We start from the raw sequence: 122500 nt of genomic DNA, 5'->3' as shown, positions 1-122500 counted from the left end.
TTAAAAATAAACGAGCAAATGATATAGTGTGAATAAGAAGCCAGAGAATAAATGAATAAGCAAGTGATTTAATAAATGATTGAATAAGTAAACGAAATGAGCTGAATGGGGCAAAGTAAAATAGCTCATTTCGTTTACTATATATATATATATATATATATATACAGTCGAACCCGCTTAATGGAATAGCCATTTTACCACGAAAAAATATTCTAATAAGCGGGATATTCTTTTAACCGATATTCTAATAAGCGGGCTCGACTGTATATATATATATATATATATATATATATATATATATATATATATATATATATATATATATATATATATATATATATATATATATATATATATATATATATATATATATATATATATATATATATATATATTCTGGTTATTCAGAATTATAAAACTTTTTTCTTCTGCAATTTTGAATAACCAGAAAGTTCTGGATTTCATAAACAGTTGGTAAATACCATATTCATAGTATTAATACTCTTGACTTTGAAAATCTTTTCACTAACATTCCTCACAAACTCATAATCGATGTTTCAAATAGAATTTTCGACAGATATGAAAACACATCAATTTAGAAAAACACTCTTGGATTAACCTTGTTAAATTTTGTATTTTTGAGAATTATTTATACAATGGTTCCAATTTCTACAGACAGATCAATGGAATACCGATGGGCACATCTTTCTCTAGTGCATTTTCAAACCTATTTTTGCATTTTTATAAATCTATTTTTTGAATAAACAACAGCATAGAAGCATTTAGATATATTGATGATATTATTATCTTTAATAACAATGATTTTCACAATTTACATAAAGAAATTTACCCAAATGAACTACTGCTGAAACAAACAAATAAGGATGAGTCAGTTAATTTCCTTGATCTCAATATTCAACTGAATAATAAAATTCCCAGTATAGCTTTGTATGATAAACGTCAGGATTTTGATTTTAAAGTGTATTCTTTAATTCATTTTCACAGTTGTGTCAGTAGAAAACTGTTCAAAAATATAATCATTTCACAAATTATTTGATATAAAGAAGTATGCAATAATAAAACAAATCTGAAAACAGCGATTCGAATTTTAACTGCAACTCTAACTGAAAACCAATATCCGGAGCATCTTACGAAACATTTCATTTGCAAGCTTGTGGAAGATTAGCGGTAGTCAATCTTCAGTTCCTTGAATTTTCTGTTCCTTGAATTTGATTGTTTTACGTTCTTTCTTTTGATTTTGAGTTCAGGTATGAATTTTGTTTCTCTTGTAGTTTAAATATTGTTCTATTTTCTTTATATAAAACTTGTATTTTTCGTTTGTAAAAGGTTCAATGTTCTTATTTCTTGTCATGCTGATATTCTGGACTTTCAGTACTCCTATGGCTAGTTTTGTGGGGATGTCGGGGAATATTGCTGCTTTTTTAGGCAATTTCGCCAGCTGCACTCACGAAACATCTCATGGTCTTTCCCAGGGAGTACCCCCTGATGAGACCCCCCCCCACATATATATATATATATATATATATATATATATATATATATATATATATATATATATATATATATATATATATATATATATATATATATATATATAATGTGTGTGTGTGTGTGTGTGTGTGTCTGTGTGTGGTTGTGTCCGTATGTTCCCTATACAAATCCACAGTTTACGTCGGATCTCCCCCAAATTTGGCAGGGAGGTACTTGAGCACCCGAGAAGGAACGCAGGAGTTTTTTCAAACGCCAAAAAAGAGTACCGAACCATTCGAATTTTAATGTTACAGCCCGAAAATGGCATTAAATGGCTCTTTCTACCCGAAATAATTATCCGATTTCTTTGATTCATTTCCCATTCGAAAGCCCGCGAAAAACACCTGTAGAGTTTCTTCATTTCCTTAAATTAAAAAAAAAGAAAAAGAAAACGTTGTAAATCACTGGGAAAAAATTAAAAAGCACTGCTAAGCCTAATGGAACAGAAATTTTAAATCGGAAAATTATCGTTTGCGCGATGTCATTTTCACTTAGCGTGGAAAAAGTTTCAGAAGGTTGCCACTTTTTTTTCTTGACTGCGACGAAATAAAATTTTGTTTTGGTTTTGAGGTAAATTTTCGTTGAACATGCGTCACTTGACATAACTTTTATTTTCGAGGTAGATCGTGCGAAGCCGGGCGATGCAGCTAGTACTTAAAAAAAATAAGCTTAATATGAAATAAATTAATACTGAACCAAATATTAGTAGGTCTCAACTAGTAGTTAAAATGTTAATAACATGAACACTATCGTTTTGTAATAACAATAATAATTTTTGTTTTATAACAAAATATTACTTTATGAGAGTTAGTTTTTGAAAATTGCTTGTACTAACATATGCTTTGATCTTCAGAGATATTTTTTTCCTGAATAGAATAGTCTGCATGTGTTACTACCAGTGACGCCCCGACGGAGGTCACTGTGACCTCCAAAGAAATTTCCATGTTCGGAAAAATGTTTTTAAAGATTCGAAAAGATTATCATCATTCGGCAGAATTTGGAGTTTTATTAGGCAAAATCCTCATTCAGCGAAATTTGGAGTTTCATTTGGCAAAATTTGGAGTTACAATCGGCAAAATTATGATCATTTGGCAAAACTTGGAGTTCCATTCCGCAAATTTAAACTTTCCCCGCCGTCCCAAAATTTAAAATCGGGTTGCCCCTGGTTACTATATAGACAAAATATTACCAGATAAGTTCCTAAGCGTTTTACTACGCTATTACTGGAGGCGGCTGTTGGATTGAATAAATAGTCAAATATATTACTAAATAAACTTATTTACTTTGTAGGTTGAACTGGTTCTGTTCGTGGAAAGGGTTAGAACAGAGGGGGTGAAATTTTGAGAATGAACATGAAAGGAAATGTTCAGTGTGTTCTCAAATATAGGAAAATAGCTCTAATTCAGTCAGAATAAACAGGGAACGCCTGTAGGACGTGACATGCATCAGGTTTTGTCACGCACAGGGACTAATGCTTAACAGGTGGACAACGCCTTAGCGACGGTTCACATCTTAAGCGAGAAAAATCCGATATCTGGTTTTTCAAGGGTTGTTATTTAGCAGTGAATTTATTCAGCTCTCGCACAGATTTTTCTCTAATTACGGGCGTAACCGAGCAGCTACTAACTATTTTCCCAAACGTAAAATTAAGTATTTTTACAACACTACTTCACAAAAGTGGGAAGAGAATTAAAAGGAAAAAAATCATAGTTACGGAAAAGTCAACTTAAAATCATGAAACAGAAGAAAAATCTTTTTTCCGTATTAAAAACAATTCTTAAAGAAACAATAATTGAGGCTGTAAGAAGCAAAGGGGTGGAAATGCCAAAATTTTAAAATTTGGAGTTAATCACTACAAATGGTAGGAGAACCTTTCCTCTTCTTCAAGAGAAGAGATGGTACTATAGCTTCATCACGGCGGATGACCATGAAGCAAAAGCGTCATTTGTATCATTCGTAATTAGGTTGTTTGCAGGGTGCCCATCCCCTGAGAGCAAGGGCGCACCGCCCTAACTACCACAGGCCCCCAAAAAAGGGAAAAATAGCCCTCAAAGCACCCCCCTAAAGTTTTCAAAATGGCCTAGTCTGCGCCATGACCCCCCCCCCCCCTAGGTTAGCACTCCTGTTTGTTATTACTTTGTAATAGATAGGATCAACCAAGAACACGCTTCTTACTATTGTCCGTTTTTCAGCAGTTGAGACTTGGTCACGCCCCCAACACGTGGTATCGGAAGATTCTATATGCGTCTTTTGGGGATGAGGCTTCAGATTCAGACCAACACTGAGAAAGGTTGCCAGTTGGCCATCGTTATAGCGCTGGAAGAAGACGAGTGTTGTATAATTTTTTGAGAAATCACCTCCCACCTTCTCTCTCGAAAAAAAGGTGTGCTACAAAGACAATTGTTCGACTTAAGAGAATTTTAAGATGTGCGGTGTATTTCTATACGTTTCGGGTTAAATTATCATTGAGTTTGCAAAGGAAACCCTAAACTTTCTGTTTTTCACAATAACTAAACATTTTCTGCAAACACGGTGAACAGTTACAGGTGAAATTGGAACGAAAATGTTTCATTCTGTTATGCTGAAACTTTCACAGAACTCAAACGTGGGTTTTTCATGCATTTTCTAATTATAAATCTCTAATCGCATTTTGTTAACTTTGCTGGTCAACCTTTTCTCACCTTATTTCCGATCCAATTTTCTTCTTTAAAGCGTTTTTTTTTAAGTATGACACAGTAGTATGGGATAAATGAACTACTTTGCAATATTTCAAACTGTTCTACTTCGAATATAATGAAGAATTAATACATCTTCGAATTGCGTTTGTTGTTACTTTGCGAATTCGAGCCATTTTGAAAATAGTACGTAGAATTTGTGAAGTAAACAAGCAAAAATTTGTACCAAACGATTTTTTAACTATCACTGCATTGAAAAAATAATAAAAAAAAGAAAACGACAGACGACAACTTTAATTTCGAATTTTTCTGAAAATATTTCTCTGTTACCTCATTTTTGACCCATTTCAGACAGTCAATATTTTGTAAAAAATGTTGGGTTGATGTAATCATGTAAAGACAGTATGAAAAAGTACTGAACTACTATTTCAATTTCTAGGCACTTCATTTTTAACCACACATTTAAAGCGTACGAACAATTTTGGAAGCCACAGTAGGTAAGTTGCACTGTGTGTGACACATTTCAATACTTTAGTACTATTCTTTTTTTTCACTATGGCTTTTATTCCTCAGAAATGAAAAAAGGAACAAAAGAATATTTGAATAAGTGCCTGAAACAACGTTTTATGTTACTGTTTTGACCTGTTTATTTTTGTAAATACAAAAAAATATATATGCTTTTTTTTTTTTTAAAGTTTTTTCGATTACTCTAACAAGTAATTCAGTTCTTTCAGTACTTTTACGGAACAGCGTTACGTGTGGGGATCATAAAATAGGCAAAAGTTTGTTGCCCGTATTCTAATACAGCTCCGAACAAGGACAGATACAAGGGAAAAGCGATGGGGGCGATCACCCCTTCCTTGAGTCGAGATGCAGAACTCTTCCACGGCATATTTTTGATGCTGAAGTTGAAAATTGTTTTAGCCCATCTTCAATAGTTTTACGAAGCTCTTGCTGTCTGGAAAATGAAATTGTTGCTCATATCTTAACACTTAAGTGATTAGGAATCCGAACTTTATATAGGAAGTATTTCAAAGTTCCAAAAACTCAATTTAGACGATTTTAGTGATATTAAATAGAGTTATAATGTTCAAGGGCTCTTCTCAGGAAAGTTTCGAAAATTGTCCCCCCCCCCTAAAAAGAGAAACTATTATTAGACACCTTTGATGGCTTTAAGGTAAGGGATGGGGTTTGGTACACTGCTCCGCAATTTTATAGAAAAGGAAGACCCCCCTCCCCTTCCCAAAATAAATGAAATGAGACGATCTTTCATGGTGTTTGGAAGGGGGGGGGGGCGGATGTTTTTGAATTTATAAAAGGGTAAAGGTGTGAAGCCAATCGCCCCCTTCTTGAATAGTCTCTAGATCCGTCCTTGACTCTGAATGTAAAAGGCGTAATTTTTAGCAAGAAACGTTGCTATAGTCAACCTATTCAGTTGTTCAACATATCGCACACTGCCCCCCCCCCGCACCATTTAGGTGAGCTAACTTTGCAATTTTTGTGTCGAGAAAGAGCATTAAATTTAGATTTTAAATCAATAGCCGGTACGGTTTTCCCAAATTTTGAATTGTGTCACTTTCCTTGCCGGGGTGCAATATGATTCTTTGTTAAAAACATACATGATGATAAAAACATTGTGACTAGCGCTATCCAGGGGGGAGGGGGGGAGTCGGTCTTTTCTCTTAAAACAATTGTTAGTGCGATTTTGGTGACTTAGAGCAAACCTAAGGATGGATCCGTTCGCAAATGATGTCACGCTTGAAAGGGGTAGGGAGGGAAGGTTTGAGGTTCATGAACATCTGACAGTTAGTCTCAAGGGGGGAGGAGGGGATTACAAGAAATGTGACTTCACACATTTTGGTTCAAATAAAAGCGTTCGTTATAGCAATATGATCATCGAACATTGCGTGAGATTTGACGAGGGGAGAGGGTAAGGTGAAGTGTAACATCCTTTATGGACAACCCTTGTGGAGGTGAAGCTACTGTGTACTGAAGTGTTATAACTAACTTCGTTTCTGCCCCCCCCCCCCAGAAACGAAGTTCGTTACCCCCCCCCCCCCCGCGCACTGGCAAATACTCGCCCTGGGGGTAGTCGTCATCTCTTAAGACGGCCTTACCGATGAATCTATAATTTTAAAACAGTATTCCAACCAAAGACACATTTTATACAGCACCGAAAATTATTACATACGTATTTCTAAACATTAACATTCATGCAATACATAGAGAAATAATCTTGATTTTAATAGGCAATTGCATTAATATATTTCAGGTTGATTTTTTATTGTTTTCTCATTTACTTTTATTTCTCACTTGTAAATCTCTTCTTGAACAATTGATCAGTCCACGTCAGTGGTTCAATTAGGTTTTTTTTTTTTTTGGGGGGGGGGGGGCAACTTTTATTCGAATAATGTTTTTAGCATTTTTTAAAAAATAACTGCTACTGTAGATCTACTGACTGTATATCCACTATATGATCTGAAATTTTGTACAATCCATACAGATGCATCAAAGACCCAGCCGCTAAGAGCTGCTGAGTCACCTCCCCCCCCCTCCTCGTCAAGAAAAGAGGGAGGGAGATAGAGAGAGATACTAAAAGTCTTCAAAAAGAACGCAACCCTTAAGCATTTCAATGACACAGTCTGTGTGGCAATGAAATTTTCCGCCCCCCCCCTCCCTTTTTTTCATCAGCGCACTTGCAATTTCGAATATAGGACGTTAGTGTTTAAAAGGATATCGTTCAAAATTCAGAAAGCCTATCCTTATAGAAATAATAGAAATATTTCATTCGGAAAACAAAATACCTTACTTTTTTTTGTAAATACAATATTTATAGTTTTGAAATTTTCAGTTTAAAAGGTAAAGATTCCCCGTAGACGACAATTACGCGAAGCTAGACACGAAAGGAAAGAACAGAAAGACATTTTCGCAAATTTAAATGCCCGCCAAATTTAGGGTTGTCTCAATGGCACTCTCGAAAAATTACACAGGAATTCAACTTGAAAAACGCTAATTAAAGAATGAATAATACAACATCATGAATACTGTATGTTGTACATCAAAAAAATATATTCAATATCTAAACAGCCTTTTTTTTTGGAATTCGGCTACTTTTCCATTTTTAGCTTTTTCTGCTGCTAATGATTCTTCTGTGTGGGGGGGGGGGGCTTTAATAGTTCATCATTTTAGGCTTTTGAAAAATTATTTTAAAAAACATTAATTGATGACAAAGTAACCTTTTTCAAAAAACTTTTCATAGAACGACCATTTTAGCAACTTTCTTTAATACTTAAAACCTCATACGTATATGTTAAATTTAAATCAACATTTTGCTGAGTATGCTCTTTTAGGAAATCAATGTGACAGTTTTGTGACAGGGGGAAGGGAGGGGATAACAAGAAGTGTGACATCACGCGTTGTTTATAACAATATGCTCATTTTGAACAGCGTTACATGTAACAAGGAGGAGGGGGGGGGAATTTGTTCAAAAGTTTGCATAATACTTTATAGACAGCCCCTTAATTCAATTTATGTTACAGTTTCAGAGTTCCTGAAAGCTTATTAACAGATAACCCAAGGAGTTCAAAAAATATGTAGTTCAAGGTATTTTGCCCTTTTTAAGCATAAACAAACAAGCACAGAGCATTTGGCAAAAACACGTTGTGTATCCACTGCTCAAAATTAATCTTTCGCAAGCCCAGAAATTATGAATACCGTTAACTTAACCACAATGTGTGCATAAATATCATAAAACTTAAAGACAACAGTGAAAAAAAAACCATATATATTTGTTTTAATTTACGCACAGAAACAGCTTGTTTGAATAACATTGCAGGGGCGTAGTTGGGGGGAAATGTTTGAGTATCGAACCCACGACCTCCGGCGTTCAAATCTAATCTTCTATCTCAGAACTACGGAAGCCCATCAAGGAATGTTTTTTGATCAAAATAACACATGCTAGCGTATGAAACAATTTAATCGTAACGGAAAATATAAGATTAGTTCAGTTAAAAGCCTGTTTCAATAAACTTGTTTACATATTAACTGAATATCAACACCAAGTTACGTTGCTTCTGATAGCAACAAGTATATTTGCAGAAAATTTTGACATATGTATATTGTCAGCTTGGAAAATCCATTTCGAATAAATGCGTGTACAAAGTTGAAAAAATAAAGAAATAAAAAGTTGCAAGTTAACCGTTTCAAATATTAAAGCAGTATACTGAAATTACAAATTACAGACAAAGATATCAGAAAGGAAACTGACAATTGTTTGTGTAATGGAGGAAAACTTAAGTAATCTTAACTGCATAAAATGTAAATTTGTTTATCTGAGAAAAGTACTTAACTCCGAACTTTAAAATTTATTCCATGAGGCGCCCAGCTTTTTTCTTCACATGCAGGTTGTTCGGAAGCGGAAATCGCTGACTCACTTTCATTCAGCAGACACTTATATTATATATATATTTTTTAATTTCCTCTACATTCCGGTACGTGGAAAGGATGAGATAAATCCAACAGTATTGTATTCAAAAATGTGCAGCCGAAGTTACATATTTCCTATTTCATCTATTTCAACCAGAGCATGAAGCACTATTGTTTAACTGGTAGACTGCACTGCTTTCAAAGTTTCGCGCCAAGTTCATAGATCGACGACTGGTGGCGTAATGAAGCGGGGGGGAGGGGAGTTGTCTGGCCTGTTATCACGTGGGGTCTCGAACTAAGTCGGATCTTGTTCTTCAAGGTCTGGCTTTTAATTTCCAGGACTGACGTAACTGTAGGTGAGCGAAAAGCCGTAAGAGGGCGCTAATGATTGCATGTTGAAGAGCGTTTTCTTGCGTATGTGCAATGCAATCGGCGTCATTCTAAAGTAAGTGGTTCTCCTGGAAAAGCGCATTAAAACGTAGCTCTCAAATTACTGTCGTCGAACTGAAAATGCAGCAAAGAATTAACATTAAATTTTGCTTCAAACTAGGCAAGACAGCTGCAGAAACATACGAAATTATGTTACAAGTTCACTTGAACTTTTGAATGGTTTAAACACTTTTAGGACGGGGGTAAAAGCGTCGGTGATGATCCACACACAGGTCGGCTGCAGTCCGTACGCACACTGGAAGCAATTGAAAAAGTTCGCATTATGGTGGACAACAGGAATTGAAGAGCTACGTTTTAATGCGCCTTTCCACGAGAACCACTTACTTCAGCTTGGCGGCCGATTGCACTGCGCATGAGCAAGAAAACAGTCTTCAATATGCAATCTAGCACCATCTTCCGGCTTTTCGTTCTCTTACAGTTACGTCAATCCTGGAAATTAATAGCAGGACCTTGTAATAGCTACACATCTCAAAATTAAAAAAAACGTAATGTGTTTTTAAATTTAAAATCTCAGTTTAATGTTCTTTCTTGCCACAATACGGACACAAACTCAGTTTATATAATTTGTGACACATAAGCAATGTTATCAATGATGCTCATCATTTAAGTTTCACAATTTTGAAGAAAAATTTTCAAACTTGAACGCTTCAATAAATATTCTACGAATGCTGTAGTATTTGAGTTAAAACATACTTACAAGTAGTATTACGTTAAACCATGATTTTCTCGAACACTATTTTGTGAGATGTTCCTCTACTGTCACCAGTCGCTATGGTCACGTATCCGAAAAGAAAAAAACTTTTTATTGACCATAATAAACGTCTTACTAAACTTTATGTGACGCAGTAAAGGAAAATAACCAGTGTTTTTTAATGCAAATTACAGATTACTGCAGACACGTGTTTCGGGAATTCAAGAAACCCCTTTTTCAATGTCTTTACATTCAAAACCACACTCTAGTCTATCAGTTAGTACCCAAAATTTCGACAAATAGCGTCATTTCCGCGAAAAAGGTCGGTTAGGTGTCATTTTTTTCAGCTTTTTGAGGTATAGTTACGACTATGCTAAGGTGGAAATCGAAATCGGTAGCTTTTGTACGGTAATTGTCAAAAAAAAAAAAAAAAAAAAAAAACACCAAAATCGTCATTTTTTGAAATTGCGACTTTTTGTCAATTAGAGTAACTTTTACCTGGGAAAAAAATCCAAACGATAGTTAGTCCAGCTATTAATTATATACTGGAGGCTCTTCCCCCCGCTCGTTTCGCTTGCCAACCCCGTTCGCAACCTGTGGTAGCTCAATGCCGCCTGCAGCGGGTGACAAAGTGATGATTTTAATGTTTTTTACCCCTGGATGTACCGTCTCTTATCCCTTAAGTTGTAGATGAGTGAGACATGGTGGAAGGGCATCCCCTGAATGTCCTGCACCCAACGGTACCAATATTGATCTGGTAGACATTGCGCAGTAATTGTCAAATGGACTTCAAAATCATCAATTTTTAAAATTTCAATTTTTTGTCAATTAGAGTGATTTTTTACATAAAAAATGTTCCAAAGAAAAATAATTTAGCTGATAATTATTTATATATATGTTTTTGTTTTTCCTCTTAACCATTTTAGCGGTTATGTCTCTATGAAGGGATAACATTTATTCTCAAAGAAGTCTATGTACGCTTTGGGAAAATGTATTGGTACGCTAGAAGATAGTTCACAGAGACGTGTGTCCAGAAGAAAATTATCATAACTAGAGTGCTTTCCACCCCCCGCCCCTTCTCGCTTCTCTCGCCAACCCCTGTTAGACCACATGCGGCGACTCCATTCCGCCTGCGGCGGGTGACGATTAATGATTTTAATGATTTTTGTCCCTGGATGTCGGGACACTTAAGGTTTAAAGGAGTGAGACAAGACAGAATAGCTTTACTTGTATGTCCTATGTCTTGCATACAACGGTACCAGTACTGACCAGGTAGATATTGTTAGTCCTGAGGAGATAGGACTACAGTCCAATTTTCATCAAAGGTTTTGCATAAATTCTCTACTATGAGGTCGAAAAATTGCTCGCACAAATTAAAATTAAATAGCCATAGAAACCATTGATTTTTCTGCTTCAGGCAACACTTGTTTCCAATGTTTCAAGGTAATTATAAAGTGAATTATAATTGTTTTTAAGTAATTTCATGCTAAAATGTAGGTGAGCAATTATTTTAAAATTCATTGTTGATCGTGGTGATTGTTAAACAATGCTTTTATTAATATTTATTGATGATTTTAATGTCTTTTATCCCTGAATGCCCGGCCCTATAAGGTTTAGAGGGATGAGACAGGGTGGAATAACTTCCCCTGGATGTCCTGCATCCAACAGTACCAGTATTGATCTGGTAGACATTGCCAGGTTGAAGGAGATATAGGGTTATTGGGACATAGACAGACGAGCACAGAAATTGCATTTATCTAAATGCAATTACTGAATTAATTTTGTGTAACTTGCCAAAAAACCTCAGTCATATATCATTGTTCCAAGCAAAAAAATGAGACTACAAAATTCAAGCAAAATGCATTATATGGTGTTTTGTTGCGAACAGCATGATTCTACACCTCTCGAAGGCTATCGTTCTTGACGCCCTATTCTTGACCGAATGAAACCTATGATAATAAAGGGGAGGTGGGGCAGAATGTGAAAAAAAAGGGACTGTAGATTAATAATTCTCACAAACAATAACTGTACAAGACATTTTTCTTTGACAAATTTTGAGATTTAATATTGAGACATTTTAACAATTTCTGTCTTCTGTACAATTACTGAAGACAATTTTGTGTTAAAAATAACATGAAAATTTTTGTTTCTATACTATTAAGTTCTGTGCGCGTATGTCTATGTTTCTATAAAACCCTACCTGCTCTAAACTAGCAATGTCTACCAGATCAATATTGGTACCATTGTTGGATGCAAGACATCTAGGGAAAGCCATTCCGCCCTAACTCTCTCCTCTAAAATTTAAGGGACCAGAGATAAGGGGCCGTATATCCAGGGGTAAAAAACATTAAAAATCATCACTTGTCACCCGCTGCCGGCGGCATTGAGCTACCACATGTGGCAAACAGGGTTGGCGAGCGAAGCGAGCGGGAGGAAGAGCCTCCAGTACATAATTAATAACTGAATAACAATCATTTGGATTTTTTCCCCCAGTAAAAGTTACTAAAATTGACAAAAAGCCGAAAGTTCAAAAAATGACAATGGTAATGTTTTTATTTGACAATTACTGTACAAAAGCTACCGATTTTGATTTGCGCCTTAACATATTCGTAATCTACGCAAAAAACTGAAAAAAATTACACCTCATCCAGCTTTATCGCAGAAATGACGCTAATTTTCGGTCTAGCTGATCGACTACTAGTTTGATAAAAGATGTTCTTTGAAACCCCGAAACACGTCTCCGCAGTTATCTGTAAATTTGTGCTAAGAACGTTGGTGATTTTCTCTATATTCTCTGCTTAAAAGTATTTATTTCATTTTTTTTTAATCTCTTCATATAACGCTCCTGGAAGGAAAGTGGATGTACGTGCCAAAATTTAAAATTTGTAGAGAGTAGAATATAGGTGCTGCTATACAGCATGATTTAGAAAAGCTTTTCAATAAAAGCCTACCCAGAGCTTGAACTTTGCACACGTTTTGCGACGAAAACTTAAAATTTCTACTCACATCCAAGTGCTTCTCACTGCTTCGTATGTCGGATAGGGTAGGTTATAATTTTTTTTTCATTAGTGCAGGACATACTCTACGTGCACAGTGCACATTTATCGGAAAATAAATATTTCGGGACTTTTTCTGCCGAAATACTGCTATGTACAAGAAAAGCTGAAAAATCGAATTTTGGTTTTCATGAAAATGCACTGCTTATTCGCAAACTAAAAACTTCAAAAGAATGTAGTTGATCATAAAGTCATGTGTAAAGAGTGTTAAAAGGAAGCATTTGAATGGTATCAGAACAAGAATTTCAAACATTTTATTTTCGTAAAAAGTTTTGGAAATTGACCATTTTTTACCTTTTTTTCAAACTTTAAAGCTCGTTTCCCGGTAACTAAACCTTAATATTTTTCAAAAATTATATCAGAAATGAATTTCTAGGGGCAAATACAGTGCATCCTAATTGCGCAAGTCAATATTCAAAAAAAAAAAAAAAAGCCCGATAGTCGGATCAACAAGAGACCTTAAAGGATTTCTTTCTTTCTTTTCTCCGTTCTCTTTTCCTCTCTCTCTCTCTTTTATAAATTTGATAAAGAAATTGTAAATTCTGTGCTTAAGTTCTTAATTGGTAGAAAAATATCAAACATGCAATTTGTTCGAAATATTTCGCCCCCTGGTGTGAATGAATAGATAAAATGCCCATTTGTAAATAGCTGATTTGTACTTGAGGGAGACATTGGCTCGATTTTCTACTTGAAATGTGATATATTCATGGACTTCATGGTGCTTTTTTTTTCTGGAATCAAACAGTCGAATTATTGTTCTGTGAGAAAGATTTATTACTTGTGTAAAATTAATTTGTAAATATTACTGTTTAATACATTTTTGTGTTTGTACTCCATACTAAACGAATTAAATAACACTGCGGAGAGTGCCTTTGGCGCTCTTTAGTGTTGAATTTACTACTAATTCATGTTGAACTGTAGTAAAGATTTTCTTAATGTTTTGTTATGACGTTTGTAATTTATGTTTTATAATTTGTATGTTTTAACTTTGCTTTATTTTATTTTGCTTACAATTATGTATGTGTGTTTTGTTAATAAATCTTATCTTATCTTATCTAACTTCTACGTCCGTATTTAAAACACGTTACCAAAATTCTGAGAAAGAATCATATAACTTAGACGTTAAGTCAAAAACTAAAATAAAAGGCTAAGTGCTTCCAGAGCACAAAGCGTCTGACTCAAAAGCACCGCTTAAGTAACAGCTCCGGACATTGTTCAAGTAAAGAAAGAACGTCTATCTTGAGTTAATCAGAGGGAGAGAGACATTGAGTGACGCAAAGAAAATAAAATAAACTCTTTTCCATCTACATATGTTCCGTTATGTTGCTCAAATGTTACTTCCTTCTGAAAATCACTGCTGTTGCCAGATAGGAAAAAACTTTATAACTACATATCAAAAAATAGTAATAACACTAATCATAATTTTATGTGGTTTAAAAATAATTTCATTCTGCATACTTTTGCTAGCTATGGTTCTGTATGATACCACGCTAAGCACAAAATGTGGTGTCTGCAGAAATTCATGATTAAGTTACACAACTCGTTTCTCATATATTTCATTAAAAACAATACTTCAAAACATTAATTAACGCATCTTTTTTTTTTTTTTTGCTTAACAAATTACAATTGTGTGATTTCTTAAGCAAAAAATTTTGTCATTACCCTTTAAATTATTAGTTTTTAATAAAATATATGAACCATCACGTGCGGGTCGACTTTTCCGTCGAATGGCCCATTTGCGGTTTAAAATATTGTTCAACTCACTGTAGTCGTTTTGTAAATAAAATGTCCAACTTATGTAAGTTTGTTTTTAAGAGTCTTTGATTAAAATTGATTAATGTAGTTACTGCACATTTTTATTTAAATAACATTTTCATATAATAGGTTGTTTTTCCGTGAGTGATTATTTATAGTCATGTATAGGGGTATTGCACAGTTAAGACAAAAATGGATCAGTAAAACGCGTTAAATGTATTACTAAGTAATAGGGTAGACCTGGGCACGTTTACGCATGATGCCCTTTTTCCAAAATGAGTTATAACTCCTAGCAAATATTTTCACAAGTTTTTGGGCATAAGTTGAGCTTCGGTTTTACATGCGGAGAGAAAAATCTGTTTTCTACCAAGTTGAGTAAATTTTGTGTTGAACGTTTTGAAGCTTATTGTGAATAAATAATACTTAGTTAAGAACAAATAAATATATAAAAAATAGCAGAATTTTTCCTTTTTTGAGAATTGTATTTGTATAAACAGAAAAGTTACTAAATTTTATTGCACGTTAAAAATAAATCCAAACTTCGCGACAGTTCACGGTTACGCATTTTCATCGGGGCACATTTACGCTCGTTTTTACGGTGTCTTACTACTGTGACTTACTTCTAAACGGGCCCCGGACGTTTTTTTGCTCTGTACTGTCTCAAACCTTTAGTATTTTCAGATTATTTACTTTTGAAAATCACCAAAATAACAACAGTTCAGAGTAATGAAATTTTAAAATCTTCAATAACGAAAACACAGAATGAAATTAAATTGACGAAAATATTTCTCGATATAACATTAAAACTACACGGATATACAAATGGCACATTAAACTATTTTTTAAATGCATTTTAGATATTCAATGCCCTCAACCCTCAAATGAATAATTAATTCAATTTGATGAATAAATGATTTTATTCAGAATGAGAAGCTCTGTGGGGAAGCATTAACTTTTTAAGGATTGGAACTGCTGTGCATGTATTACAAAGCTTCATAAAATATACACCACTTAACTACATTTAAAAGCTGGCACTTAAAACAATCATGACATATTGTATATTGTATTAGTTTCGCATTTTGACTTTCAACATTAAAATTACTTTAAAATTTTTAAGGAAAAGCATTTACAATGCAAATTTTTTTTTATATTTATCATTACTTTCGACTAGGACGCTGATGAGAAATACTTTCATTAATCATTCACTACTACTTCCGACCCATTTTTACTCCTTAAATCTGTTCACTCACAGGAAGGAATTTTATCTCCTTTTGTAAAGGTATGTAAAAATGTGCGAAGAAAAGAAGGTTAGGCTGAATTTTGCTCAGATAAACTAATTCCGTGTGACCTTGAAATAGGTTGTTATCTAGGTCTTGCGAGCTAAAAACTTGCTTGCTACAAATCTTTCACACATAAGCTTACCAAATCATGACGACACATGTTTTCGTAAAATCACAATTGTCAGCAAAATTGCGGTTTTACACAAATTATTGTCAGCAAAACTCGCTCAAACTTTATGCCAGCGTATTTTTCTTTTTATGAATTTTATGCGTGGTGATGCGAAAACATTTTCTTTCATAAGATTCTTTTTTAAATGCTTCATCCTTGATGAATGCATTTTTGCTCTAAAAACAAGTATATTTTCTGAATGAACTTCTACATCAAAGTTAAAAGGCTTGCCCACGCATTAAAGTTTTTCAGTTCTATCACAAACCACACACTAATTAAGGTGATCTTATGTCTCGTTGTCCCCGCACCTAATGAAATATCCAGTGTTCTGAAGCGAGAGAACGGATAACTGAATGCTGTTTAAGCATTTTTCATACGAATGAATTAAATCATGCGTAATTGTTTAGAGCATTTTATTTTTGCCTGGACCTAATGCCCTCATACAAAGGGTTTTTAGTTTGTGTTGTGATTCAGTGATAAATCACAGTTGCAAATCGCTGTTCTTAAAACAAGTTAATTTTAAAATCAAATTATGTAAAATTCTGTCAAGAATTTCATTTTTATTTAAAATCACACCAAATGTACACCAATTTATACATTAAACAATAACATAATATTTTCTCTTTTAAGTGTTCATTTCTGTTTTTGTCGTCCAAACCGTAAAACAAAAAGCTGCATTAAATATATATATATATATATATATATATATATATATATATATATATATATATATATATATATATATATATATATATATATATATATATATATATATATATATATATATATATATATATATATATATATATATATATATTCTATGTCTCTTTGTCGTGTTTTGAGGGAACAAAATGGTCACCTTAGTCTTAGCACAAAACATTTTATCCAGTTGAGAGAGAACAGAATTTTCATTTTTATAAATATTTTCTGGAGTGAATATACACTAGTAATTATTTTAAAATTATAATAATGGGCCATTAGCTTGACCCGGGATAAAATATTTACATTTACATGAACGGATATTTTAAAACATAATGTTTGACGGCAATAACTATTTAACATTAAGTCAACTTAGCCAAAATAGTTTGGATATTTTTAGCAAGAACTGCTCATTGCTGATAAACAAATTCGTCTTGAAGAAGTCTCAATAACGGTTATGACGCATATAAATAATGGAAGCAGTTCAGAATGCTCGGAGGAAATATTATTCCCTTGAAAGAGGAACTTCCGTGGATAATTTTAGCAACCAATAAATAAGAGAATTAAACTCTTCAAGCTCCATTAGCCGTGTTCCCAACTGACCCCCTAAGTGACGTGCTTTTGACTCCTTCTAAGGAGCTAAAATGCATTACCTACGCTTTGACTTCAAGTCATCCCACTGTGCAAGACCATTTATGGTTCTCATTTTTAAGGGCGCCCCGAGATTTAATGAAGGGGGAAAACTCTCAATTTTCCAAGAGAAAACAATGAATTTTGACAAATGATAAAGAAAATTAGGGGTGCCCACCTCGAAGGGGTCATGGTGCAGACTGTGCCATCGAAATTTTTAGGGGGGAGGGGGGATTTTTCTCTTTTTCTGAAGGAACCTCGTTCTTGAGGCTTCTTTGTGGTATTTCGTAATGGGAGGGGGGTGCCAATGCTTTTGGGAGGGCAGCCCTATCCATGTCATTAAAACCTGTGCTCGTCTGTCTGTGTGTGTGTCTGTAATCCTATCTCCCCCGGACTTGCAATGTCTATGTGGTCAATAGCAATACTGGTATCGTTGCGCAGTAGAAAACCAAGGGAAGCTATTCCTTCCTTATACCGTCTAAGATTCCTTCATGTCTTATTCTCTTAACCAGGGACGTACTTAGCATGGGTGACACACGGGACGGTAATTTTTGGTGTCTCTCCCCCCCCCCCTCCCGACAGACGCAAAAGAAAAAAATATATATGAAAACATGAAATTCATGCAATTTTCAGAAACAACTACATTTGTTTAACAAAGAAATTTTAAGTGGGCTAATGTACAAAATAGAAATAAAAGTGGGGGGGGGGGTCTCGGGGTTCCCCGGAAATTTTTCAAATGCGTTTTTGTTGCGTCAAAATTGCATTTTAGCTTCCTATTTTCCAAAAACTTGCACTTCCACTTAGGGTGTCACCCCCCCCCCCCGACCCGACGGGTGAATCCCGGGGCGGTTCGCCCCCATCAGCCCCCTCCCTCGTAGTGACTCCACTGTCTTAACTTTAAGGGACCGGACATCCAGTCTTGAGGATGTGCAGAGGAAATCCTCACCCCCGAGACCACTGGATATCCTCAGGTTATTTAGGGGTAAAAGCATTAAAGCCATCAATCGTCACCGCAGGTGGTGAACGGGGGTTGGCAAGCGAAACGAGCAGGGAGCGAAGCCCCCAAGTATACTAATAAAACGTGCATGCATACAATTTATGATAGGAGGCATGAGACATCGTTAAATTTTCAAAGTAATAACTGGAGTAACAGAGGTGCACAGCACTCCCCCAATCCAAGGGCAATGGCACTACCTCCCCCCTAGGTGGGCACGTCGGCAACACGCGGCAACACTGTCTCCTAATTTTCCGAATCATCAGTCAAAATCAGCTGAATGAGATACTTTGTGGGGGGTCATTGTGACTTTCCGCAACCTCCTATCGCCGCATCCCTGCATATCTTTCAGAAGGCGATTAATTTTCATATTAACAGAAAGCAGGAGCTAAGATAATTAATATTCACAAAAAACACAACAAGTGAAACAAAAAATGAATGGATAGAAACAAAAGCAATATGTAACATGTCTAGAGACTTCCTGTTAAAAAAAGAAAAAAAAAAAAAAAAAAAAAAACTAACGGTATCAGAATAAAAAAGAGATATTACACTAATCGCTGCACCTAAATAAAAAGTAAGTACTATCAAGATAAGAGCATCGCCAAGAAAAAACCGGTCACGACGCCAAAAAAATTACCAATGCAGCAACCCCTCTCGCCAAAGTTCAGCCGACTGCTGAGAAGCGAAGAGTAGCAAACGATCAACTAAATAGGAGAAGCGCTTGTTAGAAGGCGCTTTATTCAGCGGTCACAAGGGGGCAAAAATTGACTTTCATGGGTGAATATTTTTTTCCCCTATCTGTTTCGTGTTTCACGGGGTTCTGAGACACCCGCCACACCCTTATGTTACAGATGGAACTTTATGATTTAGTGTACTTGCGAGCGTAACAGTTTGTTGGATAATTGCGTTAATTTCGAAACTATTTGCAGGTAAGTGTTAATCGAATATTATGGTGTTGACTGTTTGTTTACTTTTAATATTGAATACATTTTTAGGAGACTTTCGATGAAGTTTTTTTTTCTTTCTATGATTGAAATGTGTCTTTAAATAGGACGGGGAAATCTAAGAAAACGTTTATCAAATTTTAACAAAATTTTTCATTTTGTGTTTTTGTTTATATCTTTTTTTTTGTTTGTTTGTTTGTTGTGCCCATTTTTTTAAATTTGTTTCATTTAGTATAAATTTTTTTACAAAGAACATGTTTGGCCGAAAAACTTAGTTCAGATTTTTTTCCAGTTAAAAGCAAAATAAAAGCCGAAAACTAATTTCCATAAGATTTTTATGTGTTAGTAAATAAGAATAAAATTATGCATAATGAATATTCTTTTTAACTAATACTAATGCGATTTTTCTTTATTTATATATATCCTCTCAAAGCATACTTTCAAAATTTCTAAGAAGGGTGAAGAAAAACTCTGGCTTTGAGTACGAAAGTTCTGCGTCAACAATGATTTGCTCCCGAGAACAATTTATTAGGAATATTCCTTTGATGAATCATTTTCAAATTATTTTGAATTTTTCGGATTCTATCAGATGAAAAAAATTGATTATAACTGAAACAAAGTTTAAAATATTTACCAGACCGGAATAACATACCTGGAAATAAAATTTTTCGAATTTTATTGAGATTCCAGTGTATTATTTTATGCAGCCAATGAAGAACGATCTGTATTTAAAATGAAACTAAAATATTTTTGCTCTTAAACATCAAGAGTAATTTTAAAGTAACTCTTAAAAATGGACAGTATAACTTTCCCTTTGAATATTATTTATAATGCAATAAGTGTATTTTATTGAATTTTTAAAAATGTTTCAGAAAACATTATTTTATAACAGCTAAAAAAAATAATAATTCAGGGCTAGTTTTAAGTTTAGCAGCTAAAACTATCAATGATCTACTTAAACGCATTGCATTAACTCATTAAGTTATACAGTTTTAACCTTTTTAGTATTTGTTTACATTCCCTTTCAACGATGTAAACCTACTGAACAATCCAATTATCAACAAGCAATTTACTTCACTTCGATTCATTTTTTCAGCACGCAATTAATATGTTATGCATTCAACTTTAGGAACAAGAACGCAAATAATATAATGTCGCCTCGTTACATCCACTGAGAAAACGTCTGTGTTTGGAAATCTAACTTTCGGAAAGGTAATTTGTCTGCTGGCTCAAACAATGGATATTCCAGCAAGAATACAAAAGTAAAAATCCTTTTTCATGTTTATATCTTTTGCTTTCGATTATACGGCGTTTCTTGAAGTTTTATTGGCTGTATATAACAACAATATGTTTCCGAACAATACATTTTCGGCTAGGGAAACATCATAAAATTTTATTGGGGCATTCTGAATTTTCGTAAAGCTGTGAAGAACTTTGACAGCTGCTGAATGTTTAATAAAAAGCGAGAAGTTACATTATACATGATAGTTTTCGCTATAGTTGTTGGACTAGACCCGAAATTTCGAATTTTTCCTGGGAGGGAGGGGAAGCAAATAGTGTTTACTCAATACAAATTTTATCGGAAAATGACAAAAACCACTCCCAATTACGTATAAAAGTATTACTTTTTAGCCGGGGGGGGGGGGGGGTTGGGCAATTGCCCTTTGACCCTCATTGACGGGTCCGAGGCCCACTGTAGTAGTTCCGTCTCCCCAAAGTGCAGTGACAAACGCCGCCCCTTAAAAAAAAAAATAGCCTAGAATCGTAACCAAATTGAGGGAGGATAGGTGTAGAATAAAAATATTTATGAAAATCAAATGCTTCAAGACACATAAAAGACCCAAAAAATTTGGGGAAAACAACTAGGTAGTTTGATTAATAGAAAAACTATTGCGTTGCAATAAACGTGCTTTTATGTTAATTGTCGCAGGAAAATGTAACCTTCGCAATTTTTACCTCATCTTTTAAATTTACATTTCTATTACTTTAAGCGGGGAAAAATTTGCTGCCCTAGCAAGAGTTGGCCGTGCTTCATAGAGATTTGAACAGTACCTGAAAGTTAGGATTAATGATTCTTTTTTAATGTTTCCAGAAAATAGAGCCACCAGAAAGTCTATTTAATCTAAAAATTTTGGTCTAGAGCTCGTAAACCGGAGTTGTTGATAAATAAAACGAACTTAACTATTTTTATTTCCATTTCCAAGAATGTTTCAACTCATTTTCGTCGCTGTATTAATTTAACTATTGAAGCGTTGTCGATTGACTGAATTACATACGGATTAAGGATGTTACTTATTAAACCCTTTTTTGCTCAATTTGAAATTCCTTCTTACAAAATTCACCAATTTTGAGTACCCTTAGACAACTATTTTTCATCCTCTGATTATTTGATACATTTCTGAAGTTGAAGGATGAAAGTGTACTTGCGAGTTTACAACTGAATACATCAACGTTTAAAGAAAGCAAAGTAAAAATTACAAGTAAAAATTGATTAATAGCATTTTCAGTGGTTATTATATTGGTTATTGGCAACAACAGAGCTTCAGTTTTGTTCTCACAGTATTTTAGAAGATTAAATTGGGCACGTTGCCAAATGAAAACTAGTGGCATTTAAGAGATAAAACTAATTTTGTTAGTGTGAAAATGAAATTTTTCTTACATCAACTTTCTTAATTCGCTATTACTTTCTTAACCCTGATTTTTTTTTTTTTTTTGATTAACGTTAATTGATAAAAATGACTTTATTAAATGAAAAGTGGTTCAGAGCCAAAAAAAGTACTCAGTGTGACATTCAGGGAAAACTAAGGATTTTAGAATATGTCTAGCAGAATGGAATAAAAACGTTTAGATTTATTGATTTACTCGATTCAAATGATTTGTATTTCGCTGCGTCACATAAAAAATAAATTAAAAATCGGACAACACTCATATAGAAGAAAGTTCCTGAGTTGGAAAAAAACAACTCTGCAGAACTCCTGAGCTCCACAATCGGGTCGAAAATAAATTGCAAAACTATAGGGGATGCCATCGGTCAGAGGACGACTAAATGAAAAAAAAGACGACTAAAAATCTGTCATTCGCCACCTCAAAATTATAAACTAATGACCTTAAAATATGCATAAGGCATTAGGCAATTCGTAAAATCTTTTCAACTAAAACCAAAATGCAGTCTGTTGAACTAATTTTTTAAAAATACTTATTAAAAATTACTTGCGTGAATTAGAGTACTTATGGTTATGCACTTCAACCAGGCAAAAAAAAAAAAAAAATATTGGTTAGCACTTAGAGTGAAAAATGTAGGAACTATTAAAAGTGGCTTTTTATAAAATTGCTACTATGAACGCTGGCAACAGAACATTTCTCCAGCTTTGCCCAGGGGCGCCTCGAACTTAAATTTTGGGTGGGCAGAAATTCTCAATTTTCAGAATAGAACTCCAAATTTTTCTGAATGATGATAATTTTTCCGAATAGAACTTCAAATTTCGCTGAAAAAATTTAGCCGAATGGAACTTCAAATTTTGCCGAATCGTCAGACAAAATTAGCCGGAAAAAATGTTTTCGGAGGTCACGGTGACCTCTCACTGGTGTCATCTCTGGATTTGCCCTTAAGTTAAAAATGCTTCTATCTTCCAGATTGGTGCTAAAGGACAGATAGTTAAATGAATTTCAACTGCTGAAAGATAGCAGATTCATCTTTTTTCTGACATATTTCCAAGTAAAGATGGTAACCCTTTGACACACGCAGACGGTCCTTCAGCTTGCTAGTTGAGTGCAAATTACTCACTCAGTAAAGCGCGACTTCCCTATTTATTTTCAAGTGGATAGTGGATATTTGGTTCACAAAAGCACCAGCCTTATGTGGAGAACATATTTTCTTTTCATGGCTGTTTTCGATGATCTTTAAATAATGGATACTTCATTTGACAGTTTTTCTCTAATGAAAAATTACTTAAAGAAGGTGAAACAAGTTCAAGTGACATCAAAACATCAAGTGACATCAAGTGTCAGTCAATTTAAATTAGTTAACTGTTCTATTTTGGTAAATCTTATTCATTGCACTTACGTTTTAGAACTAGTACCAAAAAATGGCGTTTAAAGTCATTCAGTAGTCCTTCTTTTGACAACCAAATATTACTAACACATACTTACATTTTTTGTGAAATTGTCTGCGTATTACTTTTAGTATTTGTTAAAAATTTCCTTTTTTGAATTTACGAAAAATATCGATTATTGTTCCTTCTGTCTTTCAAAGCTATGATACTGACAAAAAAAAAAAGCTTTGTGCTAAGAAGTAATGTACAGCAGTGCTTGTTCAACGGAGCCATATACATTTTTACAATGCTTAATCTAAAAAACTCAAGTTATTTTCTTTACTTTACCCCCAACTACTTATTGCTGTTTTAAACTATCCACGTGCGTTTGTGCTTAATTAATTTCAGAATCTTGATTCCAAAATCTACATACTATTTAAATAACTTTAAAAAATAAATTTTTACTATATCTACTTTTGCCCCATAGGGGAAGAGAAAAGCATCTAAATTTCAAGAATTGTAAAAAGTTATCTCCTTTGCCTCATGCGTCATGAATTTCGCATCTGTAGGATATTTAAAAATGACGTACAAAAATGAAGCGAGTTAAAAAAATAATGAAATTTCAACATTACATTATGACACACAAGTCCTCTAAAGTGCCATTTATGAAACTAAAATCATTATTTCTGTAATATTCTTAAAGTATAGATAAACGAGCATCTTAGATATTTTAAATTTATTTTGTGCCGAAACTAACATTGAATTTTGTGTTTTTCTGAAGAATGTTAAAGTTAAAACACAACAACTGAGAAGTTTTATTTCGTTTTTTTTTTCATATACAGTGAAACCTGTGTAAGTTGACCACTTGCGGTGCAGTACTTTGGTGGTCAACTTAGACAGGTGGTCAACTTATAGAGGGTAGTAATGAAAACTTTTTTTTTTTTTTGTCATTTCTTGTCCCATGCATTCATTTTTTAAAGAGTTGGAATACTTTAAACTCACTTTCATTGTTTAACATTACTTTAAAACAATAAGAGAACATGTTAAAATATTTTTAGAGACTATTTACCAGAATGACCTGTAAAGTATCATACAAATTTAAAATTGTTCAAAATATGATTTTAAAAAAATCTCATTGCTTATGAAAAACTGCTTAATTGAAATTAACAATTCCTAAAAATTCATAACAAGTTAAAAGTGACTCAAATTCTTCATTTGATTTTTTCTTGTACATTTGTGTCCATGGTAATCTACTTATCAACATAATAACTCCTTATTAAAGTTATGCACATTTTCTGGGACTTAACATTAGCCCAATGTTTTTCGATGGAAACATAAATATTCATAGATTTTTTCTTAAATGTCTAGTTGCTTATTTGAGGCATAACTGATTCAATTTTTAGTACAATCTAATTCTTTTGCCAAGTGGTCAACTTACAAAGGGTTTTATACAATACTCCAAACCAAAGTGGGTGTATATTAGTGGTCAAGATAGACAGGTGGTCAAGATAGAGAGGTGGTCAAGTTACAGAGGTTTTCACTCATTATGTAAGATAGGACTAATTCCGTTCCTGACAAAAGTGGTCAACTTAGACAGGTGGTCAACTTACAAAGGTGGTCAACTTTACAGGTTTTACTGTATTACGTTATCGAAGCATAAATGTAGCTAAGGTATTTCTTCTCTGCAGAACTTTCCTCACAGCTAGTAACAAACTAAAAAGCGTTTTGAGAATTTTTTTAAAAATAATTTTTAAGAGTAAAATTACACGCAAGAAAGTACCTGTCTTCTTAAGTTTTGGTTTGCAAGAAATTTGATCCGTGCGTCATTTCTTAATCACCCTTCCCCGAGTCAATATCATTTTAAAAATTTGCTTTATCAACACTAGCGGAGAAATATATCTTTACTAATCTTTAAAAAAAATGGCAGTTTTTGTTAAAAAAAAAACAAGTTAATCTTGTGTTCGTAATTGTGTTTGGAATTAATTCAACGGGTACTATCTTTGACATTAATTAAATTAGTTCAGTATATTACATGTCAAAACTTATATAACAACTTAGTATATAAGAAGAGCATTGGAGATTCTTTTGCATGTTTGCAAGCTTTCATGACCGCGTCTGATTTATACTATATTCAAATATATTTTAGTATTTTGAAGATTAAGTATGCAAGATATCAATACATTAACCTTCTTTGACTTGAATCGGATTAACAACTGACCTTACTATGTTTTAAAATGTTTTTGAGAAGTGAAGAAGATTCGTCCTTAAATGAATGAATGGGAGCAAATATATAACTGCTAAATGATTTAAATTAAAAAAAGAGGTAAAATGATGAGTGTTGCTATTATTTCTCGATATTTTCTTAATTTGAGAATGGTGATTTGGTGAGGCATAAATTCAGATAAATAAAAATGAATTAGAAATAGTGCGTATCTGAGTTGAGCCATATGTTTAAACCATCTGGCTGACATTGATCTCAGTTTGAAGACATGACAAACTGAGGTGATGGTTAACGGTAAAGCGAGTCATTTACCAAAGTTTCCTAAGACTGCTCTGGAGCAACCATGTCAGTACTTATAAATAATTAATCTGTTGTTTGAAGCAAATTTAGAGTACATTATTCCTGAGATCAGGTATGAAAGGAAATCAGGATTGATTATGAGCTTCATTTGAGGACACACCTGATGCTGATCATTGGGATGGTTAGCGATCTTTCTAAATAAAAGATAAAGTTGATTAAAGACAATAGTACTTGCATGTCTACTTATTTGAAGAGATACATTATTCAGTAGTAAGTACATTCTTTTTTAAAAGAGGAAGTATTTGAGGAAATTGCTGAACTTCGAATAAAAATGTTTTGTATCGAAAGCAAGGCTGTCGGAGTAGGAGTCATGGAATCGGACTGATTTTGGGGGTAAATTCGACAGTTAACGATCTTTATAAAAGATAAAGTAGATTAAAGATACTACTAGTACTTGCACGTCTACTTATTTGAAGAGATTCATTATTCAATAGTAAGTACATTATTTTTTAAAAGAGGAAATATTTTAGGAGATTGCTAACTTTTGAAAAAAAAAAAAAAAATATCGAAAGCAGGGCTGTAGGCGATCGGACTGATTTTAATGAGTCGGAGTCAGAGGTCGTAGGTTTAAATTTCCAAGAATCTGAAACTGTTATTTTCCTTCTCCGCAACTCTGCTAGTGTTGTGGAGTCGGGGAGTCGGAGGTTCTAACACTTCCGGTCATTTTTCCTCCGATTCCTCATCCCTGATCGAAAGGGCGTTACAAATCCTAAAAAATACACAACAAATGAAATCAGGACGGATTACAGCTCACAATTAGGTAAAGACTGGGAGATTTGATCTTTGGAAAAATCTATTTTTGGACGTTGTCAAAGAAGAGTTTAAAGCTAGTTAAAGATAGCAATGCTTGCACGGTTATTTATTTAACGAGATAATTTATTCAATACTAAGTACATGTATCTTTTAAAGGAAATACTCGTGGAAAGGTCTGAGCTTTGGCTAAATTATTGCAAATAATGTTTCGAAAGGATGTCACTAACCCGAAAAAATACAGCAAATAAAATCTGCATTAAGTCAATGATTTTCTTTAGAAAAGCAAACTTGGCATAAGTAAGTTTGTGAGTTTTTGAAAGGAAGTACTCGCGGATATTGTTGAGTTTGAATAAAAATACTCAGCTTTTGATAAAATATTACAAATCTTTAAAAGGATATAAAAACAAAGTATGGACAGAGTAAGCCTCACAATTAAATAAAGTCTAAGAGATTTAATCCCTGAAAAAGAGCATTTTTAGACCAAGTCAACGAAAAAGTTTCAATAAAGCACTACTTTTTGAACAAGGGCTGAGCTTAATTTGCTTGACACCTATTTTCAATTCTATGTGAATTTTCGTATAATCGGTGGAATTCAGGCTATTTATGCATTAAAATGTTTTTGAAGACTACAGGTCTCTCACACGTTTTTTTTTTTTTTTTTTTTTGTTAGAAATTAAACCCAGAATAAATGGTTTTCAGTTAAGGATGAACATAATATTATTGACACTTTTTATCAAACATAGAGTTTTCCTTGAATTTGAAAAACCTTTGAGCATGTATCCGGCATCATTATGTGTTGTTAATCTCTGGCTTTTCATTGTCAGATGCAAACGGATGTGCGGCTGCCCGCGCAGCTAGCACCCATGGAAGACCTTGGAAGCAAACTTTCGTCACTAAGCAGAAAGTTTAAACAATTGATTACCTTTTATTACATGTTCGTAGCAGTCGCAATCAAAACAAAGAGTTTAAGTAAACGATAGAAATATCTTATTCTGAATGTATTATAAACTGCAAAAAGATCAATCAACAAGCTGTGACCATGGTAACTGTTTGTTTATTTTTTCTACGTGCATGTTACTGACCAGTGCGTTGAAGGTGGCTGACCATTCTCCGTTTTCACACGGTTTTCTTACGCAAGTGTTTCTTCTTTATTGTGTTTTTGCTCGATAGTTATAATTTGGATTTGTTGCGTAAATCATGTAGCACTTATAGTCAAATGTATTTTTATGTAATCAAAAAACCAAAACCAGCAATGTTTTTTTCTTAAGACAAGGTCAGTTACTTTTTCATTTCTTATTTCCCCATCAATTAGCGTCAGTTTCTTTTTATAGCTTATGCGTTGGTTATTATGGTTGCTTAAGTGCGTTCTAAATATTTCTCCGTTTTTTGCGTTTACTGCTTTGCACCAGAGATATTGATGTGATTTTTTCAAATCGTGAAAATTCTGCATGACATTTCTCATTTGAGTAAAACTCATTTTGGAGGATAGAATATATTCCAACAATGAAGACCATAATAGAGGTAAATTCCTCTTCTAAGGAAGAAATGTAAGATGGTGGGGGAAAAAATCGATGCATACTACACATTTTGATTTTTAACATTTAGAATTTTCAACTTTTCATACTGGAAAAAAAAAAAAAAATATATATATATATATATATATATATATATATATATATATATATATATATATATATATATAAGAATGACATTTCAAAACTACTTATAATTGCTTTTTCTCTGCAGTGTTCACGATACTGAATTTTCTTTGAAAAACAAAGCGCAAAAATACGGGTGACACATTTTTTTAACCGTATTAAAAAAAAGAAAAATGCGTGAAATACGCTTGTAGACGCGTTTAAAGTATTTATTAGGTTCGCTTGAAATTAAAAGCTTGGATTGAAAACAATTATTATTTTTTACTTATTTGTGGCATTAAAGGCGTTTTTATTTTATTTTTGTATGGTTCAGAAATCTGTTAAACTACATTGCAAAAAATTGCCATAAAGTTATCATTTATTTTTGATACCTTACTTTTGAGTTTAATTTTCAATATTTTAAGGAAATGCGTTCAATCATTGCTTGTTGAAATGAAGCCATGATTTAGACAAAAAATACACTTCTGTGCAAGTACTGTTTTAATGAACTGTGACAAAATTGATGACTTTTCAAAATTTTGCAAATGTCCTGAAATATTCGAGATTCTTGTTTATCAACGTTATCAAATGAATAATATATCGTGAAATACTTTCTTCAAACTTTTTCTTTCATATAAGTGTATGTAAGAAAAATGTGCATGTATTATTCCTTGCAACAATAAAATAACATGTATAGCTATTGATATTAATTTGTTCTTTAAAAATGGATAGTCGTCTTATATTCTGAAAGGAGGATATGAAAAAAATGAAGTGGGAAATGTATTTAAGTGCTCCGCAGCCAAAAGAATGAACAAAATATTGATTTAAGAAGTGCAGAAAAAAGAAGAAACTAATTATAAAATGCATCGTTAAACGTACGAAAAAAAAATTAATTATTTACAACTTCTCAAAGTTGTACATACAGTAGTCTTTTGTGCTAATACACAAAGCAAGATGATCTCACCAAAGCACTAAGATACTTTTTGCTTTTCCAAGAATTTGGTGAAAGTGTTCGATTTGAGGCTACTCGTTGATTCTTTTTTTTTATCATGAAGTTTCCACAAGTGCAATCAAATGTCTGAACTACATTGAAAATCACAAATAAATTTTATATTCGGAGTAAAAATAACATAAACGGGGGGGGGGGGGAATGCACTGAAACTAAATCTAAAATTTAAAACATGTCATGCAAGATCTGCGAAACGCAATTTCATCCCGTTATAAGCCAGGTAGGCGAGAATTCAGTTTGCGATATCATATTACGTCTGGCCAGTAAAATAAGACGCCTTTTTGCCACCGCACACAGACCTAAACACAATCTGTACGGACTCCCTTACCCATCCTCTCAGTGTAATCTGGGATTCAGATATGCCGCAGCTACTGGCTTTTTAACTCAATACCTGAAAGATTCCTCAGTCACAGCTTCATTGCCAAGCAGCCATGGACGAAAGCCGACTCTTGTGATCTTTGTGTTTTGTAAGAGGAGTAGGGGTTATTGTAAGAGGGTATTTCTGAGCATAAAGAATGCATGATTCACGCTCTGTTTGAAGAAGTTTTTGCCTCCTTGAATATGCCTCCTGTTTCTTTTATCATTATTATTCTCAAAGGAAATGAAAAATGTATTTTCATTCAGACCTTTGGAAGTGATTGCTTTGACGATTTTGTTTGCTACGAGGATTTTAGATTGTAAAAAAAAAAGTTAGAGATAAATTATTTCATTAATTCCAGCATCTAAGATAGCTTTATTGATATATATTTTTTATTTAAATTGTTAACATAAATTGTTAAAGTGCAAAATGTATTTTCATTCAGACCTTTGGAAGTCATTGCTTTGACGATTTTGTTCGTTAGGAGGATTTACGATTGTGAAAAAGAGTTGGAGATAAATAATTTTACTGATTCAAGTACCTAAGATTTTACATAAATTGTTAAAGTGAAAAACGTATTTTCATTCAGAATTTTGGAAGTGAATGCTTTGACGATTTTGTTTGTTAGGAGGATTTTAGATTGCCACAGTGCAGAGGTTGACAAATTGATGTTTTATGACTATTTCTTTTGTAGATTTATTAATAACAAATTTTGTATACATTCTTAAGATGTCATACAATAATCCAAAATATTGATCTAGCTCATAAATACGACTTTTGATACTGATATAAATTGAAGTTCCTTAAGGTGATGGCATTCCCCCAGTCTACAATACTTTTGACTATTTTATTATTTTCTTTTCAATACAAAATATCAAACATTTTAAACGTTAAAAATCAAAACAGAACACGTCTCTTCTTTCCCTACTATCTTCGACTTAATTCTTTCAAGATTATTTATTATTATTATCATTATTATTATTATGTAATTGATCCTTGCAATGTTTTTTATTGTTTTCGTATATTTTACTTCTCCAAATTGAGCTCCACTCTTCAAAAAATGCCAAAAAGTATTTTTACGCTTTGTAAAAAACAAGTAGTACAGTCGAACCCTCTTATAACGGGCTCGAAGGGACCGCGATATTTTCTCGTTTTACAGAGTGCTCGTAAAAAAGCGGGTTCGTGAAAAAAAATCATAAAAATGTATACATGCTTGCTTTGTTATTTTTATATTTCTGTACAGTACCAAAGAAGTTGTTCATCTGATTTGTTTTTGAGGAACGTAAGATCCAAACAACATCGTCATTTGCATCCGTGGCTTCAAAATGGATTGCAGTTTTTCTGCACTTAAGAAGCCAAGTATTGTCGAGGACTATTTAACTTCAAATTCTTCACATTTGTCGTTATGGTAATCGCTTACACATTTTTTTCTCTCTCTTGACGTTCAGCAATAATATCTTCAGAAGTATATATCTCAGAAATGACGACATTCTCTTCAACAAATATATAATTTTTAAATGTTCCTCCACTCCATGAATTTCAAAAACAGGGCTGTGTCAACACTTGTTCTCATGATTTATGTCTTATCTCTAACTTCCGGTTAAATTCAAAATGTTAATGGAATTTTTCCAAAAAATAGCATATTCTTTTCTGAGGAGGAAGTCAACAAACATTTTATAAATTACAAAAATATTGCTCGCTTTAAGCGGGGTTTTGCTTATTAAAAACAAGTTTTGTTCCCATGGACATTGTACCAACCAAATCTTTGATTTCCTCGCTAAATCCGAGTTCTCGTTAAAACAGGGCGGGTTCGACTGTATCTCTGTATACAGCCAAGCAGAAGCTCCATTTCTTTTTTTTTAAACTTAAAAGGTCGAGTTTTCTATTTATTATGAAATAAAAATTAACATTTTCTATTCACTCGTGGATGAAAGCTTTTTATACCCTTCTACCATTAATTATCACCATACTCCTTATTTCTTCCATGTCTATCCCAACCTTACCATGTTAATACAGTGCATTTTCTTGAGCGTTTGATACTTCGAGAACAAGACTAACAAGACAGTAGAGGCCCTGCGTATGTATGAATAGTTACTTAATGTAAATAGTCGCATATTATCACAATGATGCTATGTTCAACAATTTTTTTTACGTGACATTCGCAGATGATGTGTAACAAAGTAAAACTTATAATTTTCATACTTCTACCAAAACAAAGCTAAAATGAATTTATGCTAGTTGGTATTAAACTCGAATCATGTGAAAAGTTAAATATTTTTTTTTTCTCTTTTGAATTAAATAACACAGTATTGGAGCGAATTTACGATATTTTGTTTGTCCTATAAATGAATTAATTATCGATCCAGAAAACTATTTACGCAAAAATCATTTTTCTTTTCAATCTATAAACATATCTGGCAGCAAAATCTGATGAGCATATAACACGCAACTATAACCATTGACCGAAAACGGTATTTGAATGCTTACTTGCAGATATGAATCTTTATAATTTGTTAATTTTTTACAGGATACGTTTAACTTAAGGGTATTTTTAACGATGAATATAGTGCATGCATTTTGATATGTACCATTAAAATTAAAATTGCAGCCTGTTAGTTTCCAGCCTCTGTGCATGAAATTAACTCTCACAGGAATAAAAGTTAAAATAATTAAAATATGAGGGTAAAATATATTTTTTACTTACATAATTTTTAAATTTACTTCAGTTAGTGAGTGGTGTTAGAAGAATTTTCAACCCAAGAAGTAAAAATAATTGACGCATTCAAATAAATATATTTGTGTTGGGGAAAAAAAAAAATAAGCGAACTTTCGAATAAATAAAACTTCTTTCAGAAAAACTGTTTTAAAGCTTGTTTTTAAATAGAAAAAAAAAGTTTGTTTTTGATGTGCAGAAAGTCTCGATTTGTGAAACACCAGATGTACAGCATAATTTTAGAACTAATTTACACATATAAAACCTCAAACTTAATATTGAATTCAAAGAAATGTTTTTATTCTTTTAATTTTTAGGAAAACACATAGCTTTTGATTCATACTTTACCACTTCTTTTTCAGAGCATGTTAAAAAAATTCAAAATACGAAGCAAGTTATAAGTAACTTATGATATAACTAAAAGTCATTTCTAACTCTAAAATATGATGATGATAAAAGATATTCTTCAGCAGATTTGCTTCAAATTACGTTGAAATAATCTTACGTTTTTTTGATTATTTAAGTTGTTACTTTTTCCTTTTTTTTTCAATTTAAGCCCTAAAAAATTTAAGCTTCTCTAAACTTCGTGTAATTTATTGAAAAAGAATTTTTGAAGTTTTACGGAATCTAATCAACTTTTATTCTGTTTTAAATGTTTATTCTAATAGACATATTTTTTCCTTTGCAATCTTCTGGTAGAGAAACAATAAAAAAAATGTACTTGTTATATGAAAACTTAGTTTTATTTATAAACTGTCTTCTATATTCCTTATTTCGAAACTGAAGTGCGTTCAAATAGAAAATGTTTTTTCAAAAAATTAAAAAAACTTTTCTTTTTTTTTTCAATTCAAGCCAAACTAAGAAAACTAAGTTTTATTTATAAACTGTTTTTTTTTATATCCCTTCTTTCAAGACTGAAGTGCGTTCAAATAGAAAATGTTTTTCACAAAATTAAAAAAACTCATAAGTGTTATTTACTGTTGACTGCCAAGTTATAGTAAATATAGTTTAAAGGCTACTAAAACATAGGTAAATATTCTTTTCGGATCAACATAATTGGAAAGAAACAATCTTGAATTCCCTTGGTAGTTTTTGTTTAAATATAAATAAAGCACAATTCCAAGCGTTTTTTTTTTTTTTTAATTTTTGATTCCTAAAAGCTTTATTTACCCCAAAAAATGTTCACGTCATTTTTCGTTATTAAAATTACCCTATACAAATGCGTTCTGTGGAAACGTATTTTATTAATATTTTTAATGGCGGTGAGATGCATAAAAAATTTTTTCCAATCAGAACCCCTTGAAGTGAAATTATTTTAATTCTAAATATAGCTAGGAATACAATTTCTTTTCTGGTGTTAGTGGCTATAAATATGTCAGTTATCGCTGCGAGATACAAGTAGTCAGTACGTAATGTTGCGGAAGAAGCTGTTCTGAAAAAGAAGTGTTACCATTTCATCTAAACAAAATGCTACGTTACACGCGATACTCTCATTTAGTATTGTTTCTTGAAGAAAAATGAATTCAATTCCATCCCATTTCTTACTCCTTGGCCTTTTCAAGTTTATAAAGTTATTCTTTGTTTTAAATATTGGCTTTGTAACCAAGCACTGTTATTTTCTAAGAGGAAAAAAAAGAATTTACAGGATAATATTTTCTGTTTTTTTTTTTTTTCAATGAATTCTGCTGCAAGCGATTTTTTTAAATTAAATTTAAAATGCGTTACTCATTCGAATTTTAAACTTCCTCTTTTTAATTTAAGCATAGCTGTTGAATTTTCTCTTTTGAAAAAGCCATAAGGCGAAACTTATAATATGTAGTTCATTTTAGATTTTAAGGGTACATAAACCTTATCCAGCGGTCAACTCGAGCAACTCAGTAAAGAGGTTAAGAGACCAGTTCTGTTTTTCACGAACAAATAAATTTGCCGTAAACCATTTTTTAAGTCGGATTTGAAAAGCGTGCCTCATTAAAATTTTAAGCTTCCGCATTTTACAAAAATATAGCCGTAGACTATATTCTCAACTGAAAAGCTTGACGTCCAACTTTTTTTTTGTTTGCGTTTAATTTTAGCTTTTAAGAGTGCATTAATCTTACCCCGAGGTCTACTCTGGTTATTCATCAGTTAAGAGATCGGTGGGATTTCAACACATTATTGTAGACCATTTTACACAGTCTCATTCTCTCTCCAGAAAACCCTGTATCTACAGGTACGCATACGGGGGTTTCTGGAGTGAGAATGTAACAACGTAATTGTTTTTTTTTTTTTTCAAATTCATGCGTGATTAACTTTCAGTATTTATGCACTGAAGAGTACTAATTGAATTACTAATTGAGACTGCATAAGAAATTTCCTCAAAAAGTTCAATATTTCAATGCATTTTCAAATTATACCCTGATAAATTTTATTTTGCTATGTGCAGTAAAATAAAAGATTACTAGATGAGTCTTCTTCAGATATATTTAAAAAAAATCCTTTGTTTCATTGTGCTTTGAAACCTTAAAGCATAATGTTCATTAGTTGTGCGCGGTAAAATAAAAGAATGCTAAATGAGTCTTTTTAAGATACTCAAACAAAAGATCATGTATTTCAATGGTTTCTGAAACCTTACCGTGATAAATATGCAATAGTCATGAGCAGTAAAATAAGATTGCTAATTAAGTCTTCGTAAAATATACTCAAACGAAATATCTATTTCAATATGTAATAAAAACTCACCGTGCTTAATATTTATTAGTTATGTACTGTAAAATAAATGCGTATCTGAATAAAATTTCTATCCTTAAGCATTAATCACACACCGACCACAAATTTAAATTTTCCGTGTCTAAAACTATTTGCCGACCATCTATTATCGGGGATTCGACTCTTAGCAGGCTTTTCTACTCTACAGCAACTTAGAATCTGTAATGAGCCTTTTGCTATTTTCCTGCTACACTAAATAATATTGAATTTTGCATTTTCCAATACTTCTCCAGCATTCTTAAACTGTTATCTAACTGTGAGTTTTACAACCTCATGTTGACTATGACGAATGGAGCTTGCTTCAGAGACCAGTCTGCCATTTTTTATGTTTTTTGTTTTCGCCAATTTAGGTTCTTTTCTTTGTTACTGTATTGAGGGTGGAAAAATCTATTTAAATTAAATATTGCTCAATGAAGCTTCATAAACTGTTTTTTCTGAATAATATAATGTTTAACTGTGATTCCTAACATTGCTGAAATCAACATCATCACTTGATGTAAAAAAAAAAAAAAAAAAAAAAAAAAAAAAAAAAAAAAAAAACACGAGATGACAAAACTAAATGTTTTTAAAATTTTGTTTCAAAAAGCACAATTCCTACACAAAAACTGTTCAGAAAAATTATGCAATTATTCAGAAACAGAACCATTTAACAAGGAGTATTGATATTTCTCTAAAAGCTAAAACTTATTGTACCAAATATTTTTACACTTGTCTCTCACTTACTTATTAACTTCATATAAATGTAATATTTCAGAAAAAAATATCTATGAAGTATAATATTTTTAAGAAAAAAAAAGAGGAAAAAAATCAACCGCAGAAACTCTTAATTATTTTGCCCATATTTCTAATCCTAGAATGGTAAATCATGAACATGTAAGGTCTAATATTACTCAAAAGACCCCCCCCCCCCTTTCTCCCAGAGAAAATTTTGACTAAATTTCCCCCCCCCCCCCAAAAAAAAAGAAGTTCTGGTTGCCTTGTGTAGTACGCCATAGTTAAATTATTGTAATTTTTATTATAGTTGAAAATTAAACATTTCAGCGTCACTCAGGAAAAGACATTGCTTTTGTTGATGAAGGAAAAATTATGTAACAAATTTAAATTTACCTATTATTCATCAAAACATTGATTTTGAATGAAAAAATGTCAGAATTTTTTTTTACAGCAACGTTACTGTTATGTATTTTCATTTCAAATGCATATAAAGCTTGCATTTTCAGGTAATTTGCTTCAAGGGATATCCTAAATTTTACCAAGTATAACTAGTTTAGTTTACTTCATACTAGTGATGTTAAATACCCGGGTATTTATTTTTAGGGGTAAATACCCAGGGTATATACCTGGGTAAATACCCAAAATGGGTATTTACCCGGGTATTTATTTCAAAACTTTATATTCAACTAAAATACTTTTCTGTATGTATTCCACTATGTATATATAACCAACCATATACAAAACAACAAATTTTTACCCTAAAATTGTATTTTGATATGCAATCATTTTAAAGAATTATATTTTATATATTTTAGATATTTAAAGAATTATTGTGTGAAACAACTAAGCAATCTAATGTGATATTCACATTAAATGTGTTGGATATGCCTACTCAATGTTGATAGCCAAATTTCAGACATAAAAAGCTATTATATAAAAAAAGAAAAGCTTAACTTGTTACAAAGAAAAGCAAACATCCCATTTAAGTTTTAGAATAGTTCATTCTAAATTCTGACAGTTTTTTTTATAAGATTTCATTAAGCCTTTAATTAAAAAAATAATAATACATTAATTTTTTAAATTTTTAATCTTTCATTTTACGGTTTATGTTTTAAAAAGAAAATCATCATTTTTTGATACCTCCCAATTTTTTTTTGCAAAATGCGCAATTACTAGGAGATTTACCCTGCTTTCGGATGAATACCCCAAAAAATATTTACCTTCCCACCCTACGTCACTTATTGCGTGTATTAAAAATAGTTTGAATTATCTTCATCGTGAAGTACTGGGGAGCAAATGAGCAAGGCAACAGAAAACAATATTTTGATTTTTTTTTCTTATTAATGTGAAAACTTCCAATAAAATAATTTAATAACATCACAGTCTTAATAACTTCTCAGCTTATTCTTCCAAACATCCCTCATGCTTCCTTTTTTTTTTTTTTCATTTTCGATATGACTAACCTAGATTGTGATTTTGAAATTCTGAAGTTCACCATTGAATTGCTTATACTTCTCCAATTATGACATTGAAAAGAAAGATTCCTTGTTTCACGATATGTTTCTTTCATAATTTCATCAAGTCTTTCAATAAAAAATATTATAAACTGTGTAATACATATGTTTGTATCAGTTTTACCAATTATTTCATATTTAGATTTTTAAAAAAAAAATCCCATTCACTTTTTGCATTTTTTTGTAAAATACCCAGTTTTTGGGTATTTACCCAGGCCTTGGGTAAATACCCGGGTAAATACCCAAAAAATATTTACCTACCCGCTGGGTATTTACCCAATCCACATCACTACGTCATATAGAATTCTTCAAATGCAATTTCGCGTTCAGATAAACAGGACAGTGCAAGCATTTATGACCTGAGCCATTTACACTGCATTCTCAAATTGCTTTTAGCCAAATAAAAGATCTTTATCCGGTTTTTTGATGAAGCATTCCATTAACGACTTCGATAAATGGCTGCCTAAAAGAAAACTTGAACTTTGTACATAGTTAACCTTTTAAGAACTCTAAAAACTTAACACTCATATATCAAATTTTATGCATTAGTTATTTTCAAAAAGGTAATAAAATACAGCTAGAAAGATAAAGTAGGCTTTCTATTTTGCTAAAGCGATAAAAGAACCATCACCCATTTAAAGAAATGTCTGATAATTTTTCTACACTAAAAAATATTTTCTCCGATTTGTTTCAATGTATTACATTTGTTTTTAATAAATATGCTATGTAAGTTAGAGAATTTAAAGATACTTTTAGGGTGAAAATGTTGATAACGTAATTAATTTAGTTGTGGCAGATTATCATTCCTGATGCTGCAAATGAAGACTTCAGCTGCTCCAGAAAAGCATAGATAATGCCACTTTGCTTTGCTAAAGAAAACTTGCGAAAACTTTGTATAATTTGTTATGTTCATGACTATGTGTATATTGCACTTCGGTGCAGGACTTAGTATGCGTGGTAACTCACTGGAACTCGGATCCAGCTCTTCTTGTCAATTTTATGCAAATTTACCCATATTGGACAAGATTCACACTATTAACGCATTAAAATAAGTTCTGAAAACTGTGGTGATTCTACACTTCTCTCGTTAGAAATTAAGCCCTGTTCCGGTGCTGAGAAATATTTTGAAAATTACAAGTAATTATTCATGTACACGACTTAAGTACTCTTTTATTTTAGCAGCGGTTATGCATATATCACACTTTGGTGTTGAGAAATACTTTGAAAATTACGAGAGGTTATTGATCTACCCGACTTATTTAATATCTTGTGCTTATGCATCTGTTATGTGTATATCGTGCTTCTGTATTCATAAATATTTTTAAAATTACGAGTAGTTGTTCATGTGTCCAATTTATATATACCTCGAACTTTAGTGAACTATGCGTTTATCGTGTTTTGGTGTTGGGAAATATTTTGAAAATTTGTACACAACTTATGTATCTTTCGTACTTCAGCATCATTCTGATGTTGGGAAACATTATGAAACATTTGTTTCATTCGCCTTGCAAGTTCATTCGCTCTTTTTACATTTTTAATTATATGTGGCCCGTTCTGCACAAAACATGTTAACGTTTCCTGTATCATAAGTACATAAAGCAGTAAGTACATTTTTCAAGTATAAAACCAACGTGTATATTGCCCAAATGATATGTTTTCACGAAGTCAATAATTAACTATTTGAAGGCTTCAGAAGCCCTTTCTTTAGTCCTAGCCAGCACTTAAGAAAGATGAAAGTAACTTTGTTTATTGCCTCGTTTATCATCTGGCTGTTTGAGTCTACCACCGATGAAGAAGCTTCCGAAGCCTTGAGACAATTGTTACCGTACATGCACATTTTTTATTCGTGCATTGCCCTCGTTGGTTTTGCTTTACATTTCATTCTTGCGCTGAGATATTTCTGGCTTTATTTACTACTCCTTTCCATCCCATTATTTTACAGCACAATGCTGTCCATTTCGAATATTAGGATACCATATACAGTGTGTATCACAAGTTCCTCCGTGGTTTAGATGATTTATTAAAACAAAGATATTACCAATACAGCAATACGTTAACCCCACTAGAAAGAAACACTACAAATTTTGTTTCACAAATGTTTGAACCGTGAAACTTTCATGATGCGGCAGACATTAATTCTAAAATATAATTCTTGTTTCACTCGCTGTAAAATGTGACGATCAATAGTTGTTCACAGAGGCGGTGATTGAGAACAATAAATAAATAAATAAATAAAAATAAGAAAAACGAAAGCTTAAAGCCATTGAATTTTTAGCGGCAGCAAAAAAGTGAATGAAAAAAAAGGGGGGGGGAGGGAGTACAAAATTTGCAAAGGCTGGTTTTGAGAGCATAGGAGTGTTAATCGATGTAAAATCTAATAGCTTAACTCACGTTTTTTTTTTTTTTTTTTAATTTTGATGAATTATGTACACAATAACTTTCCCTGAAGCAACACTTAAACATGAATTAGACTTACATTCTTTACCCCAAAGTATTTTGAGATGTCACAAACACTTGGTAATTATTTCATTAAGCAAGTATGGCTTGTTTAAGTAAGGGTCATTCCATGTCAGTTCAACCACACCCCAACACCCACCATCTCAGATTTCAATGAAACTTTGTATACTTCTATGGTTCATAGTCCTAAGTAACCTCCTAAAGTATTTCTTCTCTATTAAAAATAGTTTTTATTTTATGACCCTTCAAAGTTTTGAGATTTTGCGTTAGTTGTCATTCACAGTTCTCTCAGAATGAACTGCAGCTGTTTGCAAAAAAAAATTATTTCTCAACAACTAAAGATAAAAAGTTTTTGAAAATTTTCACATTATACATTAAGACTTCAAGCATTTTAGAAAAAAATATATCAAAAATCTAAATTTATATTCAGCAATTAAAAAAAAATTAACAAACTAAAAATTTGAAAAAAAATTCAATAAAAAAATGATTTTCAAAATTTTTAATTTTTTGGCGTGAGGGTCTAAATTAAAATAATTTATATATTTTTTTAAATGATCAGTAACATGTGTGCTAACATATAAAATGAAAATCTTTAGGGGACTTTGAGGGATTCTGCCCCTTGCCCCCTTATTTTGATAAAAGAAAAAAAAATCGATCACAATCTTACAATCTTAGCTAATTACTAATAGCATCAAAGAAAATTTGAATAATGACATACATTGGTGTTTGAACCCAAATTTAAACATTTTAATACTCAAGATTTTTTTGAATTGAAAGTAGTTAATTAAATAAATTAATAATAAACAATAAAAACAGGTTATCGCAAAATTCGAAATTTTCCTACAACAATTTATGCATACTAAAAATTATTGTTTAGTATGCATTAAAACAACATAGAAATTTTAAAAAGAAAATCATCTAATTCTAATTTATAACTAAGCAATTAATACAAAGTATTACAAATCCTATAAATACCAGCTCATAGTTCTTAAATTCCTTCTAAATTACGTCTGCTTTCCTACTAAGAAGATTAGAAAAAACGTATGTCATTCTAATTGTTGTGTTGTGTGTAATCAGATCTAGGCCAAATACAAGTAAAACTTTGATATATGTCCAGTAATGATTTCTCTAACCAACTGGGCAAAGAACGGACTAAAAGACAAATTCAAAGCTAGACACTTCTAGTTCACAGAGCTTTTAACTTCTTTCATTAATCTAATATCAAACTGAAACATGGATTTGTTTTCCGCTCATCAAACAGATTACCCCAGAAAAGTTCAATTTCCCGTGCCTTCTCCAAAAGATTTTTCTGTATTCGTCCCTGAAGGGCGGTATGTTGTTTAAAGCCATTTTTTATTTTATACAAATGATTTATAAACATTCTACTCTAAATATTCCTGTTTAAATACAGTGAAACTTCAATAACTGGACACACTGATAACCCCTGTAACTGGACATTTATTTTTCTTAGGGTTGGCCCAGTGCAAATTTAATGGCTGAAAATCTATCTAACTTGACACACATTTGCGAGAACCCCCTATCAGTCTGCACCCAATTGCTATTCTAGTTCAATTTTTGCTACCAACATTTTTTCATATTAAAACTTTTTCTCAGAGTTTTAGGAAATCTCTTTTAGAGAATTCTATCTTTTATCCAGGGGAGTAAGCAACCACTCTGTGCTTTTTTCATATTAAAACTTTTTCTCAGAGTTTTAGGAAATCTCTTTTAGAGAATTCTATCTTTTATCCAGGGGAGTAAGCAACCACTCTGTGCTATTAGTGCAATTCTAAAAGGATAGCATAAAATATACCAAACTGTAGAGAAAGAAGGCACCATTATACCTGTATTCTAAATAAGTGTGAGCAGGACTTTTTATCTTTAACAGACATGACTAACAAGAACTTTTATCTCTTTTCAACAATTACATATTTATTCTTCACAATATATTCAAATATATTATTGATTTTACTATATACTTTTCAAAGAAAGAAAACGAAAAGAATAGAAAATTTCTTTACTAAAATTAGTTTTCATAATGTGAATATTAAGCATCAGTAAATAAGTGATACTCACAGAAACTCTTTAGGAATTAAAATTTTGGAACCCCAGTAAGTTGACATCCACTTAAGTCGAAATTTTTTCATGTTTCCTTGGTTTGTTAAGCTATGGAGGTTCCGCTGTAGTTTGAATTAGCACATTTTATACCAATTTTTTTTCTCTATTCTATTTATTGCACTTAATTGCATTGCACTAGTGGACACCCCCAAAAGCAGTTGAGGAAAAGATGCAAGTTATGTTGGGGGAGGGGGGGGGGGAGATCCGGACAAATATTGTTTTTTTTTCCCTTGCAAATACTAATTTCGTTTCTTATTCACATTAAAAAATATATAAAAATTCATTGAATATGAGAGATGCAATTTATTTCCTCATTTGCTATGAAGGGAAGGGGGAAGGTAATTTACTTTATTTAGAACGTATTATTAGTAAGCAAGTCTAGGCTATTAACTTTTAAGGCGTGTTAACTGTAATTTCAAGAAATGAAAAGGATGAATTTGTTGCTGTACATCAGTAACACTAAAATGAAAAACAGTTCCACTATAGCAATTTTTCTCAAACATAAGGGTGGCGGTGGGAGGGGGGGGGATCCTGAAAGTGCTAGAAACTGCATGATTATGAATTGGTGTTAAGACTTAATTTTTGTTTTCCTTTGTCTTAACTAAAATGCAGTAATCTGTATGCAGATATTGTTGTCTGTAGCTTTTAAATTTCATGATATCTTATTTTCAGAATGTCTATATTTTAAACAATTTTTAATTATTTCAAATTAAAAAAAAAGCTTGAATATTAAATTTATATATCTGACTTCAATATTAAACACACTTTATATTTAATTTTTTTTAAATTAATTGTTGGGAACTCTGTTTTCAAAGACATAGAAGAGCTTTTCTCTTTGATGCTTTCGTTTTTTCTGAAGGGGGGGGGGCAGAATCCCTAAAAGACCCATAACTTTTTTCATAGGGGAAGTTAGGACACATACTCATGATCATTTTTCATTGTTAAACATGATTTTTAAAACTGACCCTGATGTTAAAAATTTGACAATGGCTTTTTTCACCAAAAAAAAAAAAAAAATCAAAATTTTTCTTTTTCCAATTTTTTTAAAATTCTTAGTATAAACCAAGATTATTATAATATTTTTAATAAAAATATTCAAAATCTAAGCATTTTTTATGAAAATTTCCAAAAAGGTAAATTTATTAGTTGCTAAGAAACAATTTTTTCCTATTAAACAACAGTTCAGTTTGAATGTCTTAAAAATGACAAAAAATGCAAAATCAAAAATTTGATAAGTCTATAATATCAAAATACATTGAGATTGAAAGAAAAAAAACTAAGGGGCTGCTTTTTACCACAAAATAAGGAAGTATACCAAGTTTCATCAAAATCTGAGATGGTACGTGTTAAAATCCCATTTTTACGGTAGATTTGAGGTAGAACTACCCCATATTTTAAGTTATTTCAAATGAAAAAGAAGCTTAGATTTTTTTACATTTGAGTTCAATGTTCAACACACTGTATATTTGAATTTTTGTCGTAATTGCTGACAATTCTGTTTTTAAGAATATGGAAGAGATTGTCTGTATGATGTTTCCTGCTTTTTTTTCATAATGGGGGGGGGGGGCAGAATCCCTCAAAGTCCCCTAATGTTTTTCATTGGATAAGTTAGAACACATATTCATGATCATTTTTTTAAAAAATTATGATTTTTAAAGCTGACCCTCTTGTTGAAATTCAGAATTATGTCAGCACCTTTTTTTGACAAAAAAAATTTAAAATTTTCACTTTCCTAATTTTTTAAAAATTTCTCATGTAAACTAAAACTATTAAGATATTTTGTATCAACATGTTCAAAGTCTTTACATTGTGTGCAAAAATTTTCAAAAAGATTATAGCATTAGTTACCAAGAAACAATTTTTTTAATGAACAACATCTTCTCAGTTTGAGTGTCTCAAAAATGATAAAAAAATGCAAAATCGCCAGATTTCAAAAGGCTATAAAATCAAAACGAATTGATATTGAAAGAAAAAAAATTAGGGGGTTGCTTGTAACCATAAAGGGATGAAGTATACCAAGTTTTATCAAATTCTGAGACGGTGGGTGTTAAAATCCCATTTTTGTGGTTGATTTGACTTGGAATGACCCGTAAAACAGTTTATTTTTAAATATCTAAACAATCAATACATAAACTAAAAGTTACTACACGCGCTGAATAATGTTTCGTAAACAGATATACAAAGTAAAACAAACAATTATGATCAGAAAATTTCGACATTTCTGCTTTTTTAAAATAATTTCTAGTTTTGGTTACTAAAATGGAAAATAAAATGAATAAATGAACCATTAAAAGAGGGCTGTTGCCCCCCTTTGCCCCTCCCTTTCCCCGAATCGCCGCCACTGGTTGTTCACTTTCCAACTATATGGGGCACCCCTCCAATATCTCACAGAAGTTCACCATTTCCTCAACAACGAGCTTCCTGGTCGTTGAATTGGACAAGATTCTGACGACGACAATCGGACTGCTTCCGTGCCCACCATGCTCTCCGAACCTACCTGCAATTTCTTAATGGGATTACAATAAAGATGAATGTTTATGCAACGTTTAGTAGGTCTACGCCATAGGATCACAACCGTATTTGCAACCATTGATCGTAGCACGTTACAACAACTGAAACAAAAGTAATACTTTAGATTTGGTAACTGCCCTAGCACGAAAGATTCCCGTATCGAACAATTGTGAAACAAAATTTACAAAGTTTCTTTTCCACTAAATGTTGCTGCTGTATTGGCAATATGTTTGTTTTAATAAGCCTTCTAAAATTCGGTGGAAATTGATACGCTGTAGCGAACATATTGTTCTGTACGTAGTACACATTCTTGTGGTTAGGAAGCTGTACTGCAGAATATACTTGAGGTGGGGGGGGGGAGAAAAAATGTAACAGATTATAAATAAGGCTTTAAATAAAGCTTTAAAATCAACAGCAATACTTAAGATGCTCGGGAATAACATAATGGGTATAAAATATAAGGAAAAAAATAATCGAACACAGAAGTTAAACATAAGAAAAATAAGTGTGTTCACAGAACTTGTGTCTTCATTATAGATTTGTACGTAGTCAAAATTTACATATGAGTCAGAAAATAATATTTTGCTATCACATTGGATGGTGATGTCTGATTAGCTCCTGTCTCTGCTTTTTTTAAAATATAAATACACGTGATGATTGTCCTTTGGGTTGAATTCAAAGAGCCAAAGTACAACTTTAATATATGAGTGAAATATTGTACCATTATCAGGGACGTCCCGAACTTAAGTTTTTGAGAGGGCGGGAAGTCTCAATTTGCCGAATAAAGCTTCAAATTTTACCGAATGATGATAATTTTGCTGAATTGAACTCCAAATTTCGCCGAATGATGATAATTTTGCCGAAGAGAATTCCGAATTCTGCAGAATGATGATAATTTTGCCGAATCATCAGACAAAAATTGCGAAGTGAAGACACTTTTGGGAGGTCACAGTGGTTTCCCATAACCTCCCATCGAGACACCCCTGGCCATTGTTGAATTTTAACAGAATATTTGGTAATATTTTTATTTTGCTTAGCACTTTTGTTACTTTTAATATTCTATGAGTTCAAAACACTTTTTCAACTGTAAGTCTTCACAGTCGGACCAAGTATCTAATCAGATTCAGGTATACGTAATGAAATAATTCTTAAAATGCCGTCATAAACAGTATCCTTTAATTTTCTATAAGAATAAATATTTCGTTAAATTTTAACTATGCTTCTCGCCTGGTCTATGCATTTTCTTGGAAATTAGAAATCAGATACATCCATTTCTCATACTTGCTTAAGCAGTAAGGCTTTATCATTTCAAGATCGCATTTTTTCTTGATAAGCTTTTAAGGTTTATAACAATTCGTAAGGAGAATTGCTACAATAAAATATATAGTGCAGATAATAACTAAGTGCACAGCAAATTTTGGAGTCATTGTAATGCTTGTACCTCAAAACGCTCTTGCGGCTGAAACATTTCTACATTTAATCAACTATTCTATACTCCTGTATTCAGATCACCAGATAAAATAAAGAGAACTGAGATTGGGAGGGAGGAAAACAGAAATGACTTGTATTATAATTCAGTTTCTTTATGAGATTTAAGTTTTGAAGCTCATTTGAAGTCTTATTTATTGCATGACTTGATGCATTGCTTAAACAAGTAAAAAAAAATTTGAAATGAAAAAAAAATAGTTACGTGTTTTATTTTCTTAAGAAATGAAATTACTCACTATTTCTACAATATGAATGTGTTTTAAAATAGGAAAAAAAATAGCCATTTTCATTATTGAAAAATATTAAAAAGAAACAAATTATCTTTAACAGTAACTTTAACAATAAACGAAATTTACAAAACCCCTATGTCGCTTTCCTCTGACTCTTCGCTACTAAATATAACTGCTCTTTTTTCTTTATCTTTACGATCATCTTCGTAAAAAAAAAGCATAGTTTCACATCCATAGAAAACGTTGCCGATTCTACATTTTAAAGAAAGGCTTACGGCGGTTAGTTCCTTCACTGTTTACTAAGATGTCTTAAATCAACTTACCCTGTCAAACATCAAAGCTAGTGCGTATGACTTTTTAAAGAAGACGCAAAGTTTTTTCCTTTCAAATAAGCTCACATTTTTTATGACGAATTTTTAAAATGCGCCCACTATTTGGAAAAACAAACATTTTATGAAGCGATTTTAACATTTAAGAATAAATTCTTATTATATAAGATTAAACGGGTCTCTTTGCTGAAATAGCCATTGAAAGAACTAATTTCTTATACTATTCTTTCTTCTATAAAATGTATACAACTATAATGAACTTATGATGCTTTTGATCAGTTACTTATTCTCCAATACATTGGTGAACACACAATATATATTTTATAAATAAAACTAACAATTTTTTTTAAGTAGCGTAGTGAAGCTAAAATTAAAGCAAATAAAAAAAATAGGATGGCTAGAAGAAAAATCAACTTATTTGCTTCTCGTCTTGCAATAATAAAATTAAGCGTTTTATCAATTGAATTAACTTAAAGGGTAAACTTAACTTAAAAAATAGGGAAGAAAAATGTAAGTGTTGGTGTACTTATAAAAAAGAAAAGAAAGCCTAGCATATGTTTTAAAAACCTGAAAAGTCAAATACAAACATGTTCGTTTGTTGTAGTTCTTAAAGTTCCGCTCAACCCAACTCGATGTGTGCAACTAAACACATTCTGTCAATTTTTCAGGAAAAATACATTGATTAAGCATATTACCTTTCGCTTTAGAAAACTTATTTCAAACTCTAGAAATCCAACTTTGCGTACGATCCGCTAATGGGTCTACATAATGGGCAATTCACTTTTTTGTTGTAAATCTAACTATAGCAAAATCATTTTTTTCATTCAAACAAGGTTTTGACTTCTTTTTCAACTTGTTCAAGCTCATTTGGCTGATCAGAACGGAATTCATCAGTAGAGTCAGTTTATGTTTAGATGTTTGAGGTGTTATGTGGGTTACAAGTGCCATCTAAGATTTTAATTTTTTACCGTATTTACTGCAGTGATTACTTAAATCTATCACTCATACTATGATAAATTTTATTATGTTAACATAGTTTTGAATGTTTAATGTTAATTTTAACTAAGTAAACAACAGTTGTATTGTTTTCATTGTGTTTATAATGTCATATGGATACTTGATCCCCAGGATCATGTATTCCTCTAAACGAAGGGATCAAATATCCCTAATATGCGATTTTTACAAACATAGTTGTTCTATTATTGACAATAAGTGGCAACTAACTAAAAACATGTCTCAGTTATTAAAGACTGTCTATACTTTAACATTACACTTGGATAATTTTTTAAGTTGTGTATATAACGGATAATGTAAACTTCAGAATGCTTTAATAAAAAAAAAGTTTCCCTTGACACTTTCAGACAATCATTTCTTGAGCTAAAACAAAATGGCTGAAAAGAACAAAGTGTTGCCAATTTTTATGTACAAGTATACCTTTAACTTAATTGTCAAGTTTTAAATCTCTACTTTATGATTTTGGTACATTTTTGGCTGTGGGATCATTTATCCCTAGGGATCAAGTATCCCCAGTCTCTCCTATATATTAGGTATTTCTTGGTTAATTTATGAACTAAAGCACATAACGACATTGACTCTACCAGTCATATAATATAAGCGAAATGCTTATCCAGTTATTTGCGACAGATTAGCAAGTTGTAAACAACCTGAACAAAAACTGCAGGAGTTCAGTCGGAGGCGGCGATTGGGACAAAAAAAAGGGGGGGGGGGAGCATCTAAAAGCCATACAACTTTTAGCGGCAGCGGAAAAAAAATTAAAAATAAATAAAATAAAATAAAAAAGAGGGGGGGGGAGAGTACAAAATTTTACGAGGGCTGGTTAAGCAGATGAGTGGTAATTGATGTAAATCTAACAACTTAACTCACGTTTTTATTAAGATTTTGATGAATTTTTTGCACAATAACTCTCCCTGAAGAAACACTTAGACATGAATTAGACTTACATTATTTACCCCAAATTATTTTGAGATGTCACAAGCACTTGGTAATAAATGTATTGAACAAGTATGGCTTGTTTAAGTAAAACAATTGATTTACTAATATCTAAACAATGAATACATAAAGTAAAAGTTACTGTTTGTGCTAAATTATGTTTCATAAACATATATATATACAGTAAAACCCCTCCTAACGGACACCCCTCATTGGCGGACAATTTTTAATTTCCCTGTTCCAATGCAAATAACATTATTAAACCCCTGTCTTGCGGACAAAAATATTTGTCCCGTTAGTGTCCGCATTAGAGGGATTTTACTGTATATATATATATATATATATGAGCCGCTCAGAAGTCAATGCGGTTAAGTCCATTTTTTGATATTTTCTGATTTTTGGAAATTTTGATGAAATAAATGATAATCTTCTTAGATATTAAAGGATTTACTCGTTGGTTACTTTTTTCTAGGTTAGACAGCACTTTTTTTAATAGCTTCCGAAATTATTGTATAATAATTTCAGAAGCCATTGTGAATAAGTCCACCTTTTATCAATATTTTTTTACATAAACTTTGAAATAAAAATTAAATTATTCTTCTTTCAATTATTGTCATCAAAAACATTAAATAAATTTTTTTAATAACTGTAAAAACTCTGACTTTTTAAAATAATAAAAAAGATTTATTGTAAGGGTATAAAAACTAAAAATGTCAATGGAAATATAATATAGTGAAAGTGGTACGATATTTCATTCTAATTCAAGGAGAGTTAACTGTATTGATTCCGATACATTGTCAGAAAACGAATATATAGACAATAATCAAAATAACGGAAAAGTTGGTAGAAAACGCAGCAGGAATCCTGCGAAATGGTCGAGAAACGTTGAGAAACAAAAAAGGATACAAGGTAAACAATATCAAAATAAAAGAATACTTCCTGCAAAGAAATTTGATAATAAACCTTGTAACTGTTTACGACTTTGTAATCGCAAGATGACCTTTTATCAAAGAAAACAGGCGACGAAATTTTTTTACAAGCTTAATGATCATCTTAAGCAAAATTTTTTTTAAGTGAGTTAATTAGAGTTCATGCTATCAAAAGAAAACGACCCAGGAATAACACCAAATTACCAAGATCTCAGTTTTTTGAATATTTTATTAGACATAACTCCCAAGATGTTGGTGTTTGCAAAAAATATTTAAGTTCAAACAGAATTTTGACGAGGATGATACCTTTCATGTAATTGATATTAAAAAAAATCATAATAATAATAAATAAAATACAAAAATAGGTAGGCCAGTAAATTTTAAAAATATAACTCAACCTATATTATATCCTAACAACAGAACATTTTCAAAAGAAACAAAAAAAGACATCATATGTTTATTAAAGTATATACCTTCAATTAAACACGACTTTTACAGGACATTAAGGACAACACGTGGAGATCAAGATTTACATTTAAATACCTCGGAAGAAGATGATGTTTGTTATGATGAATAAACATAAAAGTTATGACAATAAATGTTATTTTATTATTTTTACCTAAATTTCTTATATTTTTCAGCTGCCAAAAGGTATAAGTCCTCAAATTTTTAAGATGCTGTCATTATTTCAATAAATACTTACGTTTTTATTAACACATCCTATACATATCTTGTTTTTTTGCAGAGTTTATACCTTGAAAAAAGACTTTATACACTTTTCTAATTAAATTAATAAACCAAGAATTTTAAAAACTTATGTATCAAGAAACATTAATTTTCTCAATTTTTGTGTTTTGGACTTAACCGCATTGGCTTCTGAGCGGCTCATATATATATATATATATATTAGGGTGGTCCTTATTTTTGAAGTTGCAGATATTTTACGCGACGCCCCCTCAAGTTGTTCCATTATACAAATAAATGATCCTTTCAAAATTTTAAGACAATCCATGAATATTAACACGTGCCCCTAGGGCCCCCTTTTTTGAGTTTCGGAGAAAAAATTGCGGATTTTCTCATTTTTATGTAAAAATATTCTAACGTTTTTTATTTAAAGTAATTTTGAACCTCAAATAGGTGCTGCTACTTCCAGACTGACCATTCTCTCACTTTCATTCTGTAAAATTTAACATGTTATAGAGGGAACATGTACACCAATGGCTTTGGGTTAAGCGTACCGCTTTTCTGCGCTTGTTCCAACCAACCGGCAGGGTAACGTTTCCTCCCACCAGGTTAACACAAGGGATTCTATAGGCCATTAATAAATGGCCTAGGCCATTAATGAATGATCTTTGACAGCAACAAATTGCCTCCTCCAGGCTTTGTGGGTGTTGGTTTTCAAAATTCCCTGTGTATGTAATAGGTGTGGCAAATAGAGTCGCAAGATTTCAATGATATAAATATAAGAAATTGCAATTATATTTTAATTCGCTGTTCTTTAGTTATAAACATACCTAAATGCTTATGCAATTTTTAATTTTTAAAGTATAAATTTCGAAAAATCCTCGATTACTCCTAACATAAAAATATACTGTATTTTACATAGCTAAAATATAAATTAAAAAAAATATCCAGATCGAACAATGTAGAAATCTATAAATTAATATTCTTCTACTTCAGTACATAGTCCTTTATTATCATCAAATTCTTGCGATTCACAAGATTTAGAAACCGAAATGGGTATCTATCCTAACCTGTTGAACATTTGTTTTCTACAGCTGGTCTACCACAATGCAAAAAAGCTTGCCAACTATTGATATCATCTCGTCTTTCATCACTGTTAGACAAATGCCATATTAGGGATAAAGATGCTCATTTATTTACAGCCTATGTAGATGCAGTAAATTTAAATCCAAATGACCTAGTGATCAATCGTACATTCCTTAAGAGAGCAAGAAAAAATCTTCGAGAGATAAAATTAAATTTCATGAATTTAAATTTAGATTTTGTAGTTATTCACTGGGATACAAAGCTACATTCAGATGTAACTGGAAAAAGAACGCCGACAGGATTACCATGATAGCTTAAGGTCCTAATATTGAACAGCTACTCGGAATTCCTTTGATATTTCTTCAGTTGTACATGATATCTTAGATGATAGCACTTTATTGCTAACTGCTCTAGCTGTAGTGTTTGATACAATGACTTGCAATACCAACCGTACAAATTGTGTATGCAATTTTTTAGAGCAAAAACTGAACGGTGATATATTACATTTGGATTGCCATCATCATGCACTTGAAATCGTACTGCAGAGTGTGTCCTTAAAGAAGTTCTTGCCTTTCTTAGTTCTAGATCAGATATTCAATTATTTAAGCGCTTCAAAACTTTGTGGAATGATCTCCATCATTCAGAACTTATAACATTTCAATCAAGTACACATACCACTTAAATTCTAAAAAACGAAGTTGATGACATATTATTGTTCGTAAAAAGCAGAATTGAGAAAGATTACAGAGAATTCTAGTAACTTGTAATAATATTTCCTGGTGAATTTCCTCCTACAGGGATATGTTTTCGGCAACCTAGAGCTTATCCCTGAGCCACATGGGTGGCAAAAAAAATTTTTGTTTGAAAATTTTTATATTTAGGAAACAATTTAAATTGACCTTACATGAAAAAAAGCCCTTCAATGCTGTTTTACAAAGCTGTTTTAAAATTAAATGCTGTATGAAGATATGGTTTTTCGCAGCAACTCAATCGAGGCTCCTTTGAATAATATAATATGTCTGAAAAACTAGCAGCGTACAAAATGATGACAAACATGCAGCAGAAGCAGTGATTGGAAAATTCATAAGTCACTTATGGTATTTAGGGGATAAAATAGTTGCTTTGTCGGTAACAGATGAAGGAATTAACTTTGAAGATAGGAAATGACTAGTCCAAAAAATGCCTGTGATAAGGAAGACGTGTCTGATGACTGTTTAACAAATTTCAGATATCAGTCGATGATTTGGAATACTTTTTTAGTAAAGATCTTCCTCTTTATAGAATCAATTACGAGTCAATAAAACTGTTTGATAAGTTACAAACACTAAAAGATTTTTTTCCTATTTGATCCTGATTCACGGCAAAATGAAGGAAGCTATTTAATGGGAAGAGTGATTGTTAAAATACTGAAAATTGGGAATGATACAATTGAAGGAGGAGCACAATATTAATCGAAGAATTTCGCAACTAATTTACCAAATAATGAGTCACAAAAACAATTGATTTTATTGATCGTCCAAAACTATCGGAAAAAAATACACGCTATCGAGGTACATTGAGAAAAGCGTACGATTAAGGAACGTTTCTAAAGCATTATTTCAATCTTATTCATTGTAAAATCTTTAGATGATGTAAAGTAATTAAAAAGATTAATTTTAGTGCTACCTCACTGTAAAAATATTTTGCAAACCTAGGAGAAACGATGTACTGGGTCTGATGTAAAAACTCGAAGATTTGTGAGAAAATTATCATAAGTGTTAAAGTTCAACGGCCTAGGGGCACGTGTTATTATTGACCGATCGAGTTCTAATTTTGCACACATTACTTTTTATTATAGTGTCACAAAACTAGGGGGCGTCACTTGTTGAATTCCGAAAAAAAAATTTCCCATATAAATAAGGACCACCCTAATATATATATATATATATATATATATATATATATATATATATATATATATATATATATATATATATATATATATATATATATATATATATTAAACATTTTTTATTTTGATATTTCTGCGTTTTTTTAAAAATAATTTCTAGTTTTGGTTTCTAAATTAAAAAAAAAAGAACCAGGGGCATTTGCCTCCCCCCTTTTTTGCTCCCCCGGATCGCCGCATTTTGATTTCAGTTATTCATAAAATCAGGCTACATAAAATATGTGCAAATCCAAGGACTTCCTTCAGCTATTTTTAATGGAATCGAAATGTGCTATTTATCTCGTGGAAAAAGCTTTGAAGTTGCTATATTTTTAGTGAACAACAACGTTCGTCGACGGAAAGTTACCAGGGGAAAAAGTAATTTTTAGGGCACACACTAGCTCAATTTTTCGTTTGCCATGTTTTCTGGTTAGGTTGCTTGAGCGAAATGAATCTTCCGCCTGGACTTTAAATATCTCATTGGAAAGACTTCTAAACTACATTTTACGTATCTAGTTCAAAAGTCGATACATTTTTATAACACAATAGTCGCATAGAAGCAGATCTGTCATTTAGGGGTGTCAGGAGGGGGAAGTTGTCTCTCTCTCTCTCTCTGGCTTTGAGAAGTTAATGTGTCTATACGTATGTGAGGGTGGTTTTTGTTATCTTTCGACTTAGTCCACATTGTGCACGGTACATACCTTTTACCCCCTTGGAGAAGTATGAAATGACGGGCTGGCGTAGAAGTTAGTGTACATGACATACAAAAACTACATAATCATTTCATTATTACGAGCTTGATATCCATCTAAGTACTTAAGCGAAGACTGAAGAAAATACAAGTAATGTAAATGAAGCTCAACTCCCCAAATGAGGCAGTAAGAAGCAAAGGGATGCAAGTGGCAAAATTAAAAATTTGGAGATAACCAGTAAATATGAGAGGTTAAACCTATCCTCTGTCTTGGGGCAAGAGATAGTACTAGTATCCCTGGTTGGTGCTTCAGTACAGCATCATTTAGAAAACTTTTCAATGAAAGCCTACCTTGGACCTTATCTTTAAACGCGTTTTACTCATAACTTGGAAATGTTCCCTTACATCCCTTTGCTTCTCAGTGCCTCAAATGAAATCTGCTTGAAGTCCTGTTGTAGATTCACGAAAAAGTTAAAAGACGTCACGAACTTTTCTGCAATTATATTTTATCTAAAATGCGAGTTGCATTTGCCATTAAGACGATAATTCTAATGACACTAACGATACATGCAGCTATGCGTTATTTTCTTGTAAATTATTGAAACCAGCAATGGGCATAGCGTGATGATGTTAAAATATTTACCAGAACTCCAAACGCTGCTTTCTTTTTTCTTCCGTGAAAGCAGCTTTCACAGTCGTTGACGCGATGCGAATGCGTGATAAACCACAGAACACGCACGATTTCCAGATCATGTATACATAAAGACCGAAAAAATCTGTTATTTATTTTTCTCATTTAACTCGGCTCGAGTTTCCTGCTTTGCAAATAAGATGGGTTATTTACAAAGGCACATCATATATAAAGCAGCTGTCATATGAAATAATATATGTAGTACCAAGAGGGTTCTGGTGCAGTTATTTATTTAGTTTGAGTAATCGTTGAATAAGCTTTAAAGCTTGCACTGTACATGCAAGGACATGTAAATGAAATTACATAATTTTATTTGTAATATTCAATTATGGGAACTGATTTATAAGAAAAATTCTAAGACTTTAAAAGCATTTTTTTCTTGTAGTAATATACTCTGATTTAACTCCTAGTGCTAGGTTTGGTGATCCGTGATTACCTTTGTAGCATATAACTGCCATACGTTACAAAAACGTCATATGCGTGCATTATTTATTCATACACTCCTCTACTCTTCTGAAGATTGTAGTTGCGTTTTGTTTCGAGTTCTTTAAGATTGTAATATCTTGCTTTGCTTAAAATCCTCTAAGATTGTAATTGTGTGTTTGGCTGAGAATTTCTGAAGCGTAATTACATATAGTACATTGTACAGAATCCTGTAGGATTATAATCAGGGCTGCGGAGTCGGAAGGAAAATGGCCGACTCCGACCCCGACTCCGACTCCTGGATTTTGAAACGCCCGACTCCGACTCCAACTCCAACTCCGGATTTTTTTTAAATTTTTTTAATTGTATTTTTTAAACTCCCTCTCTCCATTCAAGGGAAGGGGGAAAACCTCTTAACAGAGATTGAAATATTAATTCCTTTTTATGAAAATTTAGCATTTTGTTTTTTATTGTAAACCCAAGACGTCATACAACGATAGAAATTCAATTTAAAAATCAAACTTTCCAATAGTTACGAGTTAAAAAGTGAGATGACTTAAAAATCCCTTTTAAAAATTTTGAAAATGATTATCTGTAATTTGCCCCCCTTTAATGTTTAACAAATATATATTGAACAAATCGTGTGCTTTCAATTTTTGAAAGCTGTAACTTGAGAGAAAAAAAACTTTTTTTCTAAATCCAAGTTCTTGAGAGGGAGTGGTTTGCCCCTGGTGACATCCATCTAGTAGATGACACCCAAAGTTAATTTCAGAGTTTATAAAAAATATAAATACTTTAATTCTGAAAATTTTCACGAATATATTTTAAATTATATTTCATCAATAAAATTTCAACGAAAATAGGGCACATATGCGTCAGGAGCTAATTTTGCACAAAACGCGGCGGTATACAAATTTGTACGAATAGCTTTTACTATACCTATATTTCTTCTTCGCTAAATTTTTAATTTAAATTTTATTGGCTGCTTTAGAATTAACCTAAATATGAAGATTTTAAGATTAACTGCAATTCTTGAGTGTTGTAATCAAGAAATTTTTTACACTTATTTTGTTACATACTTTTTAGTGAGAACCAAGCTTACAGAAATAGTCTTAATAAAGAAAAAAACATTAGATTATTTCATCGAATCTTTTGGATTCGTGCTTTCGAGCCAGAACTTCTTTGAATTTGCAGATCACACTTAAACGTTTCAACCTTAGCTACAGGCGTCGACTTACTAATTTGTTACGTTTCTTTTACTATTTTAAACTGAGATAGAACAAAACACTATATTTCTATTTTTATTTGAAAGTGATTACTTGAAAATGTTATTCAACAAAACCGTTTGCTGACAGTTGCTATTAGTTAAGTTAAAAAGCAAGCAAACTAGGGGACGGCTACAGAAAGTTCGGTAAGTATTCAAGCTAACTGATTGCCATAATGGCAGTTATTTTCTCATAAGTATCTTTTTATACTTGTAATCGAACCAATTGGTAATCAATTTTTAAAAAATGCAAGGAGAGTCAGTGAAAAGGAAAGAAAAAAGAAGCCCGGAGTCGGAGTCGGAGTCGGCATGTTTTCCAACGACTCCGACTCCGACTCCTTTATTCCAAAATCAGTCCGACTCCGACTCTCCGACTCCGACTCCGACTCCACAGCCCTGATTATAATCACGTGCTTTGCTTGGAATCTTCTAGGATTCTAAGCAAAGTATTATACAAAGTATTACCAATTAAGTGCTTTGCTTAGAATCTTCAAATAATGTAATTACGTTATTTGCTTAGAATCCTTTAGCAAGGGTGGCACGGGGCCATGTGCTCTGTTATCTCTATCTGTAGTCAAGTCAATGCGCAACCCATACTTTTCAGATTCTGTAGACAAATCATTGTGAAGTAAAGATTGTGTATTGAAATGTCTACTGGTACAGATGTATCTTATACAAATCCAGTTTACGTAGGATCTTTGCCAAATTTGGCACAGAGCACAATTTTTTTTTTTTTTTTTTTGGCCACCATTAGAACGAACCTCTCTCCCTTTCGCCAGAAAATCATTGAAATGGAATGTTTATGCTTATTATTTATTCTCCTTTCGGAGTTCAGAAAATTACATTGTCTGAACTTAATAATCCAAGGAGATCTAAATTTAAGTTTTTAGTCATAAACTCCTCTTTTCTGCATGTTGACTGGATATTTCACTTTTTTTTTTGTTTAAACCTGATTATTGAACATGCGTTACTTGACACAACTCTTATTTTCATGGTAGACCGTGCAAACGCAGATACGTAGTTTTCTGTACATTTGACAAGGTCACAACCTAGATTACACATTGCCTTTTTAGACTATTACTATTTTAAGCAAACTTGAAATGAAAACCATATACAAATTTTGCTTTCAAAAATATTTAAACTTTTAATCATCGCTCTACGTTCTAAGTATAAAAAATGCAACTTTACTTTATGAAATTAAGGCTAAAAGGCACACTTTTAAATTATCGAAGTATAAGCTATCGAAAAAATTATTTAATATATTACGTCAGACCTTTCCCCTTTTCTGAACAGTGTCGTAATTCCAGGCACGTTCTTTGGAAATTTTCAGGGAGTGCGGAGGAGCAAAGGGTATGTAGCTGTCCAATGCAAATTATATTGAAAAACAACAAAAACCGCATGTTACTTTTCAATACAATTTGCATTGCAATACCCCAATTATATGTAAATATATTAATTTCTTAACGCTAGTGGGCATTTGACTCCTGCTGACCCCTTTAAATGACGATCCAGCTAGATTCTTTAAGTTTTTTTTTAGATTGTTCAGTAGATTACGCTTAACTTTCCTGTGCTTCGATTCTAGGCTTGATCAAAAAATTTAAAATACTTGTAAATATATAAATACTTGTAAAATATTGGTTGAAATATGTTAAAATAATAATAGAAAAAAATCGATACCTGATTCGGATATCGAGTTATTCCAACTTTTACAACTACAGCACGAAATTAAAAATAACTGTATAAAATTAATGTCATTATACGTAAATATAAATAGTAAAACTATAAGAGCTTCATTTTACGTCAAATCTACATAGCGTTTGAACCTCAGTATCTGAATATTTCGCGAAACTAAGTACAGATGTGCTATTTGTTAGTATTGGACATAAAAAATAATGACATTTTTCTGAGACATGTTTTAGCTATAAAAAATTCTGCAAAAGTCACTAACACTTTTCACACTCTATCACAGATATCACGGAAAAGTTATTTTTTCAGAAAAGTGGAAGTTTCGAGTAAAAAGTACATAGTTCAAAATATAATCCATAAATAAATGTGATTGCAACATTTTAGAAGTAATATTGTTAACAAAATATCAGTTTATATTGTTTATTATCGTTTCTTGTGTCACAAAGAGCAATTGGTAGGCTTAACCAAAGAAACCTACACTTTGAATGAAAACATTTTAAAAAAATAAATAATTTAGGCTTTAAATATAGAGTTACTGATTGAAAATTTACATAAACCATTCTTTTAAAAAAGTGAAATAATAAAACACAACAGATATATTGCAGAAACAGAGACTCAAGAACTGAACAAAGTGAAGCTAAACTAGTTAATTTGAACTCTATCGTTCGAAATCGATAAGTTAAAAACAACTAACCATGTGATGAGGAAAATAATAAAATTGATTCAGGGTTTTTTTTTCGTTTATTAAATGGGAATTCTTAACTTCCTGAAAGTGATGAAGTACTGTTTATGTTTGCCCTGAAACTTTCGATTAATTGGAAAGTTTTAACGATAGACCTTCAGACTCTGAAAATGATCATCATTATTTGTTTTCTGTTAATTATTTCACTGAGCATTGACTTACTGTAACTTTCAAAATTTTGGGATTAAAGAAATATGTGTTGTGTGTAAAAAAAAGAGAGAAAATATTAAAGGTTTTATTTTGGGGCCAAAAATAGCTATTAGTAAATTACCTTAGGGCAGAAATCTTCAATCTGAGTTCTTTCATGTGAGGGCAGAGTCCTTCAACCAAGTTCCTTGGAATTTATACAGGGGTTCCACAAGTAATCACTATTTTCTTAACCAAAGCATCAAATTTGTAGAAAAACTTTAACTTTTACGAAAGATCGAATTAATAAAGGTGGTTTGCTTGTTAAAATAAATATAAAAAAGCTTTATTTGTAACTTTTGTTTACTCTTCATAGAATAAGCAGTAGTCTCCGCTTAATGAGATCACTTTGACACTACACGATTTTGATAACAATAAATGAATCAGTAAAATAGATAAATTTACCAATTTGAGCCACACATAATCAAAACTTTCAAAATAAAATGAATAAACGCATCTAGTAAAGCTTGCTCACGGAGAGATGGCGGATGACCTTAAAGCAGAAACAGCCTTTGTATTAGTTGTAATACGAGGTTTGTTATTTTTTATAATAGATAGGATCAAGTAGGACGTGCCTCTAACTACTTGGCGCTTTCTGACTGATTCTACCTACTACAAATGATGTTTTCTCTTCACGGTTATCCGCCATCTCTCCGTGGTCAAGCTTTATTTATGTACTGTGTACTTTCATAAGTTAAACAAATCATACATAATTTTAAAAAATCATTTATTGTACATGTACATTGTCTATAATTTTCCAGAAGCTCATTTATAAACTTCTTGTCACCACAATGTGTGACTAGTACATTTAATTTCCGATTATTTAGAGAATTTTTTGTATCGAAGAAATGCGTAGAATGTGTATAAATTATTGTGAAAACAACTGAAGGAAAATTCCTTGTAAGCAATACTGAACCATTGGTTTTCTGATAGTTATGATCACAAAGCTTAGATTAAAATGAAACTTCTATTTGGGGGGGGGGGGGGTAAAGAGAGTTTTGAAAAAGAAAAACTATTTTTGAACACATGATGTTGTGGAAAGAGCACATTATTGTTTTGTTCATCGGTTAAGTATCTTTTAGATTGAAGGATGGGGGAATATGTGATGTGCGCGGATTGTTGCGAAAATGGACAAAATGTGTATTTAAATCATAAAACTATTGTGATATGTGACATTATAGCAAATGCAAGAGTACATAGATAATATCTGCTAATCTTAACTGCAAGTGTGTTCTAAATGAGATAGAAAAAGCTGCAATTGAAAAAAATTTTGCTACATGTAAAGCAACATTTTTTGGCTCAACTTAGTCCAACGCACTTAACCTTTTGATACTAGTTGTTGCTTTGTATGCTACTAAACTTACATTCAATTGTAATGGATATAAAGTTCATTCAGCAGATTAGTGCTGTCAAATTATTTATAGATGGGAACAAATAGTTTGGCAAAAAAATGCATTTATCAATAATAGCACCGCTTTTTTACCGCGAATTTCAATAACTAGCAGTTCATTTTATTTTCATTTAATCCTCGTAGACATCTTTTCTTTTTACCTTATTTAATACTTACGAAAAAGCTTAAAAAATTAAATACAAGTTCCTTACTACAGTTTATCAATTAATTACTTTAGCTACAAATTCATGCTAATGAATAAAGAGCAAGTGCAAGTTCCGCAAATACAAATTAAAAAAGATAATGATATTGAAAGCTTAATTTAAAAAAAGAAAAAAAAACTTATTTGTGCACGTTTTTCATTTTACAATAGTAGAAAATGGTGAGGCAAAGTGAAATTTTTCAAAATGAACAAATTGAAAATTTGTTTTGAAAACTACAGTACATAAAGGAATAACAATGTATGTATTTTTTATAAAACTTGCATTGGAAACGTTATTTTTTATTTTTGGCAGTAAAATTACTCTTTCAATAATAGGTGGGAAATTTCCGCCTTTTTTTTCATGGGGGCAAAGTGGAAAATGAAATATTTTTCGAATAAAATCTTTTCTATTCGATTGTATAAAATATTTTTTATCTAACAAATAAGTAAATAAAAGGATGAATGAATAAATGAAAAGATAATGAAACAAAAAACTAGTTAATTAATATGTGAGGAAAAATAAATGATTGAATGAAATAGGGAATGAATAAGAAAAAAAGCAAATGAATGAATAAATAAGTGAATTACTATATGAAGGAATATAACTAAATTAGTTGATTAATGAATTACGTAAGTAGTTTAGAAAATGATTGAATGAGTAAACGAACTAAACTACTTCACTTAGCGCCACATTCCCCTACTATGGTTCTGTGCTAGTAATACAATAGATACTTATTGTACATTTCATTTATTTACACGGAAAATATTTTTATTTTTAGCGTGTCTCGTTTTCATTATCTAAAGATTTATAAATATGTGTAAAATTTAGATTGCATAGCAAAATAGTACATGCTACGCTATAGATATAAGAAGGAATTTGGAGGTGCAAAAATGCCAATGTTATGCTTAACTGATCAGAGCTTCCACTTAGATATTATACTTTTGAGGTTAACAAACATTATTGATAATATTCGATAATCAAGAACTATCGACTAGTATATACAGCTTCACATCACTAATTACAACAGCATCATTACCATTAGCAGCATGAACTACCAAAATCAACTCTTCCATTGGTGATTCCAGCAGTACCACCCTACCGTCTTTTTCTTTTATTGTGATTATTTCTTAGAGAACTCAAATCCCCTTTCTTTTTCTATCTTAAATGCCTAAGTTCAAGTTTCATTCACCAAATACAAACATAAAAGCAGACGCTAAGTCAACAAAAGAACAGACATATTTGTAACAGCAAAATGTTATCCTTGCTTGTCACTTAGATACAAAACTTTAAACCCACACATTTTAAAAGATAATAAAAATAACTTATAAACAGCAGCATTTACCCTTTTAAAATCTTCTTTTTTGGTGATTGTATCCACAGGATTAAAGGTAGGTAATCTGATCAGTGAGATAACACTTAAGCACAATTTTATTTTTAGACATTCATAATGTTATAAAAAATTAGCATTTCGTACATACCATTGCTAGACTTAGAACAGGTCACTACAGATGAGTGAAGATTTATAGAAAAGGTAGAAGAACTTATAGAAACTATGATCATTACACAATTGTACTGACTTAACGCCAGCTCATATCTTGGACCGTCCAGATATTCTTGCTGCTCTTTAAGAAATATATGTCCTATTTTCGTCAATAGACCTCTATGAGGATAATGCCAAACAGATCGACATTATTTTGGTCCATGGTAGTGTCTGATTTCGTCTCTTCATGGACACGACATCATCGTCATCATTACCACATGATATTAAAAACATTTTTATTGATATGTGCAATTAAAGAGAGAACTTTTAACATTTTGTTCCGTTTTTTTGGGTGGGGGGGAGGGGGGAGTTTAAAAAAAAAGTTTTGCAGCAACTCAGTAAATAATCATTGAACATGTCAGTAATCATGACATGTGGCTCATTAAACACATTGAGGTGGACTTTTTCTTGCAACGTCTGTTTCTCAACAAAACAGAAGGAAGTAAGTGTCGCCATTTCATTTAAGAAAAAACTTTTAAACTGTATTATACAAAAAAAAAAAAAAAAAATCTGCTCATGCCCTGATTTGTGTTCATTCACTCCAACGTTTCCTTGTTATTAGTATATATACAAAACGCGTTTCTTCAAATGTTTCAAAAACTCATTTTTGCAGATAATGCGGTTTACCTTTCCCAGGAAAAATCGTTCCTTACAATCGAATAGTAAATAAAAATTCAAAGCAAACGTTAGAAATTCTGGTTTTAAAGCTCAAATATATGCGTATGAATGTCTCCTTTGTTCAAATGAATTGAACAATCTATTCTAACAAATTGTGTGCATTTCCCTTTTTTATTTGCCTAAGACACATTATAATTTAGGGACAAATGCATTGATTTTCTAATCAGTTAAATTGGAACTTTTTTTTGCTTTTTAATATGAAAGTAGGTTAATGTGGGACAAAGTGAAATAGTTAAGATGACTGAGCTTTTTCAAAATAAACTAATTGAGCATTAGTTTTGAAAATCACAGTACATAAAGAAAGAACATTGTATTTGATAACACTTGTACTGAAACAGTATTTTTTATTTTTGAAATAAATTTGCACCTTAAAAAAAATTAAAATTTTCACTTTTTTCTTCATGGGGCAGAGTGAAAAATAAAATTTTTTTTGATGAAACATTTTCTATTTCTTAATAAAAATATTTTTGTTCAAATAAATCTGTAAATAACAGGGTAAATGAATAAAAGAAAATATACTTAAACAATAAAAGATTAATTAAATAAAATAATAAATTAATGTATAAATAAAAATAAATGAGTGAGTACAAGAGTGAATGAATAGGAAAATAAGTTAATGCGTGAAAACACAAGTGAATTATTGTATGAAGAAATGTAAATGAGTTGGCTAAAAAATGAAGTGAATGATTGATAAGTAAACAAAATAAACTATTTCATTTTGCCTCATCCACTTTGCCCCACATGTACTTGACAAATTATACAAAATGTTTAAAATATAAATAAGCTTAATGCTAACTAAATGAATAATGCGCCGAATATTAGGTCCCAATAAAGATTTGAAATGTTAATGACAAAAACTTCATCATTTTATAATAAAAAAAATATTTTTTGACTTACTACAAAATATTGCAATAGGAGTATCAATTTTTAAAAATTTTCTGTGTTATCATATGCTTTAATCTTCGGCGATATTTTTGTTTGAGCAATCACGATTGCTTATTGCTTTCATTTGACTGTTTTGAGGTCCTATCATTTTTATTTTCCCTCCAGCATCCTCTGCAGCATTACCGTCGACCTTGTCCTCACGATGCTGCTCCTATAGCGAAAGCCGTCTCCAGGTTGCATCCATGTCCTACACACACGCGCATACATACACAGCTACACACACACAAACACATACACCTACACACACATACACATACACACACGCATACATACAGACACATACACATACACACACGCATACATACAGACACATACACACACACATACATACATACAACTACTCACACATTCATGCATACATACAGACACCTACACATACACACACACACCTACACATAATTACCCACACACTCATGCTTGCACACAGACACAAACACATATGCCTACACACATGCACATTCCACCCCCCCCCCACACACAAACACTCATACACACAACTACCCACACACTCATACTTGCACACAGAAATAAACACACATGCCTACACACACATACACATATCCCTACACCACAAATACACATACCACCCGACACACACATAAATACACACGCTTACATACACACACACACTCGTCATTGCGAAAAACATAATTTGAATTCAAGAGTTCAAAATTCATTTTTTTTTTGTCTGAAACAGGCTACATGTGCTACTACATAGTTGAAATACTGCCTGATAGCTGCCGCTAAAAACAGTAAATATTTTACCATTTCACTTTGACCCTCCATTTCACTTTGCCAGACGACTAAATTAAACACTTTGCCTAAATTAAAAAATACACGGAAAAACACGAAATTGCTTTCCCGATGTGTACAATTTAAATCAAAACAAGAAATGAATATCAACTTGAAATCTAAGTAAGCATGAATAACTATAAATAGTGTCTCATCCATCGTCCTAACTCAGTGTTTGAATGAATAAAATATCACATACTGAAACACATGCTTTACTTCCTCTTTAGAACTAGTCCTTGAGATAACTGATGACGTATTCACGCTTAAGACGACCAGCTACAAGCGTCGTCACAGTTCAAGCCTCACCAAGTATAAATCATATTTCCTTGACTGTGGAACTTTTTTCTACCATTAACTTAAATTAATGGATGTTTTCAATGGACTCCGACTGCTGTTTGAAAAAGTGTTGTGAAAAGAGAAATAAGTTACACGTGTATTTTTGTTTACGATAATAGGGTCGCTATTAGCTTAATGTTAACTTTGCTTCGTGAATAATGAACATTTTTTTCTGATGTTTTAAAATGCGTAGCGCGTTCACTAAAAATGTATTTGATTTTAGCATCAACAGTTTAAATATGATATTTTTTCATAGATTCCATCATCAAATGTTTTGGAAATAATTTTGGTCAGTTTTCATTTGAAACGACTGACTCTGTCGGAATTACTGTAATGACATACATTATCATGATAAATTATTCTAAGAAGGTTCATGTAGTTTAAATTGCTCTTCTTTTTTTTCTTTTGAACAATTCTTGATCAACTAAGTTCAAAGAGCATTTTTTTCCTTAAACCTGCATATCACAGTAAAAACTAGTTCACCACATTTCCTGCACAAAAGTGCAAATTGAGAAAATTTTCTTACGATTCTTTTTTTTTCCTTATAACATTATTTATTTGAATTTTTGAAAGTATTGCTTTGCGTACCTTGTTATTGTAGAAAATTACTGGCATTGATAACATATTAGACGATTAGGAATTGACCACCTGTTAATCCGCATAAGTGGATAGTTAATTGATGCATTTTTTTTTATTTACTTCGAATAAACATGGATGATCAGTATATCTCAGTGTATGAACCGGTAGAATTAAATTTAACCTCAAGAAATACGGTTAAACTTTTTATCTCGTAACAATTCTCAGTAGTAAGAAAAGCAACTTTCTTCAAATTTTCTATATGACATTGTAAGTGTAACTTCCTAACCTCCAATCAAAACTTAAAATTACAACTCTAAATTATAACAGAGCACTTTATGGGATGTCAGAAATAAATTCTGCCATGTAGATAAATAATATCTACTTATTTATTCTTGTTACGTACATTTTTGTGCTTCAGTCGTCAATTACTGTCTGGTGGTCAATTACTGGCGAACCATCTTATTTGTTAGAATTTCAAAGCATGTTACTGCAGAAAACTCTTAGGACAGTAAACGGACTCGAGTGCACTCAAGGAACACTGAAGAGCAATTCTGTTGAAAGTAATATATTTGTCGTAACAGTTGATTGGAAAATTGATTAAGGGAATTCGCATTGCTTTCCCTTAATGAGGAGAATGGTCTGAACAAAGTCGCCTCTTCTTCTAATGTTCTCCGACAATCATTTTAAAGAACAAATGAAACAGAAAACAAACTTCATTCATAATAATTCCACATTTATTTTTCTTTTCAATGGGAACGACCTATATTCAAAGCTCTATTGTTTCAATTAAAAGGAAACACTATACACGATTCCTAACAAAAGTTCTACACAGTTAATTTAAACACTCGACTACGTATAACGCGCAAAAGCTATCATCTATCTTTTCGGTTCTGGTTGAGTTAGCAGCAGTGCGCAATTAATAGTTCCATACAGAAAATCAACACGCCATTTCATTATTCATGTGACGCAGTGTTGGTCGACTCGTTGGCAGCCGTAAGTAAAGAACACAACAACTCTATTTCCCGGTTGGTCGTAACTGCCGTTTAAAGGGATTTACATAGATGCTTTTACAAAGACTTACTTCGTGGAACAATAGGACGTCCTTGGGAGTTATCGTTGAATAATCACGCTTAATTCCGGATGCAGTTCGAAAGTGGAATTCGAAACTGTGAAAAGGCCCAACCAGAAGCAACGGCACACACTCTGTTTCCTCATTCTATCTATAACTTTGATTTATCCCAAGGGGGTGAAAACGCATTTTATTGTTTCGCTGATTGTGGAATCGAGCAAAAATAACTTATTGTTTCCCCATTCTGGAAAGGAGCAAGACTTTCTAATGCCTTTTTGACGTATTCCACTTAGCAGATTTATTGTATGAAATGTTTTAAAATGAACGTTCTCGGGGTGCGATAAATTTCCAAATGTTCCTATTTTGGCTATGAAAAGATTTTTGCTTTCATAGCTGACAAACATTATCCATAACTCATTAGGTAAATTTACAAAAGTAAGTGTTTTGCAGACAATTTTTCAGTCAATTGAGAGCCTGTAAGAAACACGCGAAATGAATTTAGCCGATAAGCTGTTAGTTTGCTCTTGCATTTATCGGTTTTAAAGACAAATGCTGATACATCAATTTTTTTTTTTTTTTTGTTCAGTCAGTGACTCAGTATTGCTTAGTAGGGTGGGCCGAAAAAAGAATATTTTTGACAAGCAACTTCTAATAGCTAATAAACAACTACAAAAAACACAGCTAATAAATTTTGGAATAAATACTTCAGAAAGATATTATTTATACATGTATTTCTTGTTGAATAAGTTTAAGTATTTTTTTTCCTTCCAAAAATCAAAAATTTAATGTTCTAATAAAAAAAAACTTCTGGGGAAAATATCCCCCCCCCCAAAAAAAAAAAAATTTTGATGGCGCAACTTGCGCCATAATCCCCCCCCCCTGTGGGCACCCCTGAATTCTGAAACTAGGTCTCTAGTCTTTGAGGAAGCTGAATCGGAAAAGTAGAAATTTTATAAGTTTTATAGGGGTAGGGGCTCGGTGACCAAACTGACAGGGAGCCCTCCTTAGTTCTCGATGGCTCTGCATACGTATGGACTTTTTTATAGATTTTATAAGAATAAGTTAGATCTTAACATTGAAATATATTTGTGTTTGGTTCATAAGTAATTAGTCATAATCTAACTACACTATTAGAAAAAACTTACAATTCAATGTCAAAAATGCATTTTTCTTTATAAAGTTAACATTGGGTTTGATCTCTTTATCCTCTTATGTACAATAGCCAATAATCTAATAACGCTTCTGACGTCATCGACAATGAAACTCGCGCCACGGCATGATAATTTAATAATTTGTTTTGAAATGAAGGAAAAGGCTTTGTCGCGGCAAAGCTGAATTGGATTCGGTTACTTAAATCTTTTACTGGTAAGACTCATTTCAAGGGAATGAAGAAGCGAAAAAGTAGACAACAATGAACGCTATCTAGTGGAGTTAATCCACTGGAGTTAGGGTTAAAATTTCAACTGTCAAAATATCACCAAACTGGCAATTGCTTCGTTCAAATGTAGAAGCAATTTTCCCCCGTCATATCTTGACGAGCAATTTTCTAGTATTTTAATAATTCTAGTATTTAATAATTCTAGTATTTATTTTCAGTTCATTTTTCGTTGTTTCAAATTGAAACGTAGCTATATTGTTTTATAGCAATTTTTTTTATCGTTCAAAATGAAAACTGTAGTTGCCTTGTCTGTTAAAAGTCAGAAGAAATACAGAAGTAAAGTTAAATTATTATAGTAAAACTTTTAATTTACTCAAAACTTTGATTTTGAACACATTATTTTCATTCACTTATTCTTTCAGTTATTTATCTGATTTCCTTCATATGTTAAGTAAAGATTATTAAGTATATTATTTTCTTAGAATCAACATCTTATACAGCTTTTCAAAAAAGTCTACAATAAGTTTTTTTTTTTTTTTCACATTTGATTAAGAGTACAAACACCGTTTTAAAAATAATATTTTTGAAACGTTCATCATAGCAACTGAGAAAACAATTCTTTCAAGATTTATTTGAGACCTTTTTCGAAATGGTAGATCTACTTTTAGAAGTCTATGAACTAATAGTTTTTCTATACAAGATCGTAGTGTGACTACGGAATTTAGCTGGATGCTTTTGTGTTTTTGAGCGAATTACATCTGTAAGTTTTAAATTAACGAAATGGGGAGTCGTTGCAGTCTTTCATTTGTAGAGCAGAAAATAATTTATCTATTTAATAAGCATGGAAGGCATTTGAGGGGTTTCAAGGTAGATATTGGAATAATGTACGCACCATTTACGACAGAACTTTTAATAGCAGATTTTGAAGGGTAAACAGGAATCTTACTTTAAAGCGTGAACATTTCGTACTCCCAGGATATTATTTGCAAAAAAAAAACTTTGCAGTATCGAAAATAATTGCTTTTTTTGCTCATTTTATTTCTACCTATCCGAATTATTTTGCCTTTACTATAACGGAAGAGCCATCAACGAGCCTTTTCGAGAAATCCATCTACCACTACTTAAATCATACCTATTAGTCATCTAAGGCTGCCACTGAGTTACGATGTTAAAAGAAAATGCCTTAATAGATTTTTAATGAAAACTAGTCCCCAAAATAGTCGCCAGAAGCAAATAGTTAATAAAATAGTATTCGAATCTTTTGAAATAGTATTTATGTCGAAATAATGCAATGATATTTCGATAAATGTGATAGGTAAGCGGGACCACCCTGTCAAGCTCGTCAAAAGTGGTTTCACACCAAATTCAATTTGAAAATAAAAATATGAAAAGTATGCATGTATTAGAGATAACGACAAAAAGCTTTAAAAAATACAGCCTGTAATTTCTTTTCCTAAATGTAGCAAAACAAAAAACACGTTTTAGATTAAACTCATTTTTCAAGTACTTAGTAGGCATGCATCTATTCTAAATGAAAAACTTATCATCCTTCCATCTATTATTCTAAAACAAAATGTATACCCATTCAACTTGTGCCACTACGGTTTTATTTTCCATATCTGAATATGATGCAATACCAGTCTTATTTTTAGGATAAAACTTGTTGTGTGCTATTAAAACGCTTTTCTGTGTATTTCTTATTTAATTTTAGAGTCAATTTTCTCTTGAAGTAAATTAAATTTCCGGCTTCTTTATCATTCTTTGGACCGTAGATTTTGCAATTAGAGCGTTTTGTTGTGTGATTACAGAAGCCGCGCTCGCATTTCAAAACTTGAACTCGTTAATGAAAGCTTTTTTTTTTTTCCTTTTGTCGTGGGAGTTCATTTGATGACCGTCCAAAAGTGTGTAACTTGTCATGAGCATTTTTGAGTCGTGAAACACTATTCACAACTTTATAGGAGACGTTTAAGAGTTAGAACTTAATCAACAACGTTTTCCTGACCCATAAAATAAATTACTACTTTTCAGTTTGAAAAAAATTCCTCCAAAGACGACTGGGTAAGGGTAGGCTTGCCAGATTTCTGAAGTGTTCAACCGGGACACTGGAATCCCCCCCCCCCCAGTATCGTTAGTATTCAAAAGGTTACACACCTGTGCAGGGGCGTGCACAGGAGGGGGGGAGAAAAGGGAAACCTGTTAGCCCGGGCCCGAGCCTGTAGGAGCCCAAGATTGGTGAAATATTTGTAGACACGTTGGGGTAAACAATATGGAGAGAGGCTCGTAAAAGTCATTTGTGATGGGCCCCAAAATTTCTGTGCACGCCCCTGCACCTGTGGCTGATTTTTTGAGTGCTTTATAGAGCAGTTTATTCTCAATGCTATGAATAAATAGTCACTAATTATAAACCGAAAACAGGGAAAAAAACATAAGCAGATATAATTTAAAAATTTCACTAGATACTTCTTAGTTGTAAATAGTTACAATTTATATTAGTTGGAAAAAACACTTTGAATGAGGAATAAAAAAAATTGAACAATACTTAGATGTACTTTTCATTTTAAAGGAGTTTTTCGATCGCCTCTTTTGGTTTTAACCGTGTTGTAAAAAAGCCTTCACAAACTAATCCAGTATTAATTTTACAAGTCAATGCTACAAATGATAAAGTAATTATCCTACATAATCCTTCACAGTTAATTATTTTTAGACCTTTTTGGCCATTTGTAACCAAATTTATCTTCTTCCGGGACGTGAAGTAAATCGGCCGAGACACCGGGATTTTGTCCGGAAACCGGGACGTCTGGCAAGCCTAGGTAAGGGAAGGAAAAATGTTTAGAATTTTTTATGTTTCAGAATGCGCACATGTTTGAATTTAAAAGAATAAAAAAAACATTCAAATATAATAGTTTTAAACTTTCAATCTCCCTCCGCCCTCCTCCGTTTTTCATCTTTCAAAATTGTATTTTGAAACTTGAAATCATGCTGACGAAGTTTTTTTGGCATATTTTGAATTTTTAGTTGGTGAAAAACGCTTGTAAGTGCGTTAAAATAACTCTGCTGAAGCCATTAATGATTAATTTATATGAACATGGCCAAACACTACAGAAATAATCACGGAAAACTTTTTGCTACGTCTACCATATGACTACTTTCATCTTCTTCTTCTCCATTCTTTCGCTCTCCTAATCATTTCCGAGAAATCTATGACGGGGGTTAACAATATGAGATCTGCGCAGCTTATTAGATTCTACGTACGTTTGCAGGAATCCAATTGACCCTATCATCTAATACAGTCCCCCCTCCAATGGAGACTTCCTAATGACTGCCTGACGCCAAGCAATTTTCTAGAGGCTAATATGGGTGCTGAATGACGAGCTTACAGATATGCACGAATAAAAACCGAAAGTTTGGACTCGCGAGTCAAAGACAACAATAGCTGCAATGGTACGCACAGATCAGTCATTTTCTAGAAGGTGGAGGGAACAAAGGGTATATATATATATATATATATATATATATATATATATATATATATATATATATATATATATATATATATATATATATATATATATATATATATTCAATGCAAATTTCGTCGAAAAAAAAACTTCTCCAACTTATGTGAGAAAACATTTATATTTTTTAATCCAGAGAGTCAGAGGGGTCAACTTCTTCCTGACCCCCCTAAATGACGGGTCTGGGTGCTCAGTATTACAAACAGAAATATAGCAAGGATTTTTTTTTTTTCAAGGCGTGAAAAAAAACTTCATTTTCCACTAAATGCATTTCCCCGTGTTTGTCACAGGCGTTCTTATATTCCATGTTATTTTATTTCTGCTGCACCACAGCACATCTGAGTTCCGTTCGAGTAAAAATAGATAGGCTTAGTTATTATTGAACTTATTTACCATAGATGGCACAACTATGCACCATTTTTCTTGTGTGAACCACGTTTTTTTTTTTTTTTTTGCGTTAAGCTTTTCTTAGATGGAGAAAAGGTATTTTATCCATTTTTAAACTGAATTGTGAATTGTTAGCCATTCTTATGCTTGTTAGTATGACAATTTGATTTTGTTTAATTTGATTTTTTTTAAATTGAAAATAAACGTGTAGTGAAGTCGTTTACACTTTGTCATGGCTCTCGTTCCCCCCTTCACTCTCCCCATACTGAAGTTGCAAAAAATATCTTACACTATACCTATATATATTCATTGTCTGTCAGTTTTTTTTTTTTTTTTAGAAAGATGAAAAAAGATATTAATACTGTTACAAATTCTGTAAATAGTAATTATTGTAGGAACGTAACCTGTAAATAGTTTCCCGTAATGAATATACAACCCCTTTTTCATTCGGCTAAAGTATACAACCCCTATTTTCTTTCTTTTCATTGATAACGGTCTACGCATTTCGCGAAGAGGTAAGAATGTTGTGGAAAATTCTTTTCGGTGTATAAAAGCCGTTAGCGATGGATAAACAGGAGAGTTTCGATTCAGATTTCGAACTGAGAAGATTTTTGCTCTGTTTATAGCGAGGCATTTCGCTGTGTTGTTTTCGTATTTGGAAGTAAATACGTGTGTAAACGTTGAGTTTACGGTGTTGTGTGATAATTGCTGATGAATAATTTAGCAGTTGTTAACGGTTTCTCCTGTACATAGTGTAAATAAATTTCCTGTGTTTTTATCAAGAACTGTGTCTTCATTTCAAGAAAGTGGAAGTCGCACCGAATCCGTTACAATTGGCGCCCAACGTGGGGCTTCTTCTGGACTTTCTTGGAGTAAGTGTGACTTTGGACATTTTTTCATAAAGACTGTTTGAATTTATAGACTTTGTTTTTATGGTGATTACTCGCGCAATGGATAACCAATTAAAACAACTTCTGGAAGCAATTAATGCTGCGAAAAGTGACTTGGCTGAAAGTTTGGCGGCTAATCAAGAGCAATTAAAAAATGATATGGCGGCTAATCAAGAACAATTAAAAAGTGATTTGACTGCAAGTTTTACTGCAAATCAAGAACAATTAAAAAATGACATTGCGGCTAATCAAGAACAATTGAAAAATGAATTAGCGACTAACCAAGAACTGTTAAATAGTGATTTAACTGCTAAAATTACTACAAGTCACGATGAAATGAAAAGTGACCTAACGTCGATGAAAACCATGATGGAGAATCAACTAACCGCCATGAGAGATAAAGTCGATGCTCTGGAAGAAAAATTTGATACTGTGGAAGAGCGCATCGCCAATATGGAAAATAAGTTGGAAGAAGAGGACAAGAAATTGACTTCATTTAAGGAAGAAATAATTAAGGACGTGGAAAGGAGATTGGCGACCGCGGAAAGCAGCTCTGTACAGTTTGGCGCTCCCACATCGGTTGCTCGACCGTCCATTAAACTTGCCACATTTGATGGGAAAACTTCGTGGCAGGTTTACAAAACTCAATTCATTATAGTGGCGGAAGCGAACGGATGGGACTCTGCTACCAAGGCCTGTCATCTTGCAGCATCCCTGAGAGGTGACGCAGCGGACATTCTCCAGACCCTTCCGGACAGCCAGCGCCTGGATTTCGCCGCCCTCACATCTGCGTTGGAGCTTCGCTTCGGTGAGAAGTGCCAGAAAGATTTCAGCCGACTCCAGTTGAAGTCCCGTTTCCAGAAAACCGGGGAAACCCTGCAAGAGCTAGCGGCGGACGTCGAGAGATTGTCTCATCTTGCTTTTTGTGACTGTCCTGCGGATGTTCGAGACAACCTGGCACTCAACTACTACATCGACGGGGTTCGAGATCCGGAAATCCAGAAAGCTCTACGGATGGCGGATGTCAAAGACCTGAATTCTGCCGTTGTGTATGCGATGAGATACGAGGCCGCCCAAGAAGCAACCCGTGTGGATCGCCATCTAATCCGGACTCAGGAAGCTGATGAGTCTGATTCCAGGTCGTCCCACCTCGCTGAACTTGAGAGACAACTCGGTGACTTGACAAGACATTTGAGCAGCATAACAGCCCAAAAGAAACAAGAGCAGAAGTGCTGGAAATGCGGTAGTGAAGGACACCTGCGAAGGAGTTGTCCGGCTCGCCAAGCTACGCGAGGGAAGGAAATCACCACCACTAAAGCTCTGCAGATTTCCTCTTCTAGTAGTGGCAGTGATGGACTTTTCATTTACGCACATGTAAATGGGAACCCCTGCAGACTGATTATTGACACTGGAGCCAATGTGACAATCATTAGAACAGATGTGGCTCGTGAATTTGGATTGAAACTGCTGTGGACCTCGCCACGCGTAAGTCTCCAGACTGTGACAGGTGACAAAATTGAGATTGACGGTAAAGTGGACTTGGAAATAGTGTTTGGGAATGCCACCTACCATCATACGGCATTCGTCGCTAATATCACGGACCCCTTCATTCTCGGATTGGACTTTTTAAAGAAATATGACTTCACTCTCGACTTCAAGACTAATGAGCTGCACTCGATGAGAGAAGACATAGCTGTTTTCCCCGCAGAAAGTGATGTAAAATCCGCTCATCAAATAATAGCCCGAACAGATTTATCGATTCCCTCAAGGTCAGAATCATTAATACCTGGCTCCATTGAAGAAACCAATAGTTTTCGATTTGGACTCATTGAATACCCTAACCTAAGCAATAGCCTAAAAGGATTGCTGGTAGCATCTACGCTTGTGGACCTTTCTAAGGATGTAATTCCCGTGAGAGTCGCCAACGTGAGTGAAAGGCCAAGGAATATCCGGAAAGGTGAAGTGTTAGCAACTTGTACTCCAGTAAACTGCATCATTAGAAGAATCAATTCCCCCGAGACTGTGTCTTCTGAGTCCTTGACATCGAAGTTAATTGGGAGTGCACCCTTATCGGAGGATCAAAGAACTGCTGCGGAACAATTGGTGGACGACTTCAAGCATCTGTTTTCATCTACATCGGAGGATGTTGGCCGTACGAATTTAACGCAGCATAGGATTTACACTGGAGAACACCCCCCTATTAAACAGCCTCCAAGACGACTGCCGTTCGCTAAGAAGGAAGAGGTTGAAACTCTCCTGAAAGAGATGAAGGAGAATGATGTAATCGAACCTTCATCCAGTCCTTGGGCTTCTCCCATCGTCTTGGTCCGAAAGAAAGATGGCTCCACCAGATTTTGTGTCGATTACCGACGGCTGAATGAAATCACCAAGAAAGACAGTTACCCTCTTCCACGGATAGACGACACCTTGGACACTCTTTCCGGACACAAGTGGTTTTCGACCCTGGACTTGAAGAGCGGCTACTGGCAGGTTGAAATACACCCTGATGACCGAGAGAAGACAGCGTTTACAACTGGACAAGGCTTATGGCAGTTTAAAGTGATGCCCTTCGGCCTCTGCAATGCACCAGCTACGTTCGAGCGTCTTATGGAGACAGTGTTAAGAGGACTTTCCTACGAATCCTGTCTGGTCTATTTAGACGATATCATCATCGTGGGACGCAGTTTCGAAGAACATCTGGCAAATCTTAGGAAGGTGCTGCAAAAGCTTAAGGAAGCCAATCTGAAGTTAAGCCCGTCCAAATGTAATTTGTTCCGCCGGGAAGTGAACTATCTTGGTCACATCATCTCTTCTGAGGGTGTACAAACCGATCCAGAAAAGGTATCCGCGGTCAGGAGTTGGAGTCGTCCCGAAAACATTCATCAGCTGCGAAGTTTCCTGGGGCTCTGCACGTACTACAGGAAGTTTGTGAAGGGTTTTTCCAACATTGCACGACCTTTGCATAAGCTGACGGAGAGCAAGCAAAAGTTCGAATGGTCCAAAGAATGCGAAGATGCATTTCTACGACTGAAGGAGGCTTTAACATCAACGCCTATCCTCGCCTATCCTCAGCCTGAAAAATCCTTCATCCTGGACACTGATGCGAGCAACGAGGGCATCGGAGCTGTTTTATCCCAAGAAATTGACGGAAATGAACATGTCATCGCTTACTGGAGCAAATGCTTATCAAAGTCGGAGCGAAATTACTGCGTCACCAGAAAGGAGTTACTGGCCATAGTGAAAGCTGTAGAACACTTCCATCATTACCTCTACGGCCGAAAATTTCTGCTTCGGACAGATCATGCCTCATTAACTTGGCTTTTGAACTTCAAAAATCCGGAAGGCCAGATAGCCAGATGGATACAGCGGCTCCAGGAATATGACATGGAGATCAAGCATCGAAAAGGGTTATCTCACGGTAATGCTGACGCTTTATCAAGGAGACCCTGTCCTGAGAACTGCCACTATTGTTCCCGAATCGAGAAACAGTATGGAACGACTAGCCCTACCGCCTATCAGGTGACAGTGACTCCAACATCTTCAGAACCTGATCCATGGAGTGACGACCAAGTTCGAAAAGATCAACTTGAAGACCCCGACATAAAACCAATTTTGGAGTTCATGGAGAGTGACAGTCGGCGACCTAGCTGGCAGGACGTTTCCATCTTTAGTCCTGCAACAAAAAGATACTGGGCTTTATGGAACTCACTCCATTTACGGAACGGCGTGCTACACCGGAAATGGGAATCTGATGACGGCAAAGCATCTAGGTGGCAGTTACTACTTCCTCGATCCAGGATTTCAGATGTTCTGAAAGAAATACATAGTAGTGCGACTGGAGGACATTTTGGTGTCTTGAAAACTCTCAATAAAGTTCGGGAGCGCTTCTTCTGGAGCAAGGCGAAGGATGACGTGGAGAAGTGGTGCCATTCTTGTGACGCCTGTGCTGCTCGTAAAGGACCGAAGAAGAGAAGTAGAGGGAAGCTACATCTGTACAACGTTGGAGCTCCTTTCGAACGAATTGGGATCGACATCCTGGGTCCTCTACCAAGAACTGCTGATGGAAACAAATACATTCTTGTTTCCATCGATTACTTCACCAAATGGCCGGAAGCATATCCCATTCCAGATCAAGAGGCTACCACCGTAGCAGAGACTCTAGTCCAACATTGGATCTCGAGATATGGAACACCTTTGCAGATTCATTCCGACCAAGGGAGGAATTTCATCTCTGCTGTTTTTAAGGGCCTATGTCAAATTCTCGGAATTGAGAAAACTAGGACAACACCACTACACCCACAATCGGACGGCATGGTGGAGAGATTTAACCGCACAATCCTAAATAATCTCTCGCTTATGGTATCCAGAAATCAACAGGATTGGGACAAGAAGCTACCTTTGTTCCTGCTGGCCTACCGCAGTGCTGTCCACGAGACTACCGGATATGCCCCATCTCAGATGCTCTTCGGACGAGAGCTTCGGCTACCTTGTGATCTCGTCTTCGGTCGACCTCCGGATGCGCCTGCATCGCCTGAGGAGTACATCCAGGATCTCCAGGCCCGGTTGGAAGACGTTCATAACTTCGCACGAGAGCGAATCAACATCGCGGCGGAGAAGATGAAGACCCGATACGACACAAGGTCTACTGGACATGAATTCAACGAAGGCGACAAGGTTTGGTTATGGAATCCCATCCGACGGAAAGGTCTGTCACCCAAATTGCAGTCGCATTGGGATGGACCCTACAAAGTCCTTAACCGACTAAATGACGTCGTAGTGAGGATCCAAAAATCACCTAATGCAAAACCTAGGGTTGTACATTATGATCGGTTAGCCCCATACTATGGCCATAGTTCATGAGTATTACGTAAACAACCATGGTTGATAACATAAAAGTTGTAGATAATTTTTGCTTTTAATGTTTAGTAATATTTCTTGTTATTATTGTGTTTTCTGTATCTGTTAGTTATTAATTAATGTGTATATTTGTAAACTTGTGATAGAAGTTTGGCACCCTTTCTGGGGATTGTACTGCCCGGGACGTGCAGTCCTTAGGAAGGGGGCAATGTTACAAATTCTGTAAATAGTAATTATTGTAGGAACGTAACCTGTAAATAGTTTCCCGTAATGAATATACAACCCCTTTTTCATTCGGCTAAAGTATACAACCCCTATTTTCTTTCTTTTCATTGATAACGGTCTACGCATTTCGCGAAGAGGTAAGAATGTTGTGGAAAATTCTTTTCGGTGTATAAAAGCCGTTAGCGATGGATAAACAGGAGAGTTTCGATTCAGATTTCGAACTGAGAAGATTTTTGCTCTGTTTATAGCGAGGCATTTCGCTGTGTTGTTTTCGTATTTGGAAGTAAATACGTGTGTAAACGTTGAGTTTACGGTGTTGTGTGATAATTGCTGATGAATAATTTAGCAGTTGTTAACGGTTTCTCCTGTACATAGTGTAAATAAATTTCCTGTGTTTTTATCAAGAACTGTGTCTTCATTTCAAGAAAGTGGAAGTCGCACCGAATCCGTTACAATACAAATTCAAATGTAAATTCTCGTAGAATTATCGTATACGAATGTTTAAGATGAATTGAGTCAAAAGGAACTGAATTTAAAGCACAAGAAGTATGCTAGGATTTTATTTTAGATCGAAATGTTTATTGATACGTATCTTTATTTTCACAATAAATTTAAAAATTGCTATGATTGCTATGATTGAAAATTTAAAGCAAAAGTTCTTTTTTGTAATTGCAATGTTTTTTTAGCAGTGGTTAAAACATTAAATATTTTTTTAGGAAAAAAAGTTTTATTTTCTATACACTCTGATTAAAATTTAGCTCTTTTGCAGCAGATTATATAAATATCGCTCTTTATTCAGTTATTTTTTTTAAGGGGTCTAAGGACCTTTAACCTTCAAAATTTTCGAATTTCTGGAAAAAATATATGTTATGCATATTTTAATTCTGAACAATTTGGTACCTTATTTATTACCATACGCCAAAAACTTTTCAAGTTATCGTAAAAATGTGTAAACTTTCCCCATAGAGATTTATGTTAACAGCAGCTGTTTAGGCCTTTTTTTCTCAGGTGCCGGTTTCTTCGGTTTTCTCGCTTTGCGCGCATGATATCTCAGAAAGTTTCTTCTATATTTCCGTAAAACTTTCAATGTATGTTTATCTGGTTTATATTTATGACCTGAAGTTTAGTTATTTTTTAAAAAATTATTTATTTATTCTTTTGAAATTTTATAAGTTAATATCGAAAATTTCCAAAATTTTGGGCAAAAATATATTTTTTTTTAAATATTAACTTTTATTTTTAGTTAAAATGTAGGTTCAGATCATAAATATAAACTAGACAAACATGCATGAAAAGTTTTACGGAAATATATAAGAAACTTTTTGAGATATCATGCGCGCAAAACGAGAAAACCGAAGAAACCGGCACCTGAGAAAAAAAGGCCTAAACAGCTGCTGTTAACATAAATCTCTATAGGAAAAGGTTACGCATTTTTATGATAACTTGAAAATTTTTTTTTGTACGGTAATAAATAAGGTATCAAATTGTTCAAAATTAATATATGCATAACATATATTTTTTCCAGAAAATCGAAAAATTTAAAGGTTGAAGGTCCTTAGACCCCTTAAATAGGATTTTTTCTGGGAGTGATTTTATTTGCTGTTTATAAATGTAACTTGCTCCTCCTATTTTTGCTCGCTCGCCAGTTAAAAAGAGCAGCTAGGGTTTCGACTATTCCCGTTTAAATGATAATAACAGTTTGAATTTACTGAAAAATATTGTCTAGCTGTTTAAGAAAATGAATCTGATATCATTTATATATTAACCAAAATGTTTCTTTCTCCCTTAAGTCTTGCATTTTTATCAATTGTTTTAACTCTTAAAAAGATATATCTGAACTAATTGCACTAAGACAGTCAAGAAGTAGACATTACAAATTGCTGCTTTCAGAAAATTAGTGTTTGCCATACGGGAAAGTAGGCTCATTTAGTTCATGAGGAACATATACTGTCAATTAATTATCAAGTTCGCTTCTGGTATTATGTACAAGTTACAATGCACTGACAGCATTTGTGATCAATTGTAACCCAAATTAGCTACTATAATTACGTTTAAAAGTGTTTCACAGTTACAAAACACCCCTTTTTTAGTCAAGTAAATTATTCGAGTAATCGAAAAATAGTGCCTCTTAACTCATAATTAATGAAAAAGTTCATTCTGATGCTTCTAAGGAAAATTTTCCTTTACTAAAAAAAGGTTCTTATTTTTAATTTTAAAATCAGTCAACAAAAAATACAAAAATTAAATAAATAATAGTATTTCAATAACGGTACAGTGTAGCAACTTTTGTAAAACTCATGCAAGTAGTAATACTTGAAGTAAAATTGAGTTTTATCTTTTTTTTTTTTTTTTTTTGATTGATTAGTAAAGGTTGCAATTTTTGCCATCAAATTATTAACGCTTTAGTTTTTAATGTTTTTTTTAAATTTTAATTAATCTTTTTTTCAGTGTTTAAAAAATCTAAATTATCTTATTCTACTGTTTATACAAATGCCTTCTTTGTTTCAGAAACAACTGAAACGCCATGGACAGTCCTACCAACGAAGTCCCCCACAACAACGTTAAGCTCCTTGCATACCAAAAGTCGCCTGTGAAGGAAGGTGCTCCTTTAGCCACCGTAGAAGAGCCACCTCCTACGCCTCCTCCTCCATTGCCGCCCCCTCCATTGTCATTAAGCCCTCCACCAAGACCCACTGAAACTCATCCCCTCACGAACACCATACCGGAGGACGGATCCCACGATGATCCAAGTGAAAATGCAACACTCAACACTAGATGCACTGATGATACATCTTTAGTTAAAGACAGTTCAAGGTACACACAAAAGTGTTCACTGTACTGGAAATCTAGGAAATGTGCATTGAGCTTTTATTATACATTACAAAATATGATCCTTTAATGTTTAGTTACCACAAAATGCATTATATTTGTTTATACGCTAAGGTTTCCTTCACACGAGGCAACTTAGTTGAATCAACTTTAGAACGAGCGTTTATCAACATTTGCAACCAGGTAGAAAAGTAAAGGGATAACCGGCATCCTTCACACGACAGTAAACTCGTCAGGCACGCGAGGTGCATGTGCCGCTACCAATCTCAGCCCGATGAGTTGAATCAACTTTTAGTTGATTCAACTCATCAGTGCGTTGCCAAGAGCTTGCCTTACACATGAGGAAATTAGTTAACTCCGTTTAGTTTTAACAGCGTTGTAGAGCAGCTGCTGAAATAAACTCGGCCTTTTGGAAGACAAGTTGATTCAACTAAGTTATCTTGTGTGAAAACAACGGAAAACGCAGGTTAACTAGTTGACAGGCAAATTTTTTAAAGTTGATTCAACTAACCGCCTTGTGTGTAGAAAACCTAATTGTCTGAAATAAAGATAGTGATATCACACATCATATATGGAATGATATTACATAGTGATAGTGATATTATTCCATAAAAAAAAAATTTCTTCCGGTAATTACCACTAAATATGATTGATCCCGTGAGCACTTTTATCGAGCTTTTGAGTCGGTGAAAAAGTCATGTAAACTGAGCAGGACAACGTGGTTTTAAATTGGACACAAGTGTGTGACCCTGATGGGCTATCGACTCTAAAGATCCTTTTTATAGAGAGATCGAACATTGGCGGACATCTTGTATCCTAAGTTGCTCATGTATTTACGTTTCTGCAGCTATTCTTTAAAATTTTGAGGGTTTGTGTTTCCAAGGAAGAGTTTGCTATGTCAGTGAGTGGCCAGCCAATCTCACATTTCGCCCTAAAGGATATCCATTCGTTTCTATTGCAGAGAGCCTACGTTTTACAGTAACAGTATCTTCATAACTTCACGTAAATCCAGTATTTCAAAATTGAAAAATTGGTAAATGAAAGTCAAGAAAATACATTATAAACCCATAAGAAGCATGGTTGAATCTATGTAGTACATAGTTATCATCACCAAACGTTGAGCTCATATTTTTCATATTTCATATACGTTGGGGCGAGAACGGCAAAAAGCGCTTAAAAATGTTTTTAAACCTCTCTGGTTTGTTTGTTTACACAGGCATGTAATGAACGAGTTTTTTTTTTCGAATTGTTCAGGCTCAGGGTCCAAAGTTCGCAGGTTTACGCTGCTAATTCCTCTTCAGAGTCTTTCTATGGACCATTTATGTCTAATTAATATTAATTTCTAAGAGGACATTTTTTTGTAAAGTGTTTTGAAAAAAAAAAAACCTTGAATTCTCTAGTTTTTGGTGCTGATCAAAACCGATTTTTCGCATTGACTATTCGATTATTCATTTTTTTTTCGTCCTATTACTATCGTTGGACACGAGAAAAGTTAAATATACCCCGATTTAATAAGAAAAAAAATATAGACTGCTAAAAAGCAATTTTTTCAAATTCCGCACGGGTTTTTCCCCGTTCAAAGGCTCCCTTCGGCTTTGTAGTGGACAAAGGGCTCTAAAATATCTGTTCTGAATGCCTAAGAGGTAAGCCTGTGCAAATTTATTAATCCTCAATCGGTTGAATATGGAGGGGGAGGGACATTTTTAAGCGCTTTTTGGCGTTTTCGCCCCACTGTGCGGTAGTTTATTAAAATGGGAATACGTTTAATTTCTTTTAACTATGTAAACGAACCTTTTGAAAAGCTAGTAATAGTCTAACTGCGCCATTTTTTTTCGAAAATCTATTTTACGTTACTTTATATTGTCTTTAAATTCAAAAATCTGGGCTTATTAATATCCATTATTAAAAAATAAAAAAAAAAAACACTTAAGCATTTAATAAATACATCACTTCTCACATTGAACAAGAACCCACACAAAAGTAATAAAAGCAACGACTTCACCATCCATTACTAATTCCTTATGGTTCGTTCTAACATTTCATGTCGTATTTACTACCGAATAGATCAGAACTAAAAATATTCTTTTTGATGGTAATCACGCACTCTTGGTCTACATATAAATGCGGTTCTAGAACAATAGAAATTGCATTTTTCATTAGTATCGGCTTACGTTTTCTTTGTAAAATGATACAATACATCACTAAATTCCTGAAATTAGTGACCTTTTTCTCTGCAGTACGTTAAACTTTGCTGATATTATATTATTTATTGCTTATGGGGCATTATTCATTTTCAAAATATTATTTTAAATGTAAAATGCAGCTATAGAATTATTTTTGTTTTCTTGTCGTACAAATAGCAAAAAATGCAAAAGAAATTGACTCAAAAAACATCACCTTTTTAGATTACTTTTTTTATTTCTTTATTTTATGAAAATTGAAAAGAAAAAAAAAAGTACCCCATTAACAAAAAACAAAAAAAAAAACTTTTTCAAAAAAAAACAAAAACAAAAACAAAAACAAACAAACAAACAAACAAATGAAAAACGACGAATCAGAAAATCCAACTGAAAGAAAAACATCTCGAGAGCTATTGTCAATCGAAATGACTGTACTAAATCCATCTAGCTGACTCAACAATTTAAAAAAGAAACGAAGAAAGTCAAATTTTGTTTTCAGACATTTTGGAAAAAAAATGCTCCAAATTAGTTAATGCAGAAATTGTTGATTGAGAACAAAGTAAAAAGGTAAAATGGCTATTTATGTGACAAATGTAAATGGGTACAAAAGTTTCCCTATTGTATTACTTGGAGTACAAGTTTTTTCTTGTCAACATCGCACAAAAATACCTGATTTCCGACGACAGAACTCTGAATTACCTCCTCTTGCTTTAAAGGATATATTCATTTCTAATGTTTCAAAATTTATGTTTGGCATCATTACCACGCACTATAATTTCCCAAATAAATCCACATAAAAGAAAGATAAACTAGTTTTAGAATTTTAGAGCCATTTAATATCAGCGCAAAAAAAAAAAAAAAAAAAAAAAAAAAAAACTGTTCGTAATCACCAATCCAAATGATAAATAAAGGAGATGAGGAGTCGGCTAAAATTTGCTGAATCCATTGGGTGCGACATTCACACGCATGTTTTTTTTTTTTTAACCTAAATTCAGAAATTTGCAGCTTTGGCTTTTAATTTTTACATATTTGAATGTAAATGATCATTATGTATCTTAATATAAAGTTTTGACTGACTGAAAAAAAAATCTTGCTTTTAAAAAATAATATTTTACATGTTGCGGGTGTGACGTAAAAGCTAAAAAAGTCAAAACTTTGTAACAGATGACATTTATTTAACATCGTTTCTTGAATGACACCACAAAAATAAATATTACTTATTGTGCAGTGTAGATGTAATGTACCTAATTTAATTTGGAATTATTTCATTTTTATGCTAATACACATTTTAACAAATAGTGGGTTTGTTTAATGAAAAATAATCATATAAGCTTTGTGCTACTATATGATCAAAGTGAAAAACCAACGTAAATAAAGCACAAATTTTGAAGAAAATTTTTTCTTCAAAATTTGTGCTTTATTTACGTTGGTTTTTCACTTTAATCATAGTGGGTTTGTTCGTTTGTTTTTTCGGTAAAAGACTTTAAACTAGAATCATTAAAAATATACATCGATTGGAAAATATCGCTTTAAAGCCGCTAACAAGACACACTGTGATAGCAAAGAAAAGTGCAATCGCTAGTGAAATTCGTAGCTTAATTTGATATCAAGAGTTTTCAACTTACAGTGCTCGAGGGCTGTGACGACCTGTAATTACATACAGGAAGCGCATTCATGAAATGTAGCGGCTAGGATTGCAATATGAGAGGTTTATCTGACCAATCACGAAAGAGTTACTTTCGATTTAATAGATACAGATATTTTTTATGACAAATTAAAACATTATGGATACCTTGACCCTGGTATTTTCAATTGACGTTGAAAAAAAAAATTGATTTAAATTAACTGTCCCAAAAATGAGTAAAAGTACTTTTTATTCTTTAATGGTAATAATATGAAATTATTTCTAAAAATACTGTATCAACGTCAGATAGATTAATAATTGCAGTCAAAAATTATGAGAGGAAAAAAATAACCAACATTAAAATCTTTTAAATTTCCGAGAGAAAATTGGGAGTGTATTTTATGTGGTTGTAATAAAAGCAATCTCAGACACAAATTGGTATATTAAATATTTTATATGAATTTATTTCGCAATCAAGAAAATTCAAGGTCAAGAAGTTATGAAATAATATACATTTTTGGTTTATTTTTACAAAATTTATCTCGACCATGTATCTCATCCAAAACTTTAAACTGAAGACAAGTTATTCAATTAAAATTACTTGATTTATTTCCCTTTATATTTTGACTGCCTTACTAAGAACTGAACCAATAAACTAAAAAAGTTTTCATAACAAATTGTTGAACTTTCTACCGTAAACTATTTTTTGAATTTACTTACAGTGGCGGGCACAAAAACTGCATCGCCTGCAAAAAAAAAAAAAAAAAAAAAAAAAAAAAAAAACCCTGGGAAAATGAAATATGTTTTTCATGTATACAGTTGGAAATAGAGTTGTGCAACAAATCTCAGCTGAAGTTATTAAGATTATCAATTTATTTATTCTTAATAATTTGAAAAAATAAAAAAAAGATACGTCTATGCCATCGATTCTCAACCGGTGGTCCGGCGGACCGGCACCGGTACGTAGAAAGATTTGATCGGTCTACAGAAATTTTTGCTCATTCACGTTAAGAAAAAAAAACACGGTAATAATAATATTTTATGGATCATCGTTTATGTAAACTTTGTGATTACTTTTCGGAGTTTTCTATGATTTTTCTGCAATTTTTATTAATTGTATGTTGTATGTATAATTAGTACAATAATTACTTATCTTATTCTTATCATTTGAATTTTTTGTAACTTCTTTAACAGCAAATCATGTTTAATTTACAGATATATTTATTTATTAATACATTTATTATTATTATTATTTTGTAAAAAAGGGGAAAAAAAAGCTCAGCCGTTCGTAAACATTTTTCACAAGTTTTCAGCGGTAACCGAGTTGAAAGTTTTTTGTTTTTTTTCTTTAGTAAAAAAGAGAGAGAGATATATATATAAAAAAAAGGAGGAAAAACCTCATCGGTTCGTTAAAAAAAATCTTTTTTAATGGTCCTCAAGTGCAGGGTTTTTTTCTTTCTTTTTTCTGAAAAAGGAAGAAAGAAATTGGGAAAGAAAAGAAGAGGAAAAAAAAACATTGCAGGTCCGCAATGTTTTTTTTTTTTTTCGAAAGCTCTTTCCGATCTGCGGGTTGAAAAAAGTTGAGAAACGCTGGTCTTTGACTATGTAGTATGACTGCAGTTATGCAGAATTTACATTAACAACAGAATTTATGTAATCGTTGCTTTCTTTGACCTTTTCTTAAATATTTCATTTTTTCCCTTTTCCGAATTTATTCTCATAAAATTCGGTTGAGATCCACCATAAAACTGTATTTTATCGTGACAACATCATCTTTGCGCAAAATATAACACATGAAAAATTGTTTGTACTTTTCTACTTGTTCGCAAATAATACTGTTTTTGTCTGTTCCTGTATATCTATCGTAATATACATGTCGGTAGCAAAAGTAGGTCAAAATGCACTTCACCTATTTATTTTAACAATTCACTTAAAAACTTTCATGTAATCTTGAAAAGTTACGACTTACATGAACGACTGCTTAGATAAGCTGAAAAAGTGATAAAAGATGTTTTGCTTGGGACAAGTACAACTCTGATATTGTTCTTTTTCACATCGTTTTCAGTGAAGAAGTAATGGAAATAACTCAAACGCTGATAACATTATAAATCTTAAATTTTTTTACTAGAATGTGAAATGTGATTAGAAAGCAATATTCATGAATGGCAGCATCGGGATTGTAGATGTGGTGTAATTGATGCGTGATAGAAGAGAAGATTTATAGTTGTTACTAGCTCAAAATGATCATTTTTTTTCTACAGTATCAAAAATAAATAATTATCAAAGAAAGAAAGGATTATTTTCTCCTGTTGTTTCTGTATGTGGATGCTTTGGAAATATACAAATGCAAATGCAGTATTGGTATGTACATACATAGAATTTTCATAGCTTTTCATTAATTTAAAGTTTCAATTATGCATTTTCAGCAGAAAGATGAAACAAATAACTTACAACTTTATAAATAGAAAAATAAAAGTTACAGCTGTGCATTTTAGTATCTTAATAACAAAAGTTGCACTTGTTGAGTTTATAACTTATGTTCATGTGGAAGCTACTTGTCTTTTAAAAAATCGTAAAATTCTATGAAACAATCATGATTTTGATTTATTACTCTTGATGAAATTTAAATCGGATAAAATGCATTTCTCATGAAATTAAAGCATATACTATTGCTATCTTAAGGATCAAGCGCAATCTATTTATTGATATATTTTTCAACTAAAAATTCCATTATAGAATCTAAATTAACTCACCTTGCTGAATCATATTTCACATAACCTCAAAAGTAAAAATAAATAACTCATGTTTAACCCTATAGTGCATCGTGTAACTATTTTGCAATATCTTTCATATTTTGTATTGCAAAATAACCATAATAGAAGCCTAAAAATACTCCAAGGGTAAGCTTTACCTTCACTTTTATTAAAAAAGTGAAATATGATGCCAGCAGAAGATTTGCTTGCTCTTGCATCTGCTTAAACTACATCATATTGACAACAGCCTCCATATGGCGATTTGGTTACTAAATGAAGCCACATAATTAAGCGAGATATTCCTGCATACTCTTTCTAGCAATGAAGAATGTCACCTTGTCATAAAACGTCACACTTCAGATTGCCTCCTCCAGGGATGCCCCCCCTCAAGAGTAATAACAGCCCGCCCTAAACATCGCGAAGACCCCCCCCCCCCAAGAGCAAGAGCCCTCATCCCCCCAAAAAGAGAAAAATACCCCGAAGAATTTCAATGTCGCAGTCTCGTCATAATCCCTCCCTCTCAGGATGGCACCCCTGGCTTCCCACTTCTTTGTTATATATCACGATATATTTCATACACGTTATATATATATATATATATATATATATATATATATATATATATATATATATATATATATATATATATTAGGGTGTCCCAAGATATAATGTCGAAAAAAAAATTTGTGAAATTGAATACGCATACCCTACAAATTTTTTCCATTTCACCTCAGAAACATGAGAAAAAAATTTTATTGCAATAAAATAAGGGGAACCCGTGCCGACTTGAGGTCAAAGTTGGACCTGAAATCCTGTACTGCGACTACAGTGGAATAATTGCTAACTGTATAATTCTTTACTACACGCAACATCAGTTTATTTAAAGCAGATATTTACAACAATATTAGACTACAAGAAACATTACTGTGCATATTTTTATTTCAATGTTTGCTTTTTGCAGTTAGGATAGAGCTTTCGGAGCTCTTGAACGCAACGTAACACAAATTCTTTTTGTTCCTCATCAGCTGTTAGCAAACCATGTAAGTCCTGCATCATTTTTAACGCTCTTTCAGTTGCATCGTTTACTGCTCTAAGCATTGAGACAGTCTTTTACACATCAAGAAATGAAATATTATTGACCATACCATAAAAGCTGGATTAATTTTTGTAGAGCAGCTTTTGAGATATGGGTCCACATTTTCGTACACTTGTTTCAAAAAGCACAAATCTTTTTTGGGTGCTTTGACTGCGAAAATGCAATGCATTGAAGCCATGGTTTCACGTATGGTCACAGTAAAAACAAGCAGACATCAAACAATGCTTCATTTTCCTTCGTATCTAATTTTAGTTGTGAACTAAACAATAATAGTTTTAGGGAGTAAATCGCTCGAGCCATCCATCGAGCTTGGTGCATGGCTCCCGATGGTCTTACTTTAAATTTTTTTTTCTGTATCTCCACCTAAAAATATGATAGGTAGTTCCATCAAATCTTGATAGTCATCCCTGACCGTAGTATTAGCAAGGGTATTAGTAAGTTTAGCACGGTAAAAGTCAAGTAAATTTTCCAAGTTACGGTACAGTTCGGGACAACTCTGCAGCTCCTCCATAGCACTGTATTTTAGCGGGATGGATCAGTTCATACATATGATGGCGCAAGCAGAGGAAAGCATTTCTCTATCAATTTTTTGCTCAAGAATAGTGCAAGAATCACTTAAATGACCTGTTTTGGAAGCTGTAGTATCATAACAGAGAGTTTTAACTTTGTCTTCGAGATTCCAATCTAAAACTGCCTTTCAAACAGCCTGTGTTTGTTCTTTTCCTGTAGAATTATCCGGTTTAGACTCAGCAATGAGTTGCTCGTCACATCCATATAAAATAACTATAGATAAGCGATCTTCTTTTGATTTTTGAGCACCCAAAGCAGGCAACAGTTTCATATCCCAAGGTAAATTCACTACATATGGTACCTCGTACTGAAAACTAATTTCTATTCTTTCCTTGTGCTCCTTCCGCTTTTCGGTTAGAATTCTTTCAATTGAATATTTACCTATGGGAAATTCATCAATGTTACACCCAAGTGTGTCAATAGTAGCTTCAAGAATAAACACATAATCTCGTATACTTGGACACCTGTCCAATGAAGAACTGATTTTGGAATAATAAAATCGCTGCTCATTACATATTTACTTGTTCTACGTTCTGATACTACTTGTTCCAGGTTCTGGAATACTTGTTCCAGGTTCTGGAATACTTGTTCCAGGTTCTGGAATACTTGTTCCAGGTTCTGGAATACTTCTTCCAGGTTCTGATATACTTGTTACAGGTTCTGATATACTTGTTCCAAGTTCTGATAAACTTGTTCCAGGTACTGATTTAAATGTTTCAGGGAAATCTTCTGGATTAATGTTTTCATTAGATTTCGAGGAGGAATCTTCTTGTACAGGTTCATACACTTCCGAGGATGTTGAAGCGGAATCGTATTTAATGCGCCTGTTTTCTTCTTTGACAGCTCAAAGAGAAAATCCCATCTTCCTCTATTTTGATTAACCGAAGGGCATAAGCATGTGCAATACTGAATAAATTGTTTAAATTACTCTCGAATTCTTGTTGGCGCTGCCTGAATACTTCTTGCAGTTTATGTGCATCTTTTTGTAAGTCTCTCCAAATTTGATACAGGTTTTTAAAGTTTATTCACACAATTTAGCAACGATTTGGTGGGAATGCTTGCCTTTTCCCAAAAGATGATGCTTTCCCAAATAGCGAGATTTGCACTTTCACTGACTGTTAAATTTACTTCTCGAATGTCATAAAACAAAACAGACAGAACTCGTCCGTTAGAGGAAAGTTTCGAGCCCGTAATTTGGTGTTTTACGCGACTCCTATTAAAAATATCTCTTTAGTAATTCCACTGCCATGTTTCGTTCCCTATGGAAGGACTATACTGCGCTTGCTGACCGCATTGTATTCGTACTGATACGTTTGACGGTTTTCAAATTGCCACGAATAAGCCCCCCCCCCCCAACATATGTTTTTTCTGTTTTCGTTTGTTTTCTGTGCACTATTTACAGCTAGTTTTAGCTTCGCAAAGTATCGCGTCGCCTGCGTTCGCTTGCTTATGAACACACGTGCTATTTACATGTTTAGGCCTTTAGGCGCAAGTCGGCACGGGTTACCGTGCTTCAAATTGCATGAAACTTTTTTAACAATGGTTTTCATATAAAAGGAAAAACATAAGAGGGTATGCGTTTAAAAAAGACGACTTTTATTTTTTTGGGACACCCTAATATATATATATATATATGTGTGTTTTTCTTTTTCAACCAAAATGTGTGATGTCACACTTCTTGTTACCCCTTTCCTCGTAATAATCAGAAACTGAAACAGTTTTACGAACCCTCCTCTCCCCTCAAAGCGTGACATCACTAGTAGAGGACCTTATGTTCATAGTTATGCTATTTGAATTTTAAATTTTTACTTTTTATATTATTTATATCATAATTTAAACATTTCTCACTTTCATTTTAATTTTAAGTTTGAACAAAAATGGAATTTCGATTTATAACACTATTTTATCTTGTTACTTATGCAATTATTAGAAACCTAAATTTTTTTATGAGCAAATAGAAATTCATGAGCTGTAGAGTTAATCTGTTTTAATTAATAGTTTCATTCTTTACATTGTTATTGAACCTTCCTTTAGTTTCCCCTTAGCATAAATAATGCCTCTGATATCCCAAAGCCTTCAATATTTTCTGTTTTATTCCATACATTTGATATTTCAGCAATGCAATATTTACTATTAAAAAAAAATATTACTTTAGCGTTCACACCTTCACACACTTCAAATAATAGAAACTTAGGTTAAATTTAAACGCTGGCATTGACTCGTGTGTGAACTTCCTCTTTGCTCTTGCCTTCATTTTCAGTAATAGAAAACTGAAGAAACAACAAAAAAAGATTATACTTTTGACAAATGATTTTTTTTCAGCTGACATGTATAATCAGGGCCATTAGTGTTATGCTTTTTCCCCCAGTTTGTCACACAGTAAAAGATTGCTTTAGTTGAGGAGGTGATAGCAGCGTCATCGCAAACCAGACGCATCAATTGTGTGATGAGGAAGTTAGATGGACTTCTTTTGTTATCCTATTTAAACGTAATCTTCATTAACGCAGACTTGCCGAGTGTGAATTTCGATTTCAGACGCCTTTCATGTCCCTTATTAACATTTAATTTTACGTTCCTTACTGATAATTAAAACTTACGTGTCTTAAAAACTATTATGGAGTCATTATTGGTGAAAGAGCCAAGTCAGATTGATATAAGGGATGCAGCTATGCGCCTCCAAAATTTCGGGGCACTCTATAACGGAAAAAAAAATCAAAAGATATTGAAGTCACATTGAGAAGCTACGCGTATAGTAAATGCATTTGTTAAACTTATTTCTTTGAATCTATTAATTATTAAATATGCTGATATATCAAGTTATTTTTAATTGATATTATTGATTAAATTATGCTATTACTACTTCTGAACAATAGTAAGTACCGTCAGTTTCACACACTGTAGCTTTTAGAGGGAGAGGTACCAGGCGCTGGACCCTGCTTTGGGTGAATCGGCGCTGATAAGAGTAATGAAGAAAACGAAAAATATGCTCAAAATGCAAATTCTTCCCAATGTTACGAAATTTCTTCAAGAAGAATGTTTGAAATATGAACAGTGGAGGAATGTGGGGCAAACTGAAATGGTTAAGATGACTGAGTATTTTCAAAATTAACAAATCGGAAAATTGTTTTGAAAATTACAGTACATAAAGAAAGAACATTGTATTTTATAATAAAACTTGCGTTGAAACAGTATTTATTTATTTATTTATTTTTTTTTGGCAGTAAATTTGAGTTTTCAAAAAAAAAAAAAAAAAGTGGAAAAATTTCACTTTTTTTTTCATGGCGGCAAAATGAAAAATAAAATATTTTTCTAATGAAATATTTTTTACTTGATTATAAAACATACTTTTGGTCAGAAGAATTCGTAAATAAAAGGTTGAATGAATGAATGAAAAGGTAATGAAACAAAAAACGAATAATTAAATGAATAAATCAATTAGTATATGAAGAAAAGTAAATGAGTGAGTAAAAGAATGAATGAATAAGAAAATAAGTGAATGAATGAATAAATAAGTGAATTACGAAATGAAGGGATGTAAATGAATTAATAAATAAATAAAAACGTAAGAGTAATTTAAATCAAATGATTGAGTGAGCAATAGAAACAAAATATTTCATTTTGCCCCATCCACTTAGCCCCAAATGTACTTGACTAATTGTACAATTCATTTAAAATACAAATAATCTGAATATTAACTAAATTAATGCTGCATTGATTCTTAGGAGATCTCAATTAATATTTGAAATGTAAATCACAACTTTATCATTTTATAGTAACGAAAATAATTTTTGACTTACAACAAAATATTACAATATGAGTATCATTTTTTGAAAATTGCCTGTGTTATCAAAATGCTTCAATCTTCGGCGGTATTTTTTTTTCTGACTGGAATAGACTACATATGGTACTACATAGTTAAAATAATACTAGATAGGTGGAGCTAAAAGCAGAGAAAATATTTCACCGTTTCACATTGCCCCATGTTCCCCTACTTAAAAAGAGGTACTTCTTACTTGTATTGCGAAATAATATTACTTGAATAGAATTTGATATTAAAAATAAAATAACTGCTGAAGTTAACTCGGAAAAAAAAAACTGGAAAGGATCTTCAACCAGCAATGATTTCATAAGTGCTGTTGATGTTGAAAATACATATTGGCGGGAGGAGGGCTAAATAGTAATGACGATGATTTTTAAACCCTAAATTTTTAGCAAGTTTTTTTTTCTTTGAAAAATGATGCAATTACCCTGGTTATCAAAAACTTTTTGCCAAATCGCCATCTAGTGTGCTAGTTTTCCATCCTGAATAGATAAAAAATCAATTGGTTTTGGATCAAGAGATCTGGCGATGATATTTTGGATATGAGCCAAACAAGATTTTTTTTATCAAATAGCGACTGGATAAAGGGAAACCAGATGGTGCAATGTCGGGTGAGTTTATCCTTAAAGATTTCCACCTGAAAGAGCGTAGTTCTGCAGCACGATCATGGAAGACCAGGGTGTTCAAAACGATCCCTTTAAAAGCTGTGATGAGTGACCTTCCTCACCACCCTGATAAATAACTTGAAAAATCGGCTACATATCCAGAAAAATTGGCTACATGTCCAAAATACTATTTCCGGACATTTTGCTCCTAAACTAATTTCATGGATCCGGAGTTGAAAATTTACACGTTAAACCGACGCCCCAGAAGGGATATTTTACTGTTATTTTGAGACTTAAGTGTCTTTCAATATCTCTGAGGCGACGAAATAGAAAAAAAGTTGTAATAACGAGGGTATTTTCATCATAGTTAAAAATAAAAGCTTGATAAAAGTGTTTTATTTTTGGAAAAAAAAAATAAATAAATAAACAACAACAACAACACTTAGATAATTTCTCCAAAAAAATAAAAACATGCCTATATATTCTGAAAGTAGTCCAGTTTAGAGTATTGGAAGTGCTCTGGAAATCGATCTATTGTTTTGTGCTTTAAACAAATACATTTGTAAGTGCCTATTTTGATTCAATATCTTCTATTCAGTCTTACAATTTTTAGTTTAGATTACTATTTTTCGGTTAGTGCCACTATTGTGTCTTAATAACGTCTTACTTGTTTTGAAGGCCTAAACCGGTACGTGGCACTACCCACTTACTAAGCAGCCTCTACGCAAAGCTTCTAGTTGCAGCCACTGCTGTTCTAGTCACCACAGAAATACTACCCAATAGTGTGCCATTATTCTTCTATCATGTAAGTTACTTTTATTTTCACATGTATTTTCATTATATATTAAATATTCCGTATTCTAGATTGAAACTAACAAGCCTAATGCCTTCAAAACCTGAAATTATTTGTGAATGACCAGAGTATTTGATCGTCATTGTTTATGAAATGAAATACAAAAGTTATTTGTGTATAAAATACAATTATGTTCCAAAATGACTCATAGTTATGTCGTTCATATACTAGTGGGACCGGAAAGCAATGCTGTATCTTAGTATAGTACACTGTAACAAATTTCGGAAACGTTTCTGGGTATATTGGAAACGTTTCCGAAATAATAAGAATCCTTCATCCAATAGCGAACTCCTCAATATTCAGAAAGCTTTTTGTTATTTCAAAAAATCTAGAAGCGGAAGTGAGGCGCAATGCTTCGAAACTTATTTTATCTTTCCAACACTGGCGCCAGTGAGTCGGAAATAACGAGAGCTTATTTTTTTTTCCTTTTCTATGGCTGCTGCAGTCAGCAACTGTTTAGCATTGGATTGCTTGTTATTTCATGTCTAGAGAGTAGTAAATTGTGTCGAAACTAGTTTTACGCCTTTGCATTTCGGGCTGCCCTTGATTTTTTAGACGATGTACGCAGCTATTAAGTTAGTTAATAACGATTTGCTTCTTTACAATTGCCGGTGCGACCATGATTACATATATATTGTGTGTTCAAGCGTGAATAGTTTGAACACCCGTTTTTATACTTAATGAAACGAAACCCTTTGGATTACTTTTTCAGTTGTAATGGAGGTACTTAGATTTTCTTCCGCTCATGTTCATTTGTAAGTATTAATGAATATTTTAAAACATGTTGTTATATACATTTATATTTTTGTTGATTTGCATTTGATGAGGCTCCAATTGTTACTGTTTTTGGGTTTATCGAATTAATTTTAAGTTATCCTACATACCTATGTGCGCAGTGTACTATTTGTTGTAACCAATTGAAACTGATTAATTACGCAAAAGAAATAAGATTTATATTTGAAAAGCAATCACAGAAAAGTTATTTCGAAATACTTAGATATACATACATTGGTTCAAAAAAAAAATCAATTGTTTAATTCATTAAAAATATGGTAATGCAAATGTTTTCTAGTATTGTAATATGCCTTACAAAAAATGTGCCAGTATTATTTATCTTTTTTTATTATAATTTATTCATTTATTTAAAAATAGTTGTACTATTAGAAAATGGCCCAGTTATCTATTAGTAAGCAACATAGTTATACAATTAATTCATGTGCTTATTCATTTTGTTAAATGTGGTGGACAATAAAAAATTCCTTGACATTAGTTGTTCGGTAAATAACATTTCCTTCGTGGATATACTAGTTTAATATAGGACAGTCAGGAGGAATGAGTCAGTGGCAAAAATGGAACAGCTGCAATTACAAGCCGAAATAAAAAGAAATATTATTTCATGTCATTGTTTTAAAAGTGATCATTTTTTAAATACTATGTTATTAATATACAATGTACATATGGGGAGAAGACGAAGGGCGTTCACCACGCAGACTGCCATTGACATTTTCAGGGATTGCTTTTTTTTTGGGGGGGGGGCACTTTATAGCATTTTATGGGTTCACCATCACTCTTATGGTGTGGGGGGGGGGAAACTCGTATATATGAAATGGAGTAATCATGCAATAGAATTCAATGTTTTAATAAATAAAATACATAATGCATTTTGCGCACATTATAAAAATAAAATCAGTACCCTATTTTGATTAAGTATTTATATTTGTGATGAACTGGAAAAGGGCAAGAACAGAAGAATCAACCCGAATGGTTCCAACAGGAGGACTTGGTGTCATATTTAAATTCACCAATTTCTCTGTTGGCACTTTTCAGTACACTTTGTTCGTCCTTGACGTGAAGGGAAGGTAAGTTCTGTCAAATTTTATCCGAAAATAAAAGCTATCAAGTTTGCTACAAGATATGTTTTTAAGTTCTGCATTAAAAATACAATATGTTGATAATTTTGTCTTGAAAATATTGAGAGAAAAACTGAAGTTTAAGATTGTTTAACAAACAATCCCACTTTTGAGAAAGTACCCCCCCCTTCCATCCCCTGACGATTTTGTGATTAGGAATGAAACTACTATATTATTTCAAAATTTTCATAAATTTTCAAAAATTTATAACTGTGCATATATTACGCTGTTAACCATGCTATTTGTCATTAGAAATTCAGAAAAAAAATCCACGAATGATTCTAAAATTGCTTGTTTCATTGCTGTTAGATATGAATGAACTGAAACTGATATGGTATGCAATACTATAGTAAAAAATTATATTTTAGAAAAAATCACGGAAAAAGGATTCTGAAATTCTCGGAAACGTTTTTGAAAATTGTTTGGAGAGTTCCGAAATACTCGGAAACGTTTTCGAAACTTTCATGAACCACAGCTGCACAGAATACTCAGAAACATTTCTGGAAATTACGGAAAGAGGATTCTGAAATACTCAGAAACGTTTCTGAAAAATACAGAAAGAGTATTCCAAAATACTCAGAAACATTGAAAGAGGATTCCGAAATACTCAGACACGTTTATGGACATTACAGAAAGATAATTCCGAAATACTCAGAAACGTTTTTGAAAATTTCATGAACCGCAGCTGCACGATATACTCAGAAACGTTTCCGGATTTTTTTTTATAGTGTAGACCCTCGTTTTACGCGGGGGTTACGTTCCACGGAAATGCCGCGTAAATCGAAACCGCGTTAATTGAGACCTAATATTAGTGTTAAAATAGGGGTTTGGTTCCGTAGATAACAAAATACTTCATTTTAGTGATGACTAATTGTATAATAAGTTTAATGTGTAGTTATATCGACTTTTATGCACAACATGTATAAAGAAAACATAAATTAATTTCGTGTTCTGTTTATAAAAGGAGCTGGGTGGTCATTCCAAGCTCGTCAGCTTGCGAGATCGAGATTTTCGTTCACGTGATCGGTTGTGATGTAGAAATGTTGCAAAGTAGTATTCTAATCTACTCGAACCTAGTCGCAAGCTAAGTTCGAGTAGATGAGAATACTACTTAGCGACATTTCTACATCACAAACGGTCACGTGAGCGAAAATCTCGATCTCGCAAGCTGACGAGCTTGGAATGACCGCCCTGGCTATGATAGTCTTTTGGCAGTCATTAAGAATTTTTTTCTGTAATTCTTTGCAGAGCATTAACGCATCCATGATCACTTGAGTCATTTCCATGATAGAATCTTCTTTCACTAACAATTCAGAAAGATCATTTCTATTGTCTAGGAATGGCTCAAAATTTTCAATGTGAACGTTTTTGGTTGTGTGTCACCGATTTGGCCTCCTTTGTCACTCCTAAAAGCTCTTCTTCCAGTGAGCCCTGAACTGTGTGAGTTCAATAACTTTACTTCTAGAAAGAGCTCTGGAACCAATCGCGTAAAATGTCTCCAGTTTTTGGAATTTGGATTTTTAAAGAGGGGAGAATTTTATATGTTTGCAGTGCCGCATCCGCGTAAAACCAAAACTCATCCGCGTAAAATAAAGTAAAGGTGTCAAATCTTAAACTCCTCTACCATTTTTTTCCTTTTTTTTTTAAATCACTGCTTTAATTACTCTCGTTATCAACAGTATTTTTTCCTTTAGTGCAACTTTAGTGTTTTTTCAACCCCGGATCCATTAAATTCAATTCGATTTCAAGCAAAATATCTGAAAAAATGGCATTTTTAATTTTAGTCCAGCTTTTGTTACATAGAACGTGTTTTGGTGATCGGAATAGAGGGAAATTTGACGGTGAAATGTATTGCGAGCTATTCCAGTGCTTGTCAACAGAAAAAGCAAGATTCTGAAACATGAGTATGCAAGACCACACTGCTTAGACGAACCCTGGCAGCAATTAATAAATTGGTTGCATTGATTGGAAGCAATTAACAAGTCAGCAGGTTGTCTCAACCACCATACTTTATCAACATTGCACCATTTGGTTTCCTTTTTTTTCCTATTGCTACGTATCGAGAAAGTGGAAAACCATATTGACATCTAAAGTGCCATTGCCGGATATTTGATCCAAAACTAATCGATTTTTATCTGTGCAAGATTAAAAATTTGCACACTAGAGGACAAAAGGAAGTTGACGACGAATGTAGTTAAATCATTGATAAAAATAAAATGCTTTAAAGTTATCTTTAAAGCATTTTATAATATGCATAATATTTTATAATATGCATAAATAAAGCATTAAAACGAAAAAAAAAATAAATTGAATACATACCCCTTACATTTTGCAATATCACTACTATACTCATACCTACCTTTGGCAGGGTGCTCACAAAGGCGATATGGGAGTCCAGATTGGAACATTTCATGTATCTTGTATCATGGGCATAAAATGATTGTTTCTATTTTTTCTATGACTGTGCTTTTCATTTTTATATTAATCATTCTAGGTGTTTGAATGCATACCTTCTTTGTTGTTCATATTTTTAAAACATTTTCTTTTACTGTTAGTTTTTATAATTTAAAAATGAGTCTTTCTTTTTTAGGGATATTTATTTACATTCCTAATCGGAGTCGCTATTCTATGTATACTTTGCATTTACATGAGCCTTATTCTTCAAAAATGTCCCGGGCTAGACGAATTAGAAGAACTGGACCAAGACAATCCGGAAACAGAATCCGTTTTACGACGAAAAGCGTATCCCATTCCAGAAATCAGCATATTTTTCAGAGTTGGAGCTCTCGGTACATATACACTGTATAGACTTTTAGTATCTTTATATATTTGTTATAGTTTAATAATTTTTCATGCCCGTTTCTTCTATTCTGTTATTGGAATGGAATACTTTCTTAAAACTTCAAACTATACTAGTACAAGATCACATAGGTTGCATATTATATATCTTGAGACGAAAAATTGAAACAAATTCGAAGTTATGCAGGCGCAATGTATTGTAGATACTCATCGGGCTAAAAGGAAAAAAAGAAAGAAAAAGCAGAGAGAGAAAGAAAATATATCACTAAATAAGTACATTTTTTTCAAAAGCCACAATCTCCAATAAAAGAAAACTAAAATAAAAACGTTATTTTACGCAGTATAAAGTTGGGCCTAACATTCACTTCAGCGAAGAGAAGGTTTCAGATGTCTAGAAAAAAATATATGTCTGAGCAATTCCACGAAAATGTCAACCTGAGCACCAAAATTTCAATATTAACAAAACTATAAATATTGTATATCATTTAAAAGCTTGAAATATATATATTTTTTAAGTGTACCATGTTAAATTTTAATTTATAATTTTTCGTATTTAAAATAAGCCGTAACAGATGTCTATTTCCTTTCCTGATTTTTTGGGGAAAATTTGGTCTATAGTAATCAACCTTTTTCCCCCAAAAAAATTCTAACTAAAAGAAAAAAATGTTAGTACATTTTGTCACACTCATAATTTAGTACATATTGTAAGTTTCATACTGGAAGTTTACACCAATACATATCTTTATAATGTTTCGTTCAGAAACAATCTTAAAATCAGTTTATGAATGTCAGTCAGTTACCATAAAAAAACAACCTTTTCCCCTCAGCATGAAAATTATTGGTGGAAATATACCAAAATTCATATTCTCTGCCTACATAAGGAGTATTTAAATGCTGAATAAGTAGAATTGTAAGTTTACAACCGAACACCGAAAATTCCTGGGTAACTGACTGACATTCTGTTTAACTTTAAAATGGCTGCAGTGTATTTATTACTCCCGAAAACAGAGTTATTTTATTTTTAGACTTTTAATGATATCAAACACCCAACTCGTAATTTTAAGAACGATAACATATTTTATTGATTTTGTTCATTATTCATTCTTACACAATTTAGTAATGCTTGGGCCTAAATTTCGAAAATAATTGCCTAATATTCGAAAAACTCATCAATTCAAAATAGAAGAGGAAAGCATTTTATAGTCAGTACAGCCAAAAGACAAATTTACAATGTCACAACTTTCACAGGGTGGAAAAGAAATTCAGAAATATAGGAAGTGACTGCTAGTGAGGAACATTTCTATGGAGTTCCTTGTGATCTGCAATATTTTGTAGTAAGAGTGATAGATGATAATAGGGGAAAAGCTAATGTGCAATTCTTGAAAAAAAAGAACTTGTTCAGTCATATGAGTGACTAAGATGATGTAGAAGAAATAGAAAAAGTTTACTTTTTAAAGCTCAATAATTTTACAAGGATGAGATCCATTTTAAAATACTGAAGGGAAAAAAAAAGATTTTTTAATCCTCTAGCAATTAAAAAAAAAAACTGTGGGAAAAGAGGTTATCGATAGAAACAAATAAAATCTTATTTTAATTACCTTTCTTTTGCGTAGAGTTTTATTTACAAATTTTAAGGCTGTTAGACATTCGGTCAAACACATTTATAGATGGTACCAAAAAAAAAAAATCTAAGGAAAGGCTGCAGGGTTGCAAGCGCCTACAGTTTATGTTATTTTATATATTACAGCTAGAGTACACTGAAGGTGTAGACTACTTGAACAAAATACTGGGTAGCTAAAATTGTTATTTTGATGTTAAAAATCAATCTTTATATATACGTTTTGTATCGCCCTTGCTTTTAAACATCATAATTAGTATATTTAAACTAAATTACATAGTAATTTTTTATATGATCTAATCATTTTGGGGGTCCTCATAGGCTGAGGGAACCCTGGTCTAGCCCTAATATCAAAGAACGCTCTGCTTTTGTCTACATTTATTTGTTTGTGTTACTGCATAATTCTGAATTTTTTATATTAGGATATACAGGAATTTTAGAAATGTCAGCCAAATACCTCACCAGGGTGTTCTAATTACTGTAATTTTGTTATTTTAGTAATATTTTTGAAATCAAATGCCATATGCTAAAAGGTTATTCATTATTCCTTGACTCCAATTTAAATTTATAAAAATTTCCTTTTGCTTTCAGAGGACAATCTTTTTTCAATCTATACTACTTTTCCCGCAGGTTGCATTCATGTCAGTCAGTCACCATGCTTTTAACATTTTTTTTTAATGATATAGAATGCATTTAAAAAATTCAATTATACCATTAAACTCAGCTTGAAGAAATCAATAAAGTAGGAGAAAAAAAATATTTTTAATGGATATTTTGTGTTGCATGTTTGTAATATCAGTCAATTGCCAAATTGTCAGTCAGTTACTAACTTGTCGTATGTAATGCAAATATTTATTTTAGCAATACAGTGGCCGCCGCTTATATGAATCACGTTTGTTCTAAACAGTTTTGATTCCATAAAGCGGCTGATTCAATAAAGCGGCTAATTCAATTAAGCTAAATTTTATTCTGTTTTTGACAATTTGATTCATTAACGCGGTTGATTCAATTAACCACTGATTCAATAACCCACGTTCACTGTATTAAATTTAACAAACGTATTTTCATTGCTTAGCTTTTATGTGAACGTATTTATTAGTTTTGCTGCTTTATTTTGAACATTTGCATTAGTTTATTTAGAAAATTTCAGAAATGTCAGTCAGTTACCGGGATGTCAGTCAGTTACCGAACCGTTCTAATTACTGTAATTCTTTATTGTATCAATATTTTCCAACTCAAATGCTGCCGAAAGTTTATCCATTGTTCTTTGATCCAGATCTGAATTCAATAGAAATTTCTTTTACTTTAAAAAAATCTGTTATTGAATCAATATTACTGTTCACACAGCTTACATTCATGTCAGTCATTTACCATGCTTTTAATAATTTTTCTAAAATCACCCAATATATATTTTGGAAATTCAATTATACCATGAAATTCAGCTTCAAAAGTACAATAAGCAAGGCGAAAATATGTTTTTAAAAATTAATATTTTATGGTTTATGTTTCAAAATACTTATCGTTTTGCTCTGTGAATGTCAGTCCCGTGGAATTGCCCATATAGGTTTTTCATAGTACCCTACAATAATGCATCTATCAATAACGCTGCGATAATGCTTGAGAACGCATATTTCATGTACTAATAGACAAGCTTTAAAACTGAACAACAATCAGGAACATTACAAATTTTTTCAAATAACCGATACAGGGAATACAGGAATGGGTTGATAATTGACGAAAATTAGAATTCATTGCTGCAAAGGTGAGAAAACGTTTATACCAAAATTGGGACGTACGTATTTTCAAAATTAGAAGTGAGAAAAAAAATTCAGTAATAAGTTGGAGGCTTTGGTTGTTTATCTTCTTATTTGGGCGGGTTATCTAAATAGTTTTGCTTGATACTAAAATCATTATTTAAAACAAGCAAAAATACATGCTTCAAATGATTCAGTGTCATATTTTAATTAATAAGCAAACGCAGATTATAACAGAACAAATGTTAAATGCATTTGTTATTTTCTAATTTTCAAATATTGAACAAATAGCTGCATCATATTTTGGAATATCGAATTTGTTTTAAAATTAAAATGCAAGTTTGATAAGGATTTTGGTAGAAGTTTTTCAGTGTACTATGAAATTTATTTATTTACACTAATTCTTGTGATTCGTATTTTGTACATGTTTTTGTTATTTAATGACGCTCGTGTTTTAAATCTCACGAATGGTTGAAAAACAGTTGAAGATACTCTTCTCCTTTGATTAAAATGTTCAGTCCTCAAAAACCGACTTGGCAAAACACGTGTGTCAATCGACAGTAAGTTACAAATCAGTATGTTATGTTCGTTTTAAATAAAGCAAAAATTGAAAGAGGAAAAAATCCAACTATTCTTAGATGTACCCGTACTCTGATAAACAGAAAAGTTGATGAAGAAGCAGTTTTTAATCATTAGTTTTATCATTAGTTAAGCTAACTAACTGCATTAGTTTTAATTAATCAATAAAAGGTGCTCCATGTATAGAGTCAAAGTCCAATCAGAGTAGACCGAAGAGTAAAAAAACATTCATGATTTTAATAATTAAGGTCTCAAAACATTTTTTTTTTTGTTGAATTGGGGACAGAAATAACTTTTTGCTAATTAACTTCAAAAAGAAAACTACTAGAAAATATTGTGTTTGTCTACTGGTTGGGGATGTTCTTTTATTGGGTTAGTACACTTGTTTCTCATTTAAATAAACTCCTCGAAAAAACGTGAAAAAGCATGATAACAGTTCTCTCAGTTCTTTATTGAAAATTACTCATATCTTTAAAATATTTCAAATGCTATGTTCCAAATACTACTACCGTTTCTAATTATATAAACCTCTGAAATTAATATTGTGATTAAGCTTTGGTTCATTTTCTGGCTTACTACTGGCTCTTTGGAAATTATATAAATTTTCTCTAATTAGCTTTAGTAGTATAAAGTAGGTTATTTCTTGTATTAAAAAAGTGAAGGGTTGAGAGAGACTGGAACACACGCACAAAATTGGAGACTCTACATCGCCTTCAAAATAAAACTTTCAAGAAAATTATCATGCATAAATACACAAATAACAAATATAATCAGAATATACCTAACTTATTGAAAATTGCACACAACCACAGATTATAAATTCTATCTAGCAAGGGCTGTATTTCTCAGGAAATGCTTAAAAAGTTTTTATTAATATATCCAACAGTCTTGAAAAATTTATATTTTTATGTGTTTCTGAATCTTCAGTTATAATCACCCTTAGCTTTGTTCTATTCTCGCATACCTATTAGTGACATATTGAAGCAGTTAAAACCTTCAAAAGCTTATTCAGATTAAATTGATTTATAATTTTCATTTTCTTTCAGTATTTGGATTGGGAACTCTCATTGCTATTGGACTAGAAATAGCAACACTATTTACGATGGAGAAACCATGTGTGGATAAACTTAACTTCGTACAGCCCATCATACTTGCTCTCTTCACTTTTATGCAAATGCACTTCTTATCACTAAACTCTCAGGTAACATTTTTATCTTAAAAATAAAATAAACATTCGTACCAAAGTAGTTTGAAAAAGCATATTACCATGCTTTTAAAACACTCATAGTAACGTTTACGATAACGTTTTGTTTTACAAAGTCAGTCTTGCACATTTTTAAATTTGACTTACTCAACAAAGTTACTCTTGATTTTTTAAAGCCACTTCTGAATTTTGTTCCTGATTGAGGCAATATAATTGCATACAGTAGAACCTCGATTATCCGAGCTAATTGGGACCGCTAGTGCCTCGGATGTCGGAATTCTCTGTTAATAGAAACGGTGTATAAAAACGTGTCAGGATCTCAAATTGTATTAATTAAAAATACGACAGAATTTTTTTTAAAGATGAATAGATTAAAAATAATATTTTGGGGTTAAAAAACTAAAATGGAAAATAACCTGTAGCAAGTTTTAAAAAGTCAATAGATTTTTTTTTAGCAATACCAAGTTAAATATTGAAAGATGATATTAAAAAAACACACAAATTTCCAGAAAATGTCTTTCAAAGCACACGAAAAGTGTAATCAAAATATCCGAACACAATATCCCAAACAGGACATCAAAACTTCAAAATTTGAAAGTAACTAAGATGCATTATTAGTATTAAATATGCGATATAAGTAAGATTTTTTTTTAACTTATTTTTTTATCTGAACCTTGTGACTACACAAAAATAAGTTGATAGGAATGTTTCATGAATCACGAATATGAAGCATCCCAACGTGGAAGATTCAGTCTTCAACCAGACTGACGTTAAGTGAATTGTTAACATCTCAATAGTTGCCTGAAACGGGGTTTCCAGAGTTGCAACAAAGTGTAATCGTAATATTATTAAGCAACGATTACGGCAATTTTGTAATGAGAGCAAAAGACATCCTCCCCCCTTTTTTTATACTACTTTTTGAAGCACAATATAGTCTTCTTGATTTTTACTATTTCCATATGGTATGCTTTCGACATATTAGTGTCATGTTTTTCTTTAATGCAAAATTTAAATATATTCTACATTTTGTTTAATATAATACTTACAAAGTCTCGTTTTTTGAAAAAATCTGTAAATTACAGTTGTTGAAAAAATCCGTTTTTTCAATTAAAAATGGAAGTATTGATCAATTGCAATGTAAAATTCAATTTGCTTTAAAGAATTACAGCTGAAAAAGAACACTTATCTGGAGTTTTCACGGAAAAATAGTAAATAAAATATTACTAAGTAATAAACATGTTTTCTTTTTTAACAGAAAGCAATCCAGAATCTTGGATGGTGTCGTCACATAGTGCTTATGCACCTGATGGCTACTAATATTGCAGTATGGCTGCGTCTGATTGTTTGGGAAACAGCAAAGAGTTGGCTCGATGATAGCCATGCTAACCTAAATGCTTCTGATCGTTTCCCTCCAGAGGGTTTTAACATGTCTGCTCATGCTGTGTACTCTGATGGCAGGCATGAAGTTTATGGTAAATCTTACGTTTGTTTATTACTGTAAAATAGCTTATTAACTAAACTGTACACGTTTATCTTGTTAAAGTTGTTTAAAAATTAATTCATACATATTTTTCTTTTAGTGTCTCCTAATTGTATATGGCTTGAACATGAAGATAAAATGGAAGATATTCTTTCGCTCAGGCAGTGTTATCAAAATACTACAATTGGTATCATTTGGGACAAAGCACAACCTTTCATTATACCATTCATAGTGCAGTACTGTTTAGTTGGCGCATCAGTAAACTATATTTTATGGGAAAGTTTCAGCAACTGCCGAAGAAGAATTACCAGAAGGGCAAACTCGTGGTCACCAAAAAGGGAAGGATTGGAAATACGTGTTGTCACTGAGAAGCATTCTCGTAAAGTTGACTGCAAGGGATCAAGTAAAGGCCTATTTTTGGGTTTATTGGTGTTGGCTGTAGGCATTGTTGTCCTCATTCTGTTCTTTGTTCTAACGAATAATCAGAATCTCAAAGAAGAAACCTTATTTATAATGATAACAGTTCATTGCGCCATTTTGGGTCTCTCCCTCTTAGGCATACTCTTGGGTTTGTGTCGCGTTGGGTGCATGTGCACGGATTATAGTCGACGCCAAAACCTTCATAGAGTTCTTCAGAATATTGGTGTTTTTGCTGTTTATATACACGGTACCTGCTCTTTAGTTGTAGGTTCAACTCACCTCTTGAATCCCAGGTACTTGGTGGTATTTATTGATGGAGGTTTAATGATAATTCAGTCTCTAGCGCAGTCCATTCTTTTTCATAAAGTCGGTCAGAAATGCTGCTCAGCAAAATGCAAACATGAAAGTTCACGTCCTGGTAGACAAATTGTCACTTTCCTTGCATTTACTAATATAGTGTTATGGATTACGGAATCGTTTACAGACCATAATCACGTCTCAAGCCAACTTCAGCTTCAATTCTTCGGGCTTATTCCTTGGGGTCTGATATCTAGACTGCTACTGCCTGTTGTCATGTTTTACAGATTCCATTCATCTGTTTTTATGATGGAAGCATGGAAGTCTGGTTATAGCATGGATAACTAAGATCATGTCTTATGCATTTATAAGCATTCCCGCTTTTATAAAGACTGAATCTTGTTTAATCTTGTTAAATATTTTATTCTTAAAATAACTAAAATAGATTTTGCATTAAAAAATTGCGCCAGGTTCTATTGGTTTTGTTGCTAGAGATGTTTTATTTCGAAAGACATTAATAAGTACATATTTGTTTTCAAAAAGTGTATTACTTTATCAGAAGTAAAAATAAATTAATTACTTCATTGAAATTTTCATATAATGCTAAGAGAATGTTTTGAATCTTTCACATCTCAGCCTAAATACCAAAGAATGAGCATTTATGTATCAGAATGGGATTTTTTTTAATTTTATAAAACATCTAAGTATATTTCATTTAATTTGAAGCATTTCTTGCCTTTATTTTTCGTTTTAGAGTATTTATCATTGAAGAAAAAACAAACTTTTTCATTCACAATAAACAAATTGTCACACATGAAAATATGAATTGAAAAGTTTTATTCATCTTTTTCACAAAACATCACCAGAAAAGTGTACAACTTTACCGAACTTTCGCAGCTCATTACTGTCATTAAAAGCTTTCTCATTGTAGCATTTATTCACATTTTCTAATAGTACTTGGTGTTGCACTTGAAACTAAACGATACTGCCAATCTAAAATTAGTGACTAGAATATGAAGTTCTCATACCATGCATCAGCAAAACATTTTGCAACAGCAACTTTTGGTAGACGTGATATTAGTGACACTCTTTTGCAGTTCACTATGCAAGAAATTAGAATTATTAATTGCTAAAGTCAAAATTTTGACCAAGCAGTGTGCACAATTACGTAGCAAGTGCAATAGTACCTTTTTCTGTTAAGAAGATCTCAAAATGTGATTTTTATAATTTTCTTAAATATCACAAGAGATAAATCTTCAATGACTGTTTGACTAAGTTTTCCCAAAGAACTTAACAGAATGAGAAAATATCAACTAAGAAGCATACAGATATTATAAATCGGAAAACCAGAAGACTTCTTATGTGAAAGATAACCTATCAGCCAAACAAAAAAGGTTATATTTTCTCTTAACACGAAATTGAATAATTGAATAGTATTTCAACACTGAACCTTAATTTTACATACATTTTAGCCTTTTAACCGAAACTTTTTTGATATCAAATTTTTATAAAAGGAAGACGTGTATATTTAATGTTAACTGGAAAATAGCATCATTTTAATTTGTTTCATACATATGCATAAAGCGAAGCTTTAGTGTATTTTTAGTTTTTGACTGTAAATATATGAATCTCATGTACTTTCCATTTCTGTTCTTATTTCTGTAAATTCATCGTAGTGCACTGCAAAGTTTATTAAAGGCTTTCATATGAAAGATGGATTTTATGTTTTATTTTGTACTCTGACATTCTTTTCTATAACATTAACTAAATCTCTAGCAGAAAGTAATTGACTTGATTTTGTGGTTGACGTATGAAAAATTTACCTAAGATGCATATTATTCATATATAAAGAACTGAACATTAAATATATTATTAAACTAAATCACTTATAGAACTTTCCCAATAACTGTTAAATAGTTTTTCTATTTATTAAATGCACGAAGATTCATGGCTGACCTATGTTATATCTATCCAATAAACGTATTGTTCATTCAAACCATGCAAAGATCTGAGCATTAAATATTTCACTAAACTAAATTATTTATAGAACTTTCTCAACAATTCTTAAAAAGTTTTTCCTATTCATTAAATGTACTTAACTTTATCAAAATCATTTGATATTTCTAATGCACCGCAATGAATATATATTTTAAATACAAGTTTCCAGACATTATTTATTTATCATTTAACAGAAAATAAATAAATAAATAAAACTAACAGCGCAAGTAAACTTTAAAAAAAAATTACCTTCTTGGACTATTTTATTACAGTTCTTTTATCACTATACTCCCGACTAACTCCTATCTGAAACAATATACAAAATAAAATATCATTGCATTAAATTTTGCTATTCTTTCCCAAATTGGAAAGGAAAATGATTAAATATTGTTCCGCCACGGATTTTTTGGGAAGGCGATCATTATAGATGAAGACAGACTCATCTAATAGTTTTCAAGAATGCCAGTTGGCCGAACTCGAAGTGAGGAATAGAAATGAACGAAACACGTGCATCAAAATCCTTTCGCTAGTTTCCCTTTTCCTCTGATAGACTCAATCAGATAGAATCATAACTGGCTGCTTGCCAATTTTTCTTAAACGTCGTAAGAGAGTATTTTGTTACTGTTTGAGGTAGTGTCCGTTTTTCACAAGAAGGCACTTGACTCCTCCCTCGTCACGTGGTATCCGATGATTCTATTTCGCGGTTTTTGGCAGAAGGTGTATTCGGATCATAGCATTTTGTTATAAAAGCAGCGGTTTTTAAAATGTAAGAATAACTAAAATGACAGACAAGTGAAGCAAGTGATATTAAGGACACTAAGACCTTTTTTGCACATTAAAATGCACGCCCAAGTTAAGGCTGTCTGGATGTCTCCTTTGGAAGCGCGTGGATTGCGTACCGATCACCCCCGCGTAAAATGGAACTCTGCGTTCAAGGGGGCGTGGTGAAGTGCCTTCTCTTGAAAACGGACAATAGCTATAAAGTTAGGCTTTGGGGTATTTTAAAATCAATTTTCGTCCATTAATTTTATTGGGAAAAGTTGCAAATGAATTCGTTTAGGGTCTTTTGTTGAAAAAGCTAATTTTTTCATGTATAATCTTAGAAGACTTGAGAAAAGGGTGATTTTTTGTTTCTTTTTAATGCTGGAGATTCATCAGAGAATTTATTTGCAATTCCTACTTAACATTGAAACAAAAAAGAAAATCGAGAAAAATAATTTTAAGTGCATAACACTATACTTCGAAGTATTTTTTGTACCAAAATTCAATGAAATTAGAATAACGAAATTGCATATACTACTTTTCTTAAGTAATTTTCCCAGGTAAGCTCCACCGTTACGCATAATACATTTTTCTTTAAAAAGTCTGTCTTTTTTTAAAAAAATAATTTGGAAAACAATTCTTTATACTGTCAAAAGGTTTAGAACAAATAGGCGTCTTCAGTCGTATTAACATAAAGACAGTACAGGCGTCTCTCGTATAAGACGGTACTTCTACAACACGGTTAAGATATTACACGGTACCAAATTTGCGATTATTATAACACGGTTTCGATATTATACGGTACAAAACGTTAATTCATAACTACACGGTTTTGATGTAACACGAATTTTAAAAGAAAGAGTTCAATTTTTGTTCGATACACTGTTAAAAAATGTATGATAACAACTGTAATAAGTTTTTACTTTGTTTTTATGAAACTTTTACGAAAAATTGTTTGTCTTGGGCTCAAAAGTTTGGTTTCCCCGTATTACACTAACTATTAACTATTAAATACATACTTGATTTTTTTTCATCAGTGTTCTAAAAGCAAAAAGGTGAATATTATTTTGTTTCCAATGCATTGTAAGCAAATAAAATTACGATTAAACATAAGCTAAATTTGGCAAACAATAAATGAAAAATGTAGTCGAAACAATACAACACGGTTTCGATATAACACGGAACGTGGTTTCAATATAACACGGTACACATTGACATGTATTATGATATGTACATGAATAATTAGGTTAAAAAATTGAGTAAAAAACCATTTATAAAAAAAGTCTTGTGTAACACGGTTTCGATACTACACGGAACGAATTAACCGAGTTATATGAGGGACGCCTGTATTTATATGTCTGTGCAAATGATTAAAAATAATACATAATGTACTGCAACCAGATTTTTTTTCCTTCCGGAAGGTATTGTTTTAGATATGACAGACGAATAATTAACTGTATATTATTATTGCTGTACCATATAAGAATTTTACTTGAGGTAATTCCCAATCGAATTAAGTAGTTAGAACCGCTATCTTTCTCTCAAACAAGTTGGGCTTCTAGGAGAAGAGCCTTACACCATTTACAATCGCACTCATAACACGTGTAGTAGTCCTAATAAATTAACCCTAAATGATAAGGAGATTGAGAAAAAGCATTGCTCTTGACCAGAGATTCTGGGATCATAACTGCAAAGAACTATCCATCTTGGTGGCGGATCGCAAATAGAACTAATTTGCAATCCACCACTGCGCAGCAAAAAAAACCTTCAAATTGCTTCAGACATCATTCTTGCTAGTAGCTATACAAAATGAACCTTGAATCCAAACGTGAGCACCGTTTTTTCTTACTCATCCCAGTTTTTGGAAATGTTGCCCCCCCCCCTCCTTTTTTTTCATTTTCGACAGTTTCATAGTCATTATTTTTGTTTGAAGAGGAAAGGAGCATTATATTAGCCATTTACACTCTTCTGAGGGGCTAGAGGTGCAAAGTTAAAAAGCATGAACATATGGAGCAAGTTGGGAGACTCTCTCTCTCTCTCATGGGGTTATTCCCCCTTAAATATTTAAAAAAATCATCCGAATCATCGTTTTTTCCAAGGGCTTTGTTTTTTAATTTTTTCGCTTGTTTTTTGGCATAAAACTTGAGTATAGGACTCACTTTTATGCACCCCAAGTTCGAAATTTTTTCTCCGTTGCCTGCTGATAACAAACTGCATATTGATAACGCTTTATCATCAGTTAGGCTTTCTGATGCCGATGAAGTCACGATCTAGCAAATTTTTGCGGTACATACTAATATTTTGCTCGTTCACCATGTAATGTTATTTTCTTTGAGTGAGGCAACATGAGTGAGTACTGCGGTCAGAAATTTGTGCTTAAATTGGTCAATATTTTTTTTTAACTAGTAAATTTTAGGGGTACACGATACAGGGGGTATCGTAAATACCAAGCCATTTAAACATGCCGGGCCGCTTTAGTATAGTGTCTTGTGGGACATCTAGAGAACAGAACAAGTGTAATGACCAGCGTAATTGTGTGCATGCATGCACAGGTGCTCCGTCCGGGCTTTGAAAAACTTGCGTTTTTACACATTCGTGGATGTGGTTTTAATTTTTTTTCTATAAAATTCGAGAGAATTGAGAGATTGAGAATACACTCTTTACCCCCCTCCCAACTCTCCCAAAGACAGGGCAGACGAGAGACCTTCAGCCTAGTCTCAAAATAGAGGTCCGGCCCTTGAGAAAACCTGGCTCAGACTAGGAGTAGTAAAAGTTTTATGGAAGGGGGCAGGGAGGTTATGATCAAACTGAATAGAGGCCCGCTTTGACTCTCAGCGCAGACTAGCCCATGAAAAAGATCGAAATGTATTCAGTTTTACTATTTCCAGTGGCAAAAAAAAAAAAAAAAACTTAATTTTGAATTTTCGAAAAGTGCATCGTGCTTTTAGTTTGCCGGAATGCTTTGCAAACAAATTTTTTTAAATGCACATTAAAGAAGTTTTTTTTAAAATTCTTTGCTTCTGATTAATGCTAATGATTACTTCCGCCATCTAACGGCAAACTTCTGCTTTAATTTCAAAACCTCTTGATAAGGCTAAAAATTTAATTTCGATAGTTTGCAAGTAAATGATCGAAATGTATAACGAAAAAAAATATAATATTTCTTTGAAAAAATTCTAAATTTTACTTCAAATAGAAATCAATGTCTTCAGAAGTTAAATTCTTTCAAGAAACATTTTTGGGAAAAGCATATAAGTTGTTGCTCGTAATTAACTAATTCTCACAAAATAATTAAGTTACTGCATAAGTCAAGTTTCGACTAGACTGTCATGCAGAGTCGTCATAGCGTTCCTAATAAGGCATTTAAAAATTTAATTCTAAAATATTTTGTCATTTTAGACCCAACTTTTTTTTTTTAACGCTCATTATAAATTCGTAAAAAAGATAAATCACATGAAATTAATGACACATCAAGTCCAACATATAGTTTAAATAGAAAAAAAGACTTAAAAAGAGAATTTTTTTTGGATGATGAGAAGTTTCTAGATGGTATTTAGAGCATTGGTGTTAAGATTATATTGTACTTTTTGTAAATGTATTGCATAAACAGTACCGGAGGTTTAGGGGGGGGGGGAGTTTCCGAGTCGGGGAAAATTTTGACGCTGCCGCTCTTACCAAGTTTTCATATTGAATTTCAATGAATAAAATCACAGAGATAGAGTAAATTCGCCGCCCCCAGAGGGCACTGGCTTGTTCTCCCCTAGATCCGAAACTGTGCATCAGCTTGTAGCGCTGATTCCACAGCGAAAGAGCGGGAAACACTTTATTAAAGAGCACTCCTCTTCCGTTTTTCCCATAACAGTCTTCCAAACGAACTATCGTAAAAACGGTTAAACACAGAATAAAATCATCACTACAGAGGCAAAAGCACGATCCCAAAAGCAGAACCTTCAGGACGTTATTGGGATTCATAGGCATAAAAACAATTACATTACAAAATGCCAATATATCTAAATTCATTTTTGATGTCAATTTTTTTCAATATGTATATATTTTTATTTCTACTAAAATGCACGATGTCCCACTTCCTGTACCCCATCTCTCCCCCTCGTCATAAACTCTCCGAATTTCACGACCCCTCTCCCACCTCAAAGTGTGACATCATCTGTGGACAATCCTATAGTTTATTCATAGTAAACTGACATTTCCGCAGTATACGGAGCTTACCTTCTGATTTTTTTTTTTTTTCGTATAATAATACATACCCTCCACTGCTTTTTGTTGCAGTTCGTATTTTATGCCTTATTTTAATAGTTTTAAAAAATATTAATATAAATATGTTGCACTTGATAGATATAATTGTCAATTTTTCGAATCTAGTTATTTTTTTTCCACTACGTATTATAAAATTTATAGACCGATATGCATCTCGTCTCATTCTATGGACTGTATTTTCAGAAAAATGAAATTCTTAATACTTATTCTTTAAATTATAATCTAAATTATCCATCTTCATCCCTCTAAAGTTTCATCGAACACACTATTATTTTTTTTTATTATGCACAATGCACATACATGAGGCAGTGAGAAACAAAGGGATGCAAGTGGCAAAATTGATAATTTGAAGATAACCACTACAAATGGTAGGTGAACCCCTCCTCTATCTTGGGACAAGATATAGTACTAGTATCCCTGGTAGGTTCCGGTATACAGCTTGATTTAGAACAAAATTTCAATGAAATCCTACCTAGGATCTGATCTTTAAACTCGTTTTACTCAAAACTTCAAAATGTCCACTTACATCCTTTCGCTTCTCACTGCCTCATATACCCTTCGCTAATGTTTACAATTACCGCACTCTGCCTATATTTTTATTTAAATATTTATTTATTCATTGCAAAGTTCTCGATCATCATTCTTTTACAAAGAAGAAAAAAACATACACTCGACACGCTACAACGCGATTCGACTTACACGAAATGGTTACAACGCGAATTTTTCATGAGCGACGAATTTTAGATTTGACGCGAATTCATCTCCCACAACAAGAAAATTTTCGCACAGAACACAGATCAACTCATTACTCTTTCTTATTCTTGCTCTTCTTCTGACGAGTTGATTGATGGTGCATACGCTGTCAAGAGAAGACTGATAACAATAGGATCGCACAGCATAAATCTTATTTGTTAGTTATAAATATAATTACTGTATCTATTGCACAATACTACTATAGTGCAGCATTTTATTGTTACTTCAAACCTACGTAACGTACTTGAAATACATAAAATACACCGCCAGCTCAGTCAATTCCAGCCGAGGACAGCAGTTTCGTGCTTAATAGGACACATCAGCCCGGCATAGGATTGACTGAGCTAGAGGTGGAAAGCCTCTTAAGGAAGCCAAAAGTGCCAAACAAACTGGTAGCTAATACAGAATTAGCTCAGACCAGACGATGTGACTGAAGCAATGGTTCGGTTCAACTCGAATATTGAAGGCAAGGCAGGTATATTCAGTAAGTTACCGCCCTATAGCCAGGGCTGAGACAGAATTACACGAAATACACCGCCAGCTCAGTCAATTCCAGCCGAGGACTGCAGTTTCATGCTTATTAGGACTCATCAGCCAGGCATAGGATTGACTGAGCTGGAGGTGAAAAATCTTTTAAGGAACTCTTAGCTCATATTTCAAAGAAAAACTCTTTAATGTGAAACATACATTTACATTGCATTACATACATGACATTTTACATTGAACGGTTTGAAACCTATACTGTGTTAGTTTAAATTGTACAGTAAATGTAGATAAGAAAATTTTTTTTTTCTAAACTATATAACTCTGCTCACTGTCAAATTTTAAAGTTTTGTAGCGTGTTCTAATCACTGGATCGACAAGAGAAAAACATATAAGACTAAACAAAATAAAGAATATTTTATTATGTAAAGTTTATCTTGTTATATAGCGTGTTCAAGCTTTATACAGAATACTAGAGGACCCGACAGAAGTTGTTCTGTTCAAAGTTTGTAAATTGAAAAGTTTAAAACCTTCAATAAACTATCCAGTGTTTGAACCGTTTTGTTGAAAAAAATAAGTAAAAAGAAAATGTTTTAAGCTGCTTGGTGTCAGAATGCGTACATTTATCACAACTTGATTTATCTAATGCCTACTGGGCAGTTGTTTTTATTAACTTTTTTTTCTCCCGTACTTGATGGTTTGTTCCATCAGCCATACGCAAATTATAAGAAACGTCCTCAGATATTTAGTGTAAAAAACTAACTACGCATCTAGAACAAACGGAAAATCCCGCTGCAACATCCCCCATATGAAAAAGAATAAAACCATCGGAAGGATATCGTTAAAAAAATGATAAAGGTAGAAACAGTTCTCTGAATAAGAGAAAATCACCCCCCCCCCCCCCGATGTAAAATAAACACATTCTTCAATCAAAGTGACGAAACACTCTTTAAAAACAAAAAACAATTCTTTGCAATTCGAAATATTTCGCCAACTAAACAAAAAATACAGTTACATTAACAGTAGCTTTAAAATGTAAATGTAAACAAATGATCACGCAACTTTATTGTTTAAAGCCAAAGTTGCCAAGCCACCACGTTACTGTAATCCAGCGAATCAGTGAGCAAAGCTAACTCCGACCGATTAGCGGTCCGATTTTTTGAACGAAAACTTTTTAAACTTCAAATATTGCCTAATTTTGTTCTTTCCACCAAAGCTAAAGATCTTCCACTGCACTGATCTTTTGTGTACAGAACTACACTGTTGTAATTTATCTGGACGAAAATAAAATTTGTTTCGTCTTTAAATTCCATCATCTTTTCCTTTAAGGATAATTAAACTAATTAGTTTATTATTAAAGTATTCTTGACATTGGTGCCAAAACTGAGATGGATTTGAGCCGAGAAACAAATGTTGCTGAGGACTGTACTTTCTGATCATTTGGTTAGGAAAACCTAAAGCACCGATTCGGTCAAATAGTTCAACTACCACGACAGAACATACGTTTTGCGTGAACTTTACCTTACCAGTACTTTATTTTTAAAAATATCTCGGGACCTAAAATCGTTGCTTTTAAGAAATGAAGGCTTCACTCTCTCTCTCTCTCTCTCTCTCTCTCTCTCTCTCTCTCTCTCTCTCTCTCTCTCTATGATTTATCTATTCTCAAATTGACATAGCACAGTAGGAAATTTCATTACAAAAAGCAGAACTGGTTTTCTTATTGTCCTTTGGCAACTGGTTAAATATTTATTTCAGTTCTCGCTCAACAATAGATTAAAAAAAAATATTTCATTCATATAGCCTTCCAATGTTTAAATTAATTAATCAATTAACAAAAATGTTTCCGATTCGATCCATCGCGCTTCGAAACCATGCTTGCCACAACTTAATTACACACAAAAAATTTGATCAAATTCGGTCCAGCCGTTTAAAAGCCTTATGGTGACAAACTTCTGCACAGAAGATTTTTATATATTAGATAATGATGTATTTCAAAATTATTTTAAACTTCAGTCTTTAGTTAAAAAAATATATTTTGTCTTTTTTTTCCTTGTAATTACTACATAACACTAAATTGCTGGCCAACTGTTTAGTGACAAAATAATTTAAAAAATTTAAAATACTAAAATCAATTAATAAATAATTAATAATAATGTTATAATGATTAACAAAAAATTTACAAACTGATGGTAGCAAAATAGTAAATATAAATATTTACACCTTTTTAACACTTATAATAACCATAGACTAATGTTTATATCACGGAGAGGATATAGGAACTGTTCTCATGCGTCCCTTCATGTTATGTTCACAAGTGCCCCATCATCTACCTTAGAACTAGTTTTCAAAACTAAAAAATCTTGATTTAATTTAAAGATTAACATTGTTATAAATTTACTTAAATGTTCAAATAATAGTTTGCAATAATTAAGTTTAGCTTATTAATAAGTTTAAAATATGATTTCACGCGAAGAAGACATCGATAAAATTACATACAAAACTTAATAAAAGAAAGAAGTTGTCAGCACAGAAACATAAACTGGTTCATTGCTCTAAAAGTTTGGCTAAGAAGTAGCACTGGTACTGCCATTTCTTGAGAATTTTTCAAGATTTTTTGGTTGACGTTATCCTAGTAAAACATATCATGTTCACATATGCCCCCCTTTCGTCGACTGTTTTTTTTTAATTATTTTTTTTACTTCAATAATTAATTTAATCTGTGACCTTCTGGGAGGGCGATATGTTCCCATCTCATTTTCAGAGCGATCCCATAATATTTTAAACTTGGGCGTCTCGGTAAACATTGGTCGTGCTAAGGTCAAACTTTTTGTGTTTGAATTGTTTTTTTTTTTTTTTTTGTATGCCTGTGGTTTCCCTAAATATGAATGGGAGGGGGAGACATAGAGACTATATAAAAATAGAGATTTCGTATTCTTTTACTGAATTCATAATTCGCTTGATACTTTCAATTTCTTAACTCAGCATCTCATTTTCAGCATGTTTTTGCAATCGAAAGTACTACTAACGGTTGCAAAAATAGAAGTCGTGTAGATTAAATGGGGGCACGCTGTCTACTAAACACAGGGGTGTCCATACCCCCCTCAAGAGTAGGGACGCCTCCCCAATAACATATAGACTCCCCCCTAAAAAAAAACCCTCAAAAAATCTCCCCTAAAAATTTCGATAGAGCAGTCTGCGCCATGACCCACCTAGGTGGGCACCCTGCTTATCAGTTATAGTTAAATGTGCAAGTCAAAAAGTTAAAGCTTTTTTGGGAAAAGAACGAATGAGAAAATCAACGTTGTAAAGCCCCAAAGAGCAAGAGCAATAATATTGCAGACACGTGTTTCAAGGTTAGCAAGGAACATTTTATTAATGCAAAGATCCCAATTGAGGCATTGTTTTTTTTTTTCCTAACATATTTTGCATAAAACGTTGTGGCTATTATTTTTTCTCATTACTTTTGCTTTGAAAAAAGGGTTTATTGTAAACCCGAAACAGATTGTCGAAAATTTTATTTCAATTCGTGAATTTATTATTCAAAGTGTGATTTGTTTAATATATTTTTGTTTATCCTCTAAACTCAGTCATGTTTAAAGAAGAAAAATGACGTTATAAAAGCATCATTTTGCAACAAATTGCCGATATCTGATTCGAGACTTTAATGAAGGCTTTTTTCAATGTTTAAAAGTTAAAAGCATTCGACAAAAGTCAAAAATCGGGTTTTTTGCATTGGAGGGACTTGACGAGTTTTGACAAAAGAAAAGTAGCTCTTATCGAATGGCTTTACATCTATGAGCTCACATTCTTCTGCACTGAAAATAGAGTTCTTTGAACACGTTTCTACATTTTTTTGCAAATTTGTGACAGTATAACCTTTTTTTTTTTTTTTTTTTGTGCATAATTTTGTATCACAAATATATTTATTCATTTCTTATAATTATTTTTCTTGACATAATTTCAGAGGCATTAGTTTGTCCCTGCTTGCTCTTTTTACCCTACAATCAATCAAAGTAAATTTAATCAAGCATCCCACTTCATTGATTTTCCTGTTTCTCCAGAGTAAGATGCAAAGGTTGAGCGCCGATAACATCCAAACAATACCAAGATGCAGCAGAGTGATGCCCCAAATGGCCCACTTGTCGGTGGCAGAAACTCGGGCTTGTTTATGTGGTACTTTTATAACTTTTGAAGAGCAATTCTCGACTCGGGGTGCTAAATATAGGACCCACGCCCACAGAAGGCTAATTAACAATCACCGCTCAGCGTCGAAGCAACAGCTGAGTTTGAGAGAAACGGTATATTATTATGTGGGTCAAATTCTCGGCCGGATTGCAGAAAAAACGTTGCGTTTAGCTTTCGGATAACCTAGAATAAAAGAGCGGTGAGAATGTTCAGCTTTAAATCATTATCCCGAAAAGAGATGATTTCTTTTGAACAGGACAATACCTTTTTCGTTGCCGTAGTTTTAGAGATTTCTTTAATATACTTATACATAAATAGCAAGCCCGTCATTTCAAAATGACACAGCGGAAGGGGGGGGGGGCGTTCCAGAACTAAGGGGAGCATACTGGGGTCCTTGTCTTGAACGTCATTTTAGTCTCGAGCGTCATTTTATGAAAACGGCAAAATCACCCTTTGTCTGTGTTATTTCGCTGTAACTTGATGTAAAAACTTGAAAGAAATAGGTAAGGGCGGGAGTAGATTTTGCCCCGGTTCGGAAGAATCGTAGATTCGGCAATGGGTAGAGGGAAACATAGGGTAAAAATGTATTTTACAGGGGGAAAACATCAAATTACATGCAAAAATGTTTAATTCCAAAAGATTCCTTTTTAGTTCAGAGTGGTGTCCAAATAACGATTGCCCAAATGACGGTCCTGACTAATACACTGTTAAAACTACAGGTGAAAAGCTTGTTCACCAGCGGCACTCAATACGGAGCAGAAATGGCACCTCTTATTTGGGTGAAAAATAGGCAGCACCTTCTAAAAGACAGGCAGCGGGGGTGACAAGAAAGAACCTTCGGAGAGAAAAATGGGACCCTTACTGATTTTTACTGTAGATCCTCCTCCTCCTTCTCCCGTATTGTGTGCGTTTTTGAGGACAGTTGTGTAGGTTTTTTATATATTTTTAATAATTTTGATTCATGATATTCTACGTTTTGGACATTTTTCACATTGAATTCAGTACTGGAAATGATTAAAACTTGTTATTACAGCATTTGATCACATTTCAGTGTTTTCAACACAGTTAAGAAGTGCTCATTGTATTGTTTAATTCATCTGATCGTGCCCTAATTCAGTGTTTCTCAACCTTTTTTTTACCCATGGGACGTTAAAAGCAAATGAAAAACATTGCGGACCTGTAAAAGTTTTATCCTTTTCTTAAAAATAAATAAAAAAAATAAATAATAATAATAATAATAACTCTGAGGCCGTTAAAAACTTGTGAAAAAATTCTGCGTACTGATGAGTTTCTTTTTTTTTCCACAAAGTAATATTAAAAATGAATAAAACAATAAATATCTACCCACTTTATTGGTATCAAAGAGTTGTCACAAATATATTTAAATATATTTAAATTTAAAGACGATTAATTATTTCAATAATCATACTTAAGTCAATAATCATTTGTGAGAAATAATATATTTACTAGATCCGTACCGACAGTAAAGTGTAGAGGTATTTATGGATTATTTACATGAAGAGGCAAAAATATTGTTGGATATTAAAGTTACGGAAAAACAAAATCGTTTCACAAACGTTCAAAATTTCAATCAAGAGAAAACATAAAATAAAATGCACATGAAGTTTTTCGACAGTTTAAAAACCTAAAGAAATTCCTAAGGCTATCGAAATATTAACCGCTAACAGGAAATTATTCAACACCTGAATGAAAAAAAAAAAAGCTAGACCGGAGAGAGATTTCTTTTTTATTACTTTCGCTTGCTGTTCTGTTGTAAGCTACGAAGCACAAGAATCATGGTATTATTTTGGTGATTAAATGTTTCTTATCGAGTACTCAAGAAAATAATGATAAATATTTTTAGTAGCGTTTTGAATGATGGAAATTTCACGACAATAGCGGTGAACTGAAACTTAACGACAGTAACGGTAACTGAAAAGCAGTAAACCTACTTTTAACTATGTTTGAAATCCCAAAAAGCTACAAAGTGATCAAAAGCTGTACTTACTTGTTATTTTTAGATGAATCCTAGAAAAGTTGAGTTTTAATCCAATACTGTACTTCATTCAATGTGAAAGCCATAGAAGGCCACGCATAGATGCAACTTATCATTCGTCCGCCATATTGAAGTGGTTGAATGATGAATGTATGCTGGAAGCGCATGCGCCATCAAGTCATTTTGCGATTGCTTGCTGTTTTGGCAGCCCTGCTCTATTTCCTGGCCAGCATGGTATCCTTGGGCACCATGCTTTCACCTTAGAGGGAATATATTCACTCGTCTGGAACCCCTGGTTATAACAGTGTAGATTAATTGCTTCAGACAAACTGCTTTTGCGCATTATTTTATTAACATTTTATTCTGTTGATACCAGTATTTGAATACTACCTAAAAGTAATTTTAGATCTAAAAAGAAAACTTTATCACAGCAAAGAAATATAAAATGTGCCCATTTGAGTTCTAAACTGCCATACTAAGCACAAAAATCGAATTTGCAGCAGAGGTCGAAATGAGTAACTGCTTTTTAGAGTTATGTATGATTAATATGTTTGATTCAGATTACTCTTTTTCCTTTTTTTTCTAATTTCCCGTATACAAAGGACCATAAAGCATTGTACATACATAAAATATGTCATGTAAAATTACATCGTAATAATAACTCAACTTTGATAAAAATTGCAGATACGACTTTTGTGCTTAGCTGGGGTTCCCCCCTAAAAGCAAGGGTGCACCCCTAAATGTCGCAAAGACCCCCTCCCAAGTAGGCACCCCTGAGTGCTTAGCACGGCAGTATTGCATCTCAGTTCACATTTCTCATTAAATACGAGTCCGAGTTCTTGAATACTAAATTAAAACCACTCCTGATTATTTTATACATAAAGTATAATTTTCTTTCAAGAAAACTTTTCCAAATTAAGATCATACTCCAGTTTGCTGAAAATATCTTTTTAAGCCTGTATTTTTCTCTAGGGATGTATCGCTCAAAAACGAACAGGTTTAAAAGAACGATTCCTCAAAATGAACGGTGAGTACGATCGCTTAAAAAATGTACGGCCGTTCCTTTGCACGAGTATATTTAAAAACTATGATAAATTTACGAACCATCAAGCTTTCTCTACGTAACTTTAACAGTCGGAATAAAGCTTTTGTCCATCTATTATGTATGCGGAATTTAAAAATATTATTAAATCTCAATAATTAGAGTAGTTTTAATCGTTTTCATACACAAAAATGAGATTCAAGAGTAATTCAGTCATGACCATGATCGTTTCAAATATTTATCGGTGTTTGTGTTGCGTGAAATCTACTAACATCACGTTAGATGCATTTTATCCTCCGAACTGACGATTTGTAAAAATCCTCTGTTCTTGACGTATTATAGCATGCTTGTAGTATCGAAAGCCGTCTGACCCGTTTAATGAAATATTAACTAAAACTATTATTTTTATCAAATTTAATGAAATATTAACGTTTAAAGCAGTTGAATTTTTACTGCGCATGCGCGAAAGTTAGCAATTTAAAACATCGTAATTTAAAGCTCAAGTAGATCCATCAAATCATAGGAAAATTCCAGTTCAATATCTTAAAAATTTAAAAAGATATCAGAGATTTAATGAGACGAATTTCAATAATTCTTCGATAGGCTACAAATCATCAGGGATTTTTCACAAAAAACTTGTTTTTACTATGAATTACACTGAACGATTGCAGACAAGCATGGAAAATTTGCGAAGAACCCCTTACGACTGCCTATCCAAGAATTATTGAAAATAGGTTCATTACATCGCTGATTTTCTTTTTAAATTTTTTAAGATTTTGAACCGGCATTTTTCTATGAGTTGAGGGATCTATTTGAGTTTTAAATTATGAAGGTTATAAACTGCTAACTTTCGCGCATGATCATTAAAAATTCAATTACTTTAAACTTTCATATTTCATGAAGTTTTCAATATTTTAATTTCAAACTTTAGTATTATGCTTCTCTTGTACGCTGTCAAGTTTTCTGAATGTTTGTTGAGGTTTGATGGAAAACTCATGCTGCTTGTAATGAGCCAAAAACCTGCGAGTGAAATTGGTATTCATAAAAGAAATGCTTAGATCTTCGGGA

At 32.8% G+C, this 122500-nt stretch overlaps 1 protein-coding gene across 1 annotated transcript; it reads left to right on the top strand.

The window, feature by feature from the left end:
• The first annotated feature begins 19085 nt into the window (after positions 1-19085).
• Positions 19086-107650, top strand: LOC129218380 (proton channel OtopLc-like). The gene is made up of 7 exons (XM_054852622.1): positions 19086-19304; positions 80056-80361; positions 93703-93829; positions 98378-98576; positions 103584-103738; positions 104997-105213; positions 105322-107650. The coding sequence occupies exons 2-7, from the start codon at positions 80072-80074 to the stop codon at positions 106284-106286; spliced, it is 1953 nt and encodes a 650-aa protein (XP_054708597.1). The 5' UTR covers positions 19086-19304; positions 80056-80071; the 3' UTR covers positions 106287-107650.
• The last annotated feature ends 14850 nt before the right edge of the window (positions 107651-122500 follow it).

The sequence above is a fragment of the Uloborus diversus genome, chromosome 3 (assembly GCF_026930045.1).
Source record: "Uloborus diversus isolate 005 chromosome 3, Udiv.v.3.1, whole genome shotgun sequence".
Taxonomy (NCBI): domain Eukaryota; kingdom Metazoa; phylum Arthropoda; class Arachnida; order Araneae; family Uloboridae; genus Uloborus; species Uloborus diversus.
The sequence above is the reverse complement of the archived record's forward strand: the minus strand, read 5'-3'. Positions and strand labels throughout refer to the sequence as shown.

Excerpts from the sequence above, each read along its gene's own strand:
- LOC129218380 (XM_054852622.1), top strand. The coding sequence starts at position 80,072 with ATGGACAGTCCTACCAACGAAGTCCCCCACAACAACGTTAAGCTCCTT. Across the intron at positions 103,739-104,996 it reads TCTTATCACTAAACTCTCAG|AAAGCAATCCAGAATCTTGG; the intron begins GTAACATTTTTA and ends CTTTTTTAACAG. Across the intron at positions 105,214-105,321 it reads TGGCAGGCATGAAGTTTATG|TGTCTCCTAATTGTATATGG; the intron begins GTAAATCTTACG and ends TTTTTCTTTTAG.